We start from the raw sequence: 109,947 nt of genomic DNA on the forward strand, positions 1-109,947 counted from the left end.
TGTAAATGCACCGTCCAATCTCCAATTCTGGATTGAAACAACACGTGATAAATAGTCAAAATCACCATGCCTTTGCAGAATATTTGAGCAGAATAGTCAGACAAATAGCAACCAGAGAAAACCTGATATATCACCTTCCCGTTTAATGCTGAATTACTGATGGAGATGGAAAGATAAGGAATAGTTAGGCGTTAGGTTTTCTTTCATGCTTTTGTTTTTCCCACGTATATCACCATCCGGTGGTTTAGTGCTGATGGAGATGGGAAGCCAAGGATTGGTTTAATTATACTTTTAATTGATGAGAAGTAGAGAAAAAGTGATCACTTTTTAAATTTCTATAATTTCATGTGTTTGAGTATTACATGCGGAGGCTTAGTCTCGTAATAGAAAGAGATGAAAAAGGTGAAAAGGAGTTTATACAGTTTAAATTTTAGGTTGAGTTTAATTCTAAGATTAGTTATTAAACTCTGTTTTACTTGTTCATATGTGTAGGAAGAGATTGTTGAGTATTATTATATATAATAGCTTAGTACTACATATTTTTTTATATACTACATGCTATCATTAATTCTTATTAGAATTAATTTTATTATAAACTTGTACCACTCTCTTTTTCCTATTTTTCATCAACCATCAACCATGAACCAAATGTACTCTTATAAAAAAAATTGGGCTAAGTAAGAGAGGTAGAGAGAAATTGATTAAAATACTAATTTACCGTTACAAAGTAAAAGCTGATTGGTACTTCGGATAATACTAACCAGTACTTTGGATTAATTTTACATAGTATTTCAATTAATTTCTTAGCTTTGGATGAGAAGAGAGACATTAGAGATAATGTGGTAGATTGTATACTAATTAAATGAGACAATTTACTTCATAATCTTGTTGAGAAAAGATATAGAAGAAAAACGAGTTACTCCAGTATTATACTGCTCCCCTCTTCATCGGCAGCCGTCATGCTTTCCTTCAATACACGAAGGAAGCACTCCTTGTCCATATTTATAGAGTAATGAATCTTTAATTATTCTTTTTATTTTTTAAAGGAAAAACCCAAGAAAGAGGAGGAGGAAAGAATTTACGTCCTGGAGAACTTTTTAACGCAGATTCTTGAACAAAGAGGATGCACCGATCCTTGTCTGCGTTTTAGACCTGAGATGCGACTCTGGAGGTGATAGTTGGGCCCACTACCCGTTCTGCCTCGAGGAGAAGGAGAACATCGTGAGGCATAAGAGAAGGAAGAGACCCGCCAATTAACAGACACAAGAGGTCATTATCCATTCCATTGTAAAAGAAAGATAAATAGGGCTTAAGTAGCTCTATAATTTCTAAGTCAAGAAACCACCCATCTCTAGATAGATACCTAGACATTAATCCAGCATAACAGCATCAATTAAGCAACCCGGTGACGATTCCACAATCCTGGGCCATCTTAACTTGTAGTACAAATTTCATTCACCACTATATTTTTAGTGGTTAGTTAAGTAGTATTAATTTATGATAAAGACTTAAAGTTTGGATTTGCCATCTATGCATTTAATTTGGACTAATTCATTAACTAAAAGGATTGATTTTAACTGTCTAACCTATTTATTTATTTATTTATTGAATATGATTTATTTCCTTATTTAGTTTATAGTCTTTGTATGCTAATCTTGCACTAGAGATGAAGCTGCAAGCAGAGAATGTGTGCATAGATTTCTAGCTGAGTCTTGTAGCTAAACAAAAACTGAAGGTCAGTATGGAAGTAGTCTCATACTCGCAGAAAAGCAAAAGCTTTGATGATTAAACTTCTCCATCGATCAGTACTACAACAAAAGAGCTAGTGACAATGGTAGGATAAAAGAGAAAAAGAAAAAAGAAAATTGAAACGGGTCTACAGAAGTACGCTATTGTCTCTTCTTTCTCTTCTCTTATACAACCCCTTTCTTGTTTCTTTTTTGACGCCATCATAATTGCATTTTTTTCCATCCACCCCTCGAAAATTGGGCGTCCTGGTAATTTTCTAAGATCCCCTCCATATCATTACTTACTTTATTATATAGTTACCGGCAATCTTGCTATTTACAAAAACCACCCTGCCTATTTCTCTATTCCCAGACTCACTGACCACCGGGGAGTAGTTGGTGAGGAAGGAACAGAGTCGGGCTCGGCATGGAGAAGGAATCGAAGTCGAAATCGTAGGAATCCGGGATTCCAGCCGACGCCCAGATCCGCTCGCCGCCGAGAGCGTCGGCCGCCTCCTCGGGGACGAGGAGCGCTCGGCACAGCGGGCACGTGCGCTGCTCGTGCCCGATCCAGCGGTCGAGGCAGCCGCGGTGGAACACGTGGCGGCAATTGGAGAGCCTCCGGACCTCCTCGGAGCGCTCGAAGTCGGAGAGGCAGACGGCGCAGCCGTCGCCTGGGTGGATCGCGCCTTCGTCGGCGAGGAGGAGTTCCTCGTAGCGCATCACGGGGAGGACCTCGTCGATGACCAGGGAGGAGGCCGGGAGGAACCGGCGGGGGAGGTTGTGCGCTGATTGTGTGGGGGTGTTGGGGGAGGGGTTGAGCCAAGGGTGGTCGTCGGGGTCGAGGAGGTCGCCGAGGCCGACTGCGTGGAAGGCACGTGAGAGGAAGCGGCGCAAAGAGCCGACGAGGAGGACTAATTGGAGAAGAAACTTGGGGAGAAGAAGGTCCGAGTAGACCAACGGGAACCCCATTCTCTCTCTCTCTCTCTCTCTCTCTCTCTCGCTCTCGCTCTCGCTCTCGCTCTGTGTGTGTGTGTGATGGGTGGAATGGTAGAATGGGTCGGGCTCTCTTTATTATGTTGTTTGAGTGTGAGTTAATTATATTTTCACCCACTTAATTATCGCTTCATATTACTGAATTATCTAATTATATCACTAATCTTTCTCCGTTAAAAATTCAGTTGGAAAAGTATAATGATAAATTAACTAACTAATTAAATGGATAAAAATATCTTTATTTTTTTTCGCCTCTCATGTTGGAAGTAATTTACAATTGTTTTTAAAAAAAATTAGTTTAAAATTTAATATTCAGAGAAGTTGTAGAAGTCACTCAAGAACAAGATGGGATGGATATAAAAATAAAATATTTTCATTACTTTGCTTTAAATACCTCAATACTATCATGCTATTTTAATGGTTAGTTATCCCATAAATAAATTAAAATAATTATAAATATAAAATAAATTTAATAGCCTTAATTAATTTTGGACGGGAAAACTATATTTCAATGTCAACTAATGCTATTTTAGTAGTTTAATGTTTATTTTCAAAGAAACAAAATATCCTTCTATCTAGTTAGCTGTTATTAAGGTAAAATTAACTCAGATTATTTTTAAGATATTAAAAGTATTGTGCAGAATGATAAATATTAAAACGATAATACGTAAATAATAGTAAAATTAAATTATATGATATTTTGATTTTTTTTTTTTTAAAAAAAATTATTAAGAGTGTGAGAGTTAATTATGGCAACGAAAATTAATAAAATGACCGACTTTTATACCTTAGAAGTTAGAAAGGGACCTGAGAAAGTTTGACACGGATGCATGTTAATATCCCATAGTAGCGAGCTACTTTGCACGTGCATGATTTTAATATTAGCCTACGAGGTTAAAGGACAAAAATAAAGGAAAGAAAATCAGGGTCTTGTCTAATTCTAAATACTAGTCGTGCTCATCCGAATTAAAAAGAAAAATAAAAATAAAAACGAGGCATGCATTTCTCATGGTAACTTGGAATTTTTTACTTTCTTTAATTGTATTCTGCTAGCTTGGACGTATCCATCACATAATTCTTTTTGGTCAAGTGGGATAAGAAAATTTCATTTGATAAGGAGTTCGACTTAAATTGGGGGTCTACAAAGACCAAGCCAGGCAGTTGATTTAAACTACACGCAATTCGAATAAAGAGGGCTTGTAGTTTAGTAGAATAAAAAGGCCATTAAATCCTTGGTTTTATACATAATTTCAAGTTGTTTTCTTTTGCAAGAAACGCCCCCCCTCCCTCTGTCACCACGTTCGGTGGTCACTGCTGCTTTGATATGCCTGCAAGAAACACCCAACGGCTTCGGATATAAGCTTCTTGTATCGTCGATGGAGTAGCAATTAAGTAGTTAGTACAAAGATGATGGAGCTTTGGCATTTAGCTCCGTAACGAATATAAAAACACCTTGGGCTTTAAATATGTTATCTATGCGAAACAGCGTCTTTGACTCCAATAATTAGTTGTTAATGAACAGTTCGATCTCATGTAAAGTGGGCAAATGGAAGGGATCGCTCTTATCGATCTGCAGTACTCTACCATTGGGGTTTACGTACTTTAAAGAACGATGCGCGCAGTAATAATCAAAACCAATACCACGATCTATGGACTATGTATGGTGATGCCAATTATATATATCGTCTCCTGCCTTCCACCTGGCTCGTTTGATACATGTGATTTAACAAGCAGTACCCTGATCATCAGCTTGAACCCAATAATTGCTATCTTTGTTGCAAATGAACTCTGTCCAGCTCATCAGCAAATGTGACAGTGCAATCGTGGAAGTCTGGCAGTGCATAATAATAATGATGCTACCATTTAGGTGCACCCTGGCCTGTGAGCACTTGAGCCGTGTTGCTTGTCGTTTCCTATGTCTGCCAATGTTTGGGTGAGACAGACATGAAAGCTTTCCACTTAAGTTGCGGACTTAGCCTTTTTAATTGGTTAGGAGTCCATACTACGTTTTGAAGTAGGAGATTAGTCTTTTTCTCTCTCTATCTCGATCTCCATCTTAACTGGAGTGTAGTAGTGACAAAAGAAAAGGAGAAAATAAGAACATTATTCTAATAATATAGTGCTCAAATGTTTTTAAAAATACTTATTAATGTATGACTGCAATTTAAATTCGGATCTTAACAAAATTAGTATAATTAGGATATCAGTAAGTTCTTACTTCTAAAAAAAACATGAATAGTCAAAACACTCGTTTGTATTTACTTAACTCTCAAACTCACACAAATGTTTACAAGGTTCAAAATAGAGTGTTTTTTTTTTTACATATAAACATGTTTACAAGCTTAATTGTCCAGCCTCACACAAAGTTAGTGTTCCTCCGAGTTACTTTGTTGTCTCTCAAAATCAACTTAGTCACAACTAAGTTTTAACTTTAGTATACCTAGGTGTAAGAGGTCTAGTTGAACTTAGAATTAGCCATGACACAATGCATGCTCTTTATCCGCTATCATTCTTCAGTCACTTGTAGATTCTAAAAGGCAAGACATATAAAACTACTAAACTACGAAAAATATCTATATATATTTATTCAACCGACGAAAGAATTATAAAGTGTTGCTTTCATGTTATAAAAACACTATAAAATATATAAAAGATAATAATAATTTAGTGAGGTGAAGTGTAACTATATTTATTCTTCTATATGCATATAATTTGTACTGCAGTGAATAGTAATCATATAGGAAATATAAAAAGTGCTGCTTTCATGATATATTCTATGAATCGGCTGCGAATATAGTCGAAGAGGCACTCCTGTTCAACGAATAAATCGTAATAACAAATGGCCCTTATATGTGGAGTCACCCCTGCTTCCAGAATAAACTGGAATAATACGTGGCCACCATAAGTTTGCCTTAGCGTAAAACTTATTCGTAATATTTCGCTCTCAGAGTACGTAACTCTCCTTTTCCCAACCACCGTCCCCAACGTTTGTCAAATATTCAGGTCTCCAAACTTCCCCCCTACTTTCTTTATGTCATCCATGGCGATAGGATCCACCGGCTTCTCTCTTACCAGCCTTTGTACGTTTGTGAATGCCAACAGGCGTGAGTCATGTCAAAGAGCAACCATACTAGCAGTGAAGTTAGTTCAAACACTTAAACTTTCAAAACTGCAACTATATCATTATATATATAATCTTTCCGTGCGTGAAAGAATAGACACCGCTTATAAGAAATGGGCAGTAGATATGCAGTCTATTGTGTTTGGTAATTTAGCGGTTGAGTATGCATAACGTAACATGCTAGAATTTTAGTCTCCTAATAAAAATTGAAATAAATAAATAAAATGAAATAATTTATATACATTCTTGAGCTTTTTAGTTAATTTTTTTTTTTTGTTTTCGTAGATTGACAATTTAATCGGTTTTTCAAATTGTTACAACTTAGATACCAACAAATAAGAGAAATATAATATTAATATTTTAACAAGTTTTATACTTAGCTGATAAACAGACTGACCTACAACTAAGCACAGTGTCAAGCACATAGAATAATACAAGTATTTTTAATAAGCTAGCATAAGAGATAGAACATCCGCGTTGAAAATAAAACTTTAACTTGGTCAACATCGGCGACATCACAAGAAGGACCATCAAAAAGCTTGGGAAGAGATATAAGCATAAGTATCTTGGTGTTTCACAAAGTAATCACACTACAGTAGATCTAAAAGAGTCAAATCTGCGAAACAAACACAAACTCTAAAATAAAAGATAAGAAGCAGGCTAAGCCAAGCAAATTCATATCAGATACAACCCTCACAAGCACTAGACAGCAACAAGCCGGATTAAAACAAAATCTCACAGGAAATGCAAAAGCATACAATTAAAATCTAGCTCGACAAAAAATGGAAAACACCCAATTCCCGCCGTCGCTATTACAAAAAGTACCTATAGATGGTGTTGGCTGGAGGGGGAGATTTATACTGACGGTGTCGATGAGTTTTGACAACATGAGGGCAAAGGATTATAGGAGGTGAGCGTGCGAGGTGAGAACCAAAGGTAGTTGACGATAGACGGCGACATCAATATTGGAGCACGGAAGAGTTGAGTAGTGACATTTATATCAAATTATATTTCACTTGGATTAAAACTCTCCAGTCCCCCTAATATAGTAATTTAATTCAGACAATTTTTTGAAATGAGCTAAACTCGATCAATTATATCAGACTCAAATTTAATTTCAAGATGAGCTTTACTGAATAAGCCCTGCTCAGTGAAGGTCAGATTAATGAGGCTCGATATATATATATATATATATAATTTGATTATATATTTTATTAAATTTAATTCAAGCTCAAGCTAGATTCGAACTTGATTCTGATTTAATTTAAAATAAATTTAAAATTATTTGTCAGGTGGAACAAAATAGGCTCAAACTCGAAATATAATCTTCAAATCGATCAAGTTCGGCGCGATAACGGCCCTAATAATGTGGGGCTACGGAATTGGTCTTTGTCAAATGACACATTGACACCCAAAGCCTGTGTACAGTTGCAAGCTCGCGAATGACGACTTGGTCAATCGTTCCATTTTGATGAAGCTTAGATTGTAGTTTAGATACCAAATTAATTGTTTTGAGATAAGAGGCCTTGTTCTCGGAAATGATCCAAATATTTTCTTATATTAATTACGGGTTGCTCGACATTCATTCATGTGGGCCAAATCCAAATGACCTAAATGTGTTTAGGCTAAGATCTTCAAGAACCCGAAATTGGGCCTCCCCATGACATCACGTTAAATGGGCTGGAACAAGTTTGGGCATACACGTGTGTATACTCAGCAGGTTTGACTTCCACAATAGCAGCCTTTATTCGCATCATATTTTTTGTGGGTTCATGTCTTTGTTTTGTCTTATTATGAATTTTTGTTATTTCTTAGTGGGCGAATTAGTGATGTTTCTTCTACCTTTGGAGATTTTCAAGGCTGCATTATGAACGAACAAATTGACGAAATCGATGGTTTACTCTTATGAATTTATCAATATCATTCTTCATTTTAATTAATACTTGTTTGACTACATTGTTGTAATTTTTAGGTGTTAATAAATTGATCCACTCTTATCGAGCTTTCTTAGGAAAGAAAAACATAAACTTTTTACTCTGACGAGGATAATTAAGGCAGAGTGCAAAAGTTTGCCAAAGGAATCAAAGGATTCGGTAAACTTGGATTATAAGCGGAAGAAAAAGTACTAGTGATTATTCCACACTAATTAACGGGCTTTGAAAAGAGTGGAACTCATGGCAGTCAATTAATCCATTAGATGCTCCAAAGACTTTTAGTATTGGGAAAATTTTAATTCATATACTATGAACCTGTAAGGTGGAAGTCCTGGTCGAAGGGGGCGGGGCCCAATCCATTTAAAAGTCCATTATAAATGCTCCATCATCTTGACAAAGAGACGGCTCTCGCACGACATTTTTGTCTAACATGTTGCCGTGTAGAAACTAACATATGTAAATCCTGCAGCCCTATTGGGACGAGTTGAGTCAGGAGTCACTTGCCACGCCTCGATTCTCGTCATCTATCTTGGAGTTTATATCCAGTATGCTTAAAGAATGACCAAATTACCAATCTTTTCGCGGTTAATCTCGCTGCGATGTGATGTGAAGCAACTCGGAGAAATTCTTGGATCTGGACATCTTTTGTCCGAAGTTTCCACGTTAGAGACTAGACAAAGACTTCTTTCCACTGACTTGTACAGTGAGGTCAATTCGTAGTGTTTCGGGGGATGATAAGAAATTATTATTATGTATCGTTTAGTTTAAGGATAAAATCAGTTTATTCTCAAAATAAGATATCACATAAAGACATTCTATATCAAAATATTTTCAGTATATACATCTTTAAAATGTTAAATATGTTTTAGTCTTTATAGTATTACAATGTTCAACATTGAAAAAACTTTAAAATATAAGACAATTTATTATCATGAATAATACATAAATAAAAATTGGGATAAGAAGATTTATAATTTTGTTTATCATTTTTTTCTTTTTATCTTAGTAAGTTAATACCCATTTAACTTTAATTATTATAAAATAAAAATATTAGCTAAGATCAAGACGAGCCCGAGCCAGCTCGATTATTTTTACAGCATTATAACTAATAATCACAAGAGATCTAATCAGTGACACTACAAATAAAAGCCGACTACCCTTTTTTTTTATCATTTAAAATTTAATATAAGTATTTAAGCTCTATCAAACTTTTCTAAACATACTAAGCTTTCTATGCCTCGCCTAGATTTCATGTTATATATATCACGGAGCTATTGCTCAAAATTAAATATCATCGAGATATTACTTTAAATAATTATGTTATCCAGTTACTGCTACCATATTGTTAAGCTATCAATTGAGCCTGTTAAGTTATCAATGAACCAAAAGATTTCGGTCTAAGTCTTAAGTGATTTTAAAATGTAATAGATCCTTTGCATATTATTTTCATATTTAAGTTTTAAAAATGTAAAAGACCCTGTACAAACATAAATTACATCCTACACGATTTTGCTACATGGCAAACAAATTTTAGGCACTGCCAGGAAACCAAGACGCAATAGATAAATAATGATAATTTAGGGTTCAAATTTCCCAGCACTATTAATAACAACGCGTTCCACTTCCATCATTCCATTATCACCTGACAACCCCCTAGAGAACCCCCCCGCGGCAAAAAAAAATGGCGGCTTTCTACTCCTTTCTCCTCGCCCTCCTCTCTCTCCTCCTCCTCCTCCTCCTTCCGTTCTCGTTATCCCAGTCCAATCCCCCGCCCGAAGGTTTCAACTGCTCTTCCAACCGCACCATCTACCCCTGCTCGTCCTACGCCCTCTTCCGCGCTGGCCTCGGCATAAGCCCGCTCGACCTCGTCTCGGTCGGCGACCTCTTCGATATAAGCCGCCTCATGGTGGCTCGCACGAGCAACTTATCCATCTCCTCTGTTCCCCGCGAAGGACAACCTCTCCTTATCCCCTTGACCTGCGATTGCTCTAGTAGTTATAACCATTCTTATTCCCTTGTACAGTACCAGATCAACGCTGGTGACACCTTCATCATCGTCTCCAGCGAAAAGTTCCAGAATTTGACGGTCTACCCCGACGTTGAATTCGTTAATCCCACTCTTGTCCCCACCAATCTCACAATCGGGGTCATGGTTAATTTTCCTATCTTTTGCCAGTGTCCAAATCCAGGGGATAAGGTGCTTGGGCTAGTTACTTACGTATTCCGGCCCTCGGATAATTATTCCTCAATCGCATCGAATTTCGGCACCGATACCAAATCCTTGATCTCCTTGAACGGTCCGGAGAGCTCGGTCGAGGCGTTTTCGACTATACTGGTTCCTATGCCTCAGTTTCCGCCCCCTCTGCTCAAGAACGCCTCGGCGTTGGCGACTTCTCCTGCGCCCGCGCCCTCGTCTACGACTCCATTTGTCGTTGAGAAGAAGAATGACAGGAAAGGGGTGATCATTGGCTTATCCGTGGCCTTGGGTGTTCTCGGAGGCCTTTGGTTGCTGATGCTGCTTCTGGCGGGTTGGTACTGGAGGTGGTCGTCTTTGGACGGGAGGAAGAGAAGAGGGGAGGGAGGTGGGATAGGGAAGAGAGGGGAAAATAGGTTCGAGAATAGCGCACCGGAGATGAAGCTGATGGCGGATATCTCGGAATGGTTGGACAAGTACAAGGTGTTCCAAATCCAGGAGCTGCGGAGAGCCACGTCAGATTTCGATTCTAGTAGCTTGATACAGGGGACGGTGTACAAGGGGGTTATCGACGGGGAGGTGTTTGCTGTGAAGAAGATGAAGTGGAACGCCTGCGATGAGCTCAAGATACTGCAGAAGGTAAGACCCAGTCAAAACAACCCACTCCTGTGATATATCGCTTTCGTGTTTGCTTTTGAATAGCATTAATTTGACTGACTGAAATTTAGACAAGTCATTACATTACAGCATCTCCAACCGGGCTCCAAATTTTACTAATCGGTTTTTAACAAAAATAATACCATTGGAAAGATCTCACCGAGACCTTTAAAATGAGTCAATATTAAATTACTTTTAAGTTAATTTTAATTTTAATTTTTCTATTATTTATAAAAATGAGTCTAATATTAAATTATTTTTGAGTTAATTTAAATTAAATTTTTTTATTATTTATAAAAATAAGTTTAATAAATTATGTATCCTAAAATATAATTATTCAAAATTATGCCCAATGTAAATATTAAAAATTAAAATACATTAGATATGAAATATATCAAACATGAAATACATTAAAAATGAAATACATCAAATAAAAATTACATTAAAATTTATATTCCTTTATTCCCGTGCCTCTTCCATAAGTGTTCAATTAGTACATTTCGAATGCTTATTTCGATGTTTATTTCGTGTAATGTAATTTCGATACGTTTAATTAAAAAATTAGTAATTTAAAATTACTTCTAAAACTATTGAATATTAATCTTATTTTAAAGATCTCGATGAGAGTTTTCTAACCATATATTTTTTAATAAAAAATAATAACGCTAAAATGATCTATTAAGTAATTTAAAATAACTAATATAATAATATATATTATATTATTATTATAATATATATGGAGCTCGGTGCATTGGAGTGCACCGGGCTCTTGCTCCATTTTTAGCTCCATATTTGGAGCCCAAATGGAGCAAGCATTGGAGATGCTACTAGACATTTATACATCTCTTCAACCCTTCATTTGTCACATGCTATGTAAACTACCTCCCAACATTAACGACGCATGCAATACTATGAACTCTACTTTGGTAGTTTGGTGCCACCGTTTAGCTTTATACCACGCTTAATAAGAGCTTAAAATAAGTTTGGACTCTTAGCAACCATGATGCAATCATTATGCCCAATGTTTTGGCTCACCTGCTATTCTGGTTTTCGCCACCAGCAATGTCGGTTTCATCATAGAGATTCTTATTATGTAGTTTAAGTGCTGATGGTTAATTTGTTTGTTCTCCCCACCAAAACGTACCAAAACCAAAAGGTAAACCACACCAACCTGGTCAAGCTCGAAGGGTTCTGCATCGACCCCGAAGCCGGCACGTGCTACCTCGTGTACGAGTACGTGGAGAACGGCTCCCTCGACTCCTGGCTCCGCGACCCCGCCGCCGCCCGCAAGCTCACCTGGCGCGCGCGGCTCCGGGTGGCGCTCGACCTGGCGTACGGTCTTCAGTACATCCACGAGCACACGTGGCCCCGCGTGGTTCACAAGGATATCAAGACCACCAACGTCCTCCTCGACGCCAAGCTCCGCGCCAAGATCGCTAACTTCGGCCTAGCCAAAACCGGCCTCAACGCCGTCACCACCCACATCATTGGCACGCAGGGCTACATCGCTCCTGAGTACCTCTCTGACGGCCTCGTCACCACCAAAATGGACGTGTTCGCCTACGGGGTCGTGCTGCTCGAGCTGGTCTCCGGGAAGGAGGCGGTGAACGAGGAAGGGGTGGCGCTGTGGGCTGAGGCGGAGGAGATGCAGTTATCCGCTAGTAGGAAGGGGGTGAGGGTCATCGGGTGGATGGATCAGGCGATAAGGGAGCAATCGTGCCCCGTGGACAGCGTGGTCAGCGTGGTCAACGTGGCAATGGCGTGCGTGCAGAAGGATCCATCGAAGCGGCCGAGCATGGTGGAGGTGGCGTACACGTTGTCCAAGGCTGATGAGATGTTCTCGGATTACTCCGGGGATAGCCTTAGTAGTGCAGATATAGTCGCAAGGTGAAAAGGGGTTATATTATATTTGTGTGTGTGCGCGCGCGCGCGCGCGTGAATAGAACTTATTAGCTATAGAGTAATATTAATAAGGGGGGGTGTCTTAGATAAACCATGTTAGGAATAAAGACTACTTTGAGATGCCAAGATCTTTATATGTGATTGTGATCGTAGCTACGAATGGGAGGTAAAGGGAAACGAAAGAGGAGGGGTTGGGGGGGGGGAGAAAAAAGGCAATTTTATCTTTCAGTCCAATCTATTCCGGTGCCTTTCTTGTTTGTTGTGACAAAAGCATATGGAATTTTGCAGTCTGTCCTCGAGCTGGGAATTAATAATGCATCGATTATATTATTTAGTCCAGCAAATTAATAGAAGAAAAGGGACAGAGTCGCACATGCGCGCTTATCCGTGTACTGCAACATGTCGATCTTTTTCTCTTTTCAGGTTTACCTTTTTATTAAGAAAAAAAGAGAGAGGGATTAGTAGATTACCATTCCAGTACCTCCCATGACCATCTTTGCAATAGAGTTTTGGTCATATAATATTGTTCCCAGTAAGATGAGTACGCTTATTACGAACATTTAATCCATCGGCAATAATACTACCTTCAGATACCCCCACCACCTCCCTCGCAGTATAGTCTATACGACTTTATTTTGATCCAAAAATGCCACCGTCCCATAATTCCCTCCCTGCACTGTTGGCTGTTATCTTTTATAGAGATTCGGATACCAAAACCCAGATCAGACTCCCATAATTACCTTGGTCCTATTGACTTCTTTCCTTGATACCCCTCCCAGTGTCTCCCCCTCTCTTCCCCAATCCCAACGACAAGCCCCACTCCATTGAGCCGATCGCCCATCTTTCTTAATATCCCAATTCTGCCCCCCGATCTCTCTCTCTCTCTCTCTCTCTCTCTCTCTCTCTCTCTCTCTCTCTCTCTCCGCTCTCATCAAAAGACGACAACCGCATCCGTGGGGAGAGGGGTGGGAGTTACTAAGCCCCTCTGTCCCATGGCAGCGGCCGTTCACCACAAAACCCAAATCCAAACCCATTCCCAGAACCAGACCCAAACCCACTCCTCCAAATCCAAGCGCCGCGAGACCACCACCACCACCGCCATCTCCGCCTACCCTTCCCCCACTCACGTCGTCGTCTCCGACGCTGCCTGGTGCTGCGCCCCGACTCTCGCCTCTTCCTCCTCCTCCTCCTCCTCCCCCTCTACTCATCCACTTCCTCCTCCTCCATTACCTCCTCCCCACATTCCCGACCTCGAGCCTTGGGTTCCACCAGCCATGGACGCGAACCCAAATGCTTCTTTCCCAGCTTACCCAGCTTACCCCTCGAGCTATACCAAGTTCAACTCGGCACTCAATGCCGGGCTCCTCAACCCCATGTCCCCGCCTCCCCTACCCCTCGATAAGACTCGCTCTAGCCCGACGCTCTTCGACATGATGGCGAACGAGCAAGACTACCACCCTCGTGGGAACCACCCTGTTCCACCTATGCCTCCTCCACCTCCAGCTCGAACCCAAGACCGGCAACTCCTTCTCCAAGAACGAGTCGCCGAGATCCTTGGGAGTTGTAGCCCTGGGAACCAGTTTAACGATCCGGATTCCAGCGATGTGCGCCTGACTCTCACATCCAAGGATGGGCTGACTGTTTCGCTCAACGTTCACCGCCACATCTTGGTCGCTCATAGCCGCTTCTTTGCCGCTAAGCTTTCCGATCGGTGGTCGAAGCAGCAGAGATCTCTCCCCCACCTTGTCGAGATCTCCGATTGCGATGACGTTGACGTGTATATCGAGACCCTTCGGCTCATGTATTGCAAGGATCTCCGGCGGAGACTCATGAGGGAGGATGTGTCCAAGGTTCTTGGGATCCTAAAGGTACTACCTTTACTCCTCCGAGTCTTTTGTTGCAAAATTGACTTGTTGGGTTGTATAATGTGGACCAATTTGATCGATTTTGAGTAGGTCTCGGCCGCGATTGTGTTCGACGCTGGGGTATTGTCCTGCTTGGAGTACCTGGAGGCGGCGCCGTGGGCCGAGGACGAGGAGGAGAAGGTGGCGTCTCTTCTGACCCAGCTCCATCTCGAGAGCTCCGGAGCTGGAGAAGTGTTAAAAAGGGTCTCTCTCGAAGCTGCCCCTTCCTCCTCCATCGATGACCCAAATGAGGACCGAAATGGGAACAATGGTGGTGGAGAGGAGGTCTTGGTCCGGCTTCTTCAGGTAGTCTTGGAAGGGAAAGACGAGAAAGCACGAAGAGAAATGAAGGGCCTTGTCTCCAAGATGCTAAGAGAGAACAACGCCTCGCATTGCAGCACCGGAGGAAAGGGTGGCGGCGCCGCCGGCGGTGACCTCAGCAAAGAATCCCTCTACTCCGCCTGCGACGGCTGCCTCCGCCTCCTCCGTCACCACTTTGCCCGAGCCGCCGCATCCGACTTATCAGAAGCCGCCCAGATCGCTAGACAAGCCGACAATCTCCATTGGATTCTCGACATCCTCATCGACCGTCAAGCCGCTGACGACTTCTTAAGGACATGGGCAGCGCAGGCGGAGCTCTCGGAGCTGCACCCCAGAGTCCCGGCGATCCACCGATACGAAGTGAGCCGCGTCACCGCCCGGCTCTTCGTCGGGGTGGGCAAGGGGCAAATCCTCGTCTCCAAGGAGGCGCGCTGCCTACTTCTCCGGAATTGGCTGGAGCCGTTCTACGAAGACTTCGGGTGGATGAGAAGGGCATGTAAAGGTCTCGACCGCCATCTCATAGAGGACGGTCTCGCAAACACCATCTTGACGCTGCCATTAGCAACCCAGCAGGAGATCTTGCTCGAGTGGTTCAATAGGTTCCTCAACTCCGGCGACGATTGCCCAAACATCCAGAGGGGCTTCGAGGTCTGGTGGCGGAGGGCGTTCTGGAAGCGGAACGGCGAGCCGGAGCAGCCGCCGCAGCTCCGGATCACCGCCGTCTGCGAGAATTCATGCTAAATTGCAGTTTTTACCATTTGGGTTTTTACTAGTTACTCTTGTAACTACTGTGCTTTATCGTTCTTTTGGTTATAATGATGTTAGCTTTGTACTACTACTAGTTGTTGGTTGTTTTCTCTCTTAGTTTTCTTTCATAGATTTTTTGCTTGGTTAGTTTACTGGATGGACTAATTAGTGCTAGAATCTCTCCATCATCCTTAGCTGTACACAGCTACATAGTTTTAATACAAGCCGTTCTGGATTGGATTCCCTCTTCTTGCCTTCTTTGCTTTGGAATTTAAGATGATTTCTTTGTCCTGCTGCTCCAGTGCGCTTCAAATTTATTAATATATAGAGACTGCACTTGCTTCTTCTTTATCGATTACCATGCCATAGCTTGCCATGTGAAAGTGGCTAACTTTTTATTAAAAGTTGGACGCTTGGAACTTTGGAAGGTTTTGTTGTGGATCCGTAGAGGTTTCTTATGATTGATGAGGCCGTGTTTAGTGTAATTGGAGTCGCCTTCTGCTTGCAGTAAATTACTCAAAGGGCCTAAAAGCATAAGTATCTAAAGAGATACCTACCTCTGCGTCTCTACACACCGAACTATGAAGCTCCTGAAGGGATAGAGTCAAAATTACTATCCCCTTTTTAGGTTAGCTAATCAGTTAGCAATGTGGTTGGCCGTTGGCCTGCTTGTAACAATGACGAGTTATATAGGAATCAAAAAAGAAAACAAGAGTTAAAATGTCTAATACAATATATTTGATTTGCTAAGATATTGAAATTTGCTCTCGAACACTACATGCCTATTTTTTAAAATATAAAATATAAAAATTATAATACTTTAACGACTTAAGTATAATTGACGACATAGTAAAAAAATATTTGTACTTTAAACACCTCTTTATTTCATGCTTTCCATGCTTGTCACATCTCTTGCCCAATGATACACCTTATTAATACAGCAGCCTCTTTCTCATTAGTCGGTCCTTCGTTTTATTCGGTGATCACTTTATGCCAATTATCTCTCAATATACACCTGCGACCTGCTTGTTGTTCAATAGTTTACTTGATCTCATTTGCTTTATGGTATGAACAGAGAAACAATCGATTGTTTCATCCTCCTCTTTGCCATGGCAAACTTTATCAACCCAAGGCTGTGTTAAAGTGAGCATCACTTTTGTTGATTGATAATTGCATATCGGTATCTAAAAAGCTTTTTCCTTTGTTGGTTCACGAGTTCATTAATTTATTTTCAAAACAACTACACTTATTTCTTACAAATTAATTAGATTTCTACTTTCGATTAGGTATCCATGTTTTAATTTTTCGCAAGGATGTCATACTCAAAAGCATATCGGCTTAAAACTGATGATTTGGAGATTGGAAGTTTCCAATGATTGTTGTATAAAACTTTCTGTACAAGATGTACTCTTGTAATTCACATTCATATCAAAACAAGACAATAACAATTATGGGCCTAATTCACTACTGTTTCTACAATCCACCGGCGTCCCATTGAGCATTGTCACGGGACTCAATAGAAGTTTCAAGTGAAAGCTCGCCCGCATCCCTCGTAGTCTAAACTCAATAAAAGTTCGATACTTGTATTGCCGTACTGGCCCAGGAAGATGTTGGACTTTGGCTCGACCTACATTAATAAATAGTTGTATTGTTTTTCTATCCCAGTCATGCTTCGGCCCACCTCATCTTCTGCTAGAGATGTCTTTTGCATTATGAGTTATTGCAAAGGGTTTGATACAGTACCGTTTTGATAACTGGAAAGCAAAATCATTTTTATTTATACTTTTTTTAAAAAGGGAATTGAATGTTTTGCTTTTGTTGTTTTTAATACTTTCATAGATTGTAGAGTTTGCTCGTAGAGTCTAACTTTCTTAACTGATCTATAATCTTTTAGATAAATAGATTGGATAACTTGATTTAACCAAAAAAAAAAAACCAAACCTTGACAGTCAAATCGTCTTAGTCAAATGTAACTCTTTCAATTCTTCCTACGTGAGTACGGGGGGTTTGAATTCTCAACCTTTTGATCGAGGAGGTAGAATCTCAGCTATTTGTACTAGAAGTCCGATAAGTCTTGCTGCTTAACATGCACTTATATCGATGCAACGAGAAAATTTATGCACAGCTTAGTTAAGACAATGCCATGCTTGCTGCTAAGAGTTTCTTGAAAGTTGACTTAAGAACACATTTCTCCTATATACAGGATCTCGGAAGGAATGATATAAGCCCCTCATGACCTTTATATATATATTGTTATGCAAAACTCCCACTAAGAATTAGGTGGAGGGCAGTGGAAGGAATCCAAAACACCCGCACTAATCCAATGAATAGTAATGGACAAATACAATCTAATTTATGAACTTTTGGCGTAAGTAATCACAGAAAATAAAGAAAGAGATCAGATTTATATGATTTGACAATTTTAATAATATACATGAGTGATGCAAAGCTTCAATCCACTAATTAAATCCAACTATAAAAAGTTTTTCTTGCTTAATAACCCTAAAATCCTAACTTAAATATTTAAGATATCTAATAAGAATTGCCGATCGAAGGACGGCATTGCATATATTCATGGTCTTGATGAAGCAACGGCAGGTGCTAGCACATCGGGCTTCATACCCTAAAAAACAGTGCTTTCCACCTCTTTCTTGTTGCAGTTGTAGGTCAAAGATGAACCTTGCTGTTTAGTTTCTGCGTTATCCGGAATGATTGGGCGTAAAGCGTCTGTATTGGCTTTTCTATAGGAGTAACATAATGGAGGAAAAAAAAAATTCTTGGGGAGTTTAAACACCCACAGACCCGTTCAAACACCATTCCGGGACTCAAGAGGGAGTTCGAACGTCCCGGGCACACGGAGTCCGGAATGCTGATTGGCAGCTGGTCCTTTTGAATGGATCTAGCCCCGTCCGATCTTCAAACATATATATATATATTCGAATATCTCTTTGAAGGTGCTTTAGTCCAAGAGAGGCTCCCATCAATACAAAAGCTGAGAGAAAATAAATATACATAGCCCTTACGTACCCTCAAAGAGACTTTCAAATTTCAAAAGAATAGCATTTAAACGTAAGGGATAAATTTTATCATGTATAGCATCAAGTAATTAACTTGCAGAGCTTCCTCAGTCACCTAATCAATTTACTATCATACAACATTACAAGTTCCTGGCGTAAGTTTCCACATGGAATAAGATTTAAAAGGATAAGAACATGACAACGGATAACTCTGTTTGCTGGATCTCGTAGTTTTTTGAAGGCCAAAAACTGCAACTTTTGATGTGCGAAGCCAAATCCCAGCACGACAGTAACTTGGGAGTCAAGTCCCTTTCACCAAAGCCACAAGATCAACAAGCCGTAGCGGTAGTGTTACAATGCTGAGAACTGCTAGAATTAGATCTGGGATTACGTACCCCACCCATCAAAAGAAATATGCTTGGTGTCGCTACGTATCATATGCTAGGGACGGAGAGAGAGAGAGAGAGAGAGAGAGAGTTCAAATACCTTGACAAGTATATATGGCCAGCTTGTTACTATGTATCAATCAACCTCATCAAAGCAGCTCATCTGTACGTTCCTGCACCAAATGGTGACACCACATCCTCCTATTGCATGCCACAACATTCTCTAACAAAGCACCACCTAACAGCAAAGGATCCACTACATGCAATGATATGTATACATATAAACCCTACCTTCGGCCAAAATATTATACAAAAGCCAATAGACTATACCCACCAATGTTTCTGCTCTCACGTCTCTATCCTCCTCAACCTCCGAGTTGAACCCTACCTGCTTCTACCCGGCTAAGTCGTGCAGCAACTGGGCTCCCATTAGGTTTCGATAAGGAAGGTTCTGCGCCTCCCCGTTTATAATGGAGAATTGGGCTGATGGGTTTTCTTCTATCGGCTCGCCGGAGAAGAAGAGAGAATTCTGAGTGGCGGGCGAGAACGATAGGTTTATATTTCCACCATTGTGCTGCTGCAAGCCTAGGGTTAGCGACACACCACCACCGCCCCCTCCGAAATTCTGGTTACTGCATTGATTGTAAGAAGCGAAATCCATATCTACGACGCCGAAGTTGTCGGTCGACCTTGGAGTCTGTTGGTAGTGGCGAGCTCCGTGTTCGGAGGCTTTGCTGCTTATGGCGTCTCTTAAGCTTGAATGGTGATGGCTGCTGTTTATGATGGAGGAGAGGGACCCGGATTCGTGGAGAAGATCGGCCGGCGTCGGCTTATGCTCGACGGCGTGGAGCTTGGAGGAGTTAGGATTAGGGTTAGGGTTTTGACTTGATTCGAGTTGACCCGGCCGGCTGGTGTTGTTGTAACTGTTGTCTTCATGGATGGTGGCTTTGTGCGAGGAATGGTTGTCCTGCTCCTTTGTCTCTTCCAAGTACATCTCTTCCACCATTGGCTTCCATAGCCTGACCCTGGCGTTTATGAACCAATTGGAGACCTACAGGTGAATTCAGGGCAGCAATTATTGAAACATTCTTTAAGATGCCTTAGGACAGTACGCATAGGATCTAGCTTCCAAAATATTGCAACTATTAAAAGATGTAAGCAGATCGGATCTTGTAAGATTTATACCTATAAGAAAATTAATTAGTGGGACACTTCTACGAAAAAAAAAGGGATTAATTAATTACTTAAGAATCTATAATACTAGGTTGCTTACTTGGCTTCTGGAGAGTCCTGTTTGCCGTGCTAATATATGCTTATCGACATCGCTAGGGTACCTGCAGTCAAAATCGTGATATATAAGTTGAAAAAAAAAATAGTAACTAACTTGAGAGTTCTACTTATAAATTCTTATTCTTCTCACCGACACGTTCTAGGCTACTCTTTGTTCATTAGCATCCACCTCAACAGGGTAAAATATTGCTGGTAGAAGCTTAATGAATGAATTACTATGACCAAGAGAAAGCGATATACCCTATGTGACATTAAATATGACAAAGCAAGAAAACTTTTATTCCACAGCTCATTATGGCAACATCATGCATTGATGTGCACTTCTAAGCTAAAATATATTGTAAATCGTGGACAGTAATTTCACCAAGTATTGACTGTTAACTAACTAAGTGATTGATAGATCTAATTTTTCATCTAGGGTAAGTGGTAAGTGATAGAGGAGGAGGGAGTTACGGATGGAGGAAATGCTCGAAGAGCCATGCGCGAAGGATCGACACCGAGCGCTCGGGAAGTCCCCTCTGCGGCCGCCATGGATGGCTCTCCAATCCACCCTGTTGAAATGCTTTCTGTTGTCGAAGACACTGGTCGAGTAGCTTCAACCTTGGAGTCTCACCTCTAGTACTCCCTGGTGCAATTGGATCCTTCTCCCCCATCGCCTTCTTTGCTGCTTGGATCTGCCCTACAATTCCATCTCTCAGACACCGGAAGTGCCTCGACATAGTCTTCGACGCCAGTGCCGAGTAGACTGCGGCGGATCCTTCGCCTGCGACCGCCTCAAATGACGACACCACAACCTTCATTTGGTCACAGTATCTTCTGTATCTCCTATCCACCTATTTCGTTCACAAAAAGAGAGGCAGTAAAATTAGATTGGCTTCTTATTTAATAAGCATGAATGTGATCCTTTGAACAAAATGATTATCCCATTTTGTTTTTGTAGCATTGCAGCTTTAATTAGCATATGATAGTTTAGTACTTGGAACTTTTCGCATAGCTACAACTTTGCTACACAAATAATGATGAATCCTTGTGTTTTAAAAGTGAACACATAAAGGGAACTAGGAGTACAAAAGAGAAAGTATCCCCGTGGGTTCCATCAAGTAAGGGCCTACGGGATGGAGGGGTGATAGGCCTAGACACCTATTTAAGGGAAGGGGAATAGAGGTTTCTAAAAGTGAGTGGAATGCCCTAAAATAACTACCTGCCGCTGCCGCGTCGCAGCACCAGGTTAATGGTAAATGCCGCAGCCCGGCATAATTGAACCCAAAAAAACTCAAAGTTTCCATCCCTATCAATTCACCACTGCTCCCGTTTGAACCAAAAATAATAAATAATAATAATAATAATAATAATAATAATAATAATAATAATGAAGACGAAATATTTGGACTTCTTTCTCACTCTTCTGGTAACCAAGATGCATGATGAGATAAAGTAATTAGCAAGGAAGTAGCTAGCTGACCTCCTCTAGCATGGAATAGAGCTTAGATTTTCTCTTTTGAAGCTCGAGGATGTCCAAAGAGTTGAGAGATGGATTCAAAGAAGAGGAGGAAGAAGAAGAACCGCCTTCTCCCCACTGCTTTGGTTTAGGTTGGTTGCGCTTCGAGGGACCGCTGTTTCCTCCGAGGCAACAGAACTCATTTAGTAGCTCTCGAGCTGGAATTAAGTACTTGGAACTCCTCATCTGGCGAGGTTCTTGATATATGGTTTGAATTGGAGAGAGGTTGTGATGGAAAGATGGATTAAAGGCGGCGTTGGAGGACTCGGGGTTGCACAGCGACAACGACAAGCCATGGCTGTGCTGCTGATCGCCGTCGGGAGGGAATAGACACCTCAAGGAGGAGTCGTCAACTATCATCTTATTCGAACTTTGCCATGAAATATTCATTGATGTTTGCTCGGGTGCAACCATGAGGCTGTCGTTGGAGTTTGACGTCTGCGAGTAGGCGCTCGTACCGGAGGAGTTGCCGCCTCTGGGGAAGAAGCCTCTCCACGATTCGATGCTGTTTTGTTGGGGCTTGGAGGGGATCCCGAGCATCTCCATCCCGGCTTGGAGGTTGTAAAGCTCATGGTTGGAATCGAATCCCTGCAACGTTGCGTTGCTCGTGATGAGGAAATCTGGGTAGCCGAGACCGGCCGAGATCATGGTCCCATGATGCTTCTCTTGGTGATGATGGTGAGGCGACTCATGGGCCATCCCTCTATATTAATCCAGAAATATTTAATAAAACGACTATGGATCGATGGAGGTTTCTTTGATGATGATGAGCCTTTCGAAATGAAAGAAAAAAGAGAGAACTGGATCTTGCAGCACAAATAGGAATCTGCAAAGAGAAATCCCACATCAAAAGTAAACCAAAAGGAGATAGATTAGAAAAAAGAAGAAGAAAAAAACAACTTGATCGATCTCAGACAACGTGTGATAATTACAGGAAGGCAGTGGAGACCAAAGGGAAATCTAGGTAGGCCATGGCTTACCGATTTCGGAAGAGAAGGAGAAGACTGGTTGTATCCACAGTCAGAGAGAAGAAGCGGAGTGAGACCCACTAAGCCAGCTGTGGCTTCTCTAAAGAAGATAGAACGATATCCTCAGCACAACCACCAAAGTTGAGGAGGATATAAGTTGCAGTCCCCACCCACATAGCGAACAAAGCACCATAACAAACTAAAAGTAAGAAAAGAGGCACTCTTTTCTAATCGACCGCTCGTCCTTCCAGTGGAACAAATCAACCAACATGGCGCCGCATGGGCTTAATTGTCCCAGATCCTTCCTTGTACTCCTTTTGTTATATGGATATGGGCACATCAATATGGCTTCTCTCTTCTCTCTCTCTCTCTCTCTCTCAATTAATAGCTGCAGCACTTTAATTATTGCCTCTTTTCCTCGGCAGAAAGAGTGGCTGATCTCGGATTGGCACGAATCCCAATTGCTCCAAAGTGGCCTTCTTTTCCAGATGGCCTTCTATTGGTCCTGACCAGACCTTCTCACCAGAACATGACAGATACTTATTAAGCCTTTTGCCCTCTCTCTCCTACTACTCCCATCAAAGCAACCAAAGCAAGAGAGAAAAGAAGAAGAAGAAGAAGAAGAAGTGAGAGAGAGAGAGAGAGAGAGAGAGAGAGAGAGAGAGAGAGAGAGAGAGAGAGATAGAAAGGTGAGAGAAGGGAAGGGTGTGTAAGAGGAGAGTAGCAGTGGAATAGATGCGCCTGGAAAATATTCCCGAAATAGGGCTGGCGCCGACCCAAAGGAGGGTGTGGTCCTCCGTTTCCAACTAATTCCCATTAAAACGCATAATTAAATTCGGGACCAGACAACTTGTGGGCCCGCATCTCCTCCCTTCTCTCTCCCCTTTCTTCTTCCTCCCTTATACTATTCTTTAATCTTCTCCTCCCCTCGCTATTCACATTATTTTAACCCCCTTGGGTGGTCCTTTCATGCCTTCAGCACCTCACATCGATCATCCTCTATCTTCTCTTAATTCCACCATCTTTTTCCTTTTTTTTTAAATTTTTTTTTAAATAATCTAACCTAAGATGCTAATCCTATCAATGTTGCCACGGCCTCCCTTTCATCGGCTTGACATCATTCTCGCATCGCCTTCCTTGTCATTTAGCACGTACGTACACTACACACAACATTAGAGCGTAGCTAACCCAAGTTAACAAGCATGAGCGTGGTCTCGTTTAAAGTGCATGCCACGGTGTTAGCTCTTGTTACGTTGTGATTGTAAGCTTATGGATGAGTGGCATATTGCTCTGCTGCGTGACAAGCACGTCTCTTTTGTATGCCTAGGTGGACCCACGTAGTACTGCAATGCAATTATTAGGTTAGGCTAATGTAAAGCAGCAGTAAATGTTTTAAAGATATGCACACGGTTTGTGTTTAAGAACGTGCCAGAGAAGATTATATCAGTTAATGTTACAGGGGAATAATTAATTAACGGCCAGGTCAAATTATGACCTTTCCTTAAGGGTCATATGGGCTAGAAAAGCTAACTGCTAGAGCAGGAGAAGAGTTTGAACTGCTGATTGTTACAGCTGCTATGTGATTCCCAATGTAGCCAAGTAAATATCCACCTCCATGCTTAGCTCATCCCAACAGTCAAACTAGCTTTACTGCTTGTTATTAACTTCCATATTAAAGATGACATCCTTCGCCAGAAATGGAGGTACAGTTCACAGAAAAACGATGCTTTTCTTATTAGCATTATGTCTCTAATGCATTCATTAGGTGGTGGATTAGGAAGATAACAGATAGTGCCAGCATCGTAAGAGCTTGAGAAGACGTCTTAGCTACTGCAGTACTGCTGTTATTTGGAAGCTCCACAAAGGATGGACGTTAATTGTAAGACCGTTGGCATAGGCTTATCAGGGTGGATGAAACGTCAGCCACCAACGGGACACCAAACCACCATTTTTATACCTACACGCCCTTGTACTTATACACGTGGGACCCAGATTGAATAGCAAGTGACGTGCTCCTCGGCCAACATGCTAACCATGCAATCTGCTTCATGTTCCAACTCTCGTATATACTTCGCCCGTCATATATATTATCCACATTAATCTATGTGCAGGTGAATCTTGACGCTTTGACGTTTAATATTCAACTCACATGTTAATATTGTAAAGGGATGCGAGAGAATGCACTTCTGAAACTGTAAGAAGGAAAGCGAAGTCCCATGCAGTGGGGCAGGGCTACAGGGCTTGCAGCTTTTGCACACCACTGAGACCTCCATGAATGCTGTTCGCACGCATTTCATCAAGAAACGATGCCCTGCTTCAAATATGATTTCTTAAACCCGATTTTGCTCATCCGAATGCAGCCTGGCCCAAATTAAGTCCCATGGGCCTACAACTGTATCTCATTTCAAAGTTTTCTTTATGGGCCGAGTGGGCTGCTTATATATATATAGTTTCTTTTTAGGATGCCATAGCACTTTGTCTTTGGCACATCTAGAATAAATCTATATACGCATCTTATGCCAGCTATGCCTTAAAAAAAAGCATCTGATTTCAAACGACTAATGAAGGACAACTGTAAACTCGCAACAGATGCAAAGTTTTCTCGCTTGGCATATGTACAGCAAAAATTGGAGAAGATTTGTTTACAATTGAATGCTATATTTATACTTCTTTTTTCTTTTTCCCTCTTTACATTGAATGGCACGAGAAACGTTACGCCTAAGTATCATCAAGTATATAGAGTTTAATCTACCCTTTTGCCCGGGAGGCCTAACTCGCCATTTGCTTTCCTCCTTTCGCCTGCCCGCTTTTTAGTTTTACCTACAAAAATGAAATGAGTTGAGTTGAAATATAAAATCACAAAATTAGAGATTTTGGGATCAGCTAAGAAGAGAATAAAGATCCTAAATTCCATTATCGATAGTCAAAAGCAGCATAATTTTTCCAAGGCACCTTTATCACAAAGAAAGAAAGAAAGAAAGACTCTTTAAGTATCAGAAGAAAACCCTATTCGTTTTAAAAATCTGGATATGATCTCAAGCTGACCAAACGTACGGATATAAATATCAAGCAAATTGAAAATTTTATTCAAGCCCACTTGTCAAAGGGCATCACGATTGATACCGATATTTTCTTTTCATAATGCGGCTTAATTTTAGGTGACTTTAAGACATGTTTAGACTAATTATTGTGAATAAAAGATGTTCGATGATAAGCCGCAGAGAGAGGAAAGTTGAGAAATACGTACTGCTTCTATGTCGATTCTGTAGACGAGCAACTTCCTTCGCTCCCTGCAACTGGTTCGATAAGCCACCACGACATGGGCCACGGCGAGAGCCACCGAGCTCAAAAATAACGCTTCGATGACCACCAAGCCGTCCTTCCCCTCGGCTAGAATTCGTCGAACACCTTCCGTCCCAGACATACTAACACCCTTCACGGAGACGTATCCAACCGACGCCAAACTGCAGATCACCGTGATCCCCAAGTACGCGCCTCGCCCATCACATACGACATAAGCACCTGCAATTAAATGGGCACCAAGAATTTTAAAAAATGACTCAAATCCACATCAATCATTGAGTGGTAAATTGGCACTCACATAGAATGAGAAGTGATCTCGCTACGGAGATGAGGGGCAAGTCGATAAGAGAAGACCGGATGTCGAAGTTATGGAGTTGGTCACAGAGAGATGGAACAGGGAAGGTGGGGCTGTGGCGAAGAAAGGTGGAGAGGAGAGCAGGAGGGAGGAGGAGGTCGAGGACTACGATTAGTAGCGGAGGAGCGCAAACGACGAGGAGGGAAGCTAACATTGTGAGGAGGAAGAAGAGGGTCTTGAGCCATCGCCATAACCGCGTAGATAACCGCTCCTTGTGGGAGGCTAAAAGAGGTTTCTTTTCCATCGGATTGGATGGTTGTGCTCTGGATTAATGAGTTTGGATATTAAGAGATTAAGAGAGAGGGAGAGAGTGGGGACGGCTGCCGCGTAAATTTTGCAAAGACGTTGCGAGGTAAGAGCATGGTGGTGGACTCTTCAACCGCGTCGCTTCCGTGTCATGCCACGGCACCATAGAGAGTGAATACGGAAGCTTCGAATGTCCAATTTAAAGAACGGCCAACCCCTACCCCAACTCCCACCCCGAAAAATATATATATATATATATTCACAAGACTTTCTTTGGCTCTCTCAAATTATCATAAAGTTATTTTCTGATTGGACTCGAGTTGCCCATTAATCTCTTCTTTTTTTTTTTTCTTTCCTTTTTATTTGTTCAAGATTTTATAAACAAAAGTGGCTCATTGAATAAGGATTCCAGTTAAGCACATAGTAATCCTCAATATTGCATCACATGGTGGGGGCGGCAGCCAGCATGCATCGTGATTAACGGTAAACGGCAAATTTAATGTAATATTTTTGCCAGAAATTCCTCTCAATTCTTCCAGAAGGACAGGAGTATTTCTTGCTGCCGTTCATAATTTGTTAATTGTTTTCTTGCCAAATGTCCACTTGTCAAGTAGGTGGGCAGGTTGGATACGTTAAAGCCTTCTTTCTGGTCAGAAACTTTGCATGTGAACGATGCGTGTTTCTAGAAAGGATTACTTGATTCCTTCTGCAAGGCAGGCAGGAGAAAATTTAATAGTGAAAACCAATTTCTAGTGGTCAATAATTCTGTGAAGAAATTTCAACTTATCAAGTCTACTGATCTGGAGTAAGATTTTCGGCAAAATGGTCAAAGGTTTGAAGTTTAGGTATTAAAGTTATACCCATCGTTTAGGGCATGAATTTTTAACAGAGAATGTATGATGATGAGAATATATTAAATGGCTTTCTAAGTCATAGAAATAGTCTCGATAGCTACTACTCAGTAATTGGGATCCGCTTCTGTAACAAAAATTATTGTGACATTTAACTTTAACCCGTACTTTTTCGTCAAGCAAGCATAACCAGTAAGTAGAGAGATCAAAATTGCCATGTTGGTTAAATTTTTCTTTAGGAAATTGATGGTCAGCAGCTACATGAAGATCATGTGTATCGTTTGATAATTCACCATGAGATCATGCATGACCAGAGATGAGGACTTTTTAAGATTCAATTTGAGCCAGGGAGGGCTATGATGATTTTATCATTTGGAAATTGTGAGCCATAATAATCATAAGGCATTTGACATCATCAATTGCAAAATTTAGGGCTCCTTCCTCACTACGTAGGTATGTGCCTGTTTTTTTTTAAAAGAGAAAGTCAAAAGAAGGATTAAAACGTCAATCAACAACTTTCAGATACATTTCACAAATCTTATAGTTGACTGAACACAGAATATATAATAATAAGTATAGAACGATGACCCTAAAAAAAAAAGCGTCTACGTACAATAGAAGCACTATGGAAATAGAACCCCAAGAGACTCAACACAAGTCCAAATGTTAGAAAAGTATGGACCTCCTAATTATATGGATTAGGTATATGGATTTAAGATTAATTGGGCCAACATAAGTTCGAGCCCACTCTGAGCCATAACTCCACTGTAGGTAAGGTCCAGTCTAAAGCGAATAAAGTGTCCCAAATGTAATTAGGCGAGCTACTTATCATGATCGCTCTACTAATTACATCTTCCACAAGGATTCCCTAATTTTCATTGTACTACAGATGGAATCTATACATAAATGCTAAGAATTGTTTCATAGTTTGAGGAAATCTTCTGTGGAAAACTTATATATGATCCACTAAATTCTCAGCTCAAGGTTTTAAGCTAACTCAAACACATAGATTGTTTGCAAATGTCTCAACTTGGTGCCGACATTTTTGTTTCAATTGTCCATAAACTAAATCAACGTTATTGCGGGAACAGACACTTAACCAAATTAGCAGTTGGCTCTAATTGACATGCTTGATTTTGATCGACAAGGGTTGGAGAATATTACGCTTTTAGGATTTTTGTGATAGCTATTCCTCTACTATTTTTCAGCAACGGCTTAGGACCTCGCCTTCTTCCCTCCCATCGTTTGCTGATAGTCGGAGCATATCTAAAATTTGTTTTAAAGAAAATTCAATACATGTTGTTTGATCCACATGGTGTTGGTGAATATAGGGTTACATATGTCCAAGTCAACGAAGGTCGTGATAGAACTGCTGGACTTTAGATTATTTGACACCAATATTTCGACCAAGGTTGAGCCTTATGAAGCTTAATGTCATGTTATTATGTGTTGTAATGTGTGTCTCCGTGTAGCTAAAAAGTTTTGTATGTCTCCCCTGTTTTATTATTAGGTATTATGCTTGTATCTTTGAGTTTGCAGAGCTTGATATTCTTTCTTTATTATGTTGATTGTTGTCTATTAGTTTCTCTCAATATTTTTTAAAATCAGGTCTCGCAACTTTTTGATGGTTATCAGAAACTTTTATTTCCGGCTTTCTCAAATTTAAAATAACAAAACAAAACAAAAGTACAAAAAAGAAAGCTCGGAAGGGGAGAAGCATATAAAGAAACAAAGTACAGCTTAGTTTCCTGCACGACTCATTAGGTTCCAACGAACTCAAAGCATTTACAAACATGCAAGCACGTTGCCGACCGAATCCCAAATGTTTTAATTGTCTAAGGTCATCGACCTCGATCTATTAAGTCAACGATTTCAATAATACTTGCTCTCCGCCCAAAAAGAAATGTTCATTAATTATTCTTTAAACGTTTACATATCATAAGACTTAGTCACGTCTCTAAATTCCCATCACTATATATATGTATATATATGAGACTCGTGGGGCATATCGACTCATGATCATCTGAGGTTCGAGCAATAAGAAGAAATAACTATGGCTTCTTCCTCGCGGCTGTTGGTTCTCTCCATTTTCCTCACGACGATGGCGGCGAGATCTAGTGCGAGGTTTCAACCAAGCCAATGGTCTCGGGCCCATGCTACATTCTACGGCGATGAGAGTGCATCTGCCACCATGGGTACCTCACCAACGTTATTTTGTTGCGATCGATCGCCTTTGCTTCTTCTTAGTTAATTAATTTTTTTTAACTTTTCTCATTTGGTTGTCATCTCTTTTATATATATATATATATATATATATATAGGTGGAGCTTGTGGGTATGGGAACTTGTTCAGCAATGGCTATGGAACCGATACTGTAGCATTGAGCACCACCTTGTTCAAGAATGGCTTCTCTTGCGGAGCTTGCTACCAGATCCGGTGTACTGCATCCACTGCGTGTTACGCAGGCTCGCCCATCGCCACTGTTACGGCGACCAACTTTTGCCCACCAAACTGGGCTCAGGATTCCAACAACGGTGGGTGGTGCAACCCCCCAAGAACGCATTTCGACATGGCGAAGCCTGCTTTCATGAAGATTGCTAATTGGAAGGCAGGCATCGTCCCTATCATGTACCGAAGGTATATCGCATTTCACACCCTACATTGTGTTTATTTCATTTTTTTTCACACCCAGTCCTTTTTTTTCCATCCTTTTAGTTCGACCCTCCATTTTTATTTATTAAATCATAAAATGAAAAAGAAAAACATTACTTAGGGTGTGGTTCAGAGTGTTTCTTTTATTCGTGTGTATTTTATGAAAGATACACTGGTCAAATTAAAACTGGAACGACCAAATGAAGTACAATTACTTAATTTTTTTTCTTTTTTTTCTTAAGAAAAGAGAGGTTTTCAGCGGGATGCAATCATTCCATAATGGGGTTAATTACGTCTACACTTCCTAAATAATATCTAATTTTTATGGGACCCTCTAAATTTTTTTACGTTACAATGTCATTTCTAAATTTTAAAGAAATTTTAATATCACATTTTTTTTAGTGGACCATTAGGAAAACTGAATGAGTTAACTTACGTGACAGTTATATCAAAAATAATTAATTTTAAATTATCTAAATATTATCGTAATCTTTATACAACCTATTCATTAAGATAAAAAATATTCTAATAAAAATTTATTTATTTTATTATATTCAATAGTCTTCCTCTCCTCTCCTTCACGTACCACCCTTATCTTTATTCTTCTTTCCCTTCTATTCTCTCCCTCCCTCCTTCTCTTGCTTTTATTCTCCCCCCTCTTGAGTGAGGGCGACGGCATGTTTCCACGGTGGGTGAGCTTACTATTGCGCTGCGTGGGACGAGGACGCCACAGCAAGCTTGTAGTCATGCCATATGGAACGGAAAGCCTCGACAAGCTCCACCGTCGTCACCCTCTCACTCATGTGCTGCCATTGTTGCCATTGTCTCTCGCTCACGGGAGAGAGAAAAGAGTAAATTATTTATTATTTTAATTTAAAAATTAATAATATTGTGATATATTAATTAGGGGCATTGTTAGTCATTAGGTATTTTTCATTACCCATTTTACTTTGCTCTAAAATTGATGAGTGACATTGTAATTTAAAAAATTTTAGAAGATATATATGAAAATCAAATATAATAGAGGAGTGTCAGCTTAATTAAGCCAACGTAATAAACTTTCAAGCTTCGTACGCCAAGCCCAGCAAAGACGATTGGAGTATAAATCGATCTAGCGAGCTAGTAGTCTAGAGGCTGAGTAACAATGGCCATGCATTTTGTTTTCTGGTACGTTTGTCAGGGTGCCATGCATCAAGCGCGGTGGGCTTCGGTTCTACTTCCAAGGGAATGAATACTGGCTGCTGGTGTACGTGATGAACGTGGGAGGTGGAGGTGACATCGGCAGGATGTGGGTGAAGGGAAGCCAGACGAATTGGATCAGCATGAGCCACAACTGGGGCGTCTCCTACCAAGCCTTCGCCACGCTCAGAGGCCAATCCCTCTCCTTCAAGCTCACCTCCTACACCACCCGTGAGACCATCGTCGCCCTCAACGTCGCCCCGCCCAATTGGAACACCGGCTTGACGTATGGAACCAACCTAAACTTCTCTTGAATCGCATGACAACTTCTATATGTAAAAATACCTTAAAAAATTTCTTTGTTTTAAGTTGGGAGTTGCTTCTTGCGTACGTTGTTGCTCCTTCCTAAATGGAAAGTGGGTTCGACATATGTAAATAACAAGAGCATTACTTTATGACAAATTAGATGCTCTGTTATGCCCTTCTGATGAAAATTAATTGCTTCATATACTGTCGGTCTTCACAAATCATTGAACATGTTTAAGAAATACGTAAACCTTTTACAGACTTTACACACTGACTAGTTATCAGAGTATATCAAATAGTAAATGTGAACAAGTGGTCAGACAGATCGATATCTATTTTAAGAAACTACACATGAATGTTTGATATAATTCATCCTTGCCCCCTGTTTGATTAGACGAGTCACCTGCACCGACCGAGAGATTCCATAACTCAATAACCAACAAATCTAAGAGAATCATATAGTGTACCCACACACACACACACACAGAGACATATATATATATATAATACTTACCTTTTACGCTTTGATTTCAGAGTGGTTGACTGAGAGTTATTGTGCCAATTGCGCTTCCTTTGATTAATAAACCAGTTGTTAATTTGCTTTAGTTGCAAACCAGTCTCTTCAACAAGCTTTGCTTTATCATCTTCCTATAATTAAAACGACATAACCAATAATTTGAGTTGGACTTTTTAGTCCAAATAACTTGAGGAGGGGGTTTTTCGTTTCTTTTTTTGAAAAAGGTACCGTTGGGTATGGCCATTTCGAATGCTGTTGCCACCATTGCTTCAGCACCGAGGTTGTATCCCCAGGCAACTTTCCAGCCCTTCTCTTCCTAAGAATCTCCTCTCTGACATCCTCAATTCTTGATTTAAAACCCTAGCATATATTAATTATCAGACAAAACTACACTTAGATCTAGGAGCAATTGAAGTAAGTGTCCAATAGAATATATAGACATTAATATAAGTTTAAGCAGGAGAAGTAATTAATCACCTGTTTCAATTCGATCTTTAGTTCTTGCCTCACTCTCTCCATCAGGGATCGCTCAGACTCCGTTGGAAGGAGAGGCCCAAATCCCATCATATCATGTCCTCCATCCACGCTCATCTCTAAGGGATCCATTTGGAGCTCGTCTTCATCATCTGACATTGTTGCTCCACTGCCTTCTTCAAGAGTTGCACCTGAAACGTAAGGTTAACTTAAATGGTGAATTTGTGTACATAATTAAGTTTAATTACTATTATACTGTCGGTTTTATCTTATATAGTGCTCAAAAGAAATCCACCCGAAGCTTGCGAGTAACTCCAACAAACGAACGAGCAAATTGGTTAAAAAGAAATTAAGATGCCGAGAAATCTCTCGTGCATTGGATGGGGACCAGAACAAGGTGACGATGCCTTCTTTTGTCGCCATCATCTCACCTAACTTAACTAACACTGTACTGTGGGCCCCACCATTCCTATCCACCACCCGATCTTTGAACTCCTCCGATGCAGAAGAAGATATAGACTTACAAAAAGAAATTAATAAAAAAAATGCAACACGTATAAAATTATTACAACTTGATTGAAAGACGAATTAATTCTAGACATAATTAAATTGGAATCAAATTTAATTACCAGTTAAATCTTGGAGCGATTGCTCGATCTCGCGGCACGCCATGACGGCCTCCACGGCGTGGACGCGAACGTGCTGTTGGAGCTGCTCGCGGAACGAGCAAAGCAACAGCAAGTACTGGGCCTGCATGCTCGATTCAAATTAAATTTTACAAACAAATTAATTAAGATACATAGAAGTATATATCCACTTAATTTTAATCAGAGGGAGAGAATTAAATAAGCTCACGAGGAAGGAGTCGAGGTCGTGCTTTTCGTGAGGGGAAAGGAAGGGACGGTGGCGCGCGGCGTAGGAACGGAGGAGGTGGTGGGATTGAGACAGTTGGGCGTCGATGAGGGGGAGGTGATCGATTGGAGTTGCGACGCGAAGACAGCCGATGTGAGCCCCGACGAGCTGCTCGCAGAGCGGGTGCACCGCGATCTCCGCCTTGAGGAGTTGGTTTTGCTCCTCCTCGACCAACGCCGCCGATGCCGAAGAGCAATCTCTCCTCCTCCTCCTCCTCCTAATCCCATACCCATCCCTCCTTGTTGATCTCCTTGCATCATATTATCTTTTGTTACCTCCTCCTAGCTGCTACTTGATAACTTCTCTATATACTTTCTTCGTTGGATAATTTTGGGAGAATGATGAACGTGTCTAAGAGAAGTTGGTGAGGAGTCTTTTCGAGGAATGATACAAAGGAGAGGAGAGAGAGAGAGAGAGAGAGGGGAGGGAATCTAATCTCGTTTCAAAGTAAAGGAGGAGATGGATGGGTCATGATAAGCTTGGTGGCTTCTTTCTTTGAAGGAGACGAGCACCGCTGGGCTAATTAATTAATTAGCTGATTAATTAGTCGTTACGGGGTCTAATTAATAGAGTTTGGCTGTATTGTTGCCACCCGTAAGCTAGTGTCCCAAGTGAGGTTGCTTGTATCGTTGTCTTGTCCTTTTCTATTTAAGTAGGGAGATTGTGATCTACTAAGTTTCACTAAAATAATACTGCGTTTACCTAATCCTTCATTCTAACTAGCAATTCTTAACGTATAATTAACGCCATCGGAATTTATTAAAATGCTACTAGAGATACGTGTGCAGATTAATATCTATCTTTGCATGTTTTGGGCCTTTCAGAAGAAAAGGAATAACTAGTAAGCAATCTATGTATCATATCACAACGAGGTTATGAGTTCCAATTAATTCTCTCAAACTTTGGGGATACTATGCGGTAGATTTCTCACCAAATTAACTACTTTAAGCACATATTTTGAATTTATTATAATTTGTTTTCTAGAGGGTTAGCCTAATTGTTATGGCTAACTCTATTATTTACCCTATGATTAATCTATAATATATAATATATAAAATAATAACATCGGAGGTCATCACCTATAAAGAATGTTGTAAATGGTGGAGCCTGCCATATCATCACCACTATTCACATATTACGACCCCTCAATCTTCTCTGGATAACTTAAAATTTCTGACTGATGTCATCTGTAAGTTGACACAGCATTTCATGGGGTGCAACTATACAAAGTTACACACTCTCACACACACACACACACATATATATATATATATATTAATGTTGGACCTCAAAGGTTATCCATATATAATGTTCGATGGAATTTCGGAGCTATATGAGACATTCCAATAATTATTTAGATATAATAAATAAGAAAATTGATAGAAAAAAATATTCATCTTTTATTATTATTATTATTATTATTTATATCATATCTTAAATCAACCTTTACATTATAGATTTATTCATAAAAATATCTCTAATTATATTTAACATGACAATAACTAACGAGAATATTACTTTTAAAAATAAAAATTATAAATATCTAAACTACTTCTTTCTTCTCTAACCCCACGCATCTTCTTCTCCAACCCCACTTTCTTTCTTAGTTTAGAATTAGGTTTTGCTAGAGTGAGGAGAAAGTAAGATGAGAAAAAATATTAATAAAACCTTAGCCTCTTGAGAAGATCTATCAATAATTAATATTGGAGCAAAAGAGATTGCTGAATAAGATCTAGGATTCCAACTAAGTTTTGATGAGGAGAAGAGAGGTTTGAAGTAGTGGGTTTTTAATATTTTTGGAGAGAAATTGTTTTATAAGAGAGCTTTACGGGAGAAGTTATTAAAGTGCATTTTAGACTTTCTACACTTGTAGTTAAGTTAATATATATATAATTATATTCAGTTAAGAAAACTAACATTATGATATTCTTTTAGGATTAAATTTATAATGTAGGGCTCGATTAATAAATATTAATTAGGTAAGATGTCAATCGTAATAAAAGCAAAAGATATGGATTTTTTTTTCTCAACTTCCCTAATAAATCAAGGATAGACCTAGTGGAACAATAAAATAATATTAAATTTTAAAAGAAAAAGGTCGTCCAAATTTAACAAAAAGCCAAATTCTTTTATATAATTATTTTTTAAAAATAATTCTTTTATATTATAGAGAGGGTGAAAAAGGGTGTAAGATTTTCCATAAAACACAGGTACTTTGGTTTTAGTTTCATGTTAAAGATCTCCTCTGGGATATTTGCAGCTTAAACAAGAAGAAATTAAGGGGTCATCCAATTCCATAAGGTATAAAATTAAGGACATCTCTATTTCCTAATTAAATTTGTAGGTTATTCTCCATCATTTGATATATTTATGAGAAATTTGCACATCCTATTTTTTGACCTCATCCTCCATTTTATATATTTACAAATTAAATTCTATATTTTATCAGTTATACATAGACAATATTTTATCATTGAATCTATTAACTAAAATTAATTAAACCTAAGCTATACCCAACTTTACTCAAGCTAATTTATTTTGTTTCTCTTGCTTTGCAGTCTTTTGCTTAAGGGAAAAGAAACAACCTCGTACCATAAAATAAATAAGAAAAATAAGAGAACGATAGTATTTTAGTCTAATTTATTTTCTTTCTCTTGCCTTAAAAGACTATTCAATTGATAAAATACTTTTATATACCATCTGTCCAAATATTATTAATTAAAATATTTTCTGCATATATTTGATAAAAGAAGCGTCGCTTTCTCTATTTTTAATAGATATTTTTAATATAATTTTTTTAAAAAAAGAACAGAAAAGCAGCTGTCTAATATATATTCTCTATTAAAAAATAGTGAAAAATAAAGGATTTTTTTAAATAAAATTGCAATCAATTGAACATGTCTAGGAGCGAATTCGGATCGGGTTGTCGGGTTAGACCGGTGGGTGGAGGAGACGAGTCAGTGACTCGTGGATCGCCCAACGCCAAGCAATGCACTAGCTGTCACTTGTCGGTAAGCTTTCATGGTCCCTCCCGAGACTTAGACCTTTTATTCATTTATTTATTTGTTTTGGTGTCGTCCTTATCGGATAATTGGCTCTTTGACACGTTTATTATAGTTTTTTCATTTTAACTTGTGCAAATTAGACTTTAGAGAGTATGAATGTGTTTAATAACTAGTAGAACAAAATAAAATAATGGCAAAGGACGAGGGAGGAGAGTTAAAAAGTCAATCAACAACCTAATCGGCTTTCTTGATAAGACGCAACGAGACGGAGAATTATATCGCTGTTTGACTTTTCTTTTCTTTTCTTTTCTTTTTTTTCAATGTGAAAGCTTGACGGTTGTTATTGGTTGTTGAAATACTTTTGTGAAATACAAAATATATATATATATATATAAAAGTGGTTTCACAAAATTAATATTGTTGGCTAATTAGTTGTGTAAATGTATATAGAAATCGGGAGTAGAATAATTTAGTTAACGTAGTTATGATGATGTCTAGTATTATTAAGGAAATGTGAATGATTGACCTAATTGGACAAGAGATGAGAAGGTATTACTTACTGGTCGGGGGCGTCGGTGACCAAAGAAGAAGAATAAAGACGAGTGATATTAATTAAGTGAATCGGTAAGAGGGAGGGGTTAAAGTAAAAGTAAGGAGGGAACTAAAAGAAAGAGCTAAAAAAAGAATGGAAAAGGACCAGAACGTGAGAGATGTGACTCATCAAAGTTAGAATCAAAGGGGGTTGTAGTTGTCGGTGGTCCCAGTCGTTTGGTCCACCTACAGGGTGTTAATATCTCCCATTTTGCTGAGTTTTAACGCCACTGCAACCAGCTCTTTCTTTTTCAACTAATCCCAATTAAAAACATATCATTGCACATATCTTGCATAGTAATTTTAATATATATATATATATATATATATATAGAGAGAGAGAGAGAGAGAGAGAGAGAGAGAGAGAGAGAGTAATTATAATTTACTATTCAATTTCACAAAACCTCTATATATTTTTACCGTGATCATTTAATCCCTTATGATCATAACAAAATATAATTACTAGTTTTATTAAAAAATAAGTGGTCTATAAAATAACACCAATTAAATTTTAGATAATAAATATATATTAAAAAAACATATTAGTCAGATTTTTATCATTTAAAATTTAATCGATATTATTTTTAGATGTATTAAAGAGAACTTTTATTTTTATCTCTAATGACGATCTTTATTGTATATAATTGTTATACTTTAATCAAGACAATAAGAGAGATGGGTGCTTCAGTTGAAAAGCATTATGGGGAATTGAACCAACTAAAATCTAAGTTGGGATTAGACTATATCTAAGCAAATGATGTCCCCATTAGTAGGCATAATTTTCTCTTAATATATATATATTATACGGGGTCACAAGTGGACCTCATTCTATATTTTTGTTTTGGGTTGGGTAGGCATTGTGTAGACGAAGCCGATCCCTTTCTTTGTTGACCAGAATTGACACCGACTCCAACCATCCTCATCTGCCCATCACTAATGGGCCGGAAAGCAACCTTTTTGCTTATTTAGAAGTAATGAGGGTTTGAAAAGCATAATCTGAGTCGTAGAAGAATAATGTTTGGCAATTATAGGAGGCCAGAAAAGTAATTGGGAAAGGATCGTCCTAAATCTCGTGAAGAAGAAAGGGGATGAGTAAAGCATCATGAGATTAAGACAATACGTTAGATTATTTAGCACTGTCCGTGGAGGGTTAATAATGGGAAGTTTTTAAGGTCTAGTGGCAAAGAAGAGGATCGCGGAATCTTGGAGCCAAAACTTTCCGAGATCTACGTATAAATCTAATTATAATATTATTCTTAATATGACTCAACTTATTTTGATGTGAATGGAATATGAAACGTGCTTCTCATAAACACTACAAAGTAAAAAATTTAAAAAAGAAAGTCCCTACTAGAGAAAGCTCTGCTACTCGCCAACAAATCTCTCATTCCTTCCTCATCTAGCCAGATGGTTAGTAGAATGGAAAGACATTTTCCCTCTCTTTTCCCTCTCCAAGCTACCTTCCTTTTCTATCAGCAATAGACGATAATTTCCTTGCCACTACGATCTTCGTCTCGTGCCACTACAATACAATCTTCGTCTTGTTCTCCTCCTCCATATCTTCCAAATCTATTCCTTGTTCCCCTTGTTATCATTACCCACTCCCTCTCCATTCATCTCCACCGCCTCGTCGTCGTCACTGTCGCCCTCGCCTTTGGTGTACACTACATTTTGCTGCCACCCGTCGGCTATTGTCTACCATTGCCTTCCTCATCACTGTTTACTCCTGCCATTTATCCTCGCTGTCCACCACTGCTATCCAGTCGATTGTTCATCGCCAGCCACTACACTGAACCACCTCTACCTCAACCGGGCCTTTTTTTTTTGTTTTCCTTTGTTTAGTTTCTTTCTGACCTTATATAGGGATTCTAGTAGCTACACTAGTTTAAAATACATGACGGTCATGACGAAGCTTCAAATAGCTCACCCGTGGGTTTAAGTGCTTGCTTTCTTTATTGTGTAGTAGTGGGACTGTGGGACTATTTCAACATATCTTCTATTTTCTTTGTATATCAAGCTTATACTATTTAATTAAAATTAGTACAATTAATGAATACACACTTCAAAAAACCAGAAAGCCCATTAAGAACGGTAAGCAAATTTAGACAACAATATTTAGATATCATATATATTGACAAAAAGCGTATCGTGAGAAACATGACATGCTGATTTATCGTGTTACAAGAAGCCCACTCATCTCCACCATGGGATATTTACAATTATCAGCAGAAAAGAAAGATATGAGCATATGACATTCCAACAAATAAGAGATTCGCAGCATCTCAGCAATGACAACTTTGCTTCCTTTCTGGTGTCCGGTAACTCAGGTTGGTGGATCGGAAATGGGAGATTGGAAATGGGAGCAAAACCAGAATTGCGTATTGCATCTTGTTGGCGACGGTTCACAACCTTGTGCACCCACAACAGTGGATTTATAGTGTAAAAATCGATTGCTTCTCTTTACAAATAGAGCTCCGTGGTGTAGCAATCACCAAATGGGTTCATCGGATATGACTTCTAACAAATGAAGTGGCTCCAATATCACTCAGTCTGTCACAATTCTGCAACCACGAAAAGTAAGTTCAGCACATTTCTTTTGCATACAACATATCTTAGGTAATGACAATGAAATTAAGACGAAATGCTGATCAGTGTGCGTACTGCTGATATCAAAGTGAAACGCTAATTATGATCATATTGCAAGTTATTTTGATGCTCCTATATTGAAAAGGAAAAACGAAAACCCCCCAATAACAACAATGTTTACAATGACAAGTGTTGCTTCAGTTGAAAATCAATCACCTGAAATTTAGGACTTGGAAACACATTCCAGAATCTGAGTGTTTCGTCGCCTGCACCTGTGACGATCGTCTGTTGAAATGAGATGGTAAAATTTTTAGCATGACCAGAAGCTGTACATTCTATAATATTACAGAAGAACAGAGAGAGTACCTGTCCATCAGGAGAGATGGCTAGATACAAAACCCTAAATGTATGACCGGTCAGCGTTGCAAGCTGCAACAAAGCATAAATCGGAACAGAGAGTCAGCTTTAAGTGATGACAGTTTACTCAAATGGAAAAAAGAAAATCATAATATTAGTCAACTTTTCACATTAGAAAGTGAAGTACCTTCGCCATTGTTGGGTATCGCCACACAATTATCTGGTTTTGGGAGTACCCATGGGTGCTGACAAGTTCATTAACATTCTTTGACCAGACAAGATTGCACACCTGTATAGAAGTTGATTTAGGATATTAAATATCTTCAGTTCATAATTGATATTTCTTTTAAAAATTATATTCTTGTATTAACTACTAATTTGTTTTCAACGAGTTTGTGCATTCAATAACAAAATCTCAGTTAGTTCTAACATATGGAATCTCCACTTACCCACAAAACTTATATGAGTCGTCTTTCTCAAGTTCATGAAACACAGGCCAGCACATACAGTAGCTAATAAACCAGACAACAGGAATCTCATGCTACTGCTTCTCTAACAGTGACAGGCAAATGTTCAGACAAAGAAACAGACTTCTAACTTGAATGAAGTTAGCTATCTCTGGACACACTAACTACATGCTCCAAGTCATCATTATATTACCAGTATACTGTAGTTAGCACCTAATAAGTTCTCCTTAATTCAATGAGACTAATCACAAACAATTGTCAGAGCTCAAAATCATATAATTCCACATGGAAGGTGATTCTCATATACGCTCTTCTGTCAGCAGTGAAAAGCACATAAACATTAAGAGAAAACTGGAGCCGTGTTGTTATTGAGAAGATGGGACTACAACCCTATATAAATGGGTATATGAGATGGTTCCGTTGTGAGGAATGTACATGATGGAATGGTACAGACACGATATATAAATAATATGTCTCAATCATGTTGTGTATAACAGACAAAGTGCAGGTATCACTGGCATTGCATACAGAAGTATTCTTATAAAAACCTAAGATTCTACGGGTATAAGCCACATGTTTCTTTTCCTTGAATTTTGATGACAGCCTAGTTGGCTATTCTTGATGTGATGAAAGCAGTCAGTATGTACTGGTAACCAGGGTTGTTTCACAAGTTCTTGTTGTCAGATGACCTCCAGCAAATTTTGAGTTAAGACCAAGCTTTGTCTTGGCCGTGTATTTATAGAAGGTAAACAAAAGGTCAGTAACCAGTAACATCCTTTTTAGGACCTCACTTTGTACTCCGAGCAAGGACAGCATAAGCATGAGGAAGAATTAGAGAGGTGACATTAAGTATATAACTATATATTCCTTGTGAGCAATCCTTTTTTTTTTTTTATCATTTTCAAAAGTGAAGCTAAAATTTATGTTCCTAGGTAACAGGGAGACATCAATTTCCAGATTTAGGAAATAGAATTGAAGTTCCTTTTATCTGGCCCATTTTCAAAGCCTTTATCTCCTCAAAATGTAACTACTTTCCAACTAAGTTGATACATGTCAGACAAATGTCACGGCCTACCCAAATTTGGACTCAAATCCAAATGTCGAGGGTGCACCAAGGCCTAAACTTGGTTGTGACCAAATTGCTCTTAATGGATGTCAAGTTTGGCTTGATGGGAAGCAAGGTTGGTTTGTTGGCATTCCAGTTTTGTCGGCTTGACTGTTTGCTGACTTGCTGTGCTGACCTGCAGATTTCTGGATAACTCACCTTCTCTTGGGCAGTGCACAGCTTATTACACATCCCTGCTTTTGTATAACTTGTAGTTCACTCAAGTCCCTTGTCTTCTAGTATAGGAATAGATTCATTTTACCTCCATACAAGGAGATGTCCCTCTTATTGTAAAGTCAATCTTTGTATACTATAATCTAAATAATACAAGAGAGCTTTCATTCAGTTCCTACTGTTCTCTTCCCTCTTATTTACTGCTGCTGTGCTCTAGTTGTGAGGAAGGCTCGACCAATCTTACAAATAAGGTTGACTACCTAGTTGTGAGGAAGGCTTGCTCAACATTGCAAAGTAGGTTTGCTGCCTAGGAAAGGAATAAGCCCATGACGCTAAGCTAGCTTCAGTGAAATTATGCAAAACAAGCTCAGACGACCAAGAGTCATGTTGAGTTTATATTATCTTATCTAGATTCTCAAGGAAATATGCAGTCATAGACAATTAAAAATACAACGGTATCTAACTAAACACAGTGAGGATAACCATGAGAAGATGTTGCATTTAATAACCATGGAAAATTAGGTAAGCTGAAATGAGATATGAAAATGGGATTTGAGATGAATGAGACTAAGTTTCAACCACAGAAAGCAACAATAGATTAAATTCAAACATGGAAGGTGTGCAAAGACTAGATAGTCAGAAACTCAGAGTATATAGGCATTTATCAGAAAAGATAATAACAATGAGGGAAAAGAAATCAAACATAATTCACAGCCAGATGATATAGCTGGGAGGTAAATGTCATGTGCAGGCTGATAAGATCAACTCTGATAATTAACACTAATAGTATCCTCCTTTACTTTTCAAATCAGAACTAATTCAAGTCCTACTCCAATATTATATAGTTGTTAAAGCTTTAGGATCTGTAAGAGGGGCAATAAAGTGAGAAATGAGAAATGCGCTGTCTCATTTTAACTTTGAATTGCTGAAACGTCACAGTGATGGACCTCAATTTGTACAATGAACTAATGCAGAAAGACAAGATAAATTAGTAGATAAATCATTAGCATGATACCTGACTTCCAGTGTCCATGCAGCTCAAGTGAGTGTTAGTTGTTGTATTCCAAAAACGGATGCATCTATCTGCAGTCCCTCCACCAGATGCGAGGAGTCCATGAAGATGTGGTGACCAAGCAATAGCTTTTACAGCTGCTGTGTGCTCACAGTATTTCAGTACAGGTTGTGTTGAATGTTGATTCCACACAAAGAGCTGATCAGGAACATAATCCAGAGGGCCATGAAAGTTGGAAAGAGAATATAAGTTTCAAATGAGATAGCTAACTCACAAACAAACAGAACATAAAGTAACAAAAGGGCAAGAGAGGCAACTTACTCTATTGTCATTGCCACCAGATGCAAGTTCACGGTTGTCAAAAGACCATTTTAATCCACAGACCTGCATATAACTTTGAGTGTCAAGGCAAGAATATGGAGATAAACTACAGCAAGACCCAAAAAAAACTTGAGTTCTTACAGTTGCTATGGACTATATAGAACTAAATAGAGCTACAGGTAGAACTAAGAAACTTGGAGAGACATGGGTAGGTGTCAGTATAAATTTAGGTAATGTCTTTCTCAATATCTATACAAATCGCACACTAATAAAATTCACTTTAGCCGATGTTCACCTATTGGTTACAGAAGAATATCAGACAGAAAATCACTGTATAACTCAGAGAGGTATGGCACAGATTTGGGTTCCCCTATTTCATCATTCATGACTGAGTAGTAAACCTTACCTCCGACTTGTGCCCTGTGAGCTTGCTAACGAAATCTTCCTGAGCACGGATGTCACGTTGAAGAATAGTTTTGTCCCGACTCCCTGAAGATAATAGAGAAGAACTCCAAGCTAGGGCCCCAACCCGTAGGCGATGGCTCTCCATGGTTCTTATCCTTCGACATCGAGCTGCATCCCATATCTACATTAAAACATGTACAAACTTATACTTGCATTTCACAGAGACATATAGCAAAATATCTTTAGGAATGTGATATTGCAGCAGAGATACTATATTACTCCATAGTGTTTTAGTACACTTATGAAACTATGAGTTAAGACAAACTCTAGGATATATGAGATTAATATTTATCAATACAACCATGAAACTGGAGTCTACTTGATGGAAGGAATAAAATCATCAAATTTGAATAATGAAAGCATATGTCAGCTTAAATTTGTCGCACTCAACAAAAAAATGTACCATCCAGGACTAAACATTACAATCTAATGTCTCTATAAAAGTGAAGAAATTAGCATCAATGAATACATTGTATGTGCTTGCAAAAACAATCATGCCCCTTCATTGCCCTGTCTAATTCTTCAAGAAATTAGCATCAATTATCTTACTTAGCACGAACAACATACCATCTAATTTCTTGAATTAAAATCATTGTGTGTGATGTAGTCATGAAATCCTTCACTAGATAATTAAAATGTCATCGGTATATACTATGACAAAAAGCTTACCTGAACTTTCCCTTGGTTTGTCCCAACAGCCAGGTGAGTCCCTCGTTGCGCCCATCCAACAGAGCAAACACTATCATCCACACCCAAGTCGCAGAGCTTTGTAACCTACAGAATTACAACCACCAAAATTATATTTCAGTCACTTATGCATCGCAGCTGCTCAAAGATCAGATTTTTATCAAAATCCCACCTTGCTACTGCAGGCATTCCAGAGATAAACGCAATTGCCCAAACCCACCGCTAACACGTTATGAGAAGACCAATCCACAAGATTCAGATAGAAATCATCCTGCAACGCCGGCGCATCCAACACCTAGAATTACCAAATAGTCGGATATCAAAATCAAACAGCAAATTAACAACAGTGACAGCAAAGTGACAACGCCGACCTTATAAGGAGATCGAGGAACCTTTCTCGGGCCCTTGACCTGGCCGGGGAGGGCACCAGGAAAGGAATGCTCGACTACGGCCCCACTCCTAACCCTTGGCACCTCCGCCTTGAATCGAAAAATATTCCTGCTAGGGGTAGAAAAGGGAGAGGGCAACGAAGACGACGAGCCGGAAGAAGACGAAATCCTCCCGTCCAGAGACTGCGAGCGATCGAAATTGTCAAAGAGAACCGACCGGAGGATGGTGGAGTAGGCGCCGGATCCATCCTCCTTCCCCAAATCCGAGGACGGGGAAGACGAGGAGGAGGAAGAAGAGGGCGGGGGAGGAGGGGTGAGGTCGAAGAGAGCAAAGTTGGATCCGGTGCGGCTGGGAATGAATCGATCGCTATAGATTATTCTCGAAGAAGAGGAGGAAGACGAGGAGGGCAAGGGGCGAGTTGGGGTTTCGAATAGGGAAGGGGATTTGGGTATGAAGGAAGGGGGTTTGGGCTTCGAGGTCGATCTAGGGTTTTCGATGGAAGAAGAAGACGACGAAGAAGGAGAAGAGAAAGAGGAGGAATCCATGGTTGTGGGTTACTGCTTCTCTTGGCCTCCTTCGATGGAGTTGGATTTACTTACCCGCCCCCGCCATCATCTCTCCTACGTCGGGAGAAGAAACATGATGATGGTAGGTATTTTGATCGGACGGCGTAGATGCCTCATGCGTGAGCAGTAAGTAGGTGGGCCAGGCTGTGCTGGATCTTAGCTTGATCTGGAGATTTATTATCTATTGGAGATAGGCCTAGGCGGCAGACAAATGGCCCCAGACCCATCGCCGAGATCTATTCCTAGTTCAACCAAGAAACTTACTAGTTGATCAACTCAACTCGATTAGTTTGGGCAACAACATAAACCGATCACATATACAAGCCTATTTGGTCTTTCTGGTTCAGGTGGGGACCATGACATTTGGTCTTTCTTTGACGTCCATTAATAAAATTTGGCCCAATCTAGGACCAAGTAACTATCCTCGTAAGACACCACCGGCTATTTTTTAGGGAATAATGAACTGTGTTACATCCTCGTCCAGGAATAGGCTCTTCTTATACGTTCGCTCCCTTGCGTCTGACGCAATCTTAGCTTCATCATCTACCATGAGCATTATCATGACGATTACTCCAGGTCCACTGCCGACAAACTAAACTCGATTAGTTCTGCTGTAACAATCCTCCTTTTATAACTTCTGGCACACGAAATCAATCCATTTCTTTGGCGCTCAAGAGAAATGGAAACAAATACCATAATTACTTGAAAACGCTGACAACAATAACAATAATGATTTGGATCATGATACAATTACTTCCATATGTCAATTGTTAACGATATCAACATCGCCGTGATAGCTACTGAAGGTATTGCTACCAGCCATCACTAGAAATAACTAAAAGGAAGCAAAAAATTAAGATTGACCACATCCTAACGCCACGCGGAGACGTAGGTGAGGACTCGACCCATATACCCGAATCCGAGCCCACCATTCTCCTCCTTCGCCATAAACCCAGGATTTGGTCGGATCGAATCGAGCCTAACTCGAACCGGGTCGACAACCGCTGATCCAAGAGGAACGGGTCGGAAACCAGCCATGCCCATCCGTGCCCGCCACTTACCGAACACCTCGCACCGCTCGACCCGATCCGCGCCCTCACAGGCCACCACGTTCACCGCTTTCCAGGCCAGCGCGGTCTCAATCCGGATCCGCTCCGCGCTTACCCGACCCACTATTGCCGCCAGGGAATCCATTATTGAGCCATAGTGGCCGCACGCCTCCGCGAAGCGCAACGAGAAGGGCGAGGTGTTCACGTTCATATCCTGCTCGACGAGCGTCACCACGTGCGGCGAGAGTGAGCGGACGCGTCGAAGGAGCTCGTCGCGCGGGTTCGCGGGCGAGACGGACTCATCCGCAACCCGGGAGAGCACGAAGGGTAGGTTGACCGCAAGGGCCTCGTCAGATTCGCATCCTAGAGAGGCTCGGTCCAGCTTCACTTCCTTGCGGCTCACCATGCTGAACCGAAGACTGACCCCTACCCTGTCCGCGAGAATCTTTAGCCGCTCGCCCACCGAATTGAACGAATTGATAATGAAAGAGGAGGTGGGGTCGGCGACGGCGGTGATCTTTAGAGAGGGCACGTGGCGGTCGGCAAGGGCGTGGATTAAGGCGGCAAGCTGCGCGCCGCCGCCGAGGTCGAAGTCGATGACGTGGAGCTTCGTATGATCCCGAGCAGCTTCGAGGATGGAGAAATTGGCGGCGAGGAGGGCGAGTTTAAAACATGGGGAGATTTCGTGGAGGAGACAAGTGGCAGCGCGGTGGTCAGCACTGTAGAGATCGGCGGCTATTAATTTGCGGGTCGGCGGCTGATCAAGGCAGTAGTTCAACGCAGCGACCATTATCGCGGTCAGCCTCTGCTCCGGGTCGCCCCGTGGGTCGGCGGCGCGCTTTAGGAGGGTCAGATTAGCCTGGGCTGCCTCAAGATTCCCGTCCCCGATGGCGGCAGCGGTGTCGAGGAGGAGTTGTCTCGAAGTTTTCAAAGAAGAGGAGGAGGAGGACGAGATCGTCTCGCCCCACTCGCTATTGGTCACAACCGAGTCGGACGCGCTGGCCTCGTCCTCCTCGTCGTCGTCGCACAGAAGTCGGCGCTCCAGCTCCTGCAGTTGGTTTCTCATGGATGAATCCTTCAAGGACGAAGGCGAGGGAGAGGAGAGATCGTTGGGCGAGAGAGGCGACATGGGAGAAGCCATGTGAGTCTTCTGCTTCACCGAACGCAGGAAGATCTCGTGCTGCCGCTCCATCTCCGCCACCAATCGCTTCGAAACCTCTCCTTCGCCTTCCGCTTGTCTCTTGATCGGGTTTTGGACTGCTGATCTGCGTCCAAAACAGTAGCCCCCGCTTGGGTCTCCCATAAACTAAAGCCGAGAAGAGAAGTGGATGCAACCGCACATCTCTCGCTACAGGTAAACCTTCTCTGGTAAAAGTATATATAAAAAAAAAAATCTCTGTTTCAGAATATATTATTCGTTCTTTATTTGATTGTTGCAATAATAAACAGAGACTTCCTTGACGCACCGATTCCAGCGACAGCAGTCGGTAATCACGATTGCCTTCCTCCTCTCGTTCCCATTGATTCCAAAACTAACTTTTGCCTCGCCCGCCACTCGGGAAAATGTCCAGGTACTCCCTGCCTAAACCTCCGAGTGGACGAAAATGCCCTCATAGAGCGCGTTAGAGCTATTTTATGTTGTGCAGATGATTGTGGGCAATCTGGTCAGATTAGGAGACGTTTCGGTGAGGTGCGTAAGCTGCGAAGGTTGCGTGTCGGGGTGCGGCGGAATCCGTCAGGAAACGGAACAAATCTAACCACAAATCCACCGCTCTTGGGAGAATCTGAGAGAAGTCTCCTCGTGCCACGCGTGACCCCAGATGAAGCGAATGTTCTCATATATCGTCGATCACAGGCGGTCGAAAGATAAAGTGTGGACCATGGAGACTATGGAGTCGAGTTACTTGAGAGTTACGGAGTATCCAAATCCGAAGGAAGTGCCACATTCCATGTGGAGGAGAAGCGGTGCTCTGGGTGACGTGGAGCCCACGACTCCTACACCAAGTGCGGTTTCCTGGTAAGTTTTGTTACGCAAGTAGGTGGCGTTGGACGTGTCATAGAGGATTCCGTTTGGTTTAACGAGGTACTAGATTGCAGTGGGCGGCGGTCCTTTTCGGGATCGAATCCGGAACGTTTGGGTTAGACCCGCTCCGACCATAATCGTTGATCGTAGCATGATAGCGTCCACATAATATCCCGGGCATGATAGATCCGATTCATCTTCACAGAAATAACGGTGTGTATCAAACTGCACGTTATGCAAACCCACAAATGCAACAATCCAAGAAGGATAACGCCGAACCCGTACTCCTATCAGCAATCTGACCCGGTGCCCCAGTGAAGTGATCGCGTTGTTCTAAGCATCTCAGTTGTTAAAGAATCCCTTTCGTCTTGTTGGGCTGTCCCACTTTTGAGTACTTAATCTAGTCGTATTTAATTCGCGTAGTAGGCAATGCATGGCAGTCAACAGAGTAACAGTCCTATACTAGACCAATGAGGAAAGAGAAGCGGCGTACCAAATTACCAATTGCCAAAGCAGCAGCAAACTGAACAACCGAGCCTAGTTTGGGCTCGGCCCTACTCGGACCCGTTATGGAACAGGTCTAAACTCCAATCCGGCCCGAAAGATTGCCCCGAATCCAGCAAAAGGTGAAAGGCCTACTCGACAGTTTAAGTATAGTCTTGGTATGTTTTTTAACTCATATTTAGCTCCTTTATTTGAGTGGGAGAAAAAAAAAAATCTAGAACGAACGGACGAACGGAAGACCGGACAAGCTGATTTGAATCCTTTCTCCCAACATTGCTTCAAAAGCGATCTCTTTTAAAACCGAAAAGAATGCACCAAATCTAAATCGATTCAAGAATCTAACGACTGAAAAAGAATCTAATGACACCACCTTCCCCTGTTCCGTGCCACCACTAGTTTGTTACAGAGCATACTCATCCTCCAGAGCCGGCGAAGTCCTCGCCGCCGCCGCCACGGGCGCCCTCAGGTGCCCGACCATCGACACCTGCAACGCCTCCTCCTCGTACGCCTTCCTCTCCATCGCCGCCATTCGAGTCCTCCTCCTCTTCACTCCCACCATCGCCACAAGCATCAGACCAAGCAGCACTGCGCCAAATGCACCGCCCACCACTTCAACCAATACGATCTTCCATCGACTAATCTTCTCCTTCTCCTCATAATTGCCTCGGAGCACAAGCGCAATGTGGCCTTGTCGCCGCGTAACGCAGACATTGCCTTGGGTTTGGTTCGTTAGGCTCACGTTGCCATCGAAGTCAAATAGCATACAGAGCGGCTTTTCTACTCGTCGAACACTTGCGGAGAAGTTTACAGTAATGGGTTTCTTGCTGACCAAGATTTGAAGGCTGGGAGATGAGGAGTAGAATAGAAGGGCTAGCACTGGAGAGACGAGCTTAAACCCAGTTACATTTCTATAGTTAAAGTATGCGGACGAGAGATTGCCCAAGTTTTGGTACACGATCAGTAGCCTCTTAGCATGTGGGTGAGCAACAACTCCAGGTGGAACCGAGAACTCCTTGATCACAACTCCATGCCTTCTTAGGCTTCCTCCTCTGTAACGCACTGTCTCAGCTATTACCCCAGAAAGAGTCGGCGGCAGCGTGAGGTTGTAAGCCACTGCTGTCTTCCGATGCTTCGCGTGGTAAGCTTGCATTGCGTAGTCTCTCACAATGGGGTCGATTGGAAGAGGGTCTTCCTGTGCTTGCTTCGAAGGAGTTGGAGATGTGATTAGAAAGACAAGGAGGAGGAGAAGGAGGAGGGAGAGATGATCTCGGCAAAGGAGAGGCATTGGAGTGGTAGAATTCAGACAAAGCGTTGGTAGTTGTCAAGACCCATTAAGTAAATAATTTGAGACTTGAGGATTTCCTTCTTAATTAGAAAACACCCAATAAAGTAAACAATTGATTTGGGTTCCAATTCTACAGAAATGGCTTCTAAGCAAATTAAGTATGATGGGTGTTCATCTAATCGGGTCGGTGGTGAAGAAGGGGGAGAAAGAATTGAAGATAGAAAGCATATGATGATTGGGGGGGATGGGCTCATGGGGGATCACTTTACTAAAAGGGGACGCGGGGTGTGGTGGGACACGTGATTAGGTTCTTTGGCAATTGATTAGTGTGAGGGAGAGGGGAGCATAAAAGTTGGTTAAGACAAGGGATTGTCTGATGGAAATGATGGTGGAAGAGGCATGCTTGCGAGTATATTTGAGTGTGTTGAATTAAATGGCTTAAAAAGGAGTAATGTTGTTGTTTGGTGGTCCTATTCGCCTTCAATGTCGGGTCGGGTATGTCTTCTAATGTCTTGCAGCCATTGTTCAAAACAAAGCCATGACCATCCTCCTTAGTTAGACAAATTCTGGCCAACCGTAGCTTTTCAACTCACCTCAGCAAATGGAGTTGATTCTATTTTGGGCTGGGCCACTTTTGTCGAACATTTAAAGATGGCCTTTGAGCAATTTAATCAAAGTCTGGCCGGCCTAGGTTTGTTTTTTTTTTATTTATTTAGATAATATAACTATATTAAGACGGTAAGCTAATAAAATGACAGAGAAATTTACATTAGAAAATAGTGGCTTTAAAGATTTTAGACCTTTCCTATGATATGGCTCTTTCGGCAGCTCATTTCCTCCTTTCGTTTTCCACTCTCTGCTCTATCCAATCGTTCTAGTAGGTAGTAGGTTTTTACGCCACATTGACTCACCCAAATTCTTTTGCTGCTTGTCTCTTGACTACCTTTTTCTCTCACTTTTTATCTTTCTTCCCCCCCCCCCTTTCTGATTCCTCTTTCTGATTCCTCTTTTCTTAACTTTTTATTCATTTCGAAAAGGTAATTTCTTCTCTTTCACTCCATCGAATGCCCCACCACTAGCTCCTGCACCAATTTACCTCTAAGGATTGAAAACTAAGATGGATGTACCTTATGATTATAAACAGACAAATAAAAAATTAAAAAACTTATGCTTCTAATAAAAAAGTTGAAAGCTGATCGATTAGACTCATCTATAAATAAAAAAAAAACTGGGAACATATGTTTATACTCGAAGCTAAAGAGCATGGTCGCATGCAGCTACAGTGAGAAATATGTGGCAGTGAAGGCATTGCCTTAGTCTATCCTTCATTTAGGATGGTCGCTGTCTCAATAATGGAACCAACTCGAACTTTCACATCGCAAGGACATGCAAAGCTTGGCCTCAACCAGTACACTACGCTTTCCAGCGCTATTAAATGAGGAGATCGAAACAATTTGGTCTATTATTTGGTACGAATTCCGATGTACGTATGGTGAAACCAACAGGAACATATGCCCAATAATAAACTATGTTACTGTTGATTTTTTTAATATTTTATTTTATTTATAAAATGTCTATAGACATATTATTCTATTGATTCAAGATATAATTATAAATATAATACATAAATAAAATGAGAGAGAGACACTATAACAACCTTATTATCAACACAATAAGTAATAATTTCTGACCACTCAAATCGATTGAGCTTTGATATTATTGATAAGAGGTACCCTGAGGTGGGAGGAGTTACACAACTCCACCCGATTGAGCCCCATGTTGCCTTATCAAGAGGGTGAATTGAAGGGATCTCGTGTCCCTATATCTTACAAACCAATGAGCAAAAGAGGAGGAGAGGGGGAGAGAAACTCAAAGCTACTAGGTTCCACTATCAACATCCAAGGATAAAGAGAAAGGTGAAAGAAAAGGAGAGAAGGATGGAGGGGAGACAATCCTCTCCCATAACCATAGCGGACAAGACTAGAAAAGGGGAAGAAGGAAATACCATAGAGATGCCTAAGCGGCAGCGACGCAAAGAAATAGGAAAAGGTTGAAAATCCTTGGAAAGCTGAGAGGTTAGGCCAACAAGTACCTAGGTTGAATGATACTCTACAATTTAAGGGACTTTTGGAGAATTTGTATCTGAATCCATCACTAATATTTAATGCATATCAAGCATATGTAAGCTACTATTCATATCCTGTTATCCAGTTTCTCGTGGAGATTATTAAATAGCCTACTCGTAAGTTCTCTACTAGACAAGAATATAGTACATATACACCTTATTAAAGACATTTCCACATTATAGAGTTTGATATTTTAAAACAGGTGTAATTAATTACAGTTATAAGGAGCAATTAAGCCATTTTGGTATAGAGTGCGGCCAAAGTCCTCCATTTATGACATCCCTCGTAATACATATAGTGTCTGTTCCAAATCTATAGTGAAATTAAACCCAAGTTTCTGGTATGCAAATAGATTCCTCGTACTCAAAAGCCTAAGCTGGCTCTTATGCATGTCACTGTATTACATATCTAGTGTGGTCCTTCAAAGAGAAAAGGACAGGAATTGAGTGGGGGAAAAACGTTAACGTTACCACAGGCGAGTAATTGTTGGTGCAGACTGGTGATTCCTTATATTAGCAACCATATCAATTTATGCGATAATTTTATTTACACCCTCTAAATTATTATTTATTATAACCACAATCATCCTTTGTCGCTCTATATATTGAACACGATCTCTATGCAATCCTCACCAAAGCAGAGCCTATTTATTCACAAATTATACTGAAAAGTTTGTTTACTAGGGAATGTAGTTAAAGAAGTCGTCCCCATGAGGGAATCTAAGAGGTGGTAGAGGAAAAGAGATATATATATATATATATATATTTTTTTTTTTTTTGACTTGGGGGCACGACAAGAACCCAACATAGGTGGGTGGGCCCATCGTGCACAGTGCTGTAGGTGTCACGATGGAGAGGTGATATAAATCGGTGCGGCCTCGTTAATGAATGTCAGGATGCGCACTGACACGTGTCAGGACAACCAGTTATACTGTCGCTTGAAATCATCTCACGAGTGAAATGATCCACGGATACGTGATCCTACGGCTAGGATAACCTTATCCGAGTTAACCAAGGAAAGAGGAGCAGGAAAAGGAAAAAACTCCTGCCGTTGGATGTGTCTTTTAGACATTGGATGCGGTGTTGAGCTGCCGACACGTAGCATCGTCTCAGTCCCATCGAGGGATGGGACAGGGCGTCCTAGTTACTAGAACCTAGCAATAGCAGAAGGGCAATTCCCAGATTTTGTGGCCGTCTTATCCATCATTTGTTCGTTTATTCCCCATATAAGCTAAACTTATTCTTCTTTTTCAAGAATAGGGGTGGTGGTGTTCTATTCGCTCGTCTACAGTTCTCCCACCTCAACCCGTCGAAAGCAAAGAAGAGCGAGAGAAAGAGAGGGAAATTAAGGGGAGAGAGAGAGAGAGAGAGATGGGGAGAGGGCGAGTGGAGGTCAAGCGGATAGAGAACAAGATCAATCGGCAAGTAACCTTCTCGAAGCGTAGAAATGGGCTTCTCAAGAAAGCCTACGAGCTATCCATTCTCTGCGACGCCGAGATCGCTCTCATCGTCTTCTCAAGCCGAGGCAAACTCTACGAGTTTGGAAGCGTTGGGTAAAGCCCTATGATCCGTCTAACTTTCTCTTTTAAGATTTGAAAATTTTTTATTGCTTCTTTTGTCTAAGCTACTTTGATCTTTTCTTTTAGCATTCATAGACTTGTCTAGCGTTTACTGACTCAAATTTATTCTGCTGTTCTGATGAAAAGATAGCAGCTCTCTTGCTAGCTTTTAACTCGTTTTTCTTGAGAAAGAGGAGCTAAGATGAGTTATGGAGTAACTTTGCCTCCTTGTGCGTTCCTATTTCAGATATAGTATCATCTAGCTTCGCTTTATTTATTCACAGCATCTAGGATTAGCTGCTTGTGTTGTCATTGCTAGATCGGGAATCTTTCCTTCTCCGATCTGTAATACCAAACTTGAATTTTCTTTTATCTTCTTTGTGTACTAAAAACGAGTGGCTAGTAGCAAGCAGCTATGATCTTGTGGTGGTAAGTGGTAACAAATGTGAAATGCCCTGCAAGAAAAAAGAAGAAGAAAGCAGTAGATGTTCTTTCTCTTCTTATATGTTTTAGTGTCTTGAGTGTTCTCAGGTCGTTTATGATCTCAAGGAATTTATTGACTCTTATAACGTAGATCTTGTAGATCTTGGCTTCACTTTCTTTAGTAGCCATTTTAAATATTTAAGTCTCAGTCTCCGTAGATGGTTTGATTTGTTTACACACGCATAATTTTGGATGATTTCTTTGTTCTTAATTACCACTATAAGCTAACGATATCCCACGAGTGGAAGGTCAAACCCCCCTTTAGTTTTTCGTCCGACAACAATTTCATTATTTGTTCCTTGAAGTTCATGTTTATGCCTTTTGTTTTTCCCATGTTTATTACTGAGAAAAAGGTCAACTACAGTATTTGCATTTGGTTACTACATTGATTGTACTACATTGTGCCATGTATCAAATTTGCTCATCATTCTCATTATTGTAGATGCATAGATAAGATAGTATCTGCAATACATATTATTGTCATTTCAGTTATCTATCTAGTTTTTCTTTTAATAGGATGATATTGATGCGAGAGGAGCAAATTGTCTTGAAGCCTTTCACTCTTTCATTAAAATTCTTGTCAAACTGTATATTCCTGGCGAAAGTCATTTAGTATTAAAAAGTGATTAAAGAGTCATTTTTGTTAACAGATTCTCTCTTAAATGATAGTTAATTAGCTCATATGTGATAGGAAGAACTAGTTGATTGATAAAATAAAAGTTCTTTGTTAATGTGCTAATTTCGCTGGTGAGGAATATTATAATGCACGTATGTGATGAATCCCATATCACTCGTTTATAAAGTTCTTTTATGCAAATAATATTTCAATCTCAGAAGTAGCTTTATTCTTTTCTTGGCTTCACTTTTGATCATACTAATCATAGTAACGAAATTATATTTTTCTTGTTAGATACAATAGGAAATTTAAGTTCAAACCTAGTAAAATAAATGCCTGCTTTGGTTGTTAAATTTACTCAGCATTTGTCATGCATATTTCTTTTACACTCTTAACATATAGGAGCAGATACTTTTATATATTTGCCTTTAAAAAAGCATTTATGACCAATGGTTCTACTGCCTTTTATTTTGCATCCATGTAGCATTACACTGGCAAGGCTTACATATTGTAGGTTCGAATGATAATCAACCTAGAATCATCATTCAAGCAATTTCTGTAAACGAATATGAAATGTTCTTAAATGGAGATCTGACATACTCAATGACAAGCTTTATGTAAGCCTTGCCAGTGTAATCATTTTAAATTTCCTTTCCTTTTCACACTAATAATTTATGTAAACTCTATATGTTAGAAGGTCTTTCATTCTTCAAGGAACGTAGAAATCACTTCATATGATCTTAAAAGTAGTTTTATTTGAGTTTTACCTAAATTTATTCGTTTGAAGGCACAGTATTCGAGTCATGCATTGATACACTGAAGAATTGTCTAGAACAGAAACCAGGTGAAGCTAAAAATACTCCATTTTCATCCCTGCTTACTAATATAGTTCCTTGATTGTTGCCAATGGGATTATAGTCATATGGTTAAAAGAGCTAATGTTATATGAGTATTTCGAAGTTTGAATCCCAACAGCGACACCGGTTTTATTAAGAAACTCTTTGATTGGATCATATATTTAGATTAGAGTAGTAAATTAAGCAAAGCATATGTTCTAATCGTGGAGACTGAAGAATAAAATCATATATTCTAAGAATAACTGGGGTTCTTACTTAAAGTAGTTTTGCTAAGTTTCTTATCTATGTAGGAAATCTGAAATTCACCTTAAGTTCTTTTGCAGTACAAGAAAGACATTAGAACGATACATGCGTTGCTGTTACAACTCTCAAGATTCTAGTGGTGTTGATCGTGAGTCTCAGGTTTACACACGTGACTTATTTACTGCAGTCTCATTTAACTATTTCATAATTTTCATTAAGAATGAATAACGAAGTCAAAAGATGTATGGTGCTTATTTTCATTTAAGATGTAATAAGAAGAAAAAGTAAAAGACATCGACATTTTTGATGCCTCATGTGTAATAATTAGTCAATAATTAGTACATTCATAATTTTTCTATCGATGCATTATTAGATTAATACTGTTTGATCAATGAAAAAAAGGTAAAATCTCCAAATTTACTTTAGAGTAGACTTTATTTTTCTTCCATTCTGCAAGAAGGAAAAGTTGTCAATATAGGAGATTTACTCTGCAGGTAGACTATCTTGTATTCCAGTTTTGATATTCTTGAAGACTACCATTATACCAAGTGTTATGAGTAAAAATATATACAGAATTGTCGAGAATGTTGAGATGATGTACAAAGGACTAGTCATTCGACATGGAATTAGTTCTAATTGAAGTGTTAGAGGCCGTCGAATAACTTTTCAATCTTAGTGATGATAAGCGGGAGGATTTCAGGGCTGTCTGGGAGCTTGCTTGATGGGAGCAGTCTCGCTTTTTATAGTTAAGTGGTGCACTTTAGACCATGATTTTAGTCCTGTGAACTGAAACTTAAGTTGCGTCAAGAGCCTACGGGCTTTCTCTCTCTTCAAGAAAACAAAAAAAGTTGCATCATGAGGCAAATAATTTGTTTCTGGATTTTTTATTGTTTCAATATCTATATATTTGCCTTCGTTTCTCATTCAACAGAAGGAGCCTCGGTGTCTCCTATAGCTTTTCAAGCGTCTTATCTTGTTGTATGAATTCTCTTGCAAAAGTTGTTATTAGAAATAAGCGTTATGAGATTGCTTCTTATAATTCGGTCATATGATAATAGCAAATATTTACAACTCCATGGATTTGTGGAACAAGGTATATGACCAAAGATAATATAAATGCTTTCGAATAATCAGTTATAGTATTTATGGTTAGTTTTTTTCAAGAAACTAACTAGCTATATTCTAATTTAGGTATCATGATGGAGCCCTAAACTGGAGTTTACTAAAACCTTAAGTCCTTTGTAGTAGAGTAGTTTAAGAGTCGGATGATTCCTATATAATTGATCGTTTCATTATCGAATACATAGAATGCAACTGAAAAAAAATGTCTGATAAAGGAATTGATTTCTTGTATGGCTAAATAAATTAGAATATCATGAATTTCCAAATCGGACCTTGAATTGCTCTTATTTAACTTCAGTGTTATTGCTTTGATTATGCAGAGCTTGTATCAGGAAATGTGCAGGTTGAAGGCAAAGTTTGAGACCCTACAGTGCACTCAGAGGTTTTAATTCACCTCATGAAATAAATTCACTAGATATACGAAAGTATCGGCCTTTTAAGTTTACTTTAATATATAATGTATCTGGATAGACATACCACAACTCATTGACAGTTTCCTAATAGTTCAAGATTAACGCCTGTCATTTACACGACACTCACTTGCAATTAAATTTTAAGGCATTTACTTGGTGAGGACCTTGGACCATTGAGTGTGAAGGAATTACAACAGCTGGAGCGGCAACTTGAATCTGCTCTCATACAAGCCAGACAGAGAAAGGTGCTTTCTCTCACTTCTTTGCTTCATGGCTTTCTCTTGATCTATTTAAAATTCGGAAAATACTACTTCACTGTAAGAACATGTATCGAAGAACGTAGTTATTTACTTAACTGCATATTCTTTCCTCCCGTAGAATTACCAAGATGGTTGTTTTTCAGTAATCTTTTTGCTATTTTTGGAGAACAAAATTTCAGTCAAGTTACTGCGCTGCTGAAGTAGTTATCATGTTCCTGTTTTAAATGATACAAACTAATTGTACTCACCAGTAGCTAGCTTGAGACTTAATATATATTCTGTTAATCTGATAGACATTCTGTAGAAGAGATACTGGGCGGTTGTTGTAGAAAATATTAGTTGCTTAGAAACTTTTGCACGAGATGGATATCCTCAATGTCGATGTAGTTTAAACTTTATATGGTAGTTATTGGCCATCTCTGAGAATATCTTAAAGGAAACATTTTTTTTGTCAAAAAAAAAAAAAGAAAAAGAAAAAAGGAAACAATTTGTGAACCTATAACTTTATGCAATATTCTTGCATATTTGATACGTCTGTACTCTTCTGCTCACCTTAATGACTTGGTGCTAAGTGCAGACACAGATAATGATGAACCAGATGGAGGAACTTCGCAAACAAGTAAGCAATTAATGCAACTACGTGAGCTTTGTTAAGTAGATCTTGATTTGCACTACCTACGAGTTAAATCATCTTTATTTTGGTGCTTGATAAAGTTGTTATTTCGTAAATTTATCCCATTAAATAGATCCTCGTTGGTCAGTAAGGTCTGTATATACAGATATTATCCATACTTGAAGTGTAATTCAGATGGCAGATGGATATATAGCAGTAATTGTATTCGTTTGGCCTTCTAAACTGAGGTTGAAGGTAAACCCTAGTATCCTACTACTTAAAAAGAGAAGGCGGAAAGTACAAGACTATTGGTGGTTCTGTATACTATTTTGAACGGGTCAGTATATACACTTAATTTCAATCTTGTGCAACACATGCAGGATCGTGAACTTGAAGAAATAAACAAGCAGCTTAAAAATAAGGTCATTTCGACAACTATTCTAGTCTTTAACGTTACTTGTTTATCCTCTTTGTGAGATTTATCTTGTTACTTTCTCAATACAGCTTGAGTTACTAGGCGGCAATTTTAGAGCCATTCAAGTTTTATGGCCTTCTGATGCCAATCTAAATAACAGTGCATTCCCTGCACAACCTTCTCACTCCAAGGCCGCGGACTGCGAACCCACTCTGCAGATAGGGTAACAATTCAGCGAACTAGTTGAGAATTATACAATATAGAAGTGCTATAATTCTGAGGATTTTTATTGTTGTTGTTGTTGTTTTCAATACAGGTATCACCAATTTGTTCCTCCTGAGGCATCCTTTCCAAGGGACACTGGAGGGGAGAATAATTTGATGCAAGGCTGGCTTCTTTGACCCATTGGACAAACCATAAACTTACTTCTTAGAATGTGTTTCTGGAGAATGGCTTACCTGTACCCATGCATCCGTATTTCGTGGTGTCAAAGACTATATTTAGACTTATCTGTGAAAATATTATTGCTCCATGAAACTACCTGTGATTTTATGGAACTTTCTGGGATTTCTTAGTAGATTACCAGAAAACAGAATAAATGCACCCATGGATCTCCTTGAACATATAACTTGATAATAACCACACTTTATGTATTCCATTATGAGAAAATTATCTCTCAAGCACTTGAAATGAGACTGGCTATTATGAAGTTTCTGGTAATTTTTAATTTGTAAGTTTACCCTTTCTTTATGATCATACAATCTCTCCACTATGAATGGCTCTTCCAATGCCAAATAAGACAAAATTATAGACAGGACCGGCTTCCAACTTGCAACATATATTCTGAACAATTGGATAACTGACAGATCTTTCGGCGTCTTTATTCTGTATATTTGTATTTTAGAAATATAATTTTGAGATCGAGACAAACCTGTGGCTATAATATACTATTATTTTAAAAAGATTCTGCGGTTCTCTTAGTAAATATATGTTTGTGGGTGCCTCCTTATGGCCGCATTATAGATACGTGACCTAGATCAATATTGTTGCCCATTAACGGGATTAACTTTATAAGTTTAGTAATATTTGATGCGTTTTTTTGTTCACATAAAAAATATTTGGTAAGCATAGCATTACACTTGAAGAATATGTTAGTATGTTACTACATCAAAAATGTTTATGAACTATTTGTAAAGTGTCCGTAAGCATAGCATTAGTGATAAGTAATTAATCCACTTTACACATTTTTGGTATAAGTATTTTTTATATTATTATATTATCATAATAAGTAAATAATCATTTAGATATATACCAATATAGTAATACTTATATCTTTCTTTCACTTCTCTTTCATATATATTTATATTAATCGACTCTCTTTCGGTTTTCTCTTCCTCTTCTTTCTCTTCTTTCTCATTCATTATAAATATTATTTTGGTTATTTTAAAATTATTATTTTAATTTTATATTTTTCAAGTGTAATTATTATATATTATATTACTATACAACTAAATAGTAGAATAGTCTACACCAATATAAACTCTCTTATACTAATATATAAAAAAATAGAATAATTATACTAGTATTACTCTTATTCTACAAACAAAATGAAACTAGTAGTAAAAGAGACCCCAGGCAACTCATTCAAGAATGATCATAAACTTAATTTTTTTATTCCACAAAAAATAAATAGAGTAACTAAGTATTCATGAAAACAAACCGGCAATAAATGAGTTTTGTTATGAATAAAAAATAGAGTGATATAGACATAAAAAATTATGAGAATTTTATAGTGGTAGCCTCTGTGAGCTAAAGTTCTAATGACTCTAGTTTCACGTAAATTTAGCGTTAGGATGAAAAGTTAAAAATAAAAAAGTGAGACAAGATCATAATGAAATAGAACGATAAATATCTGATATTACGGCTATTGACTGTTTGAGGGAGCTAGTGGCTTGCTTCTATGTTAAGATCTATTCATAAAAAGATAATGATGATCTAATTGTTGTATAAAAAAATACAGACGAGATAAATAAAATAACTAAACTCAATTCTCATTCTATGATTATTATTAACACATGACCATTCCTATTTATAAAAATAGAATTTTAGTGGATTGAATCCACATACGAATAATCTAATTTATTTAAAATTTAAATAATAAAATAAAACTAATTAATTAACTATAATTATACTGAACTTAATTCATATCATCGGATAGTAATAGATTTACACCATCATTATCTTTCGATCCACTTGGTGGGCCCCATAGAAAACACATGCACATGCATGGGCCTACTTGTCTCAGTTCTAATCCAAATTGATGACGCACAAATTAGGATACGTTACGTAAACGATTACTTTAACTCTGAAACTTTACGTTGTATTGCTACATAAACTTAATGACTAGTTTTAATTGTTCAGTTTTTCAATGAAAGTAAACAAAATTTATGCCTTTTAATTTAAAAATTATTTACCAGTTTGATTAAAATTAGTTTATCTCTTATACTTTTATTTTATATTACTAAGCCATTATGAAATTTATATTTAATTAATGATATGTATTTATTCAACAGAAGCAATTTCGTTTAAATTATTTTATTATCTACGTTAATAGTATTTGTACTTTTAATTTAGTTAAAAGTGCAGCAATGTAGTGATGTAAAAAAAGGTTTAGGATACTTATATATATATATATATTTATTTAATCTAAATTCAATTTTAATTGCCATTCGTTATATTTAACTAACAAAAGGATATTTTTTTTTGAAAGAGTACAATATTTCGATAGTAATTATAATGTTTTATTTTATTTTTTTCAATAGCAATGTTGAGAAACGCATAATTAAAGCCCAACTTGGTAACGTTTACACAAGTCGACGGTGCGTTGCGCACCACCATCACGTCAAAAATATTTAATGAATAGAGAAAGAACATCTCCACCGAAAAGAATTAATTCTATAACCTAATCATCACCTCCGGTAAAGGAAGTCCATAAACAGAAGGTTTAAAAGATCCAATTAAATGAAGCTGGTCAATCCTTTATCCAAACAGATTTAAAAGTACTCTAAAAAAATCACAAGGTGCTGTTAGTGTTCTCATTAAGTCATACTACCAACTAGAATTCTTCACCAAAATCTCGCCACAAAGTTTGCAATCCGACCCCTCTCCTTCTTGATCCCCTTCAATGGCAACAACTGTGATCTACAAATCGGACATTTCACCTGACCCACATCAATCCAGTGGTCGATGCAACCTCTGTGGAATGCATGCATACAGTTGCCGAGCTCTCTAACCTCATCTCTTCTCTCCAATTCCTCCAGGCAAAACACACACGTGCCGGCATCTCCGGCGACGCTCGCGAATTCGCGTATCCGAAGCTGCTCTTTTATGGCGGAAGGCGAGGGTGGCTGCTCTTCTCCTTTAGCGACATCGTATGATTGAGCTTCGAATGATCCATAGGGCGGAGGTAGATACGATTCCGGGAAACGGTAGAGGCCGAGGCATGCGAGGAGTATTAAGATGGAGAACCAGAGGAGGTTGAGAATTTTGAAGAAGGAAAGAAGAGGTCTCGTAGCTGCGTCGACGCAGTAGCCAAACAAAAGAAAACCCATGGGAAGGAATGGAGAGGTATAGTTTGATGGATAGTTTTTTTAAGAGAGAGAGAGAGAGAGAGAGAGAGATGTTATCCTGGGCAGGATGCCAACGAAAACCAGTCTTTTATCCGGCATTAATGCATTTTTATCATGAAATGGGCCAAGGGTTCCATGTGTATCTGAGTCATGCTTCTAATGTCCGCTATCATCACGAGGATAAGAACGTTCATAGGAAACTCTGGATAAGAACGTCATAGGATCGAAAGGCGACGGGGCTGGGGATGGGCCTGGGCTGAGGAATAGGTTCCAGGCCCAATTATAATGAATACTCGACTATATATATATATATGTATGGAAGGGAGCGTAGGGAGCAACGTTTGTTTGGAAAATTCTGATTATTTATCTGACAACGGGGTCTAAGGTCTTACCAAGTAGCTAGGACAGGGACAAGCTAATTCCACCGACCCAACTGGTTCAGATACACATGGTTGAGACGGAGATGGACATTTATTACTCACAAATTAGAACTCAAAGTCTAGGTGGTGGATTTCTTCAGCTACATATCTTGTAATTTAAGGGAGAGATATATGGTTCTAAAAAAATTAGCAGGCTGCTCTACTAGGATTGGATCTTCCTCCTCTCCTCCAACGATAATTTTCCTCGTCAGTGGCTATCGTTAGACACGTGATCATCGAGCGGGTCGGGCCGGATTTGGACTGGGCTTTTCGGGCCAATCGGACTTAAATATTTGTTCACAGTCCAACCCACCAATCACTCGGGTCTGATCGGGTTTAGACCGGACTAAAATATTCTAGCCTGTTACCGCCCGCTACCCCATTACATATTGAGCTTAGGTTGAGTATAATAGCTCTAACATAATGCGTTAAATATAAAAATTATTATATTTTATTGGGCCGAGTTTAATGGGCTTATATGAAGATATTTTTGTTATCTTTTATGGAAACATACATATATATTGATATATAGTTTACTAAATATCTAATGTGGGACTAGAATAATTATATGAATATGTATACATTATGGATTGGGCTATAGATAAGAGTAATGGATCGAGCTTTCGGGCTGGGTCGGGCGGGCAAAGGCTTAGCCCATGCCGCCCACTACCATATCAAGCTCAGGTCGAGCCAGGCTTAGTCCGATTAAAATCAGACGAGTTCGAATCGAGTTTATGTGGGTCGGGCCTAATGATCATGTCTAGCTGTCATTGGTGTCTTTCTCCCTCTCCCCTCCTCTCAACCAAGACTGGGAGGAGGGGAGGTTTTTTTTTTCCCCTTAACCACAAAGTATTTCTCCCCTCATCATTCCCCTTCTTCCTTCCCCCTCCCTATTTCATTCTCTTTTTCTTCCTTCTTTCTCTTCTCTATTTCTTCTTCTTTCTCCCTCCCCTCCTTATTCTGCTTGATTGGGGTCATCTCTATTAAGGCCATCACAATCATAGTCGTCGAGGCTATAGTCATTGCGGACAGGGTTGCTGCAACCATGGCCATCTAGGTCATAGTCCCTCCCTCATCCTCTTCCCCTCTCTTTTTCTCATTTTCGTTCTCCTTTTCTCCATTTTTGTATCGCCTCCTCATCATGCCGCCCCTAGCCGGTGACTCCTCTCCATTGACTTCACATCTTCTTAGAAGCTTACTTTGTCATTTCCAAATTCGTCACTGTTCATCGATGCAGCCACTCTGCTGCTGCCCACTGCCTACCTTTCTCCTCCCTCACCGGCGAGGGTGACGACCACTAGGTCACATAGTTTTCTTGGTGATGGTTATTTGATCTCTTTGCAGCTTGAAGATATGTAGCTTTAGATTCGAAAAGAAGCTTAAATTAGTTTGTTTGCTATGATCGAATGAGTTGAATGTATTTTATTCAGATCTTATATGTCCTTAGAGCTTAATGCTTATTTTTTCTTTAAAGTGTCAGTAGAGTAGAGGGGGCTCTTAAAAAAATCTCTCTGTTCCTTTATGTATTAAGCTCGTAAAAGATGATTGGTTTCAATAAAATGATCGCTCTACGGACCTTCTTTTTAAAAAAAAAAAATTTTCCTCTGTGAAAGGGTAAAATAGCTTGGATTGAAAAACAGAACTTTATTCTCACTGACGTGATGGTTCGTGAATTCCACTCTACCACATAGTACCATATTTCGAACGACAAGAGTAACTATTACAAGTATTAATTAGTTACGAGCTCGTTCGTTCATACTTTTTAAAGTAATAGCGATCACAGGTATTTAATTCACCCAGAATCTTTTGAAGCCAAACAACCCCATTAACTTGCCATCCTCCCTCGCCAGTGGCAAGAGCTGCGACCGACACAGGGGGCATGTGACATGTCCCATGTCCACCCACTTGTCGATGCACATGGCATGGAAGACATGCCCGCAGTTGCCAAGCTCCCTAACCTTATCCTTCTCCTCCAATTCCCCCATGCAAACCACGCACGTCGGCTCTTCGCCGCCCGTCGAGAAGCGCGCGAACTCCACGACGGGAATCTGAGTCCTTATCGATGTCGATATGACAGCACGAGACGTAACCATCGGAGGCGGTGGATCCAAGGCACGTAGGTAGGCGACGTATTCTTCCCAAGGGACCGCTAATGCGTCTGAGGATAGCTCAAAGCCGAGGAGATGGAGGAGCATGGAGAAGATATACCTTAAGCAATCTAAGAGAAGTAGGAATATGACTAGTGGCTTAGGGAGCACCAAAGTGTAGCTCACACTAGGGAAGGCCATGGAAAAGCTAGCTAGCAGGAGATGGCTTTAAGTACAATGATCTAAATTCTTTAGGGAAAGATAAAGGGAGGCGTTACTTCTGGGGCCTTTTAAGTAGAGGAGGTTGGTACTCTAGTTAAGAAATAAAGCTGGCAAGCGACATGCTCTAAACTGTTCCTGGAGGTTGGTGTGTAGATTTAATGCATCTTGTCACCTGCTAGCTTTAGTTGATTCTTTGGTTGGAGATCAACAAAGCTTGTATGCACTTATAATTGAATTGCATCTGTTAAATACTGCGTCTAAAATTGTAACATCCCATCCTTTTTTTTCCCCCAATTCTTAGAAAACTTTTATTATTTTGAATCTAACTTATTTTATTTCTATAGCTTTTGTTTGTCGTGCAATATTTTAAAAGGTTAGAAGGTAGTGGAAGCAATCGCCAATCTCCTATGACACACAATCCAGTAAAATTTCTATCAACTAGTTGAGATTCAAATACAAGAGTTTTTATACTTCAATTTCTCCCAATACAATAGATATTCTCACTCCCAGATTTTTTTTTTTTCCGTGCTTATATGCCCTAAAAACCCAATTAATGATACTATTTGAATGGGTTAAGGCATTCGGATGCCCGCATTCTATTAAAAACTCATTCAAACAGACTTCAAACATTGGCTTCTTTTAAACTCCCGGGTTATTGAATGCCCACAAGTCATTCAAAAGAAGGTGAGCTCGTTTGAATGCTGGAACATGAATTCCAAGTGCTAGAGGTCTGGAATAGACCCGTTCAAAAGGATCGAATCGCATTCGAACGGTCGCTAACTCACTATAAACTTTCTCTCTCAAATCATATAACTTTTCAAGGGCATGACAATTATTTAAACAGCGATTATAATTACAGTCCCATCAAGAACTTGAAAAAGTACATAAATGCATCCATATAGTCAAGAAATTTTCGTCTATATTACGACAGGATATAGATATATTTAAGGAAAACCGGTAGTTTGTTTATTATCCGGCGGCTTAGTTCTTCTCAACTACCGCATTCTTCGTCTGCCACTCACCTGTCTAGCTTTGATCACCAAACAGATACCAGCATATATCCACAAATATCTTGACGTACAGGGGAGAGGTGTGAAGTTCACGTTCGTTAGGACAAGAGCATAGCTATTCTTTTTATATTGATTTGGATCTTCTAGTCCCTTGACAAAGAACATATATGTTTTTAAACATTACATTCCAGCAGAGATAGGCGTTTCCTCAATCAATCAAACATCAGCTATGTCATCAGACTATTTCCTTTCTCTTGTTGAAGGTTAGGGACGTACTGGTGGGTCCATGGTTATTGACTAACAGATACAACCGACCCAGTTTGATATTATTGAGTTGGGGGGAAGCAAACACTAATATGTTCATTAATTAAAGACATATTTCTGCTTTACTATATAATTTTAGTACGATAGATCTTAATTTACCTTTCCTTGTTCTTGATTTCGGGAGAAGGTTCCCCAAGTAGTAAATACTAAAGCAATCAATGCGTGCTCTTTTCATGCGATGTGCTTGAATTCATCTGCATGTGAGATAGTCATGAAGGATTCCAATGATTGTGCCATTCAGTCATGGAATCCTCCTCCACCGTCAGTGACTCGTATTTATGAAGCTGGTACTTTTAGTTCTTTAAAGCAACCCTAGGTCACTAGGGCATCCTGATGCTGTTCGGCTAAAATTTTGGATGTCTCATGTATTTTGGGTGTGCCACAAGTCAAAAGTAAGAAAGCCCTCGATTGGGTTTACTGGCTTGAGTTTAACTTAGATTGGCTTAGACTTTGGGTTGATTCAACTTCTTGGATGAAGTTAGGAGTTGAAATTTGATACGAACGTGAGCTATATGCTCTTTGTGAGAGATGGGTGAGGATTTAGATAAGCTTTAAGCTTTGGTTTGTGAATAATGAGTGAAAACCCTGACTGATCCATGGATAAATGGTGATTATGAGATAGAGAGAAAAATTATCAAAAGCTAATAAATTGACACCTCACCTTGTTTGTAGAATATAGAGTGTTTCTAAGCATAGCAGCAAAATTCCAAATGTCCCTTTTAAGATGTAACTACAAGGCAACCTATTCTTGCAAAACAATAGGAGTGTTCGAAACTTACTTCCAAGGTAAGAAAACAAATAACATAAAATTAGGCAATTATTAAAATTATCTCACTATCAGTAAATGGAAGTCCTTAACATCTACACCACAAAAAAGGTGAATCGTGCTTTTGACTGCTGAAAGGAATAGTGTTTTCTTTTCGAAGTTTGATAAATTAAGAAAGGAAATTATCCACATAAATATGCAGTTTCCCCAGCTTTCACTTTGCTGCTTCTTGCTGTCTACGACATCACAACACCCTTATGCCATTGGGTTATCCTAATTTACAGAAGGAGCCACCACAGTCGTCCATTCGGTGTTGACAATCAATCAGTGGATCACGAGAACACCTGAAATGAGAGAGATTCCTTCAATCAGAATTCGAAAGAACAATATGAGTACTGCATATAACAAGCTATACACTGGACAGCTATATGGCTGTAGTAATTCACAACAATTTGATAAGAAAAGGTGGCCCTCCACCAAACATCAAGATACTGCATAAATGGTAAAACGGGGAAAAAAATAGATATTTTCAGCATAGTGGGAAGTTGTGTGTAGCCCTAGAACGAACATTCAGGTGGAAAGGTACACCAAACAGGGCAAGCAATTCAGATAAAGGATTAATGGTTCAAATCAACCTGCATATTTTGGCTTTAAATAGTTAAAAGTATGATCACAGTTTATATCATACAGATGCTGCTGGTGCTTTTTGAGCAGATACAAATGCATGAACTAGTACATGACATGCAAGTACCAGAGATACTAGTATTGTATCATGTAAATTTACATCTGTTTCCTCTCTTCCAATGTGCTACTTGACCTAGAAACTTCCAGAGGAGGCTTGGTTCCACTTTAAACATGAGAATTTGTGGTACAAATGCCAGAATGAAACAGAACGTCAGGCTATTCCTTCATCCAGCTCTACTATTACTAAATTCCTAAATGTTACCCAATTTTGAAGATATGAGTCACTTTGTCAGCCTGCTGCTGATTAAGGATCAATTCGTCAAAAGCTCAATGTATAAATGTAAGACCTTTTCCAAATAGTCGAGCAAAAATAACGTCTAACTCTACAATTAAACATCAAGATGAAGAGCTTATGAAAACTACAACAAGAAGCAGCTTAGAAAGTTTGCACATGAATAACTAAGGCAATAGATTGAAATCCAATTGGCTGAGACAACAGCAAGTTACCAAGTAATCAACCACTCCCTCAGATTTGTCAGTTGCAGCTGATCAAGGATAATAGTATAAACATAACACACTCTTAAATACAACCTAGTTAGCTACTGACAGAAACCACTTGAATCAAACCAAACCATGGTAAGCCTCTGGCTCGCAAAATGGATTATTGAAAGATGTGGAGACTCGTCTGATTCTAAAGATCTCCAAACCAGAAATCAATCGACAATGTTGCAAATCTATGGCATTTGCTATTGCCTTGAGTTCACTAATAAGACCCAAGCAAGGTATGCATAGAACTCATAACATCATATCAATTTCAGAATGCTGGCTATTTGTCCATCACATTGTGTCTTCAAATATCCAATCAATGAGCAAAAAGACACTGAAAAGCTATCACAAGCACCACCATAGAACCTATATATCTATAAATAATGAACTGAAGAACAGCAGATGATCAAAAAATCTATATCTCTAACAATATGCTAACCAGAAAGAATAGAAAATCTCTTGAAAGTAATTATGGAAACATGGGAGTCTCAGGATTTGTCAAGGCTCTCATAATTATGACCATTAAGACAGATCAGAAAGTTGGATAAAAAATTGAGTTTGTCTGAGGCATTATTATCAAGCCCCATTTGTTCTCCTTAATACCACTACACCAGAGATCAACAATCAAGGACCAGTTGTGGGTTATTTCAAAAGAAGAAGCTGCATAAGAATAATTACAGTAGAATGATTTCCTTAATTTATTTAGTTGAGAATGAATTTCTAGGAGACCTAAAAGGAGCAGCAAGACCAACAGAAATTGGTTGGCCATTTGCGATTAGCTATTTCTCTTGGAAAGAAAAGTTACATCAGAAGAAGATTGACAAACAAAACCAGCTCTACCATTTGAACTTATTGCATTCCCACATTGTGTCGATAGTTAGTTATTCACCATGCATCTGAACAACTTATATAGATACATATAATGCAGGAAGAAAACATAGAAAAGGTGAATATAGTTGTTTTGGGCAAAGTGATCATTGAATATGATGGCCCACAACGTCAGCGGATATGGTCAGAGATTATGCTTGACTTTTGGATTTTATGTTATGTAAGTTGAGAACTTTAAGAAATATTTGGCATATGATAAATGAGATTAATAGTAAACAACCAGACAGAAACAACTTTTAACTCATAAAAGAAGAGAAAATAGCGAGCAGCACGGAATTTAGAGATCTGAGCTAGTATCTTGGCATAGAAATCAACAATCTAATGTTTCTACAAAAACAAATATAACACCACTACTTGATTGTCCAGACAATATATCACAGCAATCCGATAATAGGTTTCTCTCTGCCAAGTACCATTCTTTATATGTGTCCACAGCCATTATTTTGCTTATCGGTCGTCTAAAGCTGATTACACTTTCTCTAGTAATACTTACATGGATGGCCATCCAAAAAATAAAAACCTACCCACATAAGATATAAGATTACCTATGACTTGCATGTTTAGTCAAAACTATTTTTCACTACATGATATGATCCATGCCTCTATTGATTCTCAGAAAGGCCTAATTTGGGGACAATTATCTGACTCAAGTTCAAGTAAAAGTTCTTGGTTCAGGTAGACCCACATCATAAGTTCTGCACAAAGCAAAGCTGCTAAATTGCACATGAGTCAAGTCTCGTAAGCAAAATATTTCTAGGCAAGATACCCAAAGAGATTGAGGGGTAAAGTTTTTGGTTAAGACCTCCCCAGAAAACATGTGATCAACTCCTTTGGAAATAATTGTAAATCAGGCCGCTTTTTTGTTTAGTGAGACACTGACATGGAACATAGATAAGGTGTCAATCAAAGTAGTAAAACTCCACATGTTATTACAAATAACCAAAGGAACCATCAGCACCTGTAATTGATGCATCTAAAATAGCAATCTAACAAGAGTCAAGCAAAAGCACCTTTTAAAGAAAATACAAAGGATAATAGAGCTTATCACCAAATACCCACCGCACAATACAAAAGTATATTCAAGAGACCAGTGAACAATTTCTGGAAAAGAACAACTCCCAAAAGTCCTATCTTTTGGAAAAAAAACTAATAAACTTGTGCTCGAATCTTCCAACCCTAACATTTAGTTATCCTCTTTCAACAATTAATTCCATTTCACAGAGTTAATCTTTTCCAATATCATCCTTTTTGGAGGTAACTCATAGAAAGAAGAGAAAAAGGAGATTGCAAAGCCTACCTCCTCCTCAGACCCTCAAAAGCTGGACCTTGTTGGCAAAGGCAATGCCGATCCAGTCAGGATGCACGGCAGACCACTGCAGCTGGTTGACCTCCGCCGTGACAGTATACTCAAGCACTGGATCAATCCCCTCAGACGGCACCGCAGCTCCCGCTGCAGCGGTTGCCGGCAATTCCCAAATAAGTGTCTGACCGTCATCCCCTGCTGAGCATAAGTGCCGCGAAGCCTGCGGCGCCCAAGAAATTGCATTGACACAAGCCCGATGCCGCTGCAACTCCGCAACGGGCACCGCAGGCGATCGGATGTCAAGCACGACGACGCGGCTACTATCCATGAGGATCGTAGCCATGTACCTTGGATCAGCCTTGTTCCACGCAAGCCGGAGCAGAGGCGTATCGGGCCGGGGGCTCTCATATATGATGTTCGAGTGCTCCTTATCTCTGAGGTCAAAGACACGCACGGACCCATCTGCGGAGACAGAAGCGAACACGCCGGCCTCGCCCCACGCGATGTCATAGACCTCCTTGTCGTGCGCGATGAGCTGCGTCTCGACGACGCCGCGCTCGATGTCCCAGACCGTGCACGTGGTGTCGATCGACGACGTGCCGATGCGGCGGGGCTCGGCGTCGTTCCAGTCGAACGAGGTGAGCGGCGCGGAGAAGTCGCCGGACTTGGAGTTGTTGAGCACGGATCTGAGCTCGGTGGTGTTGGAATTGGGATCGCCCTGGTTTAGCTGCCAAAGGCGGAGGTAGTCGCAGGAGGAGGCGAGGAGGGAGGTGGAGGAGTTGGGGAGGGGGCGGGGGTGGAACATCAGCTTGGTTGCGGGGTAGGGATGGTCGAAGGAGAGGGAGGGCTCGGGCCGGAAGGAGAGGGACTCGTCGTCGAAGGATACGATGTCGACGCGGTTAGCGTATTCCTCGAGGAAGGAACCGAGGGCGAGGCGTGGGGAGGAAGAGGATGACGGGGAGGTGGAGAAGGCCATGGCGTAGATTGGGTGGGCGGAATCGAAGGTGAATGCGTTAGGGTTGAGGGGGGATTCCTGGGTGGAGCTCTGCTCCATGGCGGCGGCCGCGGCGGCGATGAGGTCTTGGCGCTTTGGTTTGGGGAAGAAAGGCTCGGGGATTTAGAGATTAATAGAGAAGGGTAGATAGGAGACTGGTCCGACGGTCAAGGAGGGAGTGCCGTTCAACGCGCACGTGCGACGAAGGGAAAGAAGAAGAAGAAGAAGAAGAAGAAGAAGAAGAAATGGGGCAACGGGCCGGGTCGCAGTGGAGTGGGCTGTAGGTTGACTTATTCCAAGGTTGGCAGAATGTGATTTTTTATTTTTATTTTTATTTTTTGGTTGAGCGTTTAACACCAAGAACCTAGGTTAACTTTTGTTTGTCGAATAAATTCTAAAGTAATCTAAATATATTTATTTCTTGATTTTGTATAAGAAAGTTTAACTAATTTAAATTATTAAAATGTTTGGTTGTTATAAGACAATATAAATGAGCAAATCATGCTTGGTTCGAGCTGACTCAATTTTATTTGAACTAAGCTTAAATAAAAACATATAATTTTTTTATGTAAATAAGCTGATTCTGAACTGGAGCTAGTTTTTCTGAGCTTCACTAATTTACACCCCCTTAATTAGTAATTATATTTTATATAATATAAAAAATAATAAATTTTAGATATATTTGGGCAAATGACTAGAGTAGTAGTTACAGTGGATGTTACAAGAAAATGATCTATGTGAGAGGAGGGAATAATTAAACTAATGAATACTCAGTGAAAAATAATAATTAGATTGTATTCATAACTATAAGTTATTTCAGAATAAATTTTTATTAAAAAACTATGTCATATCCCGAAATCTAAAATTAAATTCTGAAATAGAAAATAAAATAAGTTATTATATTTCGAATATCTCATTTTAGATTTTAGCTCTGATAATTTTTTTAAAAAATAACTCACCAACTTATTTTAATATAATAACTAATTTGCCCTCTCCCACTCTGGTAGGGATGTCAATAGCTCGTGGGCTTGTGAGCTCGATTCGAGCTCTAAATGAGCTGAGCCGAGCCAAACTCTTAGGCTCAATAGTATAGCTATATATCTATAATAGCAGATGAATTCTCATGACTCACGTGACCCAGTCCTCTATTCTTCCCTCACCCTTTTTCCACAGTTCTTCCTTATATCTATGACACTCAATCACTGTCTCTATCCACCTCCACAACCCCGCCCTCCCACTCCTTTGTTGAGCCCTCGTCAATGGGATGCGCGTCACCGTCCTCACCCTCGAAGTTGCTTTGTTGGTGAGATATCCCCTTCCCTTATTTCCTCTTTTTAGGGTTAATGCTCGAAATGGTGAATCGAAGCTCAAGTGGAGCCATATGGACGAGCAGCCGACGAGCAAGTCTCTTAACCTTCCTTCAGTCTCATCTCCGCCCCCAGTTCACCAACATCACCTTCGTCACCATGTAGGGCGTTGCTAACATCACTGTCGAGGCCTTTTCCCTCAAGCACTTTGCTTGATTCTTTCGATGAGGCCAACATGAAGATGGGGACAACGCTGAGACTCTATGTCGCTTTACTTTTCGGCAAGCTCCCCCCTCACCATTAGTGGACTCAAACCTAGGGCTACATGGCAACATTTGCCTTACTGGGCGCCGTAGGGAAGATAGGGTTCGAAAGCTACTCTAATAAAGGAGTTCTCTCCTACGATAGGGTATTGCATTGGACTCATGGTGGTGAGACGTGAGGGAAACTAGTAGCAGCAAAAGAAGTTGAGATAAGCCAAGCTCGAGCCTCATCAAACTGGAAATGAGCCCAATTGAGTTGGGCTTTTTCAGCTTGAAACCAAGCTCGAGCTTGAGTCGAGCTGAACTTTTCTACCTCTTTAGTTGAGCCAAGCTGGCTCAGCTCTCTCAAGCTTAGCTTATTTACACTCCTAACTATAATCCATACATTATTTTTGTTGAAAATTTTAAAACGACGCCCAAATTTTTTTAGTATTTTCTAATTAATATCCCATCTTTGTCGGATTTTGTGATTTAATCTGTCATTTTTCTTCTTAATAATTTTATATAATATTTGGAGTTAATTTTATCTAACTATTTTCAAACGGAAGGTTATTAACAAATAAATGTTCTATTAAGATATTTTAAAATACCTAGATGACCATAGCGGTAGAGTATTATATAAAAATTATAGGGAAAAATTATGGTCGATTTACTAAATCCTCCAACACGACACGCGTGTTAATCAGAAAACAAGTGAAAATGTAGGGTGTTATTTACAAATTTATTTATTTCTTTTAACCCTTCGTCCCCTGACCATCTCTACTGCGGACAACCATAACCTTCACCGATCCGGCGATCTATCGAGTTCTCCGCACGACCGACAACCCAAACCCTCCACCGATCCTGTTATCTGTCAAGTTCTGCGCACAAGTGATCCATCAATTTGAACGGAAATCACCACGGTACGCTTGCAATTTTAAGTGTTTGTGAACTGAAATATTTTTGTTCTTTTGTGATGAAATTGTTTTGAGATCCGCGTCCCCCTCCCTTGTACTACTCACCTGGGGCAAGCAAGCTTCCGAGATTAATATTTCCCCTTCTTTTTTTCTGACTTAGTTTCTTCGTGTTGCCTTTATTAACCATGGTGCTCTTGGTAAGTGATCAAAATGGTTCTTTTTAAGGCTTTCCTAGGCGAGCATTGCTTGCGGCTAATTTGATCATGAGGGTCTGCGTGATCTCAGTTGGGCTTTGTTGTGTTTGACATGAATTGGAATTTTTGTGGGAAAGCTTGGATCTTGGTGGATTCTGATGGGCACTGGTAAATTGGGTCTTTAGTTTTCAGTTGTTCTGTTATTTAGAGATGTGTTTATGGATTTGAATTGAGAAGGAATAGGATATAGTTAGAGGATAGCATATCGGGATTATTTAAGAAATCAAAGCCCATAAGATGTTCGATGATTGGCCTCAGAGGCGAGTCACTGGTGTTCAAAAGTTGGTCCTGGAGATAATTGCCACTGGGGTGTGACGGAAATTTTGGGCTCAGGATGGTGAGAATACACATGCATGATACATCATTAGTCTTCCCTCCAAGGTCCAAAATTTCCATTGCGACAGCTTGAAATATTGAGATTCAGATGCCGTATGAGAAAGTTTTACTTTCACAAAATTTAGTTTTTCAGTTCAACTTATATGTGATTGATCTTGCTTTTGAACCCTATTCAAGTCCACAATGATCTTAGATTCTCTTGTTTAGTGCTTTGGGGCTTTCAGCTTGTGTATTAAGTCTATTTGAAAGCAATCTGATCGTTTCCTTCTTTAATTTATTTCCTTCAGTTAAAAGTCTTCAGCTTTTCATGTGAAATATTGAAATTCAGATGCCGTATGAGAAAGTTTTACTTTCACAAAATTTAGATTTTCAGTTCAACTTAGATGTGATTGATCTTGCTTTTGAACCCTATTCAAGTCCAAAATGATATTAGATTCTCTTGTTTAGTGCTTTGGGGCTTTTCCTTTCAGCTTGTTGTATTAAGTCTATTTGAAAGCAATCTGACCGTTTCCTTCTTTAATTTATTTCCTTCAGTTAAAAGTCTTCAGCTTTTCATATGGGTAGTTCAGGTTTGCAGTCTCTTTTTGGCTATTAGACGTGGTGATCTGCTTGGGCTTGTAAATATTGTGGATTTAGCTGTTGTTGATCAGCACTTAGACATGTTTTTCTCATGGCATCTGCTATTTTCCTTCCTATATTTTTCTGGAACTTGTTGGTTTTTTGATAAAGTTGCCACTACTGGTAGGGCTTTGTTATATACAAGTGATTGCACAGGACTTGCAAAGAAGGGCCACGTTGGGGGTTATAATTGGTGCTTGCTTAATTCTGTTAAAGGCAATTTTTAATTGTTTGCTTAATATGGTTTTTCTTGATATGATTTTTTTGTTAAAATGTTATTATCATAATCCAAGTCGCAACAAAGAAATAATGTATATTGCCAGTAATGTATTTCTCTTGGTAATGTATTTCTTTTGTCTTTTTGTATCATTCAAGGATTGGGTCTGTGGGGTTGTATAAGATTAGGATAGGAGGAATGAAGGTGCATGCCAAGGATGAAGACACATGCAAATAAAACTAGTTCTTCAACAAGAAATCAAAAGTGGAATGACCAAATGGATTCATGCACGCAACAGCTCTTTAAGCTTCAAGATGATAGCGGTTATCAGAAAGGGAGGATGTTCAATGGACCAAGGTGGAAAGAAATCGTTGATGTCTTTTAAAGATAAACTTGCATTAAAGAAAATTAGACATTTCTCTGTCACTTAAAAATAAAGCAAGGGCACTTTAGTCTAAAAATAGTATGTTTTGTGATTCTGCAATGGAAAAAAGTACTATGCAACTATTAGATAGTTTAAGACCAAAAGATCTAATCATATGTCCATTAATTGCAATTCAGTAAGACGGATTACAATTAATAAGCACAACAGTTAAACATGAACAATGAAGAGATGATCAATGAGGGTTACTTGAGATTGACAGTGTTCCGTAAAGTTTTCTTGGATAATAGAGGTCAATTTCGGTGATGGATAGAAAGAGAAGAATCGGATCTCGGCGGTGGTAGATCCCAAAGGTGGGGTTCCTAAGAAGGAGATGGAGGATAGATGAGAGATAATAGATCTAGGGTAAAAAACACATGCATCCTTGTAAGAAAGAATTTAGTGCATGTGCTTACTTGGAATCCCTTGACCGGTGGAAATTTGTTGGATAATTTGTTGTACGTTTGAAGTTGCCAAGTAAGCGACTGCAGCAAATTTCTACATCCGGGTCTGTAGATGATCTTCTCTCCGTGTAAGAGGGAAGCACATTACGAACCTTAAACTGTTCGTCAAAAACAATAAACGGTTAGATTATTCTTTTTACACATACCCTTGATGAATCTCTTAATTTGCTTGAGTACCTCTCCAAGCCCGATATTTGTGTATAACAGCAGCAAGAAACAGGTGAACCGGAAGTCCATAATTAGCCCATCTCACCTTCTCTCTTCGCTGTGCCTAATAAGAAGCCGCATTATAGTCGGCTCTTTGCGTCGATTCTTCTTTGCTAGTCCAGATCTAAGTTTCACTTCATTGCTGCCTTTTATATGTAGGATCGTGATTAAGTTGACATGCTTTTACTCTTTTCTTCGATTTGATGCAAGAACTGTTGATGGATTTGTCAATTCCAAGCTTCAGGAGAGAGATCCAATTAAATATGGACTCTACAGGAGATATTATTAAGTTTCTTGCTTTTAATCAAGAAATCTGTTTGTTTAGTTCGTAGACTGATGTTTCCTTGTCCAAATGTTGATGTTTGTAATGCCCATTAGAGCTTAGATGGGATCATGGGTAAGAGAGAATAGAATATCAAGTGGGTTTTCTTTGAAATCATAGTTTTTCAGGTGTTTGTAATTGCTGATTTCAGTGCATGCGTATCTTTGGCGCTGTTGTTTCTCGAGGGTTTCCAGCTGAGGATAAAGTTTAGGGCTATTACTAATGGTCAAGGAAGAAACTTTTGGGGCGTTTGGCAGTTGGTGCTGAGGGGAAAGTAGGGGAGTGAAAACAGAGTGGAAATTTAAGTGAACGGAGAGCAGGATTTTTTGTTAATACAGTCTGAAGTTATAGGTGTTTACGTAGTTACCAAATTGGGATTACTTAGCAATCTATACATTATCTTATTTAGTTTCCTTAGTGCATTGATTTAGTAGTCTGTAGGAATTTGTGATCTGATATAAAAATGAAAATGGTGAAGAAATTCAAGTTTGACTTCCTTTTCCCTTCAATTCTGACTAGATACTATGCGATCTTCCAGTCCTCTAATGCAAATCGTGTCAAATATCCAGATGTGGACCAGAGTTCTCACCCTTGGGGGTAAAAAAGGAAACAAGGATAAGAAGATTCCTGTATCTTGCAACTTAATTCTTCTATATCTAGGATCTTCAGTGCTTATGAACAGGAAAATGGAAGGAACCAGGATCTCTAGCTACTGAAACAGCACGGAGTTTAGAGATTGTTTTTGTTCCTCATTTTCTGAATTATGGGCTTCCCACTTGTGTGCTTGCAGAGGAGATCTTCCTAGTGTATGAGAAACACTTTGGGGTATGGAAACAATGTGGCTATGAAACCCCTTACTCTTGGCTTAGTATGACATACTTGGCGTAACCGCTTGGCTTACTTTGACATGTTACTTGGCAATTGGGAAAAGAGGAACCTTGTAATACATCATCAAATAGAAATGCCTCTGCGGGTTGGCAAACTTTAAACACTGTTGAGGTGTAGGCGTAGTAGTATGGTTTCGTGGGATGAGATAAGTGCTCTGTTTTAGTGTGTTTTCTTGTGATCTAAATGATGCTTTATGGTTTAAACTGTTATGTATGTGTGAATTAGATTTGAAATCCTTAAGGAAATGCAATGGCAATGACTAGAATTCACGAGCTAGTTTGATACTCTTATCTGATGTATCAGGTCAGCAATCGCCATGTATTGATACTCTTCTCTGATGTTCAGGTCGGCAATTGCCAGCTTGCCTTTTAGGTCATGGCAACCACCGCATGCTTCATTATAGTCAGTAGGAATGACATTCCCATATATGAAGCTGAAGTGGCCTCTACAGTTAAGGTAGTTGTTATCTCCATATATCACACTAAGTTATTATGGTTTTGTGATTCTTTTTTCAGCCCAGCTATAGCATTTAAGTTTTTAACATGTGATGCATTCTCTTTTTATAATTTTTGATAAATTATCATGTAACAGACTTTCAAAGTTTGTTGAATTAATTTCAGTGACTTATCTTGCCCTGAAACAATTGAAAATCTATCTGATTATGCATTATCATGAAATGTTCTAATTCGTTGAATGCACTATTTGTTTGTTTTCAAAAGCCAAATATTTTTCTTAGGTGAACCGTACTGTTAGATGACTATATCCAAGCATCCTATTTGCACTCTCATGAATGTAGATACTTATGCAAATGTGCTATGTGTATGAAAATATGATTGTGGTATTGTCTTAGCTATAATTGCAAGGTTGAATTTGGAGACGGTGGTTGAAGAACTTTAGATATTTTTTTTCCCTTATGGCAGAAAGAAGAAGCTGCTCATCAACACCAGTTTATTCTACATGCAGCACTGGATATTGTTCAAGACCTTGCATGGACTACAAATGCTATGTGCGGTTTTACATTTAGCTGGATTAATGCTTATGTGTTTCTTCTCCAGGCTTCATAATCTTCAAATAGTTTCTTCTAATCATATCTCGTGCAGGTTTTTGAAGTCAGTAGACCGGTTCAATGACTTGGTGGTCTCTGTATATGTCACTGCTGGTCATATCCTCTCCAAAATACATTGATTAAAAATTCTGTGCACAGTGGTTGAATACCTGATAGTTTACCTGCAACATTAACTATACATTTTTAGTTTCAATTTTAAGCACATAAATGGAGCATTTAAGAATTATAGTTTTTTGACTTGTCAGACATCTTCTAGAGCTTCTTGCTCTTAAAATTTCCCTGGCAACAACTAGTTTATATTATCTTAGATTCAAGAACATAACTTTCTTCATATTAGAAGTCAAGCAATGTATATAAGAAAGCAACTCATTTATGTAGAGCAGATCTTTCTTTATCATAGAAATCAAGCAAGCAATATAAGAAAAACATATCCTTGCTGTCTATGAAGATTGTTTTATCTATTATATTTGTATTAGGGATAGTCATATTTAAACTTTATGAACTATTGCATATTTTCATAGATACGGTGTGAACTTTTAAACTTCTGAGCTATTGCATATTTTTATAGATACCGTTTGAACTTTTTTTTCGAGTATACATAGATCCTCCTAAGCTATTGGAAACCTCGGACTCCCTTGATGAATAAGGTCAAAAGACAAAAATTACCCCTTTATTTATAATGGTATTTTGGTGTATTAATATTTTTTTTCTCTTCCCTCGAAAAATAAGGGTATGAAGATCATAAATTTAATTATGTGAGTCACATGATAATTTATAGATGGAAATTAAAATAAAAAAGTTCAGGGGTCTAAGTGGAATTATTCCTTTGTGTTATTACTTCTGTTAATTGCATTAACCTTTTGTGACCTCTTAAGGCTCTATTTAATTTCTTTAACTGTCCAAATCATACACACTAGATTGATGTTGCTACATGATTCTCGCAATGAGGATGGAATAAAAAGCTTTTTCCAAGAAGTCCATGAATTATATATCAAGGTAATGCTGCTATTCCCCCCATTTGTCCCTTTACCAAACATAATTGTTTGGTGCATAATTTTTTCAAGAATTTCTTACACATCACTGTGTAAAGATGATTTCAAATTATGGATGAAGGAAACGATTTAACAAAATTGATTAGTGTGTAACACTTTCAATATGGTGCAGATATTACTTTGTTTTCTGAACTCCGAGTCATTTTTAAATATGTTGCTTTGTGACAATCATCGCACTTATCCATTGTGATTCTTCCTATCGTTCTTGATTTTCACAGACTTTTGTCCGCCATACAGTTTTAATGTTCGTAAATGATGCTATTTTTTTGAATTACATAATCCATTTACTGTGATTAGTGCCACAAGTAGCCACTCAGAAGTAGAGATGCTTCATACTAGCTTTCCCTGATCAGGGTTCATTTCTTTGTTTATTTGAACAGATTTTGATGAATCCTCTCTATTTGCCTGGGTCGAGAATTACATCATCACACTTTGATACCAAAGTTCGAGCACTTGCAAGGAAGTACCTTTAGTCCCTATTTAAAAAGGGTTTTGTTGATACTGGATGTCTAATGCTGTTTATTTTGTGCCATTTATCACTTTATTCACTGTCGGGTTTATATTTGCCATCACAGGCATCGAATGTTCTCTCCAGATGTACGTTGTATTGCTTGAGAATGGATTCCTCCAATTTTATTTTGAGAAAATTTCTCCTAGACGATATGTAATAAGGAAATCAATTTGTTTTGGAGAATTAATCTGCCAATTTTGGCTGTCAGAGCTCTGCCCTGTTTTTGTGCAATCTCAAAATATGTAATATTTAATAGGATAATTACACTTTGATCCCTTCACTTATAAGTGAGAATGTTCACTCCCTCAACTATTCAAAATCATCAATAAAACAATTATGCTCGGTATAATGGTGAAAGTGAAAATCCTCACTTATAAGTGAAGGGATCAAAGTGTAATCTTCCTATTAAATATTATGTACTAAATATGTGAAGTAAATGATATATTTGATGATTTTAAATAGTTAGAAAGTTAAGTTGTTGAACAAAAAAAAAAGAATGAGGATGTGAAAATAGATAATCCCCTAGAGTTGAGGGGATCAAAATATTTAATCCTAATTATATATAAGGACTTGATTTAATTATTAACTTTGAACAAATCAAGGCAGCTCGCAGATAGGAGCCCTCGGTTCCAGAACCTCTCATAGTACTCCTCATATGTGAAGCTTTTATATGCTGCAGGGTGCTCTTCATCTATGAGGGCTTCTGCTGGTTTTATTAACGCATCCGGAGATGGACAGTAGAAAGTGGGCACAGAGATCCTCTCCCTCTGGCTGTTTACTACTACTCGGTGAAGTACACTTTTATAACGATCGTTGCTAAGTACCTGTACAATTAACAATATATAAATAAGACTCAAAAAGACTAGCGTTTTCGTCATTTTTTATGCTACTTATTTCGAAGGTCAAATGTCAGGACAAGTTGGTTTAGTTTTATTAGTTCAAGTACTAGATAGGCTAAGTAAATAATTTTTTTAAATATATTAAAAGAAAAGATTCAGTCTTTCGTAGCTAGCTACCTGCAGTTGGTCACCGATGTTGATAACCAAGGAGTTTGGTACGGGGTTTATTGCCACCCATTCGTCGTCTCGGAGAACTTGCAAGCCAGAGACACCATCTTGGAGGAGTATGGTGATGGCATTGGGATCTTTGTGACCAGGGAGTCCATACGTGAGCTCAGGTTGTGGACATGGCGGGTAGTAGTTGATAGCCATGTGCTGTGCCTGTTTCCCTAAGGCTTTCACCAAGTTATCCTTTTCCAATCCCAGGCTCTCTGCAATGGCCTCTAATAGTCTGAGTGCCAGTTCTCTTGCATGCTTAGAGTACTCTCCTACTACTTCCCTGTAAGTTCAACTCACATATCTCAGCATTGTCCACAACTTAGTTAGTTCACCTAGCTAACTAGTTCTCTCTCTCTCTCTCTCTCTCTCTATACATAGATATCGATGGTTCCTTCTGCAAAGAAGTACGTACCTGAAGTCTTGAGGATTAGCAGGCCACTCGTGGATGAAATCCTCGAGAGGGTGGCAGTGGAGTCTGAGGAAGTCCCTCCAATTGCTAACCTTCTCCGCGCGCACGTTGAAGCTCGTCGACAACCTCGTCGTCTTTTTCGGGTCGTCGGAGTAGCACTTCAGCCTCTCCGGGGCCGGCAAGTGAAAGAACTCTCTCGACACACGTAGCATGCCGTCGACGACGGTTTCGGGGATGCAGTGATTCTTCACCTGATCATAAAAAGAGAACTCATCATTCATGCATGGACGAACAGCAAAGACCTGTACATATAAAAGTTGTTAGTTTGAGCTTGAGAAATTTTTTGTCATACCATGAAAAATCCATCGTTTTGGCATGCCAAACCGATCTCTTTAACCACACGATGTCGACCAGGGCCATCAAATTCTTGATAGTCTATGAGAGGAATATTTAATTTGGGAGATGACTCCGGATAGAGTAGGTTTGGCCGATCGCCCAGGGGCCTGATGTAGCTCGAGGGGACTTGCTTGCCGTGGGCGACGAGGTCTGTTAGGAGGAGAGTCGCCATGGATAACAAGTACATGAAACCTCGGTAGGTAGTCTTCATATTTATAGAGCAATACATGTGAAAATAAAAATGACGACGACTAGTAATGTGTGCACGGGACGGCGCCTACTCATTAAGTGTCCATCGGCAAACGCGCGCCGTTGATTGTGATTTACTTTTTCGAAGTAAATTTGGAAGTCAATCTTTATTATGATTTCTGGGCTCGTTTATGCCATTTTTTCTTACTTATGCCGATGACGTTAGCTAGATGACTCAGACATTGGTGACGCGTTCTCCTAAGTCAATTTCATTCATTCATGGCATCTATTAAAAAGTATAACGTGGGGTCCGTCTGATGACGCACATCTGGTGACGCGAGAACGATGACTTCATTCTATGCGTATGGTGGTGGATCCCAATATTCATGATCAAGATTGGCCACCAAAGGCGGAGATTTGACCAAACTAGCCATTTTATATCTTATTTATCCAACTAGACACTCAGATCAAATTTAATACTAAAATATGTCAGTCGCACTGTAACTATAGATACAATATTGATAAGTTTAGTATTTTGAATTATTACAAATCCGTTAATCCGATCTGTAACGCACTAAATTAAAGACGTGACTTTCAAAGAAAACTGCAGATAATCTAACCATTGTTTTTTAAATTTTAGATATGTTGTCTCCTTTAAAAATAGCTTTCCAACAAATTTAAGATCATAAAGTTTGGATGACTAAATCTTGAGATATCGACCGAATAGTGATCGAATATTAGATAAACCCTAGTGAAGGGAGAAAAGTTATTATAGAAGAGGAGAATTAGAAGTTAGAGAAAGCCGACCAAGAACTTGGGCGGTGGAAGGAAGAAGGTGGGAGAGGGAGCCAATGGCTAGAGCAAAAAGGAGATAAAGGCACAATGCCGTTTCAATTATCAAATTAACTCAAATTAAGGTTTCCTCCACAAAGGCTCACCCTAAACAACTAAGTTAAAACTCTAACAAACTAACAATTTTAGTTGTGGTGCATTCGAATGCACCCGATTGTGTTCGAAAGCGTAAATACTGTTCTCTGTCGTTGCGAATGTATGCATGCGTTCGCAACGACCCTGTTCGAACGCCGCCTTAGCGAAAAGCTTTATTCTCTTAAGCAAACACAAACTAGATAAATATGCCTAATGAACTCAATGGTGGGAGTGGATCCAATCCGACTAAGTCGTCTCATAAATGCTTAACTATTCAGTATTTTATGTTTAGAAAATGTTGAATAGCTGACCGTTTTATTAGAAAGAACTAAGAAAAATAAATTAAACCAAATTTGGAGAACCCATGGTCTTTTTTTAAGGATTTTTAAAAAATCGCACACTATATTTTATCTATTTTATGATTCATATTTCGTTTTTTGAGGATTTTGTAACCCAACCCTTTTTTCCCCTATAATTCTCATTTAACACACTAGGTTAATTTAAATGATAGTAACGGTGGCAACAACGATGACAATGGCAATAGTGGAAGAGATAGGTGGGGGAGATGGTGGAGTGATAGAAAATGAGAGGGAATGGTAGAGATATTTTAGTATTTTGAATTATATTAGTTAGTCAAATGTTTTGTTAAATGAGAATTATATGAGAAAAATGAGGGGTTGGGTTACAAAATTCTTTTACATGGACTGCGAATCACGAAATAGATAAAATATAGGGTGTCATTTGTAAAATACCTTTTTTTTTTACAATTTTGAGCATAATTGGCTTTGAAAAATCACTAAGTGACTTTATTTTATATTTCTTCCTATCTTCACAGACACATGTTTTTAGGACTAAAATAAATAACAAAGCACAAAGCTACAACATTATAAATCTTTTTTTATATATATTCTTACCTATATTATTCTTGCATAGTATTTTTTAATAATAAAATACTTAATTTTTATAGTTTTATATGTATCATCTTTTCTTTAGTAAAATGTTAAAATAATCAGCATTTTTCTCAATAAAATACTGGTTTGATCGGTATTTTATTTTTGATCGAGTAAAACACTTCACAATTAAACATTTTATTTAGGGGTATGATGAAATAGACCATTTTTCTTTATAAAATTTGAGGTGTAAGTTATTTGGATTTAAAAAAAAAAAAACATGTAAACTCGCAAGGGAGGTAGCTGCAACCGAGTTTAACGTTAATTGCGTGCATGGAACCGAGTTGTACATATGAATCCATATGGATGACTAGGTGTTGACCCTTCTTTCTGTACTCTAGTGACATTGACTGCGAGGGTAACGGGACATATTAGTCGACATGCATTGGTGCAGCCTGAATGTATATTATTCTATTTTTTTAATCGAATATATTATTCTTTTTTTTTATTCGAATATACTATTCTATTATTCGGTAGTTGGTTCTTTCAAGACACGTGAAATAATCTTTGATTTGGAACCGAACGTTTCGTCGGTGAGGGGTGGGACAAGGTGCTGCCGGATGCCATGATAAATGGCCATATCGTGCCATGTATCTATGTCGAAAAGAATTTGTGCACTCGTCCTGTCAACGTCAAACAGGAGGAAGATCATCTTATTATTTGGGGTATAAACGAGACTTATAATTTTGCTCGGTGGACGGTGGCTTGTCGAAAGAGTCGGAGACGGATGGAGGATGAGGCGATGGTAAATGGAGAAAGAGGAAACCAACGGAGTGGACGAGGAGGAGAAGGCCAAGGAGGGTGTGGTGTCGTGGTGGTGGCTTGCTGATGGAGCTCGACAAAGAGGGAGGAGGTGGTGGCACGTGGGGTGAGATTATGAGTGATGATAGGGTGGATGAGGGTAAGAGTGAGAGTGAGAGTAAGAGTAGGGTGAGAGTGACAGTAAGGGTGAAGGTGAGGGTGGAGTGAGTGAGGGAATTAAGGATGGGGAATTAAGAAAGGGAAAGGTGATGGGCAGGGTGAAGGGTGAGGATGGGTAGGTGAGGGTGATGACGGGCTCCAAATTTGGAATTTGGAGCCCGGTTGAGTTCCTAGTGGGGCTCTAAATTTGGAGCCCCACTATGAAAATGGAGCCGGGCTCTATTTGTCATATCAATATTTTGAAAATATCAAAATTGCCCAATAATTATTATATTCAATAATTTTAATTTTATTTGTATCCTTTATTAAATAATTTAGTTAGTTAAACTAAGTATATAATTAGTTTTACTAATCGATTTTTAATAAAAATAATACCATTAAAAAGGTCTCATCGAGACCTTTAAAATGAGTTTAATATTATATTATTTTTGAGTTAATTTTAATTTTAAATTTTTTTATTATTTATAAAAATGAGTCTATTATTAAATTATTTTTGAGTTAATTTAAATTTAAATTTTTTATTATTTATAAAAATGAGTCTAATAAATTATGTATCCTAAAATATAATTACTCAAAATTATCCCCAATGTAAATATTAAAAATTAAAATATATTAGATATGAAATACATCAAACATAAAATATATTAAAAATGAAATACATCAAATAAAAATTACATTAAAATCTATATTCTTTCATTCCCGTGCCTCTACCATAATTGTTTAATTAATGCATTTCGAAGCTCAAAATGAGCCTCTATTTTGGATCTTCCTATGTCGAGCAAGGAATCATTGAAATCGTTCATCATCATTGGCTTCAAGTTTTTCAATTACTGGAAGTTGAGTAATGACATGTAATGTAATTTTGATATTTTTAGTTAATGACATGTAATGCTTATTTCGATGTTTATTTTGTGTAATATAATTTCGATACGTTTAATTAAAAAATTAGTAATTTAAAATTACTTCTAAAACTATTGAATATTAGTCTTATTTTAAAGATCTCGATGAGAGTTTTCTAACCATATATTTTTTATTAAAAATTAATAACGATAAGATGATCTATTAAGTAATTTAAAATAGCTAATATAATAATATATATTATATTATTATTTTAATATATATGGAGCCCGGTCCGTTGGAGTGCACCGGGCTCTTGCTCCATTTGGAGCCTTTGGAGCAAGCATTGGAGATGCTCTTACAGATGAGGATGGGTTAGTGAAGGACACGTGGCAATATTTCTTTATGCCACGTGTCCTTAGTTATAGCTAGTTAGGCTATCCAGCCTATCGAGCTGAGCCTGAGCGAGCTGGCTCTAGCTCAAATTCGACTCGATATTAATTTCGAGCATGTTATGATAGCTTGGGCTCAACTCAGCTATGACCGAACCAAGTCAAACTCAAGCTTCACCCGAGCCGAACCGGAGCCAAGCCCGAGCCGCTCGTCAAACCGGACTGCCCTCCTTATTATTATGATAGTGAGTAGTGCTCATAGTAGGAGATGAGATGGGCCGAGCGAGAGCTCCACGTTTGTATAAGAAGGCCATATTTTGAGCCCAATAAATTAGATCCTCGACAAGTTGAGGACCGGGCTAAATTTTGAATCAGAAGGACTATATATCGATCAGAACTCCGAAGGGGATAACAAAAGAAAGGCTCCTGACGCAGCTCCACCTCCAAACTACGACCTCAGCCCATCCATCCTCCCCACCACCACTAACTCCCGAGTGGTGGGCGTCTCGGCGGTTCACAATATCTGGGCATCAAGAAACGTCTGCGCTATTTCTTCCAAACAGACCACCCAACAACTAAAAGGAGGAGGAGTAGAGAAGCAATGGCCTCAATCACCACAAACGCCACCTGCTGCCTCACCTCCCCCGCCATTGCCGATGGGAAGCCCCCGGCCCGCATGCAGCCCCCGCATGGCGTCGGACTTCCGCCGCTGCCGCTGCCGCCGCCTCACGTCGCGTCACCGAGCCTACCCCAGAACGCCTCCTACTGTAGGTTCTCATTCTTTGGTTTCCTTTGCAGTAGGATTTCTTAACTTGAGATATATTCGACACGGTGCTGCATTATATTGCAACTTTTATTTGTTTTTTGTTTGTTGGTTATATACTCTATAAATGTTCTTATAAATGGTGATTGCATGCCGTGGATGGAAGCTATGAATACTTATAAATTTCCCAAATAGGTTACCAGTCGCAGATTCTGCTGTCATCTATGCTCTTGCTAAAATTTGGAACATGCCACCTGTAAGGTAGTTTGAATGGTAAATCAAACATTCCGTGTATCAATTGAATCATGATTATTAAATACTAGTTACCACAAGTTGAATACCAATCTTCTGAAACTCTTTAAGGAACCTGCCTAGGAAATCTTTTAACACCACATCTATTAGTTGATTTAGTTATGAAGTGCCGCAATGGCTTTCTGAACTTTATGGATAGTTATATGAATACACTAATTAGAGTAAAAAGTATGGACAGTTGATTCCTGCTTCTCAATTTTTCTTGTTTAGGTCGTCGAATTGCAAGAAATGTTATTTCTATGGCTACTGGAGAAACACCATCTGAGGTTCAAACCGAGCTTCCAGAAATTGTGAAAACTGTACAAGATGCGGTCAGTGTTTTCATTGATGTTCTATTTCTCTACTAGAAAAGGTAATGAGATTCTCTTAACATTCTAGTCTTATCATCTATAACTCTTCATTGTAGACAGTGGGACAAACTTGAGGATAAGTATGCCGTGACCTCCCTGGCATTCGCTGGTTTTGTCGCACTCTGGAGTACCAGTGGAATGATCTCAGTATGAACAACATAATTTTAACACCATCTCAGCTATTATGCAGATATAAAAAGAAAATCTAACAGCCTCTTTACTTATGCAGGCAATTGATAGGCTTCCCGTAGTGCCTGGCGTTCTTGAACTCGTAGGAATTGGTTACACAGGGGTAAGTTCTTAGTTGTTACACATTGCAGCTTCTTAAAGACGCAGACTCTTAATATGATAAACAATGTTCGTCTTCTTAGTCATTTGTTCTTCACAGAAAAATTAAGTTTAGCTTGTATTGGATATGTCCTACACATATGACTGCATAAAGTTATACATCTATGTATCTGTCGAAGAATATATCTTTCCTGTTAAATTTGTCTGGCAAGAGTATGATTATATTAAATACGAAAGTCAGAAAGATTATTATATGATAGCGGTTCGCGCATAAAGAGCTTGGTGTATAAAATCTGGCGTGCAAGCACTTACTCATATTGGAATAGTTGAGACCTGGACAGTGTGGAAACATCTTTCTTTTCTGCTTCTGATACTGCATTATCAAATTCATTATTTGCTTCTATCTCATTGTGGGCGGTTAATTTCTTTGGAATTCTGATTCTTTTCTGAGAGATCACTTTAAAACTCTGAACTTGATTGTTCTGTTACTTATTCTTTCTCTGCCGATGTTGCATTGATTAACTGCTCCTTTCTATTGTTACAGTGGTTTGCTTATCGTAACATTATCTACAAGCCTGAAAGGTGAGCTCCAAGTCTATGTTTTCTTCTTCTTTTTTCGAAAAAAGAAAAAAGAAAATTTATGTCCTGTACTATTACTGCCATTTGAGAAGAAGCATGCCAACATTAATAAATCCTCACTATTGTGAGGGAAGGAAAAAATTGTGATTCTTTTAAACAGTACTAACTTTGAAAATTTTCTTGACGAAAACTCTTATCGAAAATAGTTCTAATCATGGATTACACGGTCAATGAATTGTAGAGAGGCTTTGATAGCAAAAGTCAAGGGCATCTACAATGACATAATTGGGAGTAGCTAATTCATCATCCATGAGCAATGACAACTGCACTTCACTCTCAAGCACCGGAGGAAAATAATACTTTTTGCAGGGAGAAATTTTTTGCAGCCTTCCATGTTTGCAGTCCAAAATTGTGGAATATAAAGTACAATCTTACCCATTTTACTCAACAGATAAATAATGCGTTCATTTCGATTTACCTTTCTCGTTATGTTTAAATGGTGAGTTGATTTGCTCTGTAGACTGTAGATGATCTCTATTTAAAGAGACTTATTTATCCAAAGTTCCATATTATAGCACTTGGGCCTAGCAGGCCTTCACTTCAAGTACGTGGCTCCAAGACTGTATGTTAACCTTCTCCTTTTTTATTATTCAAAATAAGATCATAAGTGAGCAACAAAAAGAAATTTGGATGATTCCCATCGCCTAAGAAGTACGATGCCCCTCACAAGAAGGTTAGTAAATCGTGTTAAGATATCTATAAAAAAGTTCCACAGCTGACATAAAATCTCGCCACTAACCCACTAGCACGTACGATCGAGTCTACTTAATCAACCTTCACGCGATACGAAGCCCCACGTGTCGACATCTTAAGAGCCAAATCTCTCCCCGCTACAATCACAACACAGCCCTCCCGCGTCTCGGCGCACCCAGCGTACGAGAAGCGCCCCCCGCCTGTTATCACTTATCACTCCCATCGCCCGCTCCTAGAAATCTCTTCCAATTCAAAATTCGCTAAAAAAGGACCTCCCCCCTCCCCTACTCTTCTCTCCGAACTCCGACATGCCCCCTTCACCTCGCTCGCGCGCATCCACGCCATTACGCATCTCCATGCCTCCCAATTACAATAACACCCTTCCCCTTCCCTCAAATCTCATCATCTCATCCTTCTCCTCCATCTCCTCCTCATCATGTCTCCTTCTTCTCTACGCTCCCTCCTCTCCCTTCTCAGCCCTTATGTCTTCTTCTTCCTTGTTTCTCCTCAGCCCCTATTCCCCAACCGCTGCGGCGAGCGGTGCGGGCACATCCTCCTCCCATTCCCCTTCCACCTCAACTCCTCCTGCGGCCCGGAGATCGACGCCTTCCGCCTCACGTGCGCGGTCGGCTCCTCCGCTCTCTACCTCTCGATGGGATCCGCCTCTCATCGCGTCGTCGACTTCCTCTCCTCCGGATCTCTCCTCCTCGACTACTCCCCTAACTCGTCCTCCTCCTGCGATCGATGGTACGCTGACGTCACCCGGTCTCCGGTTCTTGACGGCGGCCGCTATTTCGCGGTGACGGCGGATAATGTCCTCCGCTTGTACGACTGCGAGGACTCCTCGATTTGCCGCGAGGGGTGCGACGGTATAAGGGATGCGGCAGAGGGTTGCGATGCGGACAACCGCACGGATCTCGGATGCTGCTACCCGCTCTCGGATGGGAGCGTGTGGAAGGCGGGGGATGCTTTTGGGGTGTTTAAGGAATTCGGTTGCAGGGGGTTTTCGAGCTGGGTGTTGGATAAGTCGGTGGCAAAGAGAGGGATCGAAGTGGAATGGGCGGTGCCGACGAAGGAGAATGGAGGTGGGGCTGGGGTAGGATGCGCGGAGGGGGCAATGGTGGTGAACGCCACAGCGTTGAAGGGTGGGGTGAGGTGCGCATGCGTGGCTGGGTTTGTAGGAGATGGATTCGAAGAAGGAGCTGGATGCTTTAAAGGCGGGATTTTTGTTAAATAACTCTCTTTTTTTATTTATGATAACGCTTACATTTTGGTCTTATTACAAAAAAAGAAGAAGAAAAAAAATACCAATGTCGAGCTGACATCTTCTTTCATTCTATAGCTTGTAGCAATGATGGGCAAACAGCTGATGGTAGAGACTGCTGCAAGGGGAAATTTTGCACAAAGAGAGCAGTTGCTCTTGCCGGTATGTGGTTTTATTACGATTAACTTTAATCTTATCGTTTGTAAGTATAAAGTGTTCTCTTTTGTCTATCTAGATGTTTCAGTACTTTTCAACTTGCAATTTAATTTCCTGCGACTTCAATTCCTGAATGAATGTCGACATTTTCGCAGCCATATGGAAATGCTTTATATATAGGTGCCTTATCTGAGATTTATTATTGATCAGCGTTTGTATAAATTGAGATGAATCATAATTTAGACCATTATCTATGTTCTTGCACTCATGCTTATGTGAAATTCATTTTGTTGTTCATATTTTCCCAAGAATTTTCAGCGTCAAGTTATCTTTGATATGCTATGCTTTCTTGATTCATTTTCAAGCAGGAGTATTTGTTTCAGCGTTCTTCCTGGTTGCTGCTCTTGTATTCTGCTTTCTACTGAGGCAGCCTGTCAAGCAAAACAATTGGGATCTTGACCCAGCATGCCTTCCAAAGATACTTGGAAAGGCATGTGTCGCACGGCAATTTACTTACGAAGAGCTAAGTGAAGCCACAAAAGGATTTGAAGATCAGAAAGTAGTCAACTTTGTTGATGGAGCAGTCCACACTGGAGTACTTGATGATGGGTCAATAGTTGCCATACAGAAAGTAAACTGCGAGAGTCAAGATCACCTCAGTCAGGTTCTTCAGAGAGTGGAACTTCTCTCCCAAATTTCACACAGAAACATCGCTCGAATAATTGGATTTTGTTTCGACTCAGGTAATTCACTTCTTCTAGTACATGAATACTTCTCAACCGGGACACTGGATGAACATTTGCAGCAAAAAAGAGGCCATGGTCTTGCCTGGTACCTTAGACTCAACATTGCTACTGAAGTTGCATGTGCTCTTGCTTATCTGCAGTCTCAGGTCTCTACTCCGATCTATCTGAATGACCTCAAGTCCAGTGAAATCTTTATTGACTCTGACTATTCTGCTAAAATTGCTGGGTATAAGCTCATAAGGTCTGGTTTATTAGATGTCTCCTGTTCATATATTGTCTCCAATGATTCAGATGTTGTCTACAACTTTGGATGTCTTTTAATGGAACTGACAACCGGCTCAAAACACGAGCATCTTCCTGAGCTATTCTTGTCTAAAGTGAAAGATAGAAGGTTTTATGAGATAGTTGACTCGTTCATCGTCTCTGGTAAGCAACTCCCGGCTCAATGCGAAGTAGAGAGGGTCGTAAAACTTGCCATCCAATGCTTGTCAAGAACAGGAAACGGTGGACCATGTATGATTGGAGTTGTGAAGGAGCTTATGCATATTGTTGAAGAGAACGTAGGCAGCAGCAGTAGGATAGAGATTTCACTGGACGAGACATTTTCAAGTTCGAGCCTCCTTCAGATGATATCTATGTCTCCTGAATCTCTACGTATCCCTTAAAGTGGGTTGTGGGTACAGTGCAGTTTGCTGCCTTTCTGACCATGATGAAGGACGACTGTGGCTATCTTTGTGAAACTATAGTAACTATCTGTTTGACTGAAATTGAAAGGAATTACCATGTTGCGTGTCTAAAATGTGTGGCTAATAAACACGAAGACTGGTGTATGCATTTGCAGTTGTATTTATTTATGGGTAAGAATTTGTTTCAGTAGTAGGGCGCCCTGGATCGGTTGAAGCTTGAGCTCAGTTTGAGCTGAATAGCTTTATTTTTTCAGCTCGATTCGAATTCCTGAGTCAGAGTCGTCTAGCTTAGGCTCTATTTGATAAACTCAGCTCAAATATAATATTTTTAATATTATATATATTAAATAGTTTTTGGTGCAGTTTAAATAATTCTTAGCTCTAGCTCGGTTGAAGACTTGAATTCTCGGACTTTGCCTTGCTTCTGCTTGAATAATGGACTTGTGACTTAAAAATAGTCTATTTTATGTTTGGACTCAACTTTGATACGTAGCCTGCTTGCTCAGGTTCGTTGGTTTAAACTCCTCTAAGTCATGTGTATTAGTCATCGAATCGTTTGCATTTTCTTGCAAATCAGTTTCCTCAGATGAATTCTCAACATGCATGATGCCCCAGATATTTGAGTTCCCAGCATTAATATCCATGTGGTATGATACTACTACTGCAGGTAAGACCCACTCATTCCAACGTACAAGCCCGGACTGCCATGAGCCTCAAATTTTCAACGTAAGGCACGGTTCACGAACAAGCAATACAATCAAGAAAGATATAATAACATCAAGATGAAATTGAGAATGGCAAACCAAAAGGTCCAATACCTTACTGGACTACAAACTGCTAGATAAGGTAGTAACTAATAAGCATCAACGAAATGCTCACAAAAATGTAGTGGTTTTTACCAAGATTCAATGAGACAAAAATGACGACAAGCTTAGACAATGTTGCTCTAACTAGGCAGTGAGCTCCATGATTGCGCTGACTATGTCACCGTTGTGAGTTTTGAGAGCCTTGACAGCCTTAGCTCTAGACACACCAGCCTGAGTCATAACGAGGTCAATGTCTCGGGGCTCCACTCCACTGTCATCAATCTCCTCCTCATCTTCGTCAGGTGGTACTGCGGTGCCGGATGCGACAGGCTTACCCATCGCATTGCTAAGGTCTGGCATCCTGAACTGTTGAGCAGCTTGGGTCTGCAACTGAGAGCTCAAGTCCTCTATTTTTGCCTCACCAAATATGATGTATGTCTCAGAGTTTGGGCTCTTGAAAACATCAGGCTTTGAAATGAAGAACAAAATCTACAAATCGACCATCGACATATGATTTACTTTAGCAGATAAAATTCATCTATGAGATTTGCCAACGAAGAAAGTTATGTTTTGTTATCTCATTTACTTCCACACTGTTGAAATTAAAGGGGTATTTCCCCCCCACCCGTTGCTTCTATCCTCATTCTTTTTAGAAGATTTAAGAGCATAAAAACTATCACATCTAAATTGCTGAAATCTGTCACTATAGTTATTTTTTAGTTCGCACGCAAATATCTTGCGAGAATTAGAAGATCTATCTCTTCCTTCAAAAGACCTATTAGTCAAAAGGCACAGAGCCACAGATCAAACTGCTGTTCACGAGACTGAAGCCTCAGTTCTTATGAGCATATTATATTATAAGCTCCATGGTCTTTTAGGAGAGGCTAGTCTCAAATTTTGAAAAATAAGATTCAAATATAGTTTTGAAGCATAAACACAATGTGATCTATAGTTTAATCTTCTTGTTAAGGGTACCAGTATACAGACAAACTTTTGACAATCTCAAATGCATAGAAATATACTTACATTCTTTGTCCTCTTTATGGTAACCCTACTGACTCCAGTGACAGGTTTCATGCCAAGCTTCAACATAGCCTTGCGGCTCTTTTTCTCACTCCTGCTCTGCTTGGAGCTCTCGTTTGCACCTCCTCCTTGTTCACCTATATCAAAATTATAGGAAAGATTCTACATTTGAATGAGTGGAATTTAATTATGAGTAACTACCCAATTCTGATAAGATGATTTCATAAACTTATAATCAGAATGATATCCATAAGGTTCCAATTCACTTTCTATGGTATGGAGATATTGTTTACTATCTCCAACCTCAATGCCAAAATTAAAACTGTTAACACTTTATTGAAATTCAAATTCTCGCATATAACGGGCGATAGAGGGAAAACTAGATTCACATAATAGCATAGTGCATTTATCCTAAAAGCCATCAAGAACATAAATCAATAAATAAATCCGGAGAACCTTCGGCTTCATCGTCGTCGTCGTCGTCGTCGTTGTCATCTTCATCATCGTTGTCGTCCTCATCCCTCACGTCTTCAACTACAGGGGCGTCGTCCTAAAGAGCAAAGAGATGAGAAGACGAAGGGAAGAAGAAAACGACGGCGAAAGAGAGAAAAGAATCGTAGTAAGAGGAGATGGCAACTTGGTGCTTCTCCTCCTCCTTGAGGAGGGAGGAGAGCTTCTCTTCTTCTTCCCCTTGGACTACTGGAGTCGGCATCCTTTTTTTCTCCTCGCTCGCGCCGTCTGCAATGCTATTCTCCACACAGATAACGTTTTATGACTTTATCTGGTAGTACCGTAGTAGGGATGATGATGGAGCGGATAGTATTCTCAATAACCCTATAACCGGATAACCTGATAACCCGTTTTGTATTATTCGGCGCTGGATTCGGCTTGTTGTATCTGAGAATGAAAGGGGGTAAATGGGTAATTAAAGTTGGGCCAAAGAAGACCCGGCCATTCAAGTGGACGTTTCCGCTGCTCTGTAATTATTTTGTGGTTTAGTTGAGAGTGGTTGCATAAACTCTTGCCTCGTAACCTAGTAATCAATAAATTTATTATTATTATTTATACTCTATTTTATTAATATTTATCATTCGACATCTCTATTATGAATTTAATCATAAAAAATTCTATGAGTTAAATCTGATAGCACGTGACAGAATAAAAAATAGTATATTAATTTAAAAAAAATATAAAAAAAATATAAATTACTTTATATTAAAACATACCATCAAGTAGAGTTGATAGATACATTCCTCATGACCAGGGAAGTCATCATGAGTTCGACTCCAACCCCTAATAATATTATGGATAAAATTGTTTACTGGTTTGGTGGCTTGACTCGATTCAGTTGATTAACAATGCGGTTAGCTTAGAGGAACAACTTGACAGCACAACAGCTTAGAACAGATTTTAATGGTGTTTGGTTCGAAGCAATTATGCTGCGACGCATATGGTTTGAAGCCTATACTAAATAGCTAAACATTTAGTGGGGTCTAAGTACCTCTATATGTAGGGATAATTTGTTTTTTGTTCAGTCCATACCTAGCATTCAGGTTCATAAATGATAAAAAAAAAAACAATAAATCATGCCGTAACGGGGACACTTTAATTATTTTATACTTATAATTAAATTAATAAAATATATGACTATCTTCGCTTAAACAATTTAAGATTAGTGTGTTTTTTAATAATTAAACCCAAAATACAGCGGTATGAATAATACATATTGATCAATTTTCTTAATTATAAGATTTGTATTAAAACCTCTCTCACTTTGATCATTACGCTTGCATCTCTCAAACAATTAGTATCAGACTTAATAATTTTATCCTCTTTATTGCCTCACCAACAATAAACAGGATTGCTTCCCGTATCAAACTAACAAATTATATATTTTTAAAATGTACGAAGAATGAAAATGTAACTTAGTCTTATAATTATTGCAAGCGCGTTGTATATTATGATTCATAAATAATAAAGTAAAGATCACACAAGTATGAGATATTCCCGTTATCACTTATTATAGTTTGAAATCATGGCTCTTGGTCCAATAATAAATATTTGTCTGCATTCTTATTCTTATGTAAGGTGAGCTCTACTCCAAAACCGACACGAATCAAAATCAATTGGAAGGATCCATTGACACAACTAGACCACCTCCATGTCTTCTTGGTCGGCAACTTTAAGTAAATGATAAGCTTTGAGTAAAAAGCATATAAAAAAGTGGAACGCTAAAAAAGAATCGCCCTTTTGTGCTTTCTGCTTTATGCACCCACAATTCTCAAGTTAAAAAATTGCAAATATTCCTATAAAATTCTTTTGTTTTATATAAGTGGATCACAAACGTCTCATATTGTGGAAATCAAGAGACTGAATTGGCTTTTCTATGTAGTTTTTATGAGATAATAATGTTTTTTTGTACTTTATACGCTTCGAAGCTAAGACATTTTAATAAATTCAAGAAGTTGACTTAATTTAAATTGGTAGGAATTTTTATATTTAACACTCTCTTTGACACCTGCTCTAAAGGTTTACACTATTAAAGAATAATATTTTTTATATTTTATAATTTTTCTCATTTCTTCTGTAGGGTTCGAAATCTTTTTTTTTTATTCCCTCTACCCCAAGAACATTCGACATTATCCGATCATGGAATCTAGGGGATTCTTCCATTTTATTCTTTTCTTAGTGACAGATGCCCAATTTTGAGGCTTGATTTCTCTCTTTTGGTTTGCTCCATGAGTGACCTTGAATCCTTTTAGTAACTATAAAGAAGGAAAGATCTTATTAGTTGAAACTATTTGAGTGGGTTTCTCCTTAGTTATTTTATTAACTCACTAATTATTCTAACAATTTAACTTTTTAGTACACTTTATGGTATCGAAGCAGATGTCTTGAGTTTAAATACTATTAGAATCATCTGTCATCTAAAATATAAAACCCTAGTCCATTTAAATTAAGTACTTTTTTTTTAGCCTATCAAAATATTTTAACTCAAAAGTGGGAGAGAATATTAGAATATAAAGTATAAAAATTATTATTTTCTAACGACTTAAAATTTTAAATTAATTGGTGAATTATACCGATTTTTACTCTGACTTATCTGGTGTTGCACCATGTTTCATTTCCCTCTTCTGTTTGGTTTTCTTTGTGACACTGTTAGTTATTTGCAGACTGTTCATGGCTCTCTTGTTGAGAGGTAGCTTCTTTTTACCAAAATGTCAATGAGTTTTTATATATTTATTTTTCAACAATCCCAAGTATCATCCTCTCTCTCCCGTTAATTTTATCACTAGTATTTTTTGAGGGAAGCCCACCAACTCTCTTGCCTGTTGCAGATGGGTGTAAGAAAAATTGGAGCCTTCGTCGCTAAGGATTGAAGTCATCATCGTTGGATGGAACTTGGCTGTGGACACTTGTTTTAATTGCATATTTTATGATCCATGGTTAGCCTTTTCTCGTTTGATAGTTGCTTTGGGCGGAGGTCCGGAATAGATATATTTGTATCAAATCTATAATTTATATATGTGCTTAAATGAATCCATAATTTTCCATAAAAAAAGTTAAATCACGGTCTCAAATAAACAGAAAGAATATTAGGACCGTTCCAGGTCTAAACTCGTCAAGAAAAAAGAAATTAAATTTACATAGAGAGAGATAGGGAGTTATGTGCATTTAGAGTAAGAAAATAATCTCTAAGTCAATGGTAGCTTATTATAAGCCGCCTCTTGTTTGTCCTAATTGCATTGCAGTGGGCAGTGGGCAGTGAGCAGTGGGCAGTGCACATGCTTCTCTCTCTATCATATAGCTAGCTGTCTCTCTTCTTTCCTCTGCATGCTATAAATGGGTCACCAGGGCCGAGCAATTAATCAAGACATTGCTGAGCGAAGAGAGAAGATGGCATCTGCAAGAAGAGAGATGGTACTAATTATTACTATCACCATTGGGTTGTACTTGAGTTGTTCTAGTTCAGAAGCCCAGCTCCAGGTGGGATTCTATGACACCATGTGCCCTGCTGCTGAGATCATAGTGCGAGAGGAGGTGAACAAAGCTATGAATTCCGACCCCGGCATCGCCGCCGGCCTTCTGAGGCTTCACTTCCACGACTGCTTTGTTAGGGTGTGTTAATTCTCACTCTTCTACCCTTCAATTTATATAATATTCTTCTCAATTCTCTTCCTAATTTTTGCTATACTTCTTGATTCAACGAAATGATCGATGTGGGTGTTGTTGTTGTTATCTAGGGGTGTGATGCATCGGTTCTCCTCGACTCGACGCCGAGCAACACGGCGGAGAAGGATGCGCCGCCGAACTTGAGCCTCCGTGGATTCGAGGTCATCGACAATGCCAAGACGAGGTTGGAGGAGGCTTGCTGGGGGATAGTTTCATGTGCAGATATACTAGCATTTGCAGCAAGAGACAGCGTTGAGCTGGTAACGAATATATTTTAATTCATCCGTATGCTGCCAATTAATTAATCATTTTGTTTACCCCCACGCTAAGAATCAATGCATATGTCATAGAAGTTTCCTACTGCTACACATGACGGCCATTAAACGCTTACTTTTAGAGTCACTCTGCTTATATGTTTATAAGAACTTAAGCACGAGACTGTGAGCTACTTACTTGGGGGCCAGCTGGATGTCATCTCGGTGATAGGATGAATTTGCCACATGCACGCCATGCATCGTTCCCACCCATGTGAGATGTACCTGCAGAGTGATCCACATGTCATGGCATTCTGTCCCTACCATGTGATCTACTATTCTTTTATATAGAAGATTGGATTGGTATCATAAAGTTACTCTAATTAAATAAGTTGCCAAAGGTTAGATATATATGTTAAAATATTATTAATAATAATAAGATAGAGAAAATTAACCCTCTCTCTTTCTCTCTCTGTGTGTGTCATGCACTCAGACTGGCGGTCTATCATACCCAGTCCCAGGAGGAAGAAGAGATGGAAGGGTCTCAATTGCCCAGGAAACAATGGGAAATCTCCCTCCCCCATCCTTCGACGTCGACCAACTCACCCAGATCTTCGCCACCAAAGGTTTCACCCAATCTGAGATGGTCACGCTCTCAGGTAGGTACTCAAAATAAATTCAAAGTTAACGTACACCTTAACATTAATTTACAGTTTACAACCCTTGCTGTTATATACAGGAGCACATACCATTGGCGTATCCCACTGCAGCTCCTTCAGTAGCAGACTCTATAGTTTTAGTTCCACAGCGAGTAAAGACCCGAGCATGGATCCGAGTTACGTGAGTCAGCTAATGAGGCTATGCCCACAAGGGAGTAATAACTCGGGCTCGCTTGCTCCCATGGATGCTGATACCCCAAACGTATTCGATACTCGTTACTACACCAACTTGTTGGAGAATCGTGGGCTGTTCACTTCGGATCAATCGCTTGTGTCCTCAGATGTCACCGCGGGGCAAGTCGTTGAATACTCCAACAATTCGGATATCTTTATGAATGATTTTGGAGCAGCGATGCAGAAGATGGGGGAGATCGAAGTGCTCACGGGTAGCATTGGGGAGATTAGATTTAATTGTAGAGTGATCAATTAAGGATGGTCTATTTTACTATTTATCAACATTTTTTGTATGTTTTTTTTTTCTTTTTCTTTTTTAAATTCTTTTGTTACGGTTCTGCTGTAATGTGACAACAGGCCCCAATATTTTATAAAATAAAATTGAGTTATTTAGTTGATCATTCGGACCTCACAAAGAAAAGGAAGTGACTTGGACAAATTTATATATATTTTTAGATAGATTTATCAAATTAATTTTTGAAAAATATTGGACATTATTTTTCTTAGACTTTTAAGGTCTACTTTTTATAAATATATTTAAGTCGTAATATGATTTTAGAGAGAGAGAGAGAGAGAGAGAGAGAGAGAGAGAGTATCCCGTAGCTAAGGCCCAGTCCAAGCCTTTATAGTAGGAAGCTTCCATTAAGCCCATAATGAGGCCCACTTAAGGCCTTTATAGAAATAGGCCTGAGAATAAGAAAGATTAAGCCCTTAATATCTTGATAAATAAGGCCCAATTGAGCCCATAAACTAAATTAAACAAAATTATCAAAGCGTACTACTTCTGCAACTCTTATATGCTTTTCTCGGTTACATTGAGATTTGAAACATCACCTAATTGATATGAAAGCTCTTGAAAGTGGGCCACTGAGACTTTCTTCCACTGGTAACTTTTGACGAACCGGAGTGGATTATTTTATCCTCACAGGACTCGGATAACCTACATGGGAGGTCATTGTAGCTTAAGCTAGATATTTCCAACTCCAAATAGCACATCGCTGTACCTTTTTTCTAAGATGAGAGTGCTTTTACTATAGAAATTTGGTTGTAATTCTCATTGGTCGTTCCGAATTGCTAGCACCCAAAGGCTTTTTCCACCAAACAGAGAAAGAAAGGTACAAGGCAATCGTATGTATGGATGAAATTAGAGGTGCCAAAAACTCATATATCTCCCACAATACTCCCTATTTTGGTTCCCTACAAAAGGCATTCGATGTTGAGTTGTGGATGGATGGGACTGGGACCACACCACCTCCATGAGTAGCTTTTTGGAGGTGGGATTCGAATTACAACTTTCCACTCGTATCAGCGAATCCGCCTCCTTCTCGCTGTGCTCTCGCTTTCAAATGAGAGCTAGGAGGAAAGTTTCTTATTCTCCAAAGTTAGTTATCGACATCTTTCATTAAAGCCCACCTTTAGCTTTCCACTTTACATCTCTGGCGTGGAAGCCACCATCCTGCATGAGAAGTTGCTCTCATCCGATGCCTTTCATATGGGTTTATGGGATCGGCTGCTAATTAATTTAATTCGATATATATACTAAAATGGCCCCTATGTTTGAGTTACTGCAGGTCGAAGCAGTAAAAGTGAAAGTAGTAGTGACACAAACCACGCCAAATGCTAGTCGACAAGCGACTTATCTCTGAGATCGAGATAAGAAGGCAGTCATTTTCAATTACCCCCTCGGCTAAGCCCTAGTTTCTAGTATCAGGGTCATTCTCACAAACAGGTGGTGGGCTCAAAGGAAAGGGAGATAATTAACATCTGGGGCGTGCTTGATGAAACGCCCAGGTCACATGGACTACAGCGACGTCTCCTTGGGATGGACGGCATGGGCGTGAGATATATATATATATATATAATACAAACAAAGACATGTTATAGCATCTAGACTAACCCATTCCTATGTAGTACCAAAACATGGACCACCATGGCAGACATAGAAGAAGCTCTCATGCACTCTAATTCCTTCCCGTCTCTTGTTGGAGTATAGAAATCCAATTAGTGCGTTGTTCTTGTCAACAGTGGGCGGTGTATGGAATCAACCAACTTATTTATGCCATAAAGAAATTACGTGATATGACTACATGTGTCATGTCTACTCACATGGATTTTGAAAGAAAATATTTGACTCCTTGCATTCCGTTATGCATCCTAAATAATCGTATCCATCCTACTTCTGAATGACCTAACTATTTGTCATGTGACAAAAGTATTCTTCTTTTTATTGAATGCTGCAATCCTTGGCCGTATTGCCATTTTGCTCCTCTATTTCCCATGTTTAATTTACATCATGGTCTTAATGCCTCCTCTATCACAACTCCCTCTTTTTTTTTTTACTTTGTTTCCTGTACGCGTACTTCAAGTTTTGTATCACTTTCTATCTCCACAGTGGCCCAATTTAAGTCATTCGTACGCCACTGTCCAACGACCTCCTAAATTATGTTCATGATGCATATAGATTTATATAAAGACAAAATGGACAGTGTTAACGAAGATCCTTCACCAGGCTTGCCATTGAAATGAGATCATGTGTGAAATGGTAATAAAACAATCATATGGAAGGCAGTTCTTGAGATTTTTTTTTTTTAAAAAAAAAAAGAGTGAAAAAGAGAAGGAAATGTCTTTCTATCAGTCTGATATATATATATATATATATATATATGACAGTCAAAAACAGAAGAACGATGCTTCCTAACAACATGAAAGATTCCAACATTTTAAAAAGTTTTTGTCTTATAAAAAATTTCTAAATGTCTCCTTCTTGTTAAGTGGTATCACTTGTGTCTGAGAAAACACCTGTTGATCTCTCTAAAGATGATCATCACCCATCAATCATCATCTTTCGGATGATTTAAGCCATGGGATCCGATGCCTAACTGTTATAATTTTAGGATGCCATTGGGGTTCAGCAATAATTAAAAAGAACAACAACTAAGCCTTTTTGTCTCAAAGATTTGGAATAAATAAAGCCTAAAACAATGGGCAAACATTCTTCCGCCCAATCTGCATTATTGATAGATGAGTAAAATTTTATGCTTGAAGAACAATTACGAGCTAATCATTAGAAATGGCAGGATAAACACTTGTATCACCTTTCCGTTGCCCGATGACCAGTTAAATGCACTTGGTCATCAGATAATGAAGACAAGTAGTCATATTCAGCAGAATAAGTTAATGAATATCTTTGGTTGCTTCATCAATGTTGTCAGCTTTTTTTTTTAAAAAAAAAGAAAGAAAGAAAGTAAATAGATAAAGATGCTAGCGATCAGTACTGATATCTTAGATGCCATAGCTAGCTTCAAGATTCAAAATTGTAAATAAGAAATGGTACAAACTTCTTAGTCAACGAATCAGATGGATGCAGAAATGGTAAGTATATACTTGCAGCATTGCCCAACCGAACAAGCACACATTTTTTTAATGCATGCTTCTATGTTTTACAAAATTCAGTCATCCAGAAACAAAATATGAAAGAATTAGTCAATGTGAACTTGAGTTTTCAACTTGCTTTCATCCATTGAGTTGGGTTTTCATCTGAACTCAATATAGATGTATGTGTGTGTGTGTGTGTGTCTATATATATATATATACATGAGCATGAACCTATTATATGTTTATTACTTAAAAGTTTTGTTCTCACATATTTCACAAATAAATGTAGTTTGAATAAAGTTATCAGAATGAGGAGCATGCACCTTTCCATTGCCTCCCTAATTGTTCTGAATAAAGTGAGACAACATGAAGCATGTTTAAGCAGCATGATTAGAGTAAGCCATGTCGGTAAGTGTAGAAAAGATGATTTCAATTGTATAGAGTATATTCATGAAAAACAGCTTAATATATTCTCGGCACTCTTATTTCCTACATGAAAATTGCAAAAATTGCTCATAGTCTTGCTCGTTCATGAGGCAAAGTAAGCATAAGTTATATCCTATCAAGCTTATAATGCTAATATATATATATATATATATATATATATATATATATATATATATATATATATATATATATTATAAGAACTTCAAAGATATGTGTTGTAGAGTTAAGCCCTGCAGTCCTCTTGACAGCACTACCCCCGAACCTTCAGTTCTTATAGTACCACTTTTCAAACCTCTCTCCTACTTTATATCCAAAGCAAGACAACATAAAGAATGGCAACCTGCAACTCTTAGTCCCACAATGGAGGAAACCAAGTGTTTGTCACCCTCTTAACACGAAGTTAAGCTCTATCATTTTCCTTTTTCTAGGCAAAAGTGGAATTAGTTTGAAAAGAAGAGAGACACTTTTACTTTTTGGTGCTACCATGCATCTTGAAAGAAGTTTAGAGTCAGACGAAAAAGAGCATCGATCGTTAAATTCACATGATGGGATCGTTGATTGATGGAGGTATTCCGACAATGGTGGAAAAATATATATTTGAGAAGAATATATAGCCCATGTCTTCTATACTGCCAATCAAATAGGAGAAAATTTTGAACTCCAAAAGCTGGCACAATTAGATGAGCCAGCCTTGGTAGAACTTAAGCATACTATTTGAGACAACGGGCACAGAAGGGGAAAGATAATTAAAGTGCGACAAAGTAAAGAAAAAATAATTACCATTAGGTTCGGCTAAGGAAGAGTGACAGAGAGAGATGGGGAGAAAAAGCCTAGCTTTAATTCCTTTGTTTCAAGCCCATTTTGAGGAACTTTGTACTAACTCCTTGAGTTACCAAGACACCCCTATAAATGAAAAATTCTCTCCTCCACATTTCTAGTTATGGAAACATATATAGCTCAGACTGTGCCTGCCGCCAATGCTTCCAACCACTTAGCTCAGTGTCATATATAGCTCAGTACACAGCTAAAGAACACTCAAAACCCACTCCACCACTTAAATTCTTCTACCACGTACATGAACATATGGACGGATACCTATGCTCTCTAGAAAACTCCTGGATGGTATACCATAGAGAACCCAGACAATTCGTATGACATACATACATAGGCCCACTAGAAAAGATGAATGTGGTTAATGTTCATCAGTATAGATGTAGTAATGAAGCTACCTAGCTAGCCATAAGCTATAATATTTCCTTTTTGTTTGTTTGTTAGTTAGTTTGTCTTTTTTTTTTTTCTTTCTTGTTGTTGTTGTTGATTTGTATCCTCCTAGCTACTTCAGAAAAGCTACAACTCTACTCAGTCCTGCATGGTTGATGCCATACAAGGTGCTGGCACAGCAGGCAAAGATAACAGTACTAATAAATGAGAGATAAAAAAAAATGGACGGAGAAGGATTAAGATCTGACCTTTACTGCTCCATAACTGTCTGTCCTCCATTTGAAGACTTGTCCACTGCTTTGGAGCTTTGCGGGGAGGATGAAGCTGACTCGACCTAGCAGCACAACATGAGTAGTAGTACTACAACTGATGAAAAGCCAAAGAGTAATAAACCATGAGAGCTGCTAGCTAGCGAGCTCCATTTTAGATGCAATTAACACAGCCACAAGGATATATGAGCAGATCTTATTGTAGGTTCTACAGATTAATTGGGGATGTACGTTATCATATGTAGCTGGCGAGGTATGTGTTATCTGAAACAATATTTACAATTGGAAATAGGAGATCTTGAAGAAGAAAAGCAGGAAGAGAAAAGGGAGAAGCCACTGGATAATTCCTTCTTTCTCCTTCTCTATCCCTTTGGAAAACCATCACAAGAAAAAAGAAGAAGAAGAAGAAGAAGAAGAAGAAGAAGAAGAAGAAAAAACTTAAATCATATCTGTTGCTCCAATCAAGTAAGGATGCACAAAAGAAAAGAAATGAAAAGAATCAATCTTTGAACCTTCCTCTCACTCTTAGTAGTCAGTAGCTGCGTCTCTCACAAATCGAGATCCAATGATGAATGCCGCTCTATCCTTGGCGTCGACGATGGAGGCGAAGGCGAAGAGCGGGAGGACTCCGCTCCCCCTTGCGGCGATAAGTGGAGGAGGGGGAGCGGAGGCCTTGGCTGCCAGCTGTTGCTCATCCGGAGCGAAAGCTCACCTCCGCCGTAGGCATCGCCATCTGAATCCGGGGAGTCGAGATCGACGCCGAACAACCTGACCCGCTTCGCGGCAGCCTGGCTATCGACAACCGGAACCGAGTCCAAAGCCATCGGCAAACCCCCCACTCCCATCCCGGGTTGCACCGTGAATTGTGGCGGCGAAGCAGCCGACGACGTTCTAAACAGCATCAACTGTCTGTTGCCAACACTCATATTCGCAGGATTGTACTCGTAAGCCTGCCGCCTCTGGTAATGCTCGTAGAGCGTCGCCGCTGGGGCAGGCGGCGGTACGAACAACCCACCTCCGCCGCCCCAGGGGTTAACTCCACGCGAGAAGGACAAATTCGGCAACGGAAGGCGAGGGAAGCGAGGGGCTTCAACGGCCTCGGGGCGTCGCTTCCAATCTATAAAGAGGCGGTCACGTGCGCTCTCACCGACGCCTCGGCCGAAGGAGACGGTGTCGCCGGCGTCGAGTCGCTTCTCCTTCACAAATCGGCTCCACCCCTTGGTCATGACGTAGCTCTGGCTGCTGTTCCAGTAGGAGTAGCGAAACCTCCACGGCTTCCCCGTCCGGTCCTCGAAGCTTAGCAATAGACCCTTCTCGTTCGACGACGCGTCCAAGGGGAAGTACTTCTCCGCGTGCTGCTTCGGGATCACGAGCCGGTTTAGTTTCCCCACGTCACTCGGCGTCACAACCTTGTCGAACATGTGCTCTTTCTCTACATACTCCCCACCTCCTCCTTCTCCTCCTCCTCCTCCTCCACCTCCACCTCCTCCACTCCCCGATGCCGCATCGAGCCGTTGAAAAGATGAAGAAGTAGAAGGCAAAGCCGACGTCGAGGGTAGGAAAGGAATCGGACGCTTGCTTGCTTCGTCATGCTCCTGAAGATGATCTTGCTCGATGTAAATTTCATCCCTTCTTGTTTCCGGCGTGACCTCCATCTTCCCTACCTGTTGACTTCAAAGTCTTCCTCCCTTGGATAGATCTTCTCTGCGAGTATATCTTCCCAGATCTGTACTATGTTGTGCAGAAAAGATCGAACACCAAGTCGGTGCGTTTTTCAGCTATGACCAGAGAAAAGGAAGAGGAAGAGGAGAAAGATTAGACGGGTTCCCATTGACCCGCCTCTTCTTTGGACTTGCGTGTGGTTCTTTTTTTTTTTTTTCTCGTGGCTTTTCCTTGTTTCCTCCCACTGCTAACCGAGAAGATCTCAAGGAGTAGGCTGGAGGTCCTTTCGATCTTCAGCTCCTCACAATTCGAAATGGGAAGATGTCAAGAAGCTTAGTTTGAGAGAGAGAGAGAGAGAGAGAGAGAGAGAGAGAGGGAGAGGAAAGGTGAGATGGTTGTTTTATAGAGTGAGAGAAAGAAAGGGAAGAGACGAGAGAGGAGGAGGGGGGACCCATGAATTATCTGGTTGGGCTCATGTGAGATCGTCCTTGTCATAATATGGAGATTGGAGTTTCACATATCTATATACTTACATATATATATTTATATTTATATATATCATCTATGACTAGAGATAAGATCTCAAAAAGCAAGTGGTTAAATGAGCCAATGATTTGCCACCGGAAGATAATTTTTTTATTTTTTATTCTACACACACACACACACACACACACACACACACACATAGCTAAGTATTCGCGCATGGACAATTATGTCGCTAATTTTCTCTCTTATTTGCTTGGATGCTTCCGTTAGCTCGATAGCATGATATCTCATCGCTGTGGTTGAGCAGTAACACAACAGTTTGGTAGGAAGGAGGGGGAAGGGGGGGTTTAGTTTGGTAGGGGATGCTTTGACTTTTTGAAGAGCACGGGAGGGGGGGTTAGTATTAGTGCGCACCGGGCCTACGTTAGCCCAAGAGTGGAGGTGAAAATTAAACATATTCGAGATTAAATAATACTACTAATAATGCTAGTAATAATAAAAGGTAAGTAGAAGAAACCAGGACCGGATCTGTCACAAATTTGTTTACCCTGTGATTCACCTTTAAAATATCTAAATTATATATATATATATAGTTCTAACTAATTTAAAAAAAAATAAAAAAAAAAGCTATAAAAGCAGCAGAATTGTATGCCTTTTATTACTTGCTATTTTTAAATAATTTTTATATTTAACAACATCAAATTTTAAAACATTGTGATTTTGGATACCAACAACATATTAATTAAAATTTTAGAATTCAAATACTCTTAGGATAAATAATGAAATATTAAAGAGTAATTTTGTAAAAATAAGAGACTCAACCGAGTCAACCCAATAATAAAATTGAACTAACTTATTAGTGATCATTTGATCAGTCTAACCATCCGGTCGGTGTAACTATGGATGGAAAGAGGAGATAAAGATAATGATAATGTTATGTGACTATCTGAGTGCCTCTCTTCTCCCTTGCCAATAGCAAAAGGATAGGAAAAGATTCGGCAAAGTTTTGTGACATGCATAATATGGACATGTGAGCATTTTAGATGCTACCTCTCTAAGCCAAGAATTTATTAATACCCGTACTAAGATAAATAGAGGAGAGGAGAGGAGAGGAGAGGAGATATAGGCACCATTGTCCAATCATGTGTACTTACTTACACACTTATCTCTTACTACTGGATTCGATTGGATTTGGAGTAGATGGTGAGGATTTCGATCTTCTCCCCAAGTCCATAACACCTTGATGAGGCCGTCTCTATCTGCCTGCTCACCTGGTAGAGGTCTTGTCATATACATGACATTGACCTAATCGAATAGGTAAAAAGTTAGGTTCTTAATTAAGACAAACGGAAGTACTTCCAAATCTATAAAACTTATTATACTCATTTATGAGTATATTGTGATAATAAAAGGAATTTATTTTCATTTGCTCTCTTCCTTTTGCTAGGGTTTCACAAATTTTCATTTTTATCTTATGCGCATGGTCGGCATTCCTCTCTTATCCTTCTCTAGTCTCTCCAGCTCAGCATGGAGGGTCATCTCTTTTGTTATTTGAATATTTTTTTTTCTCATATATTGCTTTCTTTACTCTTTTTTATCCTAGCTCTATGAATAGATTCGATTTTGCTTTGAGATCCTCTCTCCTCTTTCCGTGACGTTTCTTATTTAGATATCTCTAAAATGGTCTCACCGTTCTCGGTGAGGCATGCCCCAAGCCCGATTAATTTAGATTGTGCGATGTTTGTGAGTGGTATTAAAATTTTTATAGCTACTATCTTTGCTTAAGAACACATTTCATAAGGAGAGGGTAGTATCAGTGGGCGTTGAACCATTATATTCTTTTATTTATCTTCTCTTTGGTTTTGTTTGGTTTGAGACTAAATCTTGAACTTGATTAATTAATCTTATTTTTAATCTTAATTTTTTAAAGAATAAACTTAATTAGATATAAAAAGATTAGAAAAAATATTTGATTTATGAATCAGTTTAAGAGCCCAAAAAACTAATTCAGAGAAAATTCTTAAACTCAAAGTAAATAAGATCTTTAGTTTCATAAGCGTGCCAAAGTTAGCTAAGTTACTTCAAAATTTGAGACAGTCACAACTAAGGGCTAATTAGCTGGCCAATTATACTTGTGTGATTTAGGTATTGTTTCATTGAGATCTTAAACACTCTTAGGAACTTAATTCTTACTTCTTCCTATCGCGTCGGTAGTGCAGCTAATATATCAACCTATCTGCCATTTAATCTGTGCATCGAACTTTGTCAAATTTAATTGAACTCAATAGATTTATATGCCTACAAAAAGAGAAAAAAAGAAAAGGAATGTATTCCTCCTGTGCTGAAAGGGACCTTAAAAGAGGATGAGCAAACTGTAAAGCAAAGAAGGTTCGACTAAGTATGAGAGCTCATCTCACATCTTTTCTATAGGATCTATGCACTGATGGTTTGCAGAGGAAGTATTTAGTAATAATGCCTTGGCTGAGAGCTTGCAGAAGCTTTGATGGGGTCATCTTTACAGGGAATGGGAAAGTATTAAAGCAGGACAAGAGCAACCAATGGAAAAGCTGCAGCTGTTAAAAGGAAACCGTACTTAAAGGTACTTAAATAAAACATTTTTAAATATTGTTGCAGTAACTAGGGCAGGGCGGGTAAATTAATAAGCTCCCCCATTTATTTTAGCATTATTTTCTTTTCCTATCTTAGATTAGAAAGAAATAAGAACACTTTAATTTAAGTTTATATGTCAAATCAATGATAGTTGAGTCAATTTTGCAATAGTCATTTATATTATATCTTAATTTTATGTATCACATCACTATTCTAAATCATAAGTAAATATTAGAATATTCCACTATAATTTTAAATTTATAATTTAAAGTAGTTATTCTAGATCTATTTATTTATTTTAATGTCAA

The 109,947-nt window shown here is 39.2% G+C and overlaps 21 protein-coding genes and 1 long non-coding RNA gene across 25 annotated transcripts; 9 read left to right on the forward strand and 13 right to left on the reverse strand.

Moving 5' to 3' along the window:
• Positions 1-1,756: 1,756 nt before the first annotated feature.
• On the reverse strand, positions 1,757-2,781 carry LOC140762908 (brassinosteroid-responsive RING protein 1-like). Its single transcript, XM_073100889.1, has one exon. The coding sequence runs from the start codon at positions 2,697-2,699 to the stop codon at positions 2,103-2,105; it is 597 nt and encodes a 198-aa protein (XP_072956990.1). The 5' UTR covers positions 2,700-2,781; the 3' UTR covers positions 1,757-2,102.
• A 6,624-nt stretch (positions 2,782-9,405) lies between these two features.
• Positions 9,406-12,672, forward strand: LOC140762082 (serine/threonine receptor-like kinase NFP). The gene is made up of 2 exons (XM_073099692.1): positions 9,406-10,611; positions 11,786-12,672. The coding sequence occupies exons 1-2, from the start codon at positions 9,460-9,462 to the stop codon at positions 12,518-12,520; spliced, it is 1,887 nt and encodes a 628-aa protein (XP_072955793.1). The 5' UTR covers positions 9,406-9,459; the 3' UTR covers positions 12,521-12,672.
• A 133-nt stretch (positions 12,673-12,805) lies between these two features.
• On the forward strand, positions 12,806-15,752 carry LOC140762083 (BTB/POZ domain-containing protein At1g63850). Its single transcript, XM_073099694.1, has 2 exons — positions 12,806-14,399; positions 14,487-15,752. The coding sequence occupies exons 1-2, from the start codon at positions 13,524-13,526 to the stop codon at positions 15,495-15,497; spliced, it is 1,887 nt and encodes a 628-aa protein (XP_072955795.1). The 5' UTR covers positions 12,806-13,523; the 3' UTR covers positions 15,498-15,752.
• Positions 15,753-18,565: 2,813 nt separating this feature from the next.
• LOC140762091 (homeobox protein BEL1 homolog) lies at positions 18,566-23,435 on the reverse strand. Of its 3 annotated transcripts, none has more exons than XR_012104697.1 (6): positions 22,675-23,435; positions 21,659-22,520; positions 20,650-21,029; positions 20,180-20,240; positions 19,241-19,957; positions 18,566-19,144 (listed from the first exon to the last, which is right to left on the reverse strand). XR_012104697.1 is itself a non-coding variant. In XM_073099709.1 (5 exons), exons 2-5 carry the CDS (start codon positions 22,391-22,393, stop codon positions 19,301-19,303), a joined length of 1,833 nt encoding a protein of 610 aa, XP_072955810.1. In that variant the 5' UTR covers positions 22,394-22,520; positions 22,675-23,435; the 3' UTR covers positions 18,632-19,300. The 3 variants fall into 3 exon arrangements, 1 of the variants encoding a protein (XP_072955810.1); XR_012104696.1 differs by having other exon boundaries at positions 18,566-19,162; XM_073099709.1 differs by having other exon boundaries at positions 18,632-19,957.
• A 1,815-nt stretch (positions 23,436-25,250) lies between these two features.
• Positions 25,251-26,718, reverse strand: LOC140762879 (uncharacterized). Its single transcript, XM_073100856.1, has 3 exons — positions 26,264-26,718; positions 25,910-26,184; positions 25,251-25,482 (listed from the first exon to the last, which is right to left on the reverse strand). Exons 1-3 carry the CDS (start codon positions 26,562-26,564, stop codon positions 25,432-25,434), a joined length of 627 nt encoding a protein of 208 aa, XP_072956957.1. The 5' UTR covers positions 26,565-26,718; the 3' UTR covers positions 25,251-25,431.
• Positions 26,719-29,425: 2,707 nt separating this feature from the next.
• LOC140763691 (putative expansin-A30) lies at positions 29,426-31,914 on the forward strand. Its single transcript, XM_073101991.1, has 3 exons — positions 29,426-29,612; positions 29,739-30,054; positions 31,250-31,914. The coding sequence occupies exons 1-3, from the start codon at positions 29,471-29,473 to the stop codon at positions 31,560-31,562; spliced, it is 771 nt and encodes a 256-aa protein (XP_072958092.1). The 5' UTR covers positions 29,426-29,470; the 3' UTR covers positions 31,563-31,914.
• Positions 31,768-34,207, reverse strand: LOC140762601 (homeobox protein knotted-1-like 3). Its single transcript, XM_073100473.1, has 7 exons — positions 34,203-34,207; positions 33,401-33,707; positions 33,175-33,295; positions 32,549-32,736; positions 32,300-32,431; positions 32,069-32,202; positions 31,768-31,957 (listed from the first exon to the last, which is right to left on the reverse strand). Exons 1-7 carry the CDS (start codon positions 34,205-34,207, stop codon positions 31,954-31,956), a joined length of 891 nt encoding a protein of 296 aa, XP_072956574.1. The 3' UTR covers positions 31,768-31,953.
• Positions 34,208-39,151: 4,944 nt separating this feature from the next.
• On the reverse strand, positions 39,152-45,443 carry LOC140763885 (B-type cell cycle switch protein ccs52A-like). The gene is made up of 10 exons (XM_073102260.1): positions 44,599-45,443; positions 44,400-44,522; positions 44,210-44,314; positions 43,482-43,661; positions 43,076-43,138; positions 42,758-42,952; positions 40,184-40,285; positions 40,006-40,068; positions 39,856-39,924; positions 39,152-39,614 (listed from the first exon to the last, which is right to left on the reverse strand). Exons 1-10 carry the CDS (start codon positions 45,160-45,162, stop codon positions 39,555-39,557), a joined length of 1,524 nt encoding a protein of 507 aa, XP_072958361.1. The 5' UTR covers positions 45,163-45,443; the 3' UTR covers positions 39,152-39,554.
• A 459-nt stretch (positions 45,444-45,902) lies between these two features.
• Positions 45,903-47,849, reverse strand: LOC140763886 (scarecrow-like protein 8). The gene is made up of 2 exons (XM_073102261.1): positions 47,699-47,849; positions 45,903-47,597 (listed from the first exon to the last, which is right to left on the reverse strand). Exon 2 carries the CDS (start codon positions 47,533-47,535, stop codon positions 46,054-46,056), a length of 1,482 nt encoding a protein of 493 aa, XP_072958362.1. The 5' UTR covers positions 47,536-47,597; positions 47,699-47,849; the 3' UTR covers positions 45,903-46,053.
• Positions 47,850-48,111: 262 nt separating this feature from the next.
• On the forward strand, positions 48,112-48,624 carry LOC140763890 (uncharacterized). Its single transcript, XR_012104916.1, has 2 exons — positions 48,112-48,249; positions 48,323-48,624. It is a non-coding gene; the product is annotated as an uncharacterized lncRNA (long non-coding RNA).
• A 332-nt stretch (positions 48,625-48,956) lies between these two features.
• Positions 48,957-50,241, reverse strand: LOC140763469 (uncharacterized). The gene has a single exon (XM_073101670.1). It carries the CDS (start codon positions 50,042-50,044, stop codon positions 49,160-49,162), a length of 885 nt encoding a protein of 294 aa, XP_072957771.1. The 5' UTR covers positions 50,045-50,241; the 3' UTR covers positions 48,957-49,159.
• A 3,152-nt stretch (positions 50,242-53,393) lies between these two features.
• Positions 53,394-59,463, forward strand: LOC140763887 (MADS-box transcription factor 6-like). Its single transcript, XM_073102262.1, has 8 exons — positions 53,394-53,722; positions 56,008-56,086; positions 57,370-57,431; positions 57,608-57,707; positions 58,300-58,341; positions 58,716-58,757; positions 58,840-58,973; positions 59,067-59,463. Exons 1-8 carry the CDS (start codon positions 53,541-53,543, stop codon positions 59,149-59,151), a joined length of 726 nt encoding a protein of 241 aa, XP_072958363.1. The 5' UTR covers positions 53,394-53,540; the 3' UTR covers positions 59,152-59,463.
• Positions 59,464-61,875: 2,412 nt separating this feature from the next.
• On the reverse strand, positions 61,876-62,361 carry LOC140762602 (RING-H2 finger protein ATL17-like). Its single transcript, XM_073100474.1, has one exon. The coding sequence runs from the start codon at positions 62,359-62,361 to the stop codon at positions 61,876-61,878; it is 486 nt and encodes a 161-aa protein (XP_072956575.1).
• Positions 62,362-64,585: 2,224 nt separating this feature from the next.
• LOC140762603 (brassinosteroid-responsive RING protein 1-like) lies at positions 64,586-65,086 on the reverse strand. Its single transcript, XM_073100475.1, has one exon. It carries the CDS (start codon positions 65,084-65,086, stop codon positions 64,586-64,588), a length of 501 nt encoding a protein of 166 aa, XP_072956576.1.
• A 2,164-nt stretch (positions 65,087-67,250) lies between these two features.
• Positions 67,251-71,929, reverse strand: LOC140762097 (protein TRANSPARENT TESTA GLABRA 1). Its single transcript, XM_073099716.1, has 2 exons — positions 70,623-71,929; positions 67,251-67,551 (listed from the first exon to the last, which is right to left on the reverse strand). Exon 1 carries the CDS (start codon positions 71,680-71,682, stop codon positions 70,630-70,632), a length of 1,053 nt encoding a protein of 350 aa, XP_072955817.1. The 5' UTR covers positions 71,683-71,929; the 3' UTR covers positions 67,251-67,551; positions 70,623-70,629.
• A 1,966-nt stretch (positions 71,930-73,895) lies between these two features.
• LOC140762099 (uncharacterized) lies at positions 73,896-80,651 on the forward strand. Its single transcript, XM_073099718.1, has 6 exons — positions 73,896-74,094; positions 78,161-78,271; positions 78,736-78,821; positions 78,916-78,976; positions 79,791-79,877; positions 80,314-80,651. The coding sequence occupies exons 2-6, from the start codon at positions 78,191-78,193 to the stop codon at positions 80,404-80,406; spliced, it is 408 nt and encodes a 135-aa protein (XP_072955819.1). The 5' UTR covers positions 73,896-74,094; positions 78,161-78,190; the 3' UTR covers positions 80,407-80,651.
• Positions 80,652-80,791: 140 nt separating this feature from the next.
• On the reverse strand, positions 80,792-82,494 carry LOC140762098 (protein DMR6-LIKE OXYGENASE 1-like). Its single transcript, XM_073099717.1, has 4 exons — positions 82,264-82,494; positions 81,915-82,162; positions 81,461-81,782; positions 80,792-81,268 (listed from the first exon to the last, which is right to left on the reverse strand). Exons 1-4 carry the CDS (start codon positions 82,492-82,494, stop codon positions 81,020-81,022), a joined length of 1,050 nt encoding a protein of 349 aa, XP_072955818.1. The 3' UTR covers positions 80,792-81,019.
• Positions 82,495-86,934: 4,440 nt separating this feature from the next.
• On the forward strand, positions 86,935-89,292 carry LOC140763932 (protein CURVATURE THYLAKOID 1B, chloroplastic-like). Its single transcript, XM_073102316.1, has 6 exons — positions 86,935-87,290; positions 87,809-87,909; positions 88,009-88,095; positions 88,178-88,240; positions 88,781-88,818; positions 89,057-89,292. Exons 1-6 carry the CDS (start codon positions 87,125-87,127, stop codon positions 89,112-89,114), a joined length of 513 nt encoding a protein of 170 aa, XP_072958417.1. The 5' UTR covers positions 86,935-87,124; the 3' UTR covers positions 89,115-89,292.
• Positions 89,293-89,434: 142 nt separating this feature from the next.
• LOC140763931 (probably inactive receptor-like protein kinase At2g46850) lies at positions 89,435-92,768 on the forward strand. Of its 2 annotated transcripts, none has more exons than XM_073102314.1 (3): positions 89,435-90,785; positions 90,911-90,994; positions 91,354-92,768. In XM_073102314.1, exons 1-3 carry the CDS (start codon positions 90,005-90,007, stop codon positions 92,397-92,399), a joined length of 1,911 nt encoding a protein of 636 aa, XP_072958415.1. In that variant the 5' UTR covers positions 89,435-90,004; the 3' UTR covers positions 92,400-92,768. The 2 variants fall into 2 exon arrangements, with proteins under 2 accessions (XP_072958415.1, XP_072958416.1); XM_073102315.1 differs by having other exon boundaries at positions 91,357-92,768.
• Positions 92,769-93,187: 419 nt separating this feature from the next.
• Positions 93,188-95,021, reverse strand: LOC140762957 (nascent polypeptide-associated complex subunit alpha-like protein 2). The gene is made up of 4 exons (XM_073100950.1): positions 94,887-95,021; positions 94,706-94,799; positions 94,253-94,386; positions 93,188-93,715 (listed from the first exon to the last, which is right to left on the reverse strand). Exons 1-4 carry the CDS (start codon positions 94,959-94,961, stop codon positions 93,371-93,373), a joined length of 648 nt encoding a protein of 215 aa, XP_072957051.1. The 5' UTR covers positions 94,962-95,021; the 3' UTR covers positions 93,188-93,370.
• A 2,934-nt stretch (positions 95,022-97,955) lies between these two features.
• Positions 97,956-99,971, forward strand: LOC140763542 (peroxidase 5-like). The gene is made up of 4 exons (XM_073101772.1): positions 97,956-98,368; positions 98,494-98,682; positions 99,170-99,335; positions 99,416-99,971. Exons 1-4 carry the CDS (start codon positions 98,093-98,095, stop codon positions 99,823-99,825), a joined length of 1,041 nt encoding a protein of 346 aa, XP_072957873.1. The 5' UTR covers positions 97,956-98,092; the 3' UTR covers positions 99,826-99,971.
• A 5,079-nt stretch (positions 99,972-105,050) lies between these two features.
• Positions 105,051-106,908, reverse strand: LOC140763541 (B3 domain-containing protein Os02g0683500-like). The gene has a single exon (XM_073101771.1). The coding sequence runs from the start codon at positions 106,534-106,536 to the stop codon at positions 105,430-105,432; it is 1,107 nt and encodes a 368-aa protein (XP_072957872.1). The 5' UTR covers positions 106,537-106,908; the 3' UTR covers positions 105,051-105,429.
• Positions 106,909-109,947: the final 3,039 nt, after the last annotated feature.

Source organism: Typha angustifolia, chromosome 7, assembly GCF_048772165.1.
Source record: "Typha angustifolia cultivar Huaian chromosome 7, ASM4877216v1, whole genome shotgun sequence".
Taxonomy (NCBI): Eukaryota; Viridiplantae; Streptophyta; class Magnoliopsida; order Poales; family Typhaceae; genus Typha; species Typha angustifolia.

Coding starts and splice junctions, on each gene's coding strand:
- LOC140762908 (XM_073100889.1), bottom strand. CDS start 2,699: ATGGGGTTCCCGTTGGTCTACTCGGACCTTCTTCTCCCCAAGTTTCTT.
- LOC140762082 (XM_073099692.1), top strand. CDS start 9,460: ATGGCGGCTTTCTACTCCTTTCTCCTCGCCCTCCTCTCTCTCCTCCTC. Junction 10,612..11,785: donor AGCTCAAGATACTGCAGAAG/GTAAGACCCAGT, acceptor CAAAACCAAAAG/GTAAACCACACCAACCTGGT.
- LOC140762083 (XM_073099694.1), top strand. CDS start 13,524: ATGGCAGCGGCCGTTCACCACAAAACCCAAATCCAAACCCATTCCCAG. Junction 14,400..14,486: donor AGGTTCTTGGGATCCTAAAG/GTACTACCTTTA, acceptor GATTTTGAGTAG/GTCTCGGCCGCGATTGTGTT.
- LOC140762091 (XM_073099709.1), bottom strand. CDS start 22,393: ATGGCCCATGAGTCGCCTCACCATCATCACCAAGAGAAGCATCATGGG. Junction 21,030..21,658: donor TCTATTCCATGCTAGAGGAG/GTCAGCTAGCTA, acceptor TGAACGAAATAG/GTGGATAGGAGATACAGAAG. Junction 19,958..20,179: donor CAGGACTCTCCAGAAGCCAA/GTAAGCAACCTA, acceptor ATTCACCTGTAG/GTCTCCAATTGGTTCATAAA.
- LOC140762879 (XM_073100856.1), bottom strand. CDS start 26,564: ATGGAAAAGAAACCTCTTTTAGCCTCCCACAAGGAGCGGTTATCTACG. Junction 26,185..26,263: donor GAGATCACTTCTCATTCTAT/GTGAGTGCCAAT, acceptor ATTTAATTGCAG/GTGCTTATGTCGTATGTGAT. Junction 25,483..25,909: donor ACAGAATCGACATAGAAGCA/GTACGTATTTCT, acceptor TCATTTTTGTAG/GTAAAACTAAAAAGCGGGCA.
- LOC140763691 (XM_073101991.1), top strand. CDS start 29,471: ATGGCTTCTTCCTCGCGGCTGTTGGTTCTCTCCATTTTCCTCACGACG. Junction 29,613..29,738: donor GAGTGCATCTGCCACCATGG/GTACCTCACCAA, acceptor ATATATATATAG/GTGGAGCTTGTGGGTATGGG. Junction 30,055..31,249: donor GTCCCTATCATGTACCGAAG/GTATATCGCATT, acceptor TACGTTTGTCAG/GGTGCCATGCATCAAGCGCG.
- LOC140762601 (XM_073100473.1), bottom strand. Junction 32,737..33,174: donor ATCGCTCCAAGATTTAACTG/GTAATTAAATTT, acceptor CTTACGTTTCAG/GTGCAACTCTTGAAGAAGGC. Junction 32,432..32,548: donor TAAAGATCGAATTGAAACAG/GTGATTAATTAC, acceptor AATATATGCTAG/GGTTTTAAATCAAGAATTGA.
- LOC140763885 (XM_073102260.1), bottom strand. CDS start 45,162: ATGGATTCCTCCTCTTTCTCTTCTCCTTCTTCGTCGTCTTCTTCTTCC. Junction 43,139..43,481: donor TCACAGGGCACAAGTCGGAG/GTAAGGTTTACT, acceptor AGTTATATGCAG/GTCTGTGGATTAAAATGGTC. Junction 40,286..42,757: donor GCATGGACACTGGAAGTCAG/GTATCATGCTAA, acceptor ACTTCTATACAG/GTGTGCAATCTTGTCTGGTC.
- LOC140763886 (XM_073102261.1), bottom strand. CDS start 47,535: ATGGGAGACCCAAGCGGGGGCTACTGTTTTGGACGCAGATCAGCAGTC.
- LOC140763469 (XM_073101670.1), bottom strand. CDS start 50,044: ATGCCTCTCCTTTGCCGAGATCATCTCTCCCTCCTCCTTCTCCTCCTC.
- LOC140763887 (XM_073102262.1), top strand. CDS start 53,541: ATGGGGAGAGGGCGAGTGGAGGTCAAGCGGATAGAGAACAAGATCAAT. Junction 57,432..57,607: donor ACCCTACAGTGCACTCAGAG/GTTTTAATTCAC, acceptor TTAAATTTTAAG/GCATTTACTTGGTGAGGACC. Junction 58,758..58,839: donor ACAAGCAGCTTAAAAATAAG/GTCATTTCGACA, acceptor TTCTCAATACAG/CTTGAGTTACTAGGCGGCAA.
- LOC140762602 (XM_073100474.1), bottom strand. CDS start 62,361: ATGGGTTTTCTTTTGTTTGGCTACTGCGTCGACGCAGCTACGAGACCT.
- LOC140762603 (XM_073100475.1), bottom strand. CDS start 65,086: ATGGCCTTCCCTAGTGTGAGCTACACTTTGGTGCTCCCTAAGCCACTA.
- LOC140762097 (XM_073099716.1), bottom strand. CDS start 71,682: ATGGAGCAGAGCTCCACCCAGGAATCCCCCCTCAACCCTAACGCATTC.
- LOC140762099 (XM_073099718.1), top strand. CDS start 78,191: ATGGCAACCACCGCATGCTTCATTATAGTCAGTAGGAATGACATTCCC. Junction 78,272..78,735: donor AAGTGGCCTCTACAGTTAAG/GTAGTTGTTATC, acceptor CCCTTATGGCAG/AAAGAAGAAGCTGCTCATCA. Junction 79,878..80,313: donor TCCATGAATTATATATCAAG/GTAATGCTGCTA, acceptor TTATTTGAACAG/ATTTTGATGAATCCTCTCTA.
- LOC140762098 (XM_073099717.1), bottom strand. CDS start 82,494: ATGTACTTGTTATCCATGGCGACTCTCCTCCTAACAGACCTCGTCGCC. Junction 82,163..82,263: donor AAAACGATGGATTTTTCATG/GTATGACAAAAA, acceptor TTTTATGATCAG/GTGAAGAATCACTGCATCCC. Junction 81,783..81,914: donor GCTAATCCTCAAGACTTCAG/GTACGTACTTCT, acceptor TTGAACTTACAG/GGAAGTAGTAGGAGAGTACT.
- LOC140763932 (XM_073102316.1), top strand. CDS start 87,125: ATGGCCTCAATCACCACAAACGCCACCTGCTGCCTCACCTCCCCCGCC. Junction 87,910..88,008: donor TGAAAACTGTACAAGATGCG/GTCAGTGTTTTC, acceptor CATTGTAGACAG/TGGGACAAACTTGAGGATAA. Junction 88,819..89,056: donor ATTATCTACAAGCCTGAAAG/GTGAGCTCCAAG, acceptor AATGAATTGTAG/AGAGGCTTTGATAGCAAAAG.
- LOC140763931 (XM_073102314.1), top strand. CDS start 90,005: ATGTCTCCTTCTTCTCTACGCTCCCTCCTCTCCCTTCTCAGCCCTTAT. Junction 90,786..90,910: donor AGGAGCTGGATGCTTTAAAG/GCGGGATTTTTG, acceptor TTCATTCTATAG/CTTGTAGCAATGATGGGCAA. Junction 90,995..91,353: donor GAGAGCAGTTGCTCTTGCCG/GTATGTGGTTTT, acceptor TTCATTTTCAAG/CAGGAGTATTTGTTTCAGCG.
- LOC140762957 (XM_073100950.1), bottom strand. CDS start 94,961: ATGCCGACTCCAGTAGTCCAAGGGGAAGAAGAAGAGAAGCTCTCCTCC. Junction 94,800..94,886: donor AGGAGGAGGAGAAGCACCAA/GTTGCCATCTCC, acceptor TTTGCTCTTTAG/GACGACGCCCCTGTAGTTGA. Junction 94,387..94,705: donor CGACGACGATGAAGCCGAAG/GTTCTCCGGATT, acceptor ATTTTGATATAG/GTGAACAAGGAGGAGGTGCA.
- LOC140763542 (XM_073101772.1), top strand. CDS start 98,093: ATGGGTCACCAGGGCCGAGCAATTAATCAAGACATTGCTGAGCGAAGA. Junction 98,683..99,169: donor CAAGAGACAGCGTTGAGCTG/GTAACGAATATA, acceptor TCATGCACTCAG/ACTGGCGGTCTATCATACCC. Junction 99,336..99,415: donor TGAGATGGTCACGCTCTCAG/GTAGGTACTCAA, acceptor TGTTATATACAG/GAGCACATACCATTGGCGTA.
- LOC140763541 (XM_073101771.1), bottom strand. CDS start 106,536: ATGGAGGTCACGCCGGAAACAAGAAGGGATGAAATTTACATCGAGCAA.